At 42.3% G+C, this 109749-nt stretch overlaps 1 protein-coding gene across 4 annotated transcripts; it reads right to left on the bottom strand.

Annotated features, from left to right (window-relative positions):
• Positions 1 to 6201: 6201 nt before the first annotated feature.
• LOC134207889 (casein kinase I-like) lies at positions 6202 to 97593 on the bottom strand. Of its 4 annotated transcripts, none has more exons than XM_062683904.1 (3): positions 97436 to 97593; positions 86199 to 87205; positions 6202 to 9099 (listed from the first exon to the last, which is right to left on the bottom strand). In XM_062683904.1, the coding sequence occupies exons 2-3, from the start codon at positions 87020 to 87022 to the stop codon at positions 8928 to 8930; spliced, it is 996 nt and encodes a 331-aa protein (XP_062539888.1). In that variant the 5' UTR covers positions 87023 to 87205; positions 97436 to 97593; the 3' UTR covers positions 6202 to 8927. The 4 variants fall into 4 exon arrangements, with proteins under 4 accessions (XP_062539888.1, XP_062539891.1, XP_062539889.1 ...); XM_062683907.1 differs by lacking the exon at positions 97436 to 97593 and adding an exon at positions 96996 to 97251; XM_062683905.1 differs by lacking the exon at positions 97436 to 97593 and adding an exon at positions 96935 to 97251.
• Positions 97594 to 109749: the final 12156 nt, after the last annotated feature.

Genomic DNA, 109749 nt, shown 5'->3' on the forward strand with positions numbered 1-109749 from the left:
ATTATCGTCATGTCGACCACCAATTCAAACGCCGCTTCGCCAAATTAACTGTTAACAGTACCCACGAGAACAGCCATTAAGCGTGTGTGTGCTGCGAAAGCCCGGAGCCAAGCGATAACTGCGTTCAATGTGACCAGTGTAAGGGCAATGTCATTTATTTTATACAGGTCCGGTTGAGCGTGCTTTTTGTTCGTATTAGTAGCTCAAAAAGTGTAAACATTTCTGGTCAAACTCACACCAAATTTCATTCATGAGGTGTGAGTTTGACGTCACCGTTCTTTTGTTTCCGACACCCGAGCCACCGCCGTCGTCGTGCGAAACGAACACTGTTACTGATTCCGACATTTCACGAACACGTTTGCGCTCTCTCGCCCGAACCTGTATAAAATCCATAACATTGGTGTAAGGGCTGGTGGCACATGAAATGCGCTGACGTTACTGCATCGGTAGCTGGAGAGCTGATTGCTGACGTCAAACTCACACCAAATTTCATTCATGAGGTGTGAGTTTGACGTCACCGTTCTTTTGTTTCCGACACCCGAGCCACCGCCGTCGTCGTGCGAAACGAACACTGTTACTGATTCCGACATTTCACGAACACGTTTGCGCTCTCTCGCCCGAACCTGTATAAAATCCATAACATTGGTGTAAGGGCTGGTGGCACATGAAATGCGCTGACGTTACTGGATCGGTAGCTGACCGATCACCGATCATTTACGTGTGGTCATTGTTTACCATTGAGCGTATGTTCGCGCACCACTACCTCGAGTGTGAAGGCGGAACGTTTGGCATTAAAGAAGAAACAGCTGGAAGAGCAGCAAGCCATGGAGAGACGTCATCTCGCAGAAAAATATAAGCTGTTGAAACAAGAACTGGAAGAGATAGAGGAAACGCGTAGAAGTAGAAGTCTTATAAGGGAAGATCCATAAAGTACGTCACGCAAAAATTGGCGATTTTCAACCCCCCCTCCCCCCTTCGTCACGTTTTTTGTAACAAACCCCCAAATTTTTTGTATGGATTGTCACGCTGCTCAGAACCCCCCCTCCCCCCTAGAGGCGTGACGTACTTTGTGGACGGCCCCTAAGCCGCCAGACGCGTTTGAATAGGGTGGAGCAGTGGCAGCAAAGTTGCGCGGAGCAGTCGGAGGGCGCGCAAGGTTTTACACCGGAAGACAACCCGGCGAACGAAGTAGCAGCCCCAGTGACTACACAGGAAGGACCACGCAACCCATCAGACACGAATGACAACCAAGGGCATCAAGCGAATCCGCCGAGCTACATCGCTACTCTATCGGTCCCGATCGTTGACGATGCGCTGCAGGCAATACTGAAAGTCATCAAAACAACATCGAGTGAGGCGATTGAACGGAGGAACATCGTTAGACGACCAGATAGTTTTCATCAAATGATGGTGAATTCTACAGCAAAATCACTTAATTTACCAAAATCAAACCTGATTAGACGAGATCAGCAGCGATACACTAGCGCGATCCCTAAAGCTATTCCGAATCCGCAGAAGAAAATCAACAAGAGGTATAGTAGAACCCCAAGAGCCCCCCGTAGCACTTCAAGGTGAGCCACTCTATGATTCAACTTTCAACCCACCCATATCATCGATACAAGAAGACTCCCTCCAACACATAACAAAACAATTTGGAACCCTTGCACAGCCAGTCACGGATTCCGCTTTTCGACCAAATACAAATAAACTGGAATGAATGTTGGTCTTCAACAACCAGTTAATTCGACTATATTTCCCGGATTTATTCCAGCGCCCGCGGGACAACCTAATGTTGGACATTTGCCACAAGGAATTACGAACGTATTTATCCCTTTACAAGTTCCCCTACCACCGGGACGGTCGTTCGTTGATTCTATTCCACAAGCAAACCCAATTCAATTTAATCAAACAGTGCCCTCCATGCAGAGACTGCCAAGTGTTGATCAAATTACACCCTCCCCCTCGCAGTTGGCCGCGCGTCAAGTGATGTCACGCGATTGACCGATATTTTCGGGCGATCCAGCAGACTGGCCCATATTCATAAGTAGTTTCATGAATAGTTCGTTGTCGTGTGGATAAAGTAGTGCCGAAAACCACGCGCGTTTACAACGTTGTTTGAAAGGACCAGCCTATGAAAGTGTCAAAAGCAGGTTGTTGCTTCCTGAATCAGTGATTCACATGATCGACACCCTTCGCTTGCTGTACGGACGACCTGAGTTACTGATCAACGCGTTGCTGCAGAAGGTGCGCAGTGTTCAAGCACCTAAGGCGGAGAAGCTTGAGACAATCATTGATTTCGGCTTGGATGTGCGCAGCCTTTGTGACCATTTGCAAGCCGCTGGACAATACGATCATCTCTCCAATCCGACGTTGCTGATGTAACTAGTGGAAAAGCTACCAGCATACACAAAGATGCAGTGCGCGGATTACACGCAGCAACATTCGGTCGTTAACCTGAAGGTGTTTGACGATTTCATGCTTGGAGTCGTTACATCAGTCGAGTGACAACATATATCGGAAGTAATGTCGGCCAGCAAAAACCATACAGAAGGGAGCTATAAATACGCATGCTAGTGAAGCAGAAACACCTCAGAAGCTAGGACGTGAAAAAGAACGAATATGTGTTTGCTGTAAGAAGTTTGGTCATCGAGTAGCAGATTGTGCGTTTTTCAGGACGTATACGGTAGACAACCAGTGGAAGTATGCACATGACAATGGGCTTTGCAGGAGTTGTCTTAATGCACATGGAAGAAGAAGCTGCAGGAATTCAAGACCGTGTGTGATCGTGATTGAAGAATGTCAGTAGCGCCATCACCCGCTGCTGCATTCTAATCGTCCCAGTGTTAGCGGACGTTCCAATTCAGGGTTTGTCAACCATTTACAACCATATTCATCGGTAGTAAAAGCAATCTCTACTTTTTCGCATTATTCCTGTGATCATATCCGGCCCACGAGCAACGCTTGAAACGTACATGCTTTCCTAGATGATGGTTCGGATCTATCAATCACCGAAAGTAGTCTAGTTGATCAGTTGGGAATAGACGGTTGAAAAAATCTGCTCTGCTTGAAGTGGACAGGGAGCGTCACTAGAGTTGAACCTGAATCGAGGCAAGTACGAATCATGAGGGACCTGTCAGTAAGCAACAGTTCGCACTCAAGGACATTCGCACAGTGAAGGAACTCACGTTACCAGAACAAAGTCTCGATTACGATGAATTGTCCCGACGGTATCGATATCTCCAGGGTTTACCAAATGCCAGTTATGACAATGCGGTTCCTCGTCTTTTGATAGGCGTTAACAACGCAAGCCGCACAGTCCCGCTGCAAGTAAAAGAGGGTAGGACAGACGATCCTATCGCAGTGAAAACCAGACTTTGATGGTGCATCTTTGGCTGGTTGGCGAGCGGTTTGAAACGGAGCTTCTGTGGAAATACGATCACGTTGAGCTTCTTGACAGTTACAACATGGCAGTAAAGAGGTTTGAGTGTTTGTAACGAAGGATGTCCCGTGATCTTCAGTTGGCTACGAATCTGAGCAAGCAAATAGACGAGTACCGTCAAAAAAGGCTATGCACATCGAGCGACACCGGAAGAATTGGAACGGGCTGACCCAAAACGGGTGTGGTACCGGAGGTGGTACCTACCATTGGGAGCAGTAACAAACGCAAGCAAACCAGGCAAAGTTAGACTTATATGGGACGCAGCCGCTAAGGTAGATGGCATATCCCTCAATTCCATTCTACTCAAAGGTTCCGATCAGCTAACGTCTCTTCCTACAGTTGTGTCGCGTTTTCGGCAGTTTAAGGTGGGAGTTTCAGCGGATATCAAGGAAATGTTCCACCAACTGTTGATTCGTGAGCAAGATCGCCATTCCCAACGCTTCCTATACCGGAGTAATCCATCAAAGCCCTTGGACATCTACCTTATGAACGCAGTTGAGCAGTCGAGGGCATCATTAAAAACCATTACGAGGATTACTTCCTCGATAGTTTCGAGAGTGAGGAAGTGGCAGAACGGGTGTCGCAGGAGGTCCGATCGATACACCTGAAAGGAGGATTCCAACTAAGGAATTGGATGTCAAATAGTGCAGACGTTTTACGTGAAATGAATGAAGGCGATCCGGGGATCAGCAAGAGTCTCTACTTGAGCGTGTCGGAGGATAGTGATCGAGTGCTGGGAATGTTATGGCAAACCAATGAGGATGCATTGTGGTTTCCGATGTTAATGAAGGAAGAAATCCAGGAGGTGATACAAAGTGGAGAGCGTCCAACTAAACGACAAATGCTAAGGTGCTTGATGGGAATATTTGACCCTCTGGGACTCTTAAGCGTATTCCTCGTCCATGGGAAGGTCCTTCTTTAAGATGTGTGGCGAGCTGGCCTACAATGGGACGACAAGGTATCAGAAAAAAAATTTGACCGCTGGGTCAAATGGACCGGTCTGTTTCCAAAGATAGGAGACTTGCGTATCCCACGATGCTATTTTAAGAAAGCGACCGCTCAGACTTACGAGCAACTTCAACTGCACGTTTTTGTTGACGCTAGTGAGTCCGCTTTCTCTGTCGTTGCGTACTTCAGAATCATTAATACAGATGGCGACGCAGAATGCTCAATCGTTGCTGTGGAGTGACTCCGCGACAGTAATATCCTGGTTACGGGCCGACCAACGCCGGTATAAACAGTACATAGCTGGTCGAATTGGCGAGCTATTATCAACGACGGATGTACATAGCAGAATGGCGATGGGTACCCAGCAAAATCAATCCTGCAGACGCTGCTACGAAGTGGAGTAAAAATCCGTGCCCAAGTGTAAACGATGAGTGGTTCAAAGGTCCAGAATTCCTGCGCCTCCCTGAGAACATTTGGCCGCAACAAGTAACATGCTCAGCTCAACCTGAGGAAGAGCTACGGCCATGCTTCGTGATCCAAGGAGGCACGATTTCGGATAGCATAATAGAGTTTACACGCTTCTCTAAATGGAGGCGACTCCTAGGTACAGTAGCATACGAACACCGCACCGGTTCATAAATAACTGTAGGCGTGTACGTCGTGGAGAAAGGTTTGAGTCCTTACCCTTAAGCCAGGAAGAGTTGAGAAGAGCGAAGAATATGGTGTTACGGATGGTTCAACAGCAGGTGTATCCAGATGAAATGGCCTTGCTTGCTACTGGACGGCAAGGATTACCTAAACGAAGTAATTTATACCAGTTGACGCCAGCGGTAGACGAGTGTGGAGTGCTGCGCCAGGACGGAGGAATTAGCGCTGCTCCGTATGTGTCATTCGTGGAGGAATTTCATCAAATTTACAATCACGGCAATTCGGAAACGGTTGTAAACGAAGTTCGACAAAGTTATCACATCGTACGACTAAGGACAGTAGTGAAGCAAATTGCCGCTTCGTGTCAGTGGTGTAAAGTGAAGAAGGCAAGCCCGAAGATTCCACGAATGGCACCACTGCCTTTGGCACGTTTGTCGTCGTTTACTCGGCCATTTACGTACACCGGAATCGACTACTTTGGGCCACTGCTAGTGAAACTAGGAAGGAGTGCGGTTAAACGGTGGATCTGCTTGTTCACCTGTCTCACCACCCGTGCCGTCCATGTCGAGGTTGCCCATAGACTATCTACGTCATCGTGTGTAAAGTGCGTTCGTCGATTTGTTTGCCGCCGTGGAGCGCCTGCTGAAATCTACACGGATAACGACACCAATTTCCATGGCGCCCTAACACCCAACCACTTTCTTCTAGGAAGTTCTAAGGGCGTTCGTCAGCCCACATTGCCAATTAATGATCCTGCTTCTGCGGTGAAGAATTCATGGAGTCTGATACAACATCAGCTCGACATTTTTTGGAAATGCTGGATTCGCGAGTATCTGCCAATGTTGACGAAGCGGATGAAATGGTTCGGTGATTTCAAGCCTGTAGCTGTAGGTCCTTATCGTGGACGAAACCAGAAGGAATAGCTGGATACGAATACGAGTCAAGGAGGTCGTGAAGGCGCAAGATGGAAGAGTTCGACAGGCTGTTGTCCAAACTGCGTGCAAGAACCTTGCCTTTGAGAACTATAGCGTGCTTGCGACGACGGTGCCTATTAGACTTCTGTTGAAAAATGTACCATTGTATCATGTCACGGAATGGCACAAACGTGGAGGGGATTACTCAACTATTCTTAGTGATTGTCATCTGTTCTACAGTTAAATAACAACTTTCATTTTGTTTAGGTTTTCTTTATTTAATAACTGTTTACTTCTTGCGTCATCCTATCATTTTTACCTTCATTCAATGAAAAAAAAATCATTACTTCCTAATAATAAATCCTTTCTACTGTAATCTGATTTATGCTTGTTTCTTCGCCTTGTTCTCCTTTTGCTGGTTTATCTTCCAACTTTTTTTTTATTTTTTTCTCGTTATGTTTTCATATTATTTCATTTTTTTATAGCTCTCAAGTTGAACAGAAGAAGAAATCAAGTTTTCCTTTTTTGTCTACGGGAGGAAAAGATAAGAACCATCCAGTGACAATGGAGGCCGTTGCTATCATCAACATTTTACTTCACACACACCAGCCCATGCTTCGGTGATCCAATTGACCGGAGAGCGCCAGCAAGAAGGACCCGCGAAGGGTCAATTGAACCTCCGAAATGATGAGAAAACAATCATGACATGCTCGTGAGCGGTGAGGCATTTCGCAGCGGCCAAGGCGGATGAAAAGTAATTGGCGAACGGTGAATGGTTCCCGGGGAGTCTAGAGGATGAAGGAAATATCAGAATTTCTAGAAGGAAGGAAAACACTGGCGGGTGCTGCACCCACACTCACGGATTCGTTTTCAATTACCCATCCATGGAAACTGTTTCGTCCGTGTTTTGCTTTGTCCTTATTTGTCTCACATAAACAATTATAGTCGTTAGATATTTGTAGGTTTCTGGTTTATCTTTATTATAGTTTAAAAAACTGTTTTTGTTTGTTTTGTTTTCTTTCTTGCTGTTTTGTCTAACACTTTAGTTTTTTTTCTAGAGAGAAGCATTACTGCCTGTCTCTCGTCAACGTCTGTTCGCCTTATGCTTTTTTCTTCTTTTGTTTAATTCAATATATTTACACATAATTTGTTACCTCCTCTTTGTTTTTTTCTTTATTCTGATAGTATATTCGATTAATTTATAATTAATTTCTGTATTTTCCGCAATTGTTTGTTACTTTTTTTCAACGTAAACTCTATGCATTGTTTGACGTTGCTGTTGCTGTAAATGGTATCCTCTCCTTCTCTCGAGGGCACCGGTAAACAATAGGGAGGAAACGTACTTTCTGAAACATAAATCTGTCGGTCTAAATCTACGGGCTGTAGGACGCTTCGTTTCCGAATTTGAATTTGAAATAAAAAGAAATGGACAGGGCTCACCATTTGCGGTTTGTCCCACACGATCCAACCCGTAGAACAGAACCTAAAAGACACAGCATCCAGACAGAAAGATCGATTATCATCTTTGTTGGTTTTCACTCTATCGACAGTACAAGAAACTAGTACTCTGACACAGGGGAATATTTTCGCATCCGTAGTTGAACAGTTTTAAATCCCAGAACAATAGAAACCATCAAATCAAATTTGAAAGTTTATGTGCTAAAACGGGGAACGTGTGGCGGGCACACGTTAGCAGGCATCTAACGGAGAGAAGGTGGAACAACGAGAACAGAGAATTGTTATTTTAAGAGGGGATTTTGTTGCAGTTTCGTTTTCAACAGTAGTTTTTTTTTGAGACACAGAGTCACATTGCTACGAGAAAACGGCACAGATCCATTCTAATGCTACATGATTCTTTTTTTTTCTTTGCGTTTTACTCTGGTTTGCATAATGTTGCTTTGTTGTATTGGCTGTGTTTATTATTGTTCCTTCTTTCTCCTAATTAGGTTGGTTAAATTCTTGGTTTTCTGCTTTTCTGTTTATTGTTGAGAATATGCAAAAGTTGATAGCAAAGAAAACCAAAATTATTTTAACTAAAACCTAGAGTTGGAAAACGAAAACATTAGGCAAACGCTGTTTTATTTATCCATTTGTGTATGCTATTTCGTAATAGTACTTGTAGAGTAAAAGCGTTTGACCGCATTGTTTCCTTGTTCTGTATTTGCACAATAGGAGTAGAGTAATACAGAATTATTTCATCGGTATGTACGGGGAGATAAAACGAATTTGACGATGGTATGATTGTGGTTGTGATTGGTGACAGTGGCGCAGCATGACTTACGATTTATATTTGAGAGAACGGGAGGAACACGAGAGACCATGAACGATGAAACAATGGATTTGTTTTACTGTGTATGAGTTTTTATGAATGAGTGTTTTCTGAGTGCGTGGGTGACGATTGGCCAATAGGCACGAACCAGACAGAGACGGGAAGTGCAGTTCTTTTGTTTGATATTCGTCTCCGCGCATGCCATTGGCAGATTGGCACACTCACACTCGCCTGATCCACTTACGCTTCCAACCGATATTTGTTGTAATCCATCATCTAACAATTATATTTAATTTTACATACTTTGTTTGTAATTAAAGTTAAGAGTTTGCTAATGTTTTGTTTTCTTTTCGTTTTATTCTCAGCAAGATTTTTTGCCACATTCCACTCGTTTCGCTTACAAGTGTTTTTATTTGTTTTACCTAATTCACCTTCTTCTGTGCTGACCTTTCTCTGTTGCCCATGAATCAAAAAAATCCGGTTCTGTATCCACATTCATCACGTCTGCGTCGGCATCTTCCTCATCAAATTTTCTTTTCGTCTCCTTCTGCGCTTGCTTTGTTGCCTGTTCATTTTCCTGCTTCCTTCGCTTATAACAGCTTTACTTCCGTTCCTACTTCTTGTTATATGTTCCTTTCTCTCTCGTTTAAGTTTACTCAGTTTTAGTAATTGTAATATATTTTATACATAAAAAATAATTTCAAAACTTCTATTTCTCAGTTTCTGTTGGTTGCTTATCCTTATCACGCCGTTCCTCGCGATTTCCCTCGCCCGTGGCGTGGGGCAGCGCATTGGTGCCGCTCTTCAGTATCCCTCGCTGTTTCAGCATCGTCCAGTCAAAGGTGTAATCGTACTGATGATTTAGCGTACGGAATAGGATTCTGGAAAGAGAACAAGGGAGAAATGGAAGCGGTTAGTCGGTTGCTTGAACTAGCATATGAAATAAACATTTGACAATTTTAATCACATGGGGTATGAATAAATAAGATACAGAATGAACTGTGGCAGGTAATGTCAGAACATGGTTTTCCGACAAAGCTCTTTAAGCTGATCCAAATCGAGCGTCATAATACCCAGTGAGACATCCGATTCGTTCGTGACGTCAGACGAATTGAACAGCTTTCGGATGTTCAAGAAGATCCCCCGTACCTTAGCCAGCAAAGGACCTGCTTTGCGTACTAGGGTTAGGGACTCGATTATGACACTGACACCGAATTAAGAGGACTTCTATATTTGATGAGACGCTAGGAAAACCCAATTTTGCGATACGGTACAAATATTTGAAACTTTGAAAGACGTTTATGCTGAAAAGAATTTATCTTAGTAAAATGTGGCGACATTTATATCAAGAAAAAGCCCCACATCGCCGCAACACATTAAGTAATGAAAACCCTCCATTGTATTAGCAACGCAAGTTTGCGCCCCCGTCAGCATCGCAATAATAGCTGGTCTATTATGTTGCAGCAACATACCAACCGGTAAGCAACCAAGTAGAAGGTAGCTAGGCACCAGCCTCCTCCAACGCAACGACGACACGGTCGTCTCGGCGTTTCGAACAACGCAAATGCAACGGTCCGAGCATTGTCATCGGGCAGCCTATTCCATGTCTTGAACATGGTGGCACAGCTAGGGGATGATCCATTAATTACCAGTAGAAATGGTGTATGCTTCGTCCACCTAAGAGCGTGACGTGATTCATGGACGTTCCCGATATGTATTTTGATTGGGGGAATTCCTCTGGTCTAATATATTATTGCATTCAGCCTAACGAAATGATCGATTTCGTCGTTCATTGGGCATAACACCGGTTTTTATTCTACCGAATAAATTTACTCAAAATAGAAATTAAATAAAAAAGATCTTTATAATTGCGATTAATCTGCACTATATTTCTCCTTATTTTTGGCTTATTTTAGGAAGTCGCCCACGAGTTCTTAAACGTCGATTTCATACTTCCACCAATTTTCCATCTAGGTACATATTCAAAATCTGCGCAGCCGTGAGTTCAGCAACATTATATACTAAAATATAGGCAAAACATTTGATTTAGCTTATTTTTAAACAATTGTTTTGGTTTTGTTTCAGCAACAAAGCTTAGTTTTTACTGAGATTTAAGAAAATGGGTCCGTCTTTCTGTTCGAATCTTGTTAAAAGTTGCAAACATAACTTAGAGCTGAGATCCTGGCGAAATAACTAATGTAGCAATGTTGGCTGTCGAAGATGTCACTTAAATAGATATCATCTGATGAGTTATTGAAGTTAACACTAAATACAAATGATTTAGTGTCAGTCGAACATCAACCTTTTTGTACAACGCCGAGACCTCAATATCCAACAGTGAGCACATTTGCGAAACAAACTCAGACGAACGCCATAAAGATGTCCCACAATAATGTCACCGGCTAAAGCTTCACAACGAGAACGCGCATCCTTCCTACTCACTCCAAGTCGCTTGATTGTTGACGACGGCCTATCTCCTCCGAAGATGCCGCGATTTGGCCGTCCCATGAGAATGAGACAAGTGCAGTACACGTTCTGACTTCTGACTAAAGGGTGTGTGTCGGTAAAGTTACAACTCCGCGTGAGTGCCAAGTGCACAGTTTGTTGCTGTTGCTTGACGCGTTCGAACGGGCGCGCGCGCCCCCTTCACACCCGAGCTGTGGTTATGAAATGGAAGATACGCGAGGTGCAGCAAAGATGTTCACTTGCACCATAATAAGTCAGGTCGCCCGCTAGCTTGTCAAGGTAGATATTCGAATCGAGCGGCGGCGCCACCAGGAGGGAGTGTCGTCGCGGTGTGATTCGTGGGATTGATGTTGGAGTGCGGTTGCTTCGGACAACTATGTTTAGACAGTAATTATCGAGCTGAAAATAGATTTTGTTTAACTCATTGAGGGAATGTTGAGGCAGTAGCGAAGTATGTGTATACGTTTGGGGCAAAATTGTTTACCATAAATGAAATATTCCTCACACAACATGTTATCGAGTGGAATGATGATTTTCAGATTTGTTTTCTGTAGGCAATTAAGGCAAATAAAAAGGTTGAATAAAATTCGTTGGGTCAGGATTCACCTAAAGATGCGCTGTGACTATGGCAAATCACCACGTTAAATGGATTTACCCAGCGTTACAGGTGAATTCTTCAATGAAAATCAATTAAAAAAAATTAAGTCGAACACAATTTTTGATTTGGATAAAATTTTCACGCGATAGGTAGGGGAAAATACCTATTCTTGGCAGTCTAAGACATTCGGCAAATTGAATAGTAAAAATCTAGACCAACATTTGAAAAGGGCGTAACAGCCAAAATTTATTCCTTCTGATTCTTCGTCCACATATAAAGCTATATATGTAGACGAAGAACCAGAAGGAATAAATTTTGGTTGTTACGCCCTTTTCAAATGTTGGTCTAGAAATAATGAATAATTACACTAAAACACAGGTACAGTTCAACTGGTATACATTTGTATGCTCTTTCTTTGATGATTGGTGTCCATTAAATAGGTATAACAGCTTTTACCACAAACTCAGTAAATTTAATATAAAGTAACAGGTCAACGTTTCTTCTATTGGCATAGCAATTTCTATTATCAGCAATGAGTTTCCTCCTTTTAGCAACTAGACTTGGAAGTAGAAAACTGGTAATGTATTGGTGCCAAATGCTGGTTGTTTATATCCTCAAGTAGTAAAATTCATTCATATAAAACGGCCGCACGCTCATCTTGCCTCACTCAATTTTGGAACAAACTTTATTGTTTCTCAAAACTGGCTTAAAACAAAACATGAATTTTTAGCCTTGGTATCAATTTTATGTCATATAGACAGATATGCAAAAGCATTTAAACACATTGTAAAACAAATTTAACCCTTATGCGGCCAACAAAAAACAGACGTGAGTGGCAGGTAGGGTACCCGTGTACCCAGGGTGTCAGGCCATTTGGCCGAATGCCGTCTGGCCGAATGCCGTTTGGCCGAATGCCATTTGGCCGAATGCCGTTTGGCCGAACGGGTCGTTTGGCCGAATGCCGTTTGGCCGAACAGTTGAATAAATTGACCTCAAATTACGACTAGCGAAGAGTGAGAAATGAATCGTGAGTAATGAGAAGTAAGAAGTGAGAAGTGAGATGTGCAAAGTGTGAAGAGAAAAGTGAACAGAGAACAGAGAACTTCTTTCTTCTTCCTTCTCCTTCTTCCTTCTCCTTTTTCCTTCTTTCTTTTTCCTTCTTCCTTTTCTCTTTCTCCTTTTTCCTTCTTCTTTCTTTCTTTCTTCTTTCTTCTGCTTTCTTATTCCTTTTTACTTCTTCCTTCTTCCTTCTACCTTTTTCCTTCTTCCATCTTCCATCTTCCATCTTCCAACTTCCATCTTACTTCTTCCTTATTCCATCTTCCTTCTTCCTTCTTCCTTCTTCATCCTTCCTTCTTCCTTCTTCCTTCTTCCTTCTTCCTTCTTCCTTCTTTCTTCTTCCTTCTTCCTTCTTTCTTCTTCTATCTTCCTTCTTCCTTCTTCCTTCTTCCGTCTTCCTTCTTCCTTCTTTCTTCTTCCCTTTTCCTTCTTCCTTCTTCGTTCTTCCGTCTTCTAACTTCCTTCTTCTAACTTCCTTTTTCCTTCTTCCTTCTGCCTTCTTCCTTCTTCCTTCTTCGTTCTTCCTTCTTCCTTCTTCCTTCTTCCTTCTTCCTTCTTCCTTCTTCTTTTTTCCTTCTTCCTTTTTCCTTCTTCTTGCTTTCTTCTTTCTTCTTCCTTCTTCCTTCTTCCTTCTTCATTCTTCCGTCTTCCTTCTTCCTTCTTCCTTCTTCCTTCTTTGTTCTTCCTTCTTCCTTCTTTGTTCTTCCTTCTTCCTTCTTCCTTCTTCTTTCTTCCTTCTTCTTTCTTCCTTCTTCCTTCTTCCTTCTTCCTTATTCCTTCTTCCTTCTTCTTGCTTCCTTCTTTCTTCTTCCTTCTTCCTTATTTCTTCTTTCTTCTTCATTTTCCTTCTTTCTTCTTCCTTCTTCCTTCTTCCTTATTCCTTCTTCCTTCTTCTTGCTTCCTTCTTTCTTCTTCCTTCTTCCGTCTTCCTTCTTCTTTCTTTCTTCTTCCTTCTTCCTTTTTCCTTCTTCCTTCTTCCTTTTTCCTTCTTCCTTCTTTCTTCTTTCTTCTTCCTCCTTCCTTCTTTCTTCTTCCATCTTCCTTCTTCCTTTTTCCTTCTTCTTTTTTCCTTCTTCCTTTTTCCTTCTTCCTTTTTCCTTTTTCCTTCTTCCTTTTTTCCTTCTTCCTTCTTCCTTCTTCCTTCTCCCTTTTCCTTTCTTCCTTTCTCCCTTCTTCCTTCTTCCTTTTTTCTATTTCCTTCTTTTTACTTACTTCTTCCTTCTTCTTGCTTCCTTCTTCCTTCTTCCTTCATCCTTTTTTCTACTTCCTTCTTCCTTCTTCTTGCTTCCTTTTTCCTTCTTTCTTCTTCATTCTTCCTTCTTCCTTGGTCCTTATTTCTTTTTTCTTCTTTCTTCTGTCTTCTTTCTTCTTCCTTCTTCTTTCTTCATTGTTTCTTATTTTTCCTTTTTCGTCCTTGATTCTTTCTTCTTTCTTTTTCCTTCTTCTTTGTTTATTCTTCATTCAGAGAATTTCAACTGTTCGGCCAAACGGCATTCGGCCAGATGGCGTTCGGCCAAATGACCCTTTCGGCCAAATGGCATTCGGCCAAACGACATTCGGCCAAACGGCATTCGGCCAAATGACCCTAAACCGTACCCAGATATTGACATTTTCATGACTTTTACCATTTTCAACCTATTTGAATAATGTTGGCCATTTTGAAGAAGGGAACTTAAATGCTTTTTGTCCGCTGCCAAGATTTACATCTTTTGCCTTTTGTAATGCCTTAGAATCATAAGCAAAAGTCAATCAACCAGTTTCAAATACATATATAACTTGCTCTTTGCGGTCCTTACATGATATGTTTGTTTCATAAAAAAAAATCATGGTGGTTGTGTACAAGACACGACCGCTCGACGTAAACTACGTAAAACCAAATCTATACACATATGAATGATTTTTTGTCTGTCTGCCCTTATATACTAGGAAACGGCATGAACATTTGTATGCAGAGGTTTTTTGGGAACGATAAAGATTCTTATGATGGTATTAGACCCCTCCTCATCTGAAAGGGGGATTCCCATACAAATGAAGTACAATTTTCTGCTTTAATCGAAAATCGGGAAAATAAAATAAAGTAAAAATATATAGGTTAAAAAAAATCTAGGTTATCAAATTATTATTGTAAATATTAGTGTAAATAGTTAGTTAGGCTATCAAATTTTAAAAATTAACTAATGCCTCCTCAAGGTTAACATGTAAAAACTGAACACAAAACAATTACCCTTAGAAAACAAACAAGAAAAAAAAAACAAATGAAGATGAAGGGCCAGGTGGCCAAACACTTAAACTGATACACTATTGTATGAACACAAAAAGAAAATGAAAATAAATTGAATTTAAGTGAAAAAAAAGTATAGAGGGAATGACGGCTTTGGCAGGTTTTGTTCTATTATTGACAGGGGTTTTTTATGACTGACTAGGCTCAAATTTGGCCTAAACATTCTTTGTATATATATCAAAGAATATTGTGGCCAAATTTCATAAAATTTGGTCGACAAAAACCCTCCTGCCAATAATAGAACAAAACCTGCCAAAGCCGTCTTTCCCCCTAATTAATCAATTTTAGGTGAAACGAAGCTCGTCGGTTCTGGTAGTATAGTATATCTATCTATATTAATAAAAATGAAATGGTCTATGTTCGTATCCGCATAACTCGAAAACGGCTGGATGGATTTTCTTCATCCCTTCAGCAAATATGTTCGTTATCGTTTCCGATGGGTTTATATGATATTTCCTCATGCTAAAATCACGAATAAGGTTGACCAAGTCGTGAAAAGCTTAAATTAAGAACCGTATGGAAATTTGGTAGGGTAGTTCACAACGCGCATTTTCGCCTACTCTGCAGGACAACGTCTGCCGGGTCGACTAGTTAACAATATATTCCACCTCGTGAGTCTTCATATGTTGAATAATGGGCAGCACTGTCCTATCCAGCCGCTGGAGCCACCCCATTCGTACACTACGTTTCACAGTTGAATACTATATATAATAGCCCTGTTTGTCTGTCCGGTGACTAGCCAACCAGACGCAGCACGCGGGGAAATTCTCACAAAAAATAAAATATTTGACACTTCAAATCTTTTTTACTATCAGATGCAGAAAACAAAACCAACCTTAGACAACCAGACACAGCATTTGGTGAAAAAAATCACAGACAACAGACGTTGAAAATTTTGATTTTTTTATGCATGAATTAATGAACCGTTTATATTTAAAAAAAAAACACTTGCCACGGGCGCTACTGCGTCCACAAATAAACTAGTAATAGATAATACCCTAAAAGTAGGCAATTATTTATGGTTGAAATGCGCTATGTAGGAATAAGAATGGTTATGGTTTTTTTTTATTTGCTTGGAAAGTATTGAAGTTGCAAAAGGAAAACGGTCCTGTCAGCCACATAAGGGTTCAAATACTACAGTGTTGCTATCACTTTTGATATAATTCATGGTCTGCGTAAAAATCTGAATAGAAGCATTTGTATTTTAACACTTTTGTCTAAATACAGTCGCGATTCGCTGGTTGGGCCACGACCTCGACCCAACTAACGAATTCGTTTTTTTAGTTGGGCCAACTGACAGCCATTTGAACACGTGTATTTCGACTTGAACATCACAAATGATGTCCAGTGACGCCCAGTCCCGTTTTCCGTGTTTACATTGAATTTTGACGTACGGGTGCTTTTTAGTTGGACCATGACTCAACCAGCGGAGGCTCAACTAAAAAGTGGCCCTAGTATTAAAATCCCAACCAGCGAATCCCGACTGTACATGCCTTCGCCGGATATTTTGTTCGTATTTTTGCTAAAATCAAATCACATAGAATTGTGCGTGGTATCTTTTAAGCGTGTGTTTGATGCCGTCGTGCGGGGCTTCTTTTAATTCCGGGGGCTACTTTGGATTTAAGATTAAAAAAAAAAATAAACGGAAAAAATACCAAATTTGACACAGAACACTAAACATTCTTTGCATATCAAAGAATATTGTGGCCAAATTTCATAAAATTCGGTCGACAAAAACCCCCTGCCAATAATAGAACAAAACCTGCCAAAGCCGTCTTTCCCCCTAGTAATTTTCGTTATAATTATTGTTATAAAATGTCCAAAGTAGCCCCAAAAGAAGCCCCGCACGACGGTATGCTCACTAACACATTCTCTCGCTCTATTCCGAAGTATGCTGCTGTCAAAGAAAACGAACAGTCCTGATTTTATTTAGAGAAACATAAAGCAAATATTGCATAAATTTGCTCTTTGTAATGATAATCAAGTGGTGATAAAGTGTAAAAAGTAGTCAATGTACTTAGTTTGTCGTGTCATACGCAATAAAGAGGAGAAACAGGCGATCCAAAAAAGTAAGTTTGCTTTTCGTTTCGTGCACTGCTTTCTTTGGCGATGCAATAATGGCAAGGATTTCGTAGGTGCAAACTTGTTTCGGTGATTAACTCATCAAATCTGGCTACTTTTACACAAACAACTTATTCAAATGAAAGCTGAGACTTGAAATTGTGTGATTGAATCAAAATTATGTTCATAAATAGGGTATGTTTGCTGGAAAACGCAAATATTGTTGAAGGTGCCATCAACTGTCGCACCCTGCCAATGCCGTATCAGGGTGTCGACTCAAATTTGAGAATAAAATTCCCTGACTTTCCCTGACTTTCCAGACCATTCCTCGAAAAATTCCAGGCATGATTTTTTTTTCAATTCCTAGAAGCGTGGGAAAATCTATGCATGAGTGAATCCTTGAAGTCCATTTGAGTTCCTGAGCTACTGGAAGCCCAAGTAAATGCGCAGAACTCCTGAAAGATTTTCATAATTCACATCTTTCCAAAATTGGCCCCAATTAATGTTATAAGTTTTTGGTGCCTACATCCACCATTGGGAATTCTTACGGACTCCTTGGTGTCGCAATAGACCTTCCAGACTACTGACGGACTTCTTCAAATCGATCAAGTTTTTATTATCTTTCTGGAAATTTGCGTGAAGTCTTGTATCTTTTGACACGACCTTCTAATGCCGTTAAAAAGTCTTACGGATAAGGTATTTTCGTGACCATCGAGAAATCTCCATTGGCTCTTAAGTATACTTACGGAGTAAGAATTCTTATTCACACTGTGGAGTTTATGGACTTCTAAAAATAGTTACGAACTGCTTGCAATCTTCCGGATAATCAAGAATGCAATTCCTACAATCTATGCATCACTTACAGTAAGCCCAGCAGGCGATTCATTAAACAGGCAGGTTAGCAGGCGATTCATTAAACTTAAATAGGAACATCTAATAGAGTTTTTTGAAGAACTCGTGGAAATATGTTTGAAGATTCTTAGCATATTCTTTATATGAATTAAAAAAAAAACACATTAATAAAGTTAAGCAGCTGGAGCAGACATACGATGGATGCCCACTGCGGGACGTCAAAATCGTCATCGGTGACATGAACGCTCAGGTAGGAAGGGAGGAAATGTATAGACCGGTCATCGGACCGGACAGTCTGCATACCGTATCGAACGACAACGGCCAACGATGCATAAACTTTGCAGCCTCCCGCGGACTGGTAGTCCGAAGCACTTTCTTCCCCCGTAAGAATATCCACAAGGCCACATGGAAATCACCTAATCAAGTAACGGAAAACCAAATCGACCACGTTCTAATCGACGGTAAATTCTTCTCCGACATCACGAACATACGCACTTACCGCAGTGCGAATATTGAATCCGACCACTACCTCGTCGCAGTATGTACGCGCTCAAAACTCTCGACGGTGATCAACACGCGTCGGAGTCGTCCGCCGCGGCTTAACATTGGGCGGCTACAAGACGGTAGACTAGCCCAAGACTACGCGCAGCAGCTGGAAGTGGCACTCCCAACGGAAGAGCAGCTAGGCGCAGCATCTCTTGAAGATGGCTGGAGAGATATTCGATCCGCCATTGGAAGCACCGCAACCGCTGCACTAGGCACGGTGGCTCCGGATCAGAGAAACGACTGGTATGACGGCGAATGTGAGCAGTTAGTTGAGGAGAAGAATGCAGCATGGGCGAGATTGCTGCTACACCGCACGAGGGCGAACGAGGCACGATACAAACGGGCGCGGAACAGACAAAACTCGATTTTCCGGAGGAAAAAGCGCCAGCAGGAAGATCGAGACCGTGAAGAGACGGAGGAACTGTACCGCGCTAATAACGCACGAAAGTTCTATGAGAAGTTGAACCGTTCACGTAAGGGCCAAGTGCAACAGCCATATATGTGTAAGGACATAAACGGAAACCTTCTTACAAACGAGCGTGAGGTGATCCAATGGTGGCGGCAGCACTACGAAGAGCACCTGAATGGCGATATGGCAGACAACGGTGGCGCTATGGTAATGAACCTAGGAGCACGCGCGCAGGACATGCGACTTCCGGCTCCGAATCTCCAGGAAATCCAGGAGGAGATCGGCCGGCTGAAAAACAACAAAGCCCCTGGAATTGACCAACTACCAGGAGAGCTGTTTAAACACGGTGGTGAGGCACTGGCTAGAGCGTTGCACTGGGTGATTACCAAGGTTTGGGAGGATGAGGTTCTGCCGCAGGAGTGGATGGAAGGTGTCGTGTGTCCCATCTGCAAAAAGGGCGATAAGCTGGATTGTAGCAACTACCGCGCAATCACATTGCTGAACGCCGCCTACAAGGTACTCTCCCAAATTTTATGCCGCCGACTAACACCAATTGCAAGAGAGTTCGTGGGGCAGTACCAGACGGGATTTATGGGTGAACGCTCTACCACAGACCAGGTGTTCGCCATACGTTAGGTATTGCAGAAATGCCGCGAATACAAAGTGCCCACACATCATCTATTTATCCACTTCAAAGCCGCATATGATACAATCGATCGGGACCAGCTATGGCAGCTAATGCACGAAAATGGATTTCCGGATAAACTGATACGGTTGATCAAGGCGACGATGGATCGGGTGATGTGCGTAGTTCGAGTTTCAGGGGCATTCTCGAGTCCCTTCGAAACGCGTAGAGGGTTACAGCAAGGTGATGGTCTTTCGTGTCTGCTATTCAACATCGCTTTGGAGGGAGTAATACGAAGGGCAGGGATTGACACGAGTGGTACGATTTTCACGAAGTCCGTTCAGTTATTTGGTTTCGCCGACGACATTGATATCATGGCACGTAACTTTGAGAGGATGGAGGAAGCCTACATCAGACTGAAAAGCGAAGCTAAACGGATTGGACTAGTCATCAATACGTCGAAGACGAAGTACATGATAGAAAGAGGCTCAAGAGAGGTCAATGTAAGCCACCCACCACGAGTTTCTATCGGTGGTGACGAAATCGAGGTGGTTGAAGAATTCGTGTACTTGGGTTCACTAATGACCGCCGATAACGATACCAGCAGATAAATTCGGAGGCGCATAGTGGCTGGAAATCGTACGTACTTTGGACTCCGTAAGACGCTCCGATCGAATAGAGTTCGCCGCCGTTCCAAACTGACTATCTACAAAACGCTTATAAGACCGGTAGTCCTCTACAGACACCAGCCCTGGACGATGCTCGTGGAGGACCAATGCGCACTGGGAGTTTTCGAAAGGAAAGTGTTGCGTACCATCTATGGTGGGTTGCAGTTGGCGGACGGTACGTGGAGGAGGCGAATGAACCACGAGTTGCATCAGCTGTTGGGAGAACCATCCATCGTTCACACCGCGAAAATCGGAAGACGGGAACAAGAAGGCGAGGTGCACAGCGGGCAAGGTGGATCGATCAGGTGGAGGACGATTTGCGGACCCTCCGCAGACAGCGTGGTTGGCGAAGTGCAGCCTTGGACCGAGCTGAATGGAGAAGACTTTTATGTGCAGCACAGGCCACTCCAGCCTTAGCCTGATAATAAATAAATAAATCGTTCCTGCTCTATACGCCATGGGTTTAATTCCAGATCGTTTCTATCTCCATCCTATAGGTACCTTAATCTTGACCATTCTAGCAGTCACTGTTAGAAGTGAATCAAAGCTATTTCTGCATCCGTTTTTTCTTTTCTATACCATTGGCAACACGTTAATTAAAACGAATATCTAGTAAGCGATAGAAGCATTGCTATCAATTATTTTTAATTGTAAGTTCTTATTTGAAAAATAAACGAGCTCATTATATAATTTTTATCCAAATTGTGATTAATATATCAAAGATTTTTTAAGCAAAATATTTTTCTTGAAAAAACATTAAAGCGTTCTTCAGAAAAATAATAAGAACTACCGAAAAAGGAAGTTAAAGATGAGAGATGTTTTCATATCATAAAGCACTTCTATTCAATATGAAGGGTGCTTGGTGGCCTTGTGTCACTGCTTCTGCCTCATAAGCAGTAGATTAAGGGTTTGATCCCTGGCCCTTTCCAATTTCCTATTAGATAATTTCGTTAATCATATAACTCAATCTCTTTGCGAATCAAATTCTCATTGCTAGCAAGTATGATTCTAAATATAGAATTGTTATAAAAAGCTGCCTGTTACTTAGTAGCAATAAATAAAATGAAAAAAAATAGATTGGTATTCATTTGTACCTGCATACGAATGTTTTATACGGTCGCTATGCTCGTGCAGGCCTCATACAATTAAGAATGTTTGAGGTTGATGTGCGGGTAGCGATGGTGTGGTAAACGTGTGCGTGGTATTAGAATCCAATAGCATTCAAATTCCAATTGTGAAAAAATGAATCCCATTAGAATTCACTTTAATACTTTCTCATTACTCTAGTACTTCTAATTCTCATTCATATATTCCTATCCCATAGATCGCATCATTTACCAAAGTGAATCCAGATAATATATCCCTTCATACTAACACAATATCCTATCCTAAGACTATCGTGGAGATGCAGAGGTATACTCGGTCTCTAGTAGCAACGAGAGTTGAACTAATAATCCTTCCTTCCCTTGATGACCGTAAGGACTTAGTAAAATGCATTGAATTTCCGAAATTTGCACATTGAGAATGATAGCTAAACCCAAGCTCCATTCAATTGGTTCCCTGTGCAATTTCGCAAATTCTAATCAATCACGGAGTAGCAACTACGAATTGTATGGTTATCCTGCTCATGCTCATAAAACACTTCTATTCAATATGGGCTCTAGGCATTCGTATTCCGTTGTTATGAACTTGCTCAAAATAATGCCTTATCAAGTAAAAAAAATAACATGCTTTAGGAACTTGAGATAGGACTGATTTAAGAAAAAATAAATGTTTTTAAAACGTTCATACTTAAAATCGGATTCATTATTCAAAAACTAGACAGCTCAAGAAATATTTTTGTCAGATTTCTCTGAGAATTTCAAAGCGGATTTTAAAATGCTTGATGTTTTTAGGGAAAGCATTTTATAAGAAATGGAGTATCGCTAATGGTTTTACAGACCACCATGTGTTGGAAATTTTGTTTTAAATGCAGATATACTTCCAAGATTCCAGTTTAATATCTTAGCTTTAGAATGATTTTTGACATTTTGGAAATTCTGTAATGCTGATATAATTTTCTAAAATTACCAATCAGATTTATAGACGGTAAAGTGTGTTTCTTGAATAGAAACAATTTAGAAGTTTTAACTAAGAAACATATGACACTAAGCAGATTTAAGAGCTAATGTGTTTGTATTTCGAGAAGAAAGCTGGGATACGTGAAAGGATATAAGAAGCAAAAGTGTTATCGATTATGATTTCTTCAATATTTGAACTGAAAATTTATTCCTGAAATTTATGAAATCTCTGGCACTTGAGATTAGTTTTTATTTATTTACAGTTCTCTGAAAATCTCTGAAAAAATATGTAAAAATTTTGATTTGAAAAGTGTATTGGAGGTAACCACTTTCCTTCGATGGGACTCAAACTCATAACTCTCAATACTGAGGGCAAAATCTTCCAGAAAATCCGAAAAAAAATCTTTTTAAAGATTGATAACTTTCTGTAAACATAATTCTTGAGTTAAGACGTAATTTCTAAAACCTATGGTTGTCAAAGAATTTCTGTGTTGTTATGCTGGAAACGAAGAAATTATTCAACTGTTGAGAAACCACGGAAAATTTGGGATTTCTGAGCTCATAAAAATTCCTTATAAAAATATACGTCCTAATAAAATACAAAACTATAACAATTTGATAACAAAACTCATTCAAACAGCATTTCATGAGTCCTAGAATTTAAATAAAATGTGAACATTTGTCAGAAACAAATGTTAAGTTAATTTATTAGTTAGTTAATTATAGCTTTTATTTAGTCTATCCAAACAAAACTAAAAATCAAATTCCTGATTATTTCCCGGTTTTTCCCGGTTCTATATGATTCCCGGTTAATTCCCGGATTTCCCGGTTCAGTGGCCACCCTGTGTATGCCATCTAATTAGGGCTTGGGAACATCGGAAAATTTTTGTAAGGATAGACTTCAGTCGTAAATTTGATTCTCTACAACAATAAGCAATCGTAAATGAAGCCCTATGTAGAGAGATTTGACCATTTCCTTCCTACGACTGTTTTCAAAGATTAGAATATCTTTGAGCAAAATGCTGAATCAAAAGTTATTTGGCATGGCTAAAATTAGTGGAAAACGAAAAATTGATTATATATCCAGTATAATGGAACCATAAAGATATGCCAAATATTCAAACATTGCTTTTTGTTGTTGAAGCAATTCGATCTAGATTAGAAGGTGAAAAATTTGATGGTGCTCTACAGACACCATGGGCGGGAGAGGGTTAAATTTTAGACCTCATTAGATTTAAAATTTTATTCATAAAATTTTCACCTAGAACTAAATTTGCGCGAGACCTTGTAATCGTAATGTAAATCCGCGGAAATCGCGAAATCCGCGTAGTCGTAACAACTCTGGAATTTAGATTTAAGGAATTCGGATTAAATATTGCGTGAAATTCCGCAAATGCGAGAAATAACTAGATTTTGAAATGCTTTAACGATTCTGATAGTTTTATTTTTCATTTGTGCTGTAGAAATATCAAAATTTTCATTTTTGTATCGGTAAACAAGTATAAAGTGAGGTTAAAAGACGCCACTGAATGAAAACAGGCTAAGGTGCTTAACTTGTTATACATGGAAGTCTGTTAAAACTCTTTAATTTGACTAACGAACACATTTTGATACATTCCATTTACATTCATCAAAAATCAACATTTCTCTTCAAAATAATACTGTACATATTTAATAATCTCTTTATTGCGGTAGTGCTTCAATAACAGTGATTTAGCAAATTTGATACAAATCTTGCTGACACGGTGTTTAAATCCTTCATAACAGGTCGTTTTACCCTGATGTAGTCTCCTGCCTCCGCTATTCTGATCATTTTTGTCGAGATGCCTTTCGCAATACGCTACCTATCGTGGCGAGTGTGTATAGAAAGACCAAAAGGAGATTATATTTCATTTCTCTCTAAATTCAAGCCCCGCTTCTAAACCCATCATCATCTACGTCAATCCCAGCCATCGCATCGCAACAAACCGAGCTCCGCACTGGCCTCCAACTAAATGAAGGCCATTTCCCATGAAGTGCAGCGAAGAAACCAACCAGCAGCAGCGCCAGCATGCTTCTTCTCGTGTATTATCTGTGGCAGCTGTTCTCCGTCAGAAAGACCCAGGAGGTAGGTGCAATGTACACAATGCTCATTCGGGTACCCGATCAGCCCTATTTGCGTGGCTTGAGAGCATATGCGAATTATTGACTGACCAAAAAATCTGATGATTTAGGTTCACCTGATGGCTCGTTCTGCACCCAGACCGTGCGATGTGAACTGGGTTTCCCGGTAGCGAAATGAAGCGCCGCACCGAAGAACGTCGCTGACGATGCCCGGTTGAATAGGCCAGCCAAATTCGCAATTACCTTCGTGTGTCCGAATAGTGGAGAGAGAGACCATCGAGTACTCAACGATGCTCTCGGAATGGCGATTTCGACTTCTTCGAGGTCAACCCACCGTCGAAAATGCTCCACGCAAATCTTCGCCTTGCGTACCAGGAAACTAGGGTAGGACGAAAATCATATTTCGGAATTTTCAACATCTGGTAAATCGAGTATAACTTTGAACGTAAAAAAGTGTTATTTGAAATTGAACGTCAAATTGAAACAGTTTCAGGTTACTGAGCGTGTGAAATAAATGATATTCGTCAATTTTACAAAAAAAAACTTCTGATAGCTTATATACCCATTGTGGTTCATCACGGCTTTCTTGTTAATGATTTTTCTATGATTTGAACTTTTGAACGTAGATTCTGAAAAATCTATCTAAAAAATATCCGCTTCAAAAGTTAACTCAAACTGGTCTTCCCCACCCTATTGGGAGCTTAAGACTTCCTCATGAATTTGAAGATCAAAATGCGAATGTACATTTCAATTAAGCTTGAAGTACAATTGAAACAATTTGCAGCTATTGAGAATATGAAGAAGCAACAATTCCACCGATCTTGTTCGATTTGGTTTACAAATTGATTTCCTAGCGATTTTCTTATGTTGCTAAGCTCTAGTCACAAAGGTATGAAGAAGTGACTTCTTCAACATAACGTGACATGATCCGTTTGGCAAAATTTCCCATCATGGTTACAAACAGTGACGACGAGAAGAAAACTTCTCCAAACGTCAACCGCAAAGCTATACAAACGCTTTTTCATTATTGCTCCGTCACGCCTCCCGGCGTTATTCACCCATTTCATTGCTGTATGCAAATGTGACCGACGACGTCGCCGTAGTCGTCTTTGCCGTTGGCACAACCTTGCCGTCCAACTCAGTAGCGCAAAAGTTCAAGATCAAACCTGCTCTCATCGCGCGGCACGGCACGGGCGGGCAGGTTGATGGTGCTGGATCGGATTGCTGGTTGACGACAGCTCTGACCTCTTTCGGTGCACGGAATTAATTACATCAATAACGCCTTCACACCTTGCGCCAACGCGACTCAAGTTTTGGTTCTTATCTCATAAGGCCACAGTAGTGCACGGCAGTTCTTTGCCTTAGGCGCCGTTGTTCGCCCGTCGTCGTGACGACCACCGTTGCGAAGCGTATCGATTCTCAGCGTACCAAGAACGGAAAATTCCCCAAGGAACTTTCTTTCGCTCCGGATGGGAAGGTCTATTGGTAGCGAAGAGCTGTTGTTCGCTTGGCCAACAGGTGCGTGCCTTCGTGCAATTGACCCCGTTGCGAAAGTATCTTCTCGGCAAGAACATAATATCGATCTCACATAAATCCAATGGTTGTTCTTCAAGTCAAGAGTGTGACTGCTAATAGCGGTAGGAGATAGAAAGTGTTGCTAGAAAGCTATTAATCACTCCGCAAAGTCACGAGAGGAAACCGCGAGGTGGAATACGATTAAGCGCCAAAAATATCACATCGCGGCAATAAAGCATCTATCGATATTGAATATTTTTACATTTACATGTGGGTCGGTGTCATCTACTAGTTGGTATTGATTACCCAAGTATGTACTTAGGCGTCACAACGTTGACACACTCATATAAGTCACTCAATTCCGACAAGTAGTAAACGTGTATCGAATTTCGATCTTTGCTTCCCACGACGGAATGAATTTGCTTGCTTCAAGATTTATTTTGGTTCGAAGACATTTACAAATGCAGCACCTCATACAACCTTGTAGAGCGTCATAAGTTTTGTTTTCATTGCTTTTCAATGACACAGCGAGTGTGGGGGGGTCACCGCTCTCGGTTGGTTATCGACTTCGAGTGGCATTGGGGAACGTTCGAATGTGCAAGGTGGATATTTAGCTTTTAATGCGAAATTGATAATCACTGCAGACAGGTCTTTTTGGAGGTAGATATGTGACAACAAATTTGCTAATCTTGTGCCAGGCACTAGAAGCCTACTCGACGCGAGCAGTGTTTATGGAAAGTTGTTTTCCGTCAACATTGTTTTCAATGAAAAGAGGACAGTGATGAAGGAAACGCTCCAAACATAGCTTGGATCAAAGAACGTGAAGTGCAGAGCGTGAACTCGATCCTTTTAAAAGTTGTTTTGAACACTCGTAATTATAATTTTTCAGAATTGTGCTACATGTGACAATCACCAATTTATGAATGCTAGTCATTCTGAAAAAAGGAGTGTCCGATTAGTCCCGGAATTTCTCCTGAATTTTCGTTAGGAATTCTTCAGGAATTCCTTCCCTTCTTTGGATTGGTCCAGGGGTTCCTCCATAGAATTCGTTATCAAAATAATTCAGGAATTCGTTATTGAATCCCTCCTCTGGAATCATTCGATGGCAAATTTATGAACGCATTTGAGGCCGAACCCGGAAACTTCAGGAGTTCTAGGAGAACATATTGTAGCAATGTCGAAAAAGTCCTCTCTTCGAGGAATCCCAGGAGCAACTCGTGGAGCAACTTCTAAAGGAATTCCTGAGGGAATTTTTGGAGGAATTCCCAGAAGAACTATCGGAGGAATTCTGGGAGGAAATTTTAGAGGAATTCCCAGAAGAACGTTCAGAGGAGTTCCTGAGGTAACTTCAGGAGGCATTCCCGGAAGTTTCGGAGACTCTCCTGGAATCACTTTCAGAGGAGATTTTTAAAGATTTCTAAAGGAGGAGGTTTCAAAAAGAGGAGATTTCTAAAGGAGCAACTTCCGGGAGAATCTCTTGAGCAACTCCCGGAGACATTTCTGAAGCAACTTCTATAGGAATTCTTGGAGGAACTTCCGCAAAAATTCCTGGCCAAACTTTTAACGGAAATCCTTGACGAATTTTCAGCGGAATTCTGGAGGAACTTCCGGCGGAATTCCTGGAAGACTTTCGGAGGAATTCCCGGATGAACATCCTTAGAAATCTAGGAGGAACCTCCGAAGGACTTCCCGGGTGAATTTCCGGAAGCATTCCCGAACTAACTTCCGGAGGAATTCCCGAAGGAACTTCTGGAAAACTCTCCGGGGGAACTTCCAGAGGAATTCCCGAGGAAATTTCCGGAGGAATTCCTGAAGGAACTTCCGGTGGAACTCCCGAAGGAACTTTCAGAGGAATTCTCGAGGGAAATTCCTGAGGAACTTCCGGAACCATTCCTAGAGGAATTTCCGGAGGAATTCTCGGAGGAACTTCCAAAGGAACCCCTGGGCAACTTCTGGAGGAACTTCCGGATTTATTTCTGGAGCAATCGTCGAAAGAATTCCTTGAGCAACTTCCGGAGGAGTTCCAGGAGCAACTTTCGGAAGAATTCCTGGAGCAATTTCCGGATTTATTTCTGGAGCAACTGCCGGGAGAATTCTTGGAGCAACTTTCGGAGGAGTTCTGCAGCAACCTCGTGGCGAAATTTCCGGAGCAATTTCCGGAAGAATTCCTGGAGCAACTCCCGGAAGAATTCGTGGGGCAACTTCCAAAAGAACTTGTGGATCAACTCCATGAGGAATTCCTGCAGGAACTTCTGGTGGAATTCCTGGAACAACTCCCGGAGGAATTCCTGGAGCAACTTCCAGAAGAATTCCTGCAGCAACTTCAGGAGGAATTCCTGGAGGAACCTCCGGAGGATTTCCTGGAGCAATTTCTGGAGGAATTTTCGGAGCGTTTATTGAAGGAGCTTCCGGGGCAACTCCCGGAACAACTTCCGAAGGAATTTCTGGAGGAACTCCCGGAGGAATTCCAGGAGCAACTACCAGAAAAAAATCTGGAGTAACTGTAGGAGGAATTCCTGGTGGAATTTTTAGAGGAATTCCTGTGGGAACTCCCGGCGGAATTCATGGAGGAACTTCCAGAGAAATTCCTGGAGGAATTTTCGGCGGAATCCCTGCAGCAACTTCAGGAGGAATTCCCGGAGGAACCTCCAGAGGATTTCCTGGAGCAATTTCTGGAGGAACTTTTGGAGGATTTTTTGAAGGAGCTTCCGGGCGAAGCATTTTCCGGAGGAATTCCAGGAGCAACTTCTAGAAAAAAATCTGGAGCAACGTCCGGAGGAATTCCTGGTGGAACTTCTGGCTAAATTCCTGGTGGAACTTCAGGCGGAGTTCCTGGAATATTTTCTGGCTGAATTCCTGGAACAAATTCCGAATGAACTTCCGGAGGAATTCCCGGAGGAACTTCCGGAGGAATTCCCGGAGAAACTTCCGGAGGAATTCCCGAAGGAACTTCCGGAGGAAATCCCGGAGGAACTTCCGGAGGAATTCCCGGAGGAACTTCCGGAGGAATTCACAGAGGAACTTCCAGAGGAATTCCCGGAGGAACTTCCGGAGGAATTCCCGGAGGAACTTCCGGAGGAATTCCTGGAGGAACTTCCGGAGGAATTTGGAGGAACTTCGGAGGAATTCCCGGAGGAACTTCCGGAGGAATTCCCGGAGGAACTTCCGGAGGAATTCCCGGAGGAACTTCGGAGGAATTCCCAGAGGAACTTCGGAGGAATTGCCAGAGGAACTTCCGGATGAATTCGGAGGAACTTACGGAGGAATTCCGGAGAAACTTCCGGAGGAATCCACGGAAGAACTTCCGGATGAATTCCCGGAGGAACTTCCGGAGGAACTTCCGGAGGAATTCCCAGAGGAACTTCCGGAGGAATTCGGAGGAACTTCGGAGGAATTGCCGGAGGAACTTCGGAGGAATTCCCGGAGGAACTTCCGGAGGAATTCCCGGAGGAACTTCCGGAGGAATTCGGAGGAACTTCCGGAGGAATTCGGAGGAACTTCCGGAGGAACTTCCGGAGGAATTTCTAGAGGAATTCCCGGAGGAACCTCCGGAGGAATTCCTGGAGGAACTTTCGGAGGAACTCCCGGAGGAATTCCCGGAGGAACTTCCGGAGGAATTCCCGGAGGAACTTCCGGAGGAATTCCCGGAGGAACTTCCGGAGGAATTCCAGGAGGAACTTCGGAGGAATTCGGAGGAACTTCCGGAGGAATTCCCGGAGGAACTTCGGAGGAACTTCCGGAGGAATTCGGAGGAACTTCCGGAGGAATTCGGAGAGGAACTCTGAAGGAATTCGGAGAGGAACCTCCGGAGGAATTCGGAGGAACTTCGGAGGAATTCCCGGAGGAACTTCCGGAGGAATTTCCGGAGGAACTTCCGGAGGAATTCCCGGAGGAACTTCCGGAGGAATTCCCGGAGGAACTTCCGGAGGGATTCCCGGACGAACTTCGGAGGAATTCGGAGGAACTTCGGAGGAATTCGGAGGAACTTCGGAGGAATTCGGAGGAACTTCCGGAGGAATTCCCGGAGGAACTTCGGAGGAATTCGGAGGAACTTTCGGAGGAATTGCCGGGGGAACTTCCGGGGGATTTTCCGGAGGAACTTCCGGAGGAATTCCCGGAGGAACTTCCGGAGGAATTCCCGGAGGAACTTCCGGAGGAATTCCCGGAGGAACTTCCGAAGGAATTCTCGGAGGAACTTCCGAAAGAATTCCCGGAGGAACTTCCGGAGGAACTTCCGGAGGAATTCCCGGGCGAACTTCCGGGGGAACTTGCGAAGGAACTTCCGGAGGAATTCCTGGAGGAACTTCCAGAGGAATTTCCGAAGGAACTTCCGGAGGAACTCTCGAAGGAACTTCCGGAGGAATTCCCGGAGGAACTTCCGGAGGAATTCCCGGAGGAACTTCCGGAGGAATTCCCGAAGGAACTTCCGGAGGAATTCCCGAAGGAATTTCCGGAGGAATTCCCGGAGGAACTTCCGGAGGAATTCCCGGAGAAACTTCCGGAGGAATTCCTGAAGGAAGTTCCGGAGGAACTTCCCGGAGGATTTTCCGAAGGAACTTCCCTGAGGAACATTCTGAGGAACTTTCCGAGGGAACTTTCGGAGGAATTGCCGGAGGAACTTCCGGAGGAATTCCCGGAGGAACTGCCAGAAGAATTCCAGGAGGAACTTCCAGAGGAATTCCCGGAGGAACTTCCAGAGGAACTTCCGGAGGAATTCCCGGAGGAACTTCCGGAGGAATTCCCGGAGGAACTTCCGGAGGAATTCCCGGAGGAACTTCCGGAGGAATTCCAGGAGGAACTTGCAGAGGAATTCCCGGAAGAACTTCCGGAGGAACTTTGGGAGGAATTCCCGGAAGAACTTTGGGAGGAATTCCCGGAGGATTTTCCAGAGGAATTCCCGGAGAAACTTCCGGAGGAATTGCCGAAGGAACTTCTGGAGGAAATCCTGGAGGAACTTTCGGAGGAATTCCCGGAGTAACTTCCCAAAGAATTCCTGGAGGAATTTTCCGAGGAATTTCCAGGTGAATGGACAAAGGAATCCCCAGGGGAACTTCCGGATGAATTCCCGAGGAACTTTTGGAGCAATTCCCGCACGGAAGTTTGTAGAAATTCCAGAGGAAGGAGTTTCGGAGGAATTCCCGAAGAAACTTCCGGAGGAATTCATGGAGAAATTTCTAAATGAACTTTCGGAGGAATTTTTCAAGGAACACTCGGAGCAACTTAAAAAGTAATTTCGGGAGGAATTCGAGGTGGAATTTCGGAAAAAAAAAAATGAAGAACGAATCTTTGGAGTTAGTCCCGGAAAAATTTTCAAAAGAATTGTTTGAAAAATAATCATCGTCGTGTAACAACCTTAACGAACCCTTAATTAAAAAAAACAAGTTTTGTTGTCTAGCATTTTGCCATTTTGAGCAACAGTGCAAAAAAAAATCTACAGCATATCAAAGAATTAAAGAATATTGATTTTTTTTTAGAAAATCGAGAAGTAAATCATATTTCTTACAGTGCATTCTGTTAGATAGCTCCATTGATTACATACAATATTGAGGAAAAAGCCAAAACGGCCGGATAAATCAAAGGTTTGGCTGAAGAGGAAAGACGAACCAATGATTCATATTGTCTTTTACTGCCGTCATACGCATATTTGTCCCATGTTTGCTGGGATTTTCTATGTACATGGGACAGTTATGCGTATAACGGCAGTTTAGACCATAAGCAATGCACAACAACAATACATCGACCTTCGAATTTAAAGACCAATCGATTCTTCATTGGAGAAGCTCAACTGCTGGTGTAAGTCAGAGAAATCTAAGTTAATCATCTTTCAAAAATGTTTCTCTGACAATATATGTCCTGACTTTTTGATCTGCTGGATGTTATTAAGAGCGTCACAAACAAACTCTTTCACTTATTAGATTTAGTTGTTGAAAAATCTGTGCTTGTCTGTCTCTTGATCACTTTTTTGTTCACAATTTAACGTTCTGATCATTTCTGGCCAACCTATAAAAAACCGGTACTTTGGCCGATTCAAAATAGTGAATTAATGACATTCGTGGACATCATTTTTAAAAACTAGCAACGTACCTTAGATTAAAGTTATTGCACATGCTGTATTTGATAGAATCTTTAAATTAAGCATTTGAATTAGAACAAGTTGAATAGTTTTACCCAATTGTAAATCACAAAATTCTGCATTGACTGAGATTGACGGATGTGTCAGCAAGATATCGGCAAACCCTTTTCCACGAATCAGTCACGGTGCGGCGTCAGGCAAAAACGTGCCACCGAAGAATAAAAAAAATGGAAAACTGATCTCCGATAGGGTTCGATTTGCTGCTCCTTCTACCATCCATGTGCACTTTCAACCGAAAAGAAGCACATCCACCGTCGTCGGCTCGTATCCGCCAACCTAAACCAACCCAGCCACACAATATGTCAATCTTGGAGCTCACTTTGGTTTTTTGCTGCTGCCGGGCGCGTCCGTTGTTTGAAGCCGCTCGCTAGAGCTAAAACTCAATTTGCGATTGCGACTTGCCTGCTGCCGCCCGATGCTATTATACGAGACGGGTCCGAGTCGTCGAGAGGTGATCGTGGTCGAACACAGCCAGCACAGGCACTGTATCGCATCGTCGACGTAGAGACGTCGGAGACTTCTTATGTAAAAGAGGCCAGAACGGCGATTGAAGAAGGGTGCAACGGTGACGGCGAAATCTGGTCGATCGTGACGTAAGGTTGACCTATTTATTCAAGTCGTGCATTGGGGACTTCGGAACGGATTCAGACAGAAACAACGGTTCGACTGTACCCACACACTTGGGGCGACTTTCACTATGTCAGAAATCCCCGGCTGAAATTGATGTAGCACAATCCCAGATAACATTGTTTGTGTTATGATGGTTTTATAGACCACAGAGTAAACACACCCCGCACTAGGAATATATAGAATAAACTTCCGTTTGAATCCGCGTTAAGCCGCGTTCGAAAGTGTGGCCATTGATTTATTGATCTCAAGTACCTCGGGGGGCTGACTGCACGTGTTGCAGAACTCCGCACCGGCACACAATGGATGAATGCGATGGAGGACAAGTTTGTTGCCGCAAATAGACCACTCACAGGAAGCGGAGGAAGCCTTGCGCGTTGCGAGTCGACATCATAACATTGAAATCGAGCACCTTAGTGAGGTTGTTGTGTCGCTTGGACAACCCGGCACGGTAATACAATTGCGGAGAACCATTAGAGGCAGGCGCCATTGTTATTTGCATAGGCCAGCAGAGCCCAGAGGTATATGACTAAATGGTTGCTGCTACTGCCGGTGGTGGTGGTGCGCCCACTGACTGCTCGTTATGAGACAGGGGCGACACTGACTGGATTGCGATGATATTATGTAAAGGTAGTCGGTTTTCATCCATTCTAACTTACGGAAACTTTATGCTGGTTGTACAGCACTGCTGAAAGTTAGAACTTGTCTGACTGGTACGAGTACCGTTATTATATCTGCTTTAAAGCTGCTTACACAAAGATGTCTATTATTGACAATTAACACTACTACTATGCTTGAACTACGGAGTCGTAACGAGTTGTTCAAATTAACGTAAAAGAAAAGTTAAAATGATTGCCGATTAACAACAAGTCTGAACAATTACCTCAATTGTCGAATCAAACTTAAAGGTTCGAAAAATAAAAATAGCCCGTTCGCTAAAAATCTTGTGTTTTCTTGTGTAACATCCATCGACTAAAAACAATCCAAAACCAATCAAGCTCTACGAGCTGAACAATATTTGAATATTTGTTAGTGAAAAATTCAGGGGCATTATGAATATGAATGTTCCCTGTTTTTGTTTTTCAAACAAGCTTCTAGAAGAACATGAAAGACATCAGACATGTTATGTAAATCATTACTGCTCCCACTCACATAACAGTTCCATTTGACTTTTCATCACTTTTGAGTTAACTTACTGAAAAGTGTTCATTTCTAATGTACTTGCATAAATCATAATAAAAAATGCGATTTTAATTTTATATGTCCATGAGTGAAAGAAATACCAAGTCATGTGTGTCCCAATGTCCCACATTGAAAGTACCCGCATAACAGTCCCATTGAGAATTTACATGACCTGATTGCACAGAACTATACAATGTTTCTATCAAACTAAATCGTGTCACGGTAATCTATCGAATTGAGAACAACTCAACAAGATTCGATGATGCTTCAGTTTATTAGTTTTTCTTAAGTTTCATATAAATCGATTTAAAACTTCAATGGCTATTATCTCAGTATGCGAAAAAATTGTATGGGATTGATATGCGAGTTTTTGGGGCAGGTTAGTTGGTTGCAGTTCTATTTCCCAGTATTAAAATCTGATGAAATGTTAAAAAATGAGGGGTGACTAAATCAAGTCTAAAACTTCATAAAATTAGGCCATCATCGACTGAGAAATAAATAAGAGAGCCTCATGCATAACTTTCTATAACGATTTATCTAACAATTATTAAGATTCGAGAAACCCTTTGGAGAGTTGGCAAAAGTTACCCATAAACGGTTTCAAAACTAACCCATTTTTCAATAGTTTATTCCACTGGCATGCAGCAATGTATGACACGTACCTTCGAAACGCGCACAGGGTTACGGCAATTTGATGGACTTTCGGGCCTGCAATTCAACATCGCGTTGAAGGAAGTAATAAGAAAGGCAGGGATTGACACGAGTGGTACGATTTTTACAAAGTCTGTTTAGTTAATTTGGTTTCGCCGACGACATTGATATTATGGCACGTAACTTTGAGAAGATGGAAGAAGCTCACATCAAACTAAAGAGAGAAGCAATACAGTCATCAACACGTCAAAGACGAAATACATGACAGGAAGAGGCTCAAAAGAGGACAACCTTAGCCATCAACCACGAGTTTCTATCGGTGGTGACGAAATCGAGGAGACTCATCTTGACTGGAAATTGTCGAATAGATTTTCCCGCCGTATCAAACTGACTATCTACCAAACGCTTATTGGACTTGAAGTCCTATACGGCCAAACTACGCCCTTGGAGTAGTTTAAAAGAAAGTACTGAGTACCATTTATGGTGGAGTGCAGATGGTGGGCCCTCCTTAGCCGTGCGGTAAGACGCGCGGCTACAAAGCAAGACCATGCTGAGGGTGGCTGGGTTCGATTCCCGGTGCCGGTCTAGGCAATTTTCGGATTGGAAATTGCCTCGACTTCCCTGGGCATAAAAGTATCATCATGTTAGCCTCATGTTAGCCTCATGTTAGCCTCATGATATACGAATGCTTAAATGGTAACTTGGCTGAGAAACCTCGCAGTTAATAACTGTGGAAGTGCTTAATGAACATTAAGCTGCGAGGCGGCTCTGTCCCAGTGTGGGGATGTAATGCCAATAAGAAGAAGAAGCAGATGGTGGAAGGTACTTGAAGGAGGCAAATGGACCGCGAGCTGCATCAGCTGTTGGCAGAACCATCCATCGTTCACACCCCGAAAGTGGGCCGGACAATGACCCGATGCCAATGAGTTTCGGATCTTCCGAAAGACCTCTTACTTACTTACTTACTGGCCACTCAGGTCCATGACGCCATGGTCCAGGATTCAGATTTACGTGGAAAGATGCATTTTACGCCAAAACTATTTTGATAAGAAAATTATTTTGAGCTTTTTAGTGAAATGTTTTCACCTGTCATAAGACGAGTTTATACAATCCCATTGAATTCCACCACTTAATTGTATCTTGACAGATACGTATTTCGACCTCAAAAGTAAGGCCGTCTTATAAAACTCATATAAATTATGAGTTTAGGTCTAAGGTGTATATCAGCTGAACATGTATATCAGGAAAATCATTCAATTACGACATCAAATATTAAAATTTTAAGAAATGTCTCTTCTCCATGGAAACTTGATGTTGCTGAGAGTTTGGAAATCTACCGACAGGTACAAACGCGGTTGTTGAATAAAGATCAAGGAAATGGTAGCTCCTGGCTCTTCAAGTTTATACCTAAGCATTAAGCGCATCAAGCGAGTAGAAATAAGCACCGTAGTAAGATAAGTACCTAGATAAATTATTATACCTACGCATAGTATAAATAGTGTAAGCTGCGATCATTTTCCTCAAGTTGAGTCAAGTACGAGACACTGAAGACGGCCTTACTTTTGAGGTCGAAATACGTATCTGTCAAGATACAATTAAGTGGTGGAATTCAATGGGATTGTATAAACTCGTCTTATGACAGGCCAAAACTATATTTTTTAGAAAAAACTGTTGTTCTACAAAATTGTTTGAAATAGTAAGGCCATCATTATAATACTACCAAAAAATAGGGTCATCATATAAAAAATAGATTTTTATAGATATAAAATAGATATTTCTCGGAATATTGACATGTTATGTTCTACAAAGTTGTGGCGCAGCTTATTCCAATCAATTTTGCTGAAAAAACTTTTTCTGTAGCTCTTAAGTTGGCTGATTTAGAGCAATTTTACTTAATTTGATTGAGGTGTAGCTCAAAAAACCGTATTTTTGATCTACTTTTCTTGTTTTAGATTTCTCAAAAAAGTCGTCTTCAGGTGACTTTTAGAGCTAAAAAAATGTAACTTTTGATGGGTAAACATGCTCAATATCTTTTTCCGATCAAAAGTTATAATCGTTTTTATGTCAAAATTACATTTTTTTCATAAGTTGATGTCTCCGGTTAGGGCAGACCAAAAAATATATTTACACATGTTGTTTTTATCTCAAGTTTTACCAATTTTACTAAAATCATGTTTTTTTTTCAAATAAATTAATATAACTCGACCATGGAAGAAGATACAGACGATATTCTTATAACAAAACACGCGTTTTGAAAAGCCCTAAAAGTCTTGACATTCGTGAGAAATGAAAAAGAAAAAAATCTACGGCTTTAACACTTTTAATAAGTTTTATCATTATCATCGTATTGCAAGATTTACGAGAAAAGATGCATTTTCGGCCTGAAGCATACTTTGAAGCAATAAAAATCTTTCTACAAAGTTGTTCTGGATACTTGGGCCCTTATTATAGAATTATCGAAAAATAGGGTGGGTCATTTTATAAAAAAAATGAAATTTTCTTTTTTTTCTTTTGCGGAATATTGACATAAAATGTTCTACAAAGTTGTAGCGCAGCTTTTTCCAATCAACTTTGCTATATAAACTTTTTATGTAGCTCTTAAGCTCACTTGTTTAGAGTAATTTTACTTACCAGGATTAGAGTGTCCCTCAAAAAACAATATTTATGATCTGCTCATTTATTTTTTTATTTTTCACGGATGTCACCTTCTGAAGACTTTTGGGACTTTTCAAAACGCGTGTTTTGTTATAAGAATGTCGTCTGTATCGTCAATATCGTCTTCCTTTGTCGAGTTATATCAATTTATTTAAAAAAACATGATTTTAGTAAAATTGGTAAAACTTGAGATAAAAAATAACATATCTCCAATTTTTTGACATAATAAGGAACATGAATTTCTTTTTCAAATTCCGTGTAAACATTTTTTTGGTCAGCCCTAACTGGAGATATCAACTTATGAAAAAAAAATGTAATTTTGACAGAAAAACGATTATAACTTTTGATCGGAAAAAAATTAAGTATGTTTACCCATCAAAAGATGCATTTTTTTGAGCTTTCAAAGTCACATGAAGACGACTTTTTCGAGAAATCTAAAACAAAAAAAAGTAGATTAAAAATACTGTTTTTTTTAGGTACACCCTAATCCAATTAGGTAAAATTGCTCTAAATCAGCCAACTTAAGAGCTACAGAAAGTTTTTTTTTTTGCAAAATTGATTGGAATAAGCTGCGCTACAACTTTGTAGAACATAACATGTCAATATTCCGAGAAATGAAAAAAATATTTTCTATTTTTTTTCATGATGGGCCACCCTATTTTTTGGTAGTACCATAATGATGGCCTTACTATTTCAAACAATTTTGTAGAACAACAGTATTTTCTAAAAATTATGGTTCTGGCGTAAAATGCATCTTTCCGCGTAAATCTGTATGCTGGACCATCTGCATGGTCTAGGACAGAGGTTCCCAAACTTTTGGATATGCGACCCACCTAGCAGAATCCCATATTGCTTGCGACCCACCAGGTACCAAATGCATTGATTTTGTGAAATTAGATAAAAAAGAGTTCGCGTTAGATTGGACAAATTATAATAAATTGCTTTATATCCCATCATTGTATTTGTCAAAAATTCGTCAATTTTATGGATTTGGATGTGGATTGGATTTGGATGAAATTTGAATTGAATTTGGGTTGGATTTGGACTGGATTTGAAATTAATTCAGATTGGATTTGAATTGGATTTCGATTTGATTAGGATTGGATTTGGATTGGATTTGAATTAGATTTGGATTGGATTTTAAATAGATTTAGATCGGATTCGAATTGGATTAGGATTGGTTTTGGATTGGGTTCGGGGCTTACATTTGGATTAAATAGGACTTCTTTATACTTGCCCAAATATCGTATAACAAAAAAAAAGACCGTTGACCTCATCATGTTTGTTGTTCTTTAATCATAAAATCATTAGTTAGATCCTAATTCAAAATATGGAATAGATTTGTGGTACAAAATAGTAACAAAATTATGAATTAAAATTTGTCTTTCGCGACCCACCACTGAACAGCCCACGACCCCCCTGGGGGTCGCGACCCACAGTTTGGGAACCTCTAGTCTAGTACCTAGTGCATGGGAATTGGTCACGACTTTCACAGACGGAGGATATCAGGTGACCACTCAGGTCCAAAGAAAAGTTTGTGAAGTGAAAAGTGCAAAATAAGAAGTGAGAAGTAAGAAGTGAGAAGTAGGAAGTGAGAATTAAGAATTAAGAAATAAGAAGTAAGAAATAATAAGTATGAAGTGAGAAGTAAGAAATGAGAAGTGAAAAGTAAGAAGTGACAAGTGACAAATTCTAAGTGAAAAGAGCAAAGTGAGAAGTGAGAAAAGAGTAAAAGTAAAAAGTAAAAGTAAAAAGTGACAAGCAAGTTGTGAAAAATGATAACTGCAACGTAAAAAGTATGAAGTTAGAAGTAGGAATTGAGCAGTGAAAGTGAAAAGTGGAAAATGAAAAATGAAAAGTAAGAAGTGAGAAGTATGAAGTACGTAGTGAGAAGGAAGAAGTGAGAAGCAAGAAGAGAAGTGAAAATTAGGAAGTGAGAAGTGATAAATTCCTAGTGAGAATTGTGAAGTGAGAAAAGGCAAGTAAAAATTAAGTGTGGAAAGTGAGTGAGAAGTGAAAAGTAACAAGTGAGAAGTAAAATGAAAAGTGAGAAGTAAAATAAAAAATTGAGAAGAGAGTAGTGAGAAGTGAAAAGTTAAAAAAGTTAAGTGAGAACTGAGAAGTAGGGAGTGAGTGCTAGTAGTGGACCCCGTGCGTATAATGGACCCCCTGAACAAAACCCCAAATTAAACGCTGGAATCGACTATTTTCTGCAAACTTCCATCGGGTGGAGTTGCTTCATGTAACAGGACAGCAGTTCGATACATTTGTTGTGGACAGGGAAGCAGGAATTTAGTTATTTTAACTAATTTGTAAATTTAAGTATGCTAAAGGGTCCATTACTAGCACACAAAGGGGGGTCCATAATAGGCACAAGGAACATGTGGGAATGGAACGTGTAAATCAAATGGGGGGACCATAATACTTATATAAACAAACTCGACGTTGCGTATTTTGGACCCGGGGGTGGCCATAATAGGCATGCTAGCTACATTATTCTAAAATGGTTGGTTTAGTAGTAAAAATGAATGTTTTGATTAATTTTATGTACGGAGCACGATGCTGATACCTGTTGCTTGTCATCGGGTGCAGCAGAACTACAATTTGTCAAGAGGCTCGCTGTAGCGGAGCGACTGAAGAAAATTTTATTCGTTAAGGGGTTCATTGAGACTTCCATTGAGACTTCCGATCGGAACATCTGTGAACCTCCAAACGTCGGAGCAAGTCATGATTTTCAGACAAATTGCGTGGTTGGTGCTCACCAGCTTGATGTTCATGCTAATATTACTAAGATATTTCGAAATCCGTGAGATTTAGAAAGTTGTCGTCTACTACAACTTTGTTCAGGAGGCCAAAACCATACTGTCGCAGATCATATTACTTCGAAACTCGTCCGCTTGGGGCGCTAGTATACACGAGAAAGCTTGTTGGGTCAAATATTTCGAAATCCGTAAGATGTAGAAAGCTTCCGACTTCTACAATTTTGCCCAGGAGAGCAAAACCATACTGTCGCAGAGCATATTATTCTGCAACTTTCAGTCCAGCGCTTGCTTGCAAATTTCGACTTCACTTCAGAAATTTCAAGGAAAATGCCCGAAAAAAAAGTTCAGGCGGGTGTCGTGTCCTTAGGACATCGTCGAATATTTTTTTCTTCGTATCGTTCTGTCAGTCGAGCTTCTTTTATTCGTGTTCTACTCGAGCGCCGATTGCTTCGATTTAGCAATTCAAATATCATTCAAATAACTCATGATTTCCCGGTGAAATTCATGGATGGAATTTTGCGGCAAATACCTTGATGAATTTCTGGAGGAATCCGCGAAAGATTTTCTGTAAGAATTTGTAATGGAATTTATATAGGAGTTTTTGGAGAAATACCTGGTTAGTAGGTTCGAAGTAGGATTAGATTTGAGGAATTTCTCGTGAATTTCGGATGGAAATGAGAGTGAATTTCTGGAGAGTTCTCAAAGTAATTTGGGAAAAGTTTCTGGGGACATTTCCGAAGAAAGTCCAAAGAAAATATCAGGAGGATTATTTGGGAATTACTGTTGGAATTCCGTAAGAGTTACCGTAACAATTTCTTAAAGAATTCCCAGGTAAATTTTGGAATTTTTTTTCTAAGGAATTTCTTGAAGAATTTCTGTGGTAATTTAAAGACATTTTAGGAGTTAGTTCCCGAAAAATTCCTGGAAGAACTTCTGTAAGAATCCCGGAGGGACTTTCGGAAGAAATAATGAAGGTACTCCTGGAGAAATTTTCGAGGGAACTTCGGAGGAACTTCTTGAGGAATTTCTGGAGAAACTTTTGAATGTACTTCCGAAAGAACTTCCGAAGGAGTTTCCGTCAGAATTCCTGGAGGAACTTTTGGCGGAATTCCCGAAGAAACTTCCGAAGTATTTTCTGCAGGAACTTCTGGAGGAATTCTTGGAGGATCTTCCAGAGAAATTCTTGGTGAAACTTCCGTATGAATTCTTGAAGGATCCCGGAGGAATTTCTTGAGAATCATCCGGACGAACTTCTGGATGAATTCCCGGAAGGACTTCTGGAGGAATACCTGGAGGAAACTTGTGAGGAATTCCCAGAGGAACTTCCGGAAGAATTCCCGAGGAACTTCCGGAGGATTTCATGAAGGAGCTTCCGGAGTAATTCCTGGAAGAACTTCCAGAGAAATTCCTTAAGTATTTTCTGGAGGAATTCACGGACCCAAGCACTTTAGTCTTATTTGGTCGCAGCAACTTAAATATGACTGAATTCAGTCCTATATGAGTTACAGAAACTCATGTATGACAAGTGTGTTGCTCGGGGAGCAACTTCCGGAGGAATTCCTGGAGGATCTTCTGAGGAATTTTCGGAAGAATTTCTGAAAGAATTTCTGGAGAAATTTGTGGAGGAACTATCGGAGGAATTCCTGGAGGAACCTCTGGAAAAACTCCGAATAATTTTGATGCATAAAAGAAGCAGGAGCTCTTCCAGGAATTTCGTCGGAAGATTTTCATGATGTTCCTCCAGGAATTCCTCCGGAAGTTCCTCCAGGAATTTCTTACAGGAGTTGCTCCAGGAAGTTCCTTCAAGAATTCCTGCGGAGGTGCCTTCAGGAATTCCTACGAAAGTTCCTCCAGGAAATACTTCGGAAGCTCCTCCAGGAATTCCTCCGAAAGTTCTTCAAGGAATTTCTTCGAAAGTGTCTTTAGGAGTTTCCGTGGAAGTTCTACCAAGAATTCTTCCGGAAAGCTCCTCCAGAAATTCCTCTGTAAAATTCTCTAAGAATTCCTCGTGATGTCCCTACAGTATTCCTTCGGATGTTTCTACAGGAATTCCTCCGCAAGTTCCCCCAGGATTTTTTCTCGGAAGTTCCACCGGGAATTCCTCCTAAAGATCGTCCAGGAATTGCTTCAGGAAGTTCCTCTAAGGATTTCCCCAGAAGTTCATCCAGAAATTCCTCTGGCGTTTTGCCACTTGTGAAGAAGCAATACAATTCAAAGAAATGCGGCGTAGATATTTTGGTGAGATAACAAAAGAGGTCTAGCTATCGAAGCCAACGAAAAGATATGGTTTTTTACGGAGATTTCGAAATGATGCTACAAAACTCGTTCATATTGTTTACAATAAAATTTCCAGCCTGGGAAAATAGAAATATGCGTCGTCAGGAGTTATTTTTGAAAGACCTGGCGTTTCGTCTTGCTGAAAATTATGTGTGACAAAGGCAATCTCAAAGCGAAAGTTACACACCAGTCCAAAAAACGATATGCTGAAACTCCTCTTGGAGGTTGAGAAATTGAAAAACGAAAATGTTGAACATGCTCTTCTGAAGTAGACCTAAACGTTTGTTCCAAATGTGAGAATATCACATGTTCAATCCATTTATTCAAGCAAAAGCAATACACATGTTGTGTGTGTCTTGGAGAACCGATTCCGCACAGGCAGCAGAAAGGAGAGACCATCTGCAACTTCTGTACCAGATCAAAAAGAAAAAGTCAAATACAGTGTAATTCAGAGCTTGTCCAAAATAATATGATCTGCGACCGTATGGTTTTGACCTCCTGAACAAAATTGTAGAAGCCGGCAGCTTTCTAAATCTAACGGATTTCGAAATATCTTACTAATATTAGCATGAACATCAAGCTGTTGAGCACCAACCACGCAATTTGTATGAAAATCATGACTTGCTCCGACGTTTGGAGGTCCACAGATGACATTTTTGGTCCGATCGGAGGTCTCAACATCTCAGGCAAATCTTGATGGACGGGAAAATTCGTGAGTCCCAAAATTGTTCAAATCGGTTCATTAACGGCTGAGATATAGCGATTTGAAAAAGGCGTTCCGACTATTTGGGAGGCACGGTAGGAGGAGTGTTTACTTAATCTTCATTTCTTCTCCTCCCTTCCAGCCTTCATTATTATTTAATCAGACTAAGGCCGAAGTGGCCTGTGCGGTATATAAAAGTCTTCTCCATTCGGCTCGGTCCATGGCTACACGTCGCCAACCACGCAGTCTACGGAGGGTCCGCAAGTCATCTTCCACCTGATCGATCCACCTTGCCCGCTGCGCACCTCGCCTTCTTGTGCCCGTCGGATCGTTGTCGAGAACCATTTTCACCGGGTTACTGTCCGACATTCTGGCTACGTGCCCGGCCCATCGCAGTCGTCCGATTTTCGCGGTGTGAACGATGGATGGTTCTCCCAACAGCTGATGCAATTCGTGGTTCATTCGCCTCCTCCACGTACCGTCCGCCATCTGCACCCCACCATAGATGGTACGCAGCACTTTCCTTTCGAAAACTCCAAGTGCGCGTTGGTCCTCCACGAGCATCGTCCAGGTCTCGTGTCCGTAGAGGACTACCGGTCTAATTAGCGTTTTGTAGATTGTCAGTTTGGTACGGCGGCGAACTCTATTCGATCGGAGCGTCTTGCGGAGTCCAAAGTACGTACGATTTCCAGCCACTATGCGTCTCCGAATTTCTCTGCTGGTGTCATTTTCGGCAGTCACCAGTGAGCCCAAGTACACAAATTCTTCTACCACCTCGATTTCGTCACCACCGATGCAAACTCGCGGTGGGTGGCTCACATTGTCTTCTCTTGAACCTCTTCCTATCATGTACTTCGTCTTCGACGTGTTGATGACTAGTCCGATCCGCTTAGCTTCCCTCTTCAGTCTGATGTAGGCTTCCTCCATCTTCTCAAAGTTACGTGCCATAATATCTATGTCGTCGGCGAAACCAAATAGCTGGACGGACTTATTGAAAATTGTACCACTCGTGTTAATCCCTGCTCTTCGTATTACCCCTTCCAAAGCGATGTTGAATAGCAAACACGAAAGACCATCACCTTGCCGTAACCCTCTGCGGGTTTCGAAGGGACTCGAGAATGCCCTGAAACTCGAACTACGCACATCACCCGATCCATCGTCGCTTTGATCAACCGTGTCAGTTTATCCGGAAAACCGTGTTCGTGCATTAGCTGCCATAGCTGGTCCCGATCGATTGTATCATATGCGGCTTTGAAGTCGATGAATAGATGATGTGTGGGCACGTTGTATTCGCGGCATTTCTGCAGTACTTGGCGAATGGCGAACACCTGGTCCGTGGTGGAGCGTTCGCCCATAAAACCCGCCTGGTACTGCCCCACGAACTCCCTTGCAGTTGGTGCTAGTCGACGGCATAAAATTTGAGAGAGTACCTTGTAGGCGGCGTTCAGCAATGTGATTGCGCGGTAGTTGCTACAATCCAGCTTATCGCCCTTTTTGTAGATGGGACACACGACACCTTCCATCCACTCCTGCGGCAAAACTTCCTCCTCCCAAATCTTGGTAATGACCCAGTGCAGCGCTCTAGCCAGTGCCTCACCACCGTGTTTAAATAGCTCTCCTGGTAGTTGGTCAACCCCAGGGGCTTTGTTGTTTTTCAGCCGGCCAATCTCCTCCTGGATTTCCTGGAGATCCGGAGCCGGTAGAATTATGTCCTGCGCGCGTTCTCCCAGGTCCATCACCATACCGCCATCTTCGACTGCCACATCGCCATTCAGGTGTTCTTCGTAGTGCTGCCGCCACCTTTGGATCACCTCACGCTCGTTCGTAAGAAGGCTCCCGTTTATGTCCTTACACATATCAGGCTGTGGCACGTGGCCCTTACGTGAACGGTTTAACTTCTCATAGAACTTTCGTGTGTTATTAGCGCGGTACAGTTGCTCCGTCTCTTCACGGTCTCGATCTTCCTGCTGGCGCTCCGGAAAATCGAGTTTTGACTGTTCCGCGCCCGTTTATATCGTGCCTCGTTCACCCTCGTGCGGTGTTGCAGCAATCTCGCCCATGCTGTATTCTTCTCTTCTACTAACTGCTCACATGCGCCGTCATACCAGTCGTTTCTCTGATCCGGGGCACCGTGCCAAGTGCAGCGGTTGCGGTGCTACCAATGGCGGATCGAATATCTCTCCAGCCATCTTCAAGAGACGCTGCGCCTAGCTGCTCTTCCGTTGGAAGTGCCACTTCCAGCTGCTGCGCGTATTCTTGGGCTAGTCTACCATCTTGTAGCCGCCCAATGTTAAGCCGCGGCGTCCGACTTCGACGCGTGTTGTACACCGTCGAGAGTTTTGAGCGCAGGCATACTGCAACGAGGTAGTGGTCGGATTCAATATTCGCACTGCGGTAAGTGCGGACGTTCGTGATGTCGGAGAAGAATTTACCGTCGATTAGAACGTGGTCGATTTGGTTTTCCGTTTCTTGGTTAGGTGATCTCCATGTGGCCTTGTGGATATTTTTGCGGGGAAAGAAGGTGCTTCGGACTACCATTCCGCGGGAGGCTGCGAAGTTTATGCATCGTTGGCCGTTGTCATTCGATACGGTGTGCAGACTATCCGGTCCGATGACCGGTCTATACATTTCCTCCCTTCCTACCTGTGCGTTCATGTCACCGATGACGATTTTGACGTCCCGCAGTGGGCATCCATCGTATGTCTGCTCCAGCTGTGCGTAGAACGCTTCTTTCTCGTCGTCGGGTCTCCCTTCGTGTGGGCAGTGCCCGTTGATGATGCTATAGTTGAAGAAACGGCCTTTAATCCTCAGCTTGCACATCCTTGCGTTGATTGGCTGCCACCCAATCACGCGTTGGCGCATCTTACCCAGCACTATGAAGCCGGTTCCCAGCTCGTTGGTGGTGCCACAGCTTTGGTAGAAGGTAGCCGCTCGATGCCCGCTTTTCCACACTTTCTGTCCTGTCCAGCAAATCTCCTGCAGCGCCACGACGTCGAAGTTGCGGGGATGTAATTCATCGTAGATCATCCTGTCGCAACCTGCGAAACCTAGCGACTTGCAATTCCATGTTCCAAGCTTCCAATCGTGATCCTGTATTCGTCGCCTAGGTCTTTGCCGATTATATCGAGTCGCATTATCTCTTATATTGTTCGTAATGATTGGTTTTCTAGGCGGCTTATTGGGCCAGCGCAAACCTCCTGTCTCGTCGGAGGGCCGTCGTGTCAGGGCTGTTTAGCGTCCCACCTAACACCAGGACTTGGGCTTGTGCGCTTTGAGCGGCACACGGTCGCTTTGGTGGGGCCTACTTGCGGATACATGCAGCTTTTTATAGAGGTTTAACAGGGCCCACTGTCAAACCCCACCACATCCTAGGCAAGCCCCACAACTCGCAGATGGCCTGGGGAGGGATCGTCAAGCCCTTGGACATAGTCCCTGCTGCCCGGCCTTCATAGAAGTGAAAAATTAGTGAAGTGAGAACTTTGATGTAAGAAGTGAAGAGTAAGAAGTGAAAGGTAAAAAGTGAGAAAAAAAAAGTGAGAAGCGCTCACTTTGAACATCTCATTTCTCACTCCCCAATTCCCACTTTTCACAATTCACTTCGAACATCTCACTTCTCACTTCACTTGATAATGAAATCAATTTTAACTATTCGGACAAACGGCATTGGGCCAAATGGCATTCTGCCAAATGACCCTAAACCATATTTCTACATGTTATGAAAAGTGTTTGATATTTTAGAAGAAGCTGGATCCTGGGTGTGGCACAGGACTTTCTTCTTCTTTTTCTTCATTGGCATGGCATCCCCCACTGGGACATTCAGCACTTCCACAGTTATTAACCGCAAGGTTACCATTTTTTGCATTCTTATATCATGAGGCTAACACGGAAGATCGTAGTGTGCCACGTTTGTGGGATGATCAGGAAAATTTTTACTCCCGTCATTTGTCACTCCCGTCAAATTTTAACCGTGAAAATTGAAAATTTTTAATTCTTTTTCGGAAGTAAATGATGGTAATGTGGAAGGGAAGAAGTGGAAGTTTCATGACCGCGTAAGAAAAATAGATGTTCCCGGATCAGGAATCCAAACTGCTCGGCTGTTTCAGAGATTGGTGAAACAAAAAGATGTTTTCTAAGGATTCTAAGAATTCTAAGGATTCTCAACCGTATTATGTCCTACTACCGGAGAACAGTTGATAATTTGGTAAGATGTTGGCTGAATGCAGGTAAGTAAAAACCATATTGAAATTTCTCCCCATTCAGTTGTGATTGGCTATGAAGTCATTTGATTTCTATCGCAATTTGCAAGTTGAGCTAAACTTCGTAAGTTTGGCACCGATCTCTCATAAGAATTTAATGAGATCAGTTGAAAATATCGGCTTTACAGGTGGATTTTTCAAAGTTCCAGAGTGCTGAAAATATTTATATTTGGATTAGATAAATCGGTCTTCAAAATCTACGGTTTCTTACCTTTTGAACTTACTTTAGGGATAGAATAAGTGACTTCTCTCGATATATAAAAATATAGAGTGCGTAAATTGGTAAAATACATAACAAATTTAATTACATTTTTTTTTTTTTTCAGACAATTATTTTCTTATGCAGGTGCAGAGGAAACTTCAATGAGACTGTAAATAACAATGCTATTCAAAGACTAATCAATAATATTCATCAAAATTAGTTTGATATGATATATTTTTGAAGAACACCATTTCTTTAATTCTTGGTTGGGGGTCCTGATTATCACATGCATTGCTGAAAAATGGCAATCCGTTCAAGTCTGTCGCACTCCTCGCTCGCCGTTGTAGTCATCGCCAGTAACCAATCACCATACCTAACTGCCGAATCGTGTTGGAATTTGGTGTAGTTACTTTTGCGAGTATACGTATATGTACTTCGTTCGTGGACATAGTAAGGTTGTTTCTTCCAAAAAGTCATAAATGGAGCGCTTGTGGGTCTCAAACGTTCAGAACCCTATAAGTAATAGTTGATGCAAGTGTTACTACTCCAGAGTAATTTCCAAAGTTACTACACCAGTACTTTCATAATATTCTATGATAAAGACTAAATGTTTTCAATATATTGTGTTTTGACGGTAAAAATCATATCAAGGGGGAAGGGGAATTTAATTTCTTTTTGTTTTTTTTTTCCGTTTCAGAGAGCGAGCAAAGGCGCTTAAACCTAGGCTATTAGCCAGGGCAAGGCTAATACCTTCGCCCCATCCGAGGAAAATCATCGGCAAGGATAATGGAGTGACATAAATTTCTTAGCAAAGTCACTCCCAACGTATTTCCACAAATTTTCTATCATTTGCTTATAATGATACTCCTAAACCACATACCCTACCCACCATCCAATTCCTTGACATCTATGAGGGCGTCGGTGAGTCGCTGGCCTCTCGTTAAGTAGATGTCATATCATCATTTCCTTCCCTTTCCTAGTAACGGAGAAGATGGGCGTGGCCGGCAATGATAGCTTTCATGTTTTATCATTTTGGACCCCCAATTGGATTTCCATTGAATCCCAAATGGAAATCCATAAGCAATTGGGGTAAGAAAGGTAAAGAATATACGTGACAACTATCAGTATGCAATCTACGAAATACTCCGTTACAACGCAACGCAACGCAACGCAACGCATGTAGAAACCGGAACCCATCTGGTCGAAAATTTCATTTGGCCGAATATGCTGTTTGACCTAAATGGTCGTTTCGTTGAAAGGGTCATTTGGCTGAAAATGTTATTCAGCCGAATGAAGATTCGACCTATAATGTCGTTCGGCCGAACCGGTGTTTCAGCTGAAAAAGTCTTATGGCCGATGAGTCATTTTGCCGAAAAGGTCGTTTTACAGAAAGTGCTTAATAACATTATCGGCCATATAACCTATTCGACTTTTAGAGAAAACGGTTTATAAGGCCAAATTTTTATATGCCCCTTTTGGCCAACACATTTTTGACCTAATAATCGACTTCCGTTACAATCAAACGTTCAATTTGATTTAATGAAACTCGGTTTAACGTGTTCGTCGGGCAAAATGACATTCGGTCAAATAGTTTTCGAATAAATTTCAGCTAAACGTCCCTACCCGAACAGGAGCGACGTCCTCGATAACATAAATTGGTATGAACTAGCACTTTTGGCATAACATGTTTAGGTATTTCACTACCAAAAGAATAATAATTAGTGATGCGTTTGGTATTGTTATAAAAAAGTATCTTATGCCTGAAGTATTGTGAATAATTATTTTTGGTATTTTACCTCTTATCCAAGGCAACCTCTTATCCATAACAGAGTATGGTATCAATAACTAAAGAAGGTATTACCGAGTTAATTTGTCCTGCTCGGCATGCCATTTTGTTAACAATTTCCCGTGGAAGACGAATTTTTTAAGAGGAATACGAAGAATTTCCCGTAGTAGGAATAAAAAAGAAATTCCTTCAAAATTCCTCGTAGAAGTTCAGAAGAATTTCTCATAGAAATTTAAAAAAATCCAGTGCAAATTCCAAAGAATTTTGTAATTTCCGAAAAATGTCCTGCGGAATTTCTGAAGAATTTTCTGTAGATAACTTCTCAGTATTTCCCATGAAAAATCCGAAATAAAATCCAAATGAATATTTTAGTATAACTTTAGAAGAAATTTACGGAGGGAATTCAATAGATTTTTTTATTGCCTTGAACGCAATAAAAAATCGCCTCGCCGATTTACGCCGCCGCGGGCTGAAATGGCTTTCGGCATGATGCCGAAAACGCTGCCGCCGCCGACCAAAAATATGACAAGAAGCTATGAAAATTCTAAAGAATCTCCTAAAAGGAAATTCGGAAGAATTTCCAATGGTAATCTGGAAAAAAATCCAAGATAATTTGGAAGATTCCCCAAGGACGTTTGGAAAAAATGGAGAATTTTCTCATGTTAGAAAGAATTTCCGGAGAAAATTTAGGAAGATTTTCTTGAGGATATTCTAAATATTTTTCAGAAAAAAATTCCAGCGGAATTTCCAATTAAAAAAATACCAGCCGAAAACGCATAAATAATCACCACATCGGTTTACGATGGGCATCGAGGATTCCCAAACCGGGATACAATTTTATTAATAGCATCTGTACATTGATCTTGTCTGAACTATGGTGAATGTGAGAGAGACCACATTTGACCGAAAGATAACCCGAAGACAATTATTGGCTTCGTCATGTTCATTAGCTTATTTGACAAAGTTGGATTTATAATTAAAACATGATGATGGTAGCATGTTACATGTGTTACGGGAAGGTGTTTTGCAGGCATTTGCAGAGATCGACTCGATCTTCAGTAGCATTAGGATTCACGCTAACATTCCGTCCTTACCACGTTCGCCGTAAAGCCGTGACTGGCGCCGTTGATATTTCTTTATAAAATGAATTTTGAACCCTGCACATTGAAAATGGAATGCTAATTGCCTGAAAGTATGATTCACATTTTTACCTCATGCAAACAAGCACATTAGCTCAATTCTTCACTGCTATTAACAGGTCTGTTTTAGAGTGATCTTTTAGTCTTTATGCACCTTTAGTATACGAGAGAGCAAAGGCAAAAAACATCGATGCAGTAAACTTTGAAACACTATAGAAGCCCTCAAACCTTCGCAGCAGATTAGGAGCATCGACATTGTACATATTGTACGCTGCACGTGGCTTTACCATGTATCATTGTAGTTGACATTACGTGCGCTTACCTGAAAAGAGATATGAGAAAAAGTAAAAGTTAGAAAAGTTTGTCGTTTTGTCTGTCTTTAATATTACAAAAAGTCAACTTCTGCATGTCTAAAAACTCAGATCTCTTATAAATAAAACATTTTTAGGTTCAACTCCACATATGTACTTTTTGAGATAAATCTCAAATTTCAAGTACGATTCAGTGGTTCCTAGCAAATGGTAGGATGAAATAGTGCATTTGTTCCTCTCAATAATTTCATACATGAAGGGGCCACAAATGCGCTTGAATTTAGTCAGGGTAAAGCACCGAATGTCAATCAATATTTACATTCCATATCAACCAATGGAACGGAAACATGTTGGATGCTTTATTGAGGAAAAGCTATCAAAAATTTATAACAAATATGATGTTTTATGAGGTCTCCAGTTAGCCTTGCGTGCAAGGGCGTAGAATTGCCGATCCGGAGATGGCGAGTTCGATTCTCGTTCCGGTCTAGAATATTTTCGGGCGGGAAACATTTCCCACAGCCTGTGCATAATGTATCCATTGTACTTGCCACATAAGATACATACTCATGCAATGGCGGGCAAAGAACGCTTTCAATTAATAACTGAAGAAATGTTAATAAAATACTAAGTTCAAAAGCAGGCCATGTTCCAGTTGAAATTTAAAGCCATAGAAGAGGAAGATATTTAATAAGCAAATAATTTCGCAATTAGTCTTATCTTGACAATGCCAACATCAACGTGAGTCGAAGGATTTAGCTCCAATAAAATTTCACAACATCCCACCCTGAGTCACCTCTTTTGTCGGTCAATCATTCGGCTTTTCGCGAACAATCCACAATTAAATTTTCCCCACATATAAAATGTCACGTCAAATCACCGAAGACCGACCGCTCTGCTGCTGGGCTGACTCTGATAGTGCAATGCAGCAGACGGCGACGGGTACTTGTGTTCCCTTTTCCGCCTCCACCCATTATTGTCAAACGATTGACTCTACCTGTGCATGCACCGTCCGCTTCGCCAAAGCACAAAACGTGACGAAACAGCCATCATCATAACACTCGAACACAAACCCAAATCGTCCAGCACCATCTTCGTCGAGGTCTCTCGTCTGCAGACGGCCCAGTCAGGCACGGCACACGGGCTGGATTTGGATGACTCACACGCGCGCGCATGGCTTCGTCATTGGGACGGTTCAGCGACGTTTGTCCGACCGACCAACCGCGCTTCGCCGCCACTTTTAATCAGTTGTAGGCATGGTAGCTGAACGAAACACCTTTTATTGAATGTTTGAAACAGTAAAATTTTGTACGTTACACTGTCGTCGCCCCAAAGTAGTTCCCAAACATTGGGGGCAACGAATAGCTGTGGGGACTCCTTAGAAGTCTCCTTCAAACCAAATATATTGAGTACAGTGAGTTCTCCCCTTAATCGATATGTTCTCTAACTCCATGGGAATTTTTACCTATCTAAGACGATATCTTTCTTTGCTGAGCAAAGTTTGAGCAAGGGAGAGTTCACTGTGTCACGTATTTCAGCTTATCGTCAGCTATGTTTGAATATGATATCCGACTTTTCATTCCATTGAGATATTGAGAAATCATAACGCATGTGTCTCAAACCTTGAACGAATTTCTGCGAATATTAACCTTAAACTAATCTATTACATACATACAGACAAACCCATATATTTCCAGTTTTCTAAATCATAGATCAGCTGTCAGGCTAGGAAATGTCTGCCGTTGACAACGTCCAAATCATTAAACACTGCAAACGCAAACCGCCCCGCAGAGATAGACACACGAATAAATGTGCAACCATAAGTCAGGTCTCACCTTCGCCTTCGCTACACTCTGCTGTGACCGTCGTGGAGACCAGCAGTATTTAGTTCGACAGTCAAAACAGACACCAAAAACCTCGAGGTCTTCCATCGACGGCTCTCCAACTGAAAAATTGTAGGCAGCTCTGTTCGACGTTCGTGTGTCTGCGTCTACCAAATGATGGCGTGGAAGAACGAAGGAAAATATGTACACAAACCCAACAACCAAGTTGCTCGAACGAAACTTGGTGCGGTGAAGAAAAGAAACCGTTACATATATTTAGTCGTCATTATCGTGCCTTGGAATCGTTCATCATTTTGCAGTGGTGGTGCTTGTATAACGCCGAGGATGATTATGACGGTGCCATCTTCGTCCGAACACAAACAGCTGAGTTTTCCATTGGGCCAGAGCTGAGCAGTGTTGTGGTTCGGCTTACAGAACTGGCTCCGAGCCAGCTGACCCTCATCACATCTCGCCCGCAACTGCAGCGCGTTGCACCAATACAACTCCGAGAGGAAACTTGAAACAATCAAACACTTCCAACCAGTACACAGTCGAAAGCACTGAACGAGTGATAACTCGTCGAGCCGCACACGCACCAACTTCGAAGCCACAACAACCAACTGTGACAGATCAAACACGGACGGAATCGATTAGCAGCGTGTGTGCGGCGCGGCGATGCAGGGCAGTAGAAACGACGACGACGACGTAATTGTGGTGGTTGGTGACGATGGGAAAAGAGTTTTGTTTTGATACGGTTCCGTTTGTCGTCGCGTACTCACTCGCCGTTCGCGTAGGAGACTTTTATGAGATGGGGTTTGTGTACGAGCAGCGGATCATTTCTTCCGCGACGTAATCGAGATGCAGGCCTTCCTGGTCGACGACGACGTGAGATGACGGAAGAATTAAAGTTCGTTACAATGTTTAGTGTAGGTCGGAATATTCTAACGGCATAGTCGTGTTTTTAGGGATTAAATCGCACAGATGTTTGTGCGTTAACTAGTTGAAGCGATTTTGTTGTTTCAGAAGAACCTATTATCAGAACGTCGGCTCCTTGATTTGTAGGACCGGCTTTCTTGATTTGTAGGACCGTTTCTGATTTTTTTGCCAAAGGACCCAATTTGGTTTAGCCGCAATATTTTTTATCCTGTACATGAATATGATCGAGACTTTGATATGTATAACTTCAAATAAGCAACCGGAATGATTTCTTAAAGGTTCACGAAAATAAAGAATAAAAAAAAATCTTGGAGGCGGGGCAATGTTGGGTCATGTTTAAACGCGTGTACGCCGCATTGCACAGTTCGATAGGAGTAATTCTCGCTGAAACCGGGCCACTATTTGCACGAGGTTCTTAAAATGCCTAAATTTATATTATTTCAAAAGCTTTCGGCGAGTCTATTAAGGATCCGAGTTAAATTCTTCAGAAAGATGAACCCCTCGTTAGTTATACACGAAATCATTTAAATGAACCCCTCGATTTTTGTCAATTCTATAGACTCACCAAAACTGTCATAACTTCAACATTTCTCAACCGATCATAGATATCAGCATATCGTTGCAGCCATATTGAATTTGGCCGCCATCTTGGATCTCTTTTTGAAAACTATTTTTCCGACAGGTTTGTAACCACCAATTTTGAATATCAATACATCGACGGAAAGCTTAGCTTATATTGTGCATTGTGTCCGAAAATCTCAGGTGTATGTTTTTTCTATAAAATGCTATGTACGACAGTTTCTGCCTCTTCATCTCTCTAAGCCACTCGGCGATACTCATTCGCCGGAACTCATGGCAATTCCTGATCAGATTTCACTCACAGATCCAACACGGCCCACTGACTGGTACGCTTCGCAATGCTCCGTCCGCTTCTTCAATCTGGGATTCTTTCTTCCAGGGCGTGTAACTTCGTTCACTGACAGCGGTGTGAACTCCGTAAACTCGGACACATCCGAAACAATTTCGATCACCAGTGGGCTGTCCACTTTTCTACGCTTGAACCGAATCCAATCCAGCTTGTAGCTCGCGGGTATCTTGTCGACCAGCATTAGTATGTTTAGATGGTCCTGAGTTGCTTCATCGTGGTCCCGAAGTTAATGAAGGCATCCAGTCGATCACCCCGGCGCAGGAGCATTCCATACTTTTGTCACATACATAGATCACTAATAACATCCGGAATTGAATCCGGCAGAACTAATCGACTTCTGATTCTTCGTGTTATCGTTTAGATTCTTTACGCTATGGAAGAGGCTCTAGCTGGTAGAGAATAAAGCCACTAGATATAAAGTCTGGCGAAGTGAAAATCGTGAGATTTTCCAATCAGAAAAAAATCTTGTTAGAATTTGGCAGCCCTTGAAAAAGTTCAAGCTCTCGCACGATTATTAGCTTTTATAAGATGCTTTCACAAAGTAAAAACACTTTTTCCACATTTATTCACGAAAAATCAAATAGAATGTTGTTCAACTAGTAAATCCAAAAACAAATGCCTCCTCCTTTTTCTTTGGACTTTGTGGCTTTTTATATTTTGAATCATGAAATTGGCATACTGCTACACCTGTTTGTATTCATCTTGATATTTATCAGCACTATCTCAATACTCTCCATTGCTTCAAGTTCAAGCCCATTTGAAGCATCATGTTCGATTGGATCCCGCAAATAACAGTTCGATTGGTGACCTGTCAGTGTCTTCGCCAGACTTTATACAAAGATATTTAAGTACAAGATAGTCCACTCCTCCAAATCCCTTACTACCTTTTGGAGAACAGACTGTTACGACAGCAGCGCGATTCAAAGTCAAACTAATTTTTGAAAAATGATCAAGTAAGCTCTGCAATTTCATTGTTTGCTAGGTCAACAAATATGGATTTGAAACGTCAATTGTCAGCATGCTATGGATTTTGAAGGAATCGTAGAGAACACAATCGTGTCTCCAAGTTCAAACTTCGGCGCTGCTCTGGTTTCATGACTGGTTTCATGGCGCTACTCTGGTTTCAAACATACCGCGGAATGCAGGAGATCCAACAGCATTCATATAATATATTATGGGGAGAAATAATCTGGGCAGCTCGCTAATTCCGACGCATCGATACGCCTATAAATGAAGTTCTAACGCTGATTTTACTGTTCGAAGTGAAGGCAAACAGCGGTATTTTGAAAATAATTTTGTTTTCTTCTTTTAAAGGAAATCTGGCAATTGCGTTTTTTACTTTTCTGATGAGTTGAAAATCCAGGGTGAAATTTGGCTGCAGATACATGAGCGCACCCGACGAATGGTTTCTAAGGCAGGCATCTTGATGCAGGCGACTTTCACATCTACCCCATGATGAATGAATTAATATTTTGAATAATAAAATAAATATATAAACCCGTTTGTTCATTATGTGTCAATATCATGGTAGGAAGCTGAGAGTTGGGAGATTACTTTATTTATGAACGCAAGTATCGCTCTTATTTTTTACAGTCGGTCATTTGATTTGACGTTTGTACACTATTAGCAGGTTGAATGTTCAAACAGCGAAGTATGATAGGTAATATCTACTTTTTTTCTATCCACGCCATACAATTTTAAAGCATTCAATTTAACAAATCCAGAATGTTGTTCATTATGTTTGTCTGGTACTATTCGAATCTTCGTGAATCCTGAAATCAATGCCGTTTACTCTTAAATAATTTGATTCTATCGTTTAACACAACATATGTTGATATGTTTGACGTTTGAATTTTGTTTTGGTTTAATACCACACTGTGCCACCAAAGTACTCTTTAATGGGTAAAAAAGTACCCATTATGAAGTTAAATAGTTCAACTCATTAAAAGAGTAAATAGCCTTTACTCATTAATGAGTAAAACGCATATACGTCGAATCAAAGTGTATTTTTTACCCATTTTCGGATTTAGGAAACATGCAGAGTTGAGTCTTAATGAAGACGAAAATTCGCAGTTGACCACATTTGGCGATGTCGATTTGTTTCGATGCCAAAGGATTTGACTTTCCAGTTCCAGATGAGCTTCATGCTTTCGACGACGCTGTCGGAGACGCTGGTGGTCATCGAGATACGGTGGTGATGAAGAACAGGGATCTGTTTGTATTGGGTCCAACGTTTGCGTGGACAGAAATTCGGGACCGGTGTGTCGCAGGATAAAGCTCCATCCCGGTTCCGTTGCGTGTGGGAATTCGCTACCCTGTTACATGAAATTCATAATCACACAAATATGGAACGCTTGTTGCCGATAAGCCCTTTCCGATTCAGAGCAAAGCAAATCTTCATTGCATTTTGTGGCCAAGATAATGCTTCTAGCGCAAACTAAAATTTAAGATGAATATTTTTCCATTAGAACGGTACGAACGGTATCAAAGTTCAAAACTTACCGTATTTGAATATATTATTTATTTCAAAGCTCTTATGATGGTTTTTGAGAATTTTAAAATGAAGCCACACAAGTCCCGCTCGACAGAAACTGAATTGAATACTGTGGCTTCTAAGAAGTTTTTCACCCATTAATGGGTAAATGATTTGTACAGGAAAATGGATAGAAAATCCCCATTATTGAAAAAAAAAAAAAAAAACATTGTTTTGACAGCTCCATATACCGGAAAATTATGTATAGTTTTTACTCATTAAAGAGTATTGTCAGGTTTACAGTGCATCATTGAAGCGCATCGACGCGTTTGAGTGTGTATCGCGTTGCTGCGCGTGAACGCGGGTCGACACGTTTACTACGATGAAATAGTTCGACCACCATCCGTTGAAGCGCTGGCATCGCTCGTTCGCCCGTTTTTCGCAAGAGTGGGCTATATTGTTAATATATAATATTTACTTTATATCTAGTGACTTTAGTGGAGAATTGAGCACAGCAGGCGAATGCCCCATACAGTGAAACAGCAGAGTTGCACTATACCCAGGATAGGATGTGACAATTCATATGTGACTGCCTTGTTATTTTCTGGTTGGTTGCTCTGACCAGTACTGAGATTTTCATTTTCATTGAGAGAGGTCACGCGATATTTACACTTTATTCTCTCCCGCTTTCATAGAAAACATAAACATTGAAAGGAATTCTGCTAAATTTTCACAGATTTTTATTTCATGAAAGCGCATCAAACTAGTGTAAACAAGCTGTTTCTTCTTCAATAATGTTACTTTTAACTCGAAAATCAAAAACAATACAATCATTGTATCGATTAGTCATCGTCATTTGCACAGATCTATTAAAACTATTAAGAAATTTAGATTTCAAAACAAAGCACATTCCCATCATGACTGCTTGTAATGTGACAGGTGACCGGGAGACGGCTACATTTTCATTTGGTCTCTTGAAAATGAAAATGCAACTGTTTTCGCTTTCACATGACAGTCACGAAAACTAGCAGTACTGGCTCTGACAAGGTGGTCGCCAGTGCTTCCAAATTTATTTGGTAAGAAATCTTCCAAATATTGTATTTCAAAACTTGATATTTTTGATTCCATTTATACACTATTTATGATTCTTTTATCAAAGCGCTAAAAGAGATAAGTTTTTACCAAAGGAAATATGACATTTAGATAAAAAATGACCATAAAATGAATAATTATGCTCACAATCAGCAGTTATTATTCTTCATAACTCTTAAACATAATTTATATGACGTCTGCAGTTCAAAATAAATTGATGTTGTGCCAATAAACTTGAATACGAACATTTACATTTATTGCAAAATATCACTATACTGCTCTTCATGTCAAATCGATTATGATAACCAATAATGTTTGCTTCTAATAAGAATTAAGTTGAAACTAAACATTTGTAAACTAAATAGTATAATAGCATAATTTTTATATTATACTAAAATATACTAAAATTAAAAATCATAATGCCAAATATGAATGATGCCTAAAATTAAGGAAAAGCTGTAATAAAAGTATATATCTAGAGTTAAGAATAAACGGTCAAATCAAACACAAAATTATTGTATAGACACCCACCCGACATACATTAAGCTACACTATAACTGGGGTCAAATAAGGTAAATTACGGATTGATAAAGAGATTGGAAGGGAAAGTTGGGATACGAGGAATAAGAGAGGAGTGCTAATAGCTTGGAACCATTTTGGAGACCTTTTCCAAACGAACCGCCAATCGATTCAGATCAGTGCAAGTTAAAAAGTTGAAGTTAGAGACCGAAGTTTGATTAACTATTATAATAGGTAATTGTGTTTGTAAAAATACCATACGTAAGAGGTATCCAACAGCAGAATCAGGTGAGAACTAATATTTCGTGACTTGGTAGCAAAGGCCTAAAATCCTGCCTTTTTTTCTGATCCTGATCTTCCAAAATTTAAAAGAAAAGTCATAATGGAACGAACTCCCCTCCCATCAGGAGAAATGTTCTACCTGAAACCATTTGTGCAGGTAGTGAAAATAGTCTATTTGATCAAGTTGCTCGTTATAATTCGGTGTCATAACGCTGGTATAGAAACGGATTAAGCAGAACTTCCAGTAGCTGAAAACGGTGTTTTGTGTCATGCATTCAAGGCGCTCAAAAGTCGGCAAGTGATGGAAGTACCGCAGTTCTCAGGAAGCATAATGAAATGGCAAATATTCGAGAACGAGTTCAAGATGTCTACGGTAGAACGCAAGCTGACGAACGGAGATAATATGTGAAGGTTAAACAACGATTTTCAGGGTAAAAACTGTTGAGTGCTTACTGTCTGCGGCTGAAAACGTTAGTTTGATCATGCGGATGCTCAAGTCAAATTTTGGACGCACTGAGTGAGTAGTGGAGAATAGATTGGAGCTACTACGGAATTTGGATTATGTGAAGGACGCCAATATAGATTGTATAGAGTCCTTCCGTTCGTTCTACAATGTGGTCATCGGAACTGCGGTGGCATTAAAAACGTGAAAGCTGCCAGAAAATTGAAGATTACGTTGCGAAAGGTTATGCAAGGAAGTTGGAACCAGAGGAGATGAATGAAACACCTAAGACATGGTATTTGCCACATTTTAGTGTTACTAGTGCAAAAAAGTTTCGTTTAGTCATGGACGCTAAAGGTAAATCAAGCGGATTCTTTTTGAATGATGCGAAACGCACACGCTTGAGTATATCATCGGCCTGAAAAAGAAGTTATTGATCTAGTGAAAAAGGTTATTAAAGCACACGAACATGGCGGTTTCAAATTGGTTAAACTTGTATCCAACTCTAATGATGTTCTTGAATCAATAGAACCCTCGTTGAGAGCTGATCCGACTACCGAACGTTCGCGTTTTGGGTCTGCATTGGCATTTACAAACAGACGAACTTGGTTTCTCCTTGGAATTTTCCAAGCTTGAATCCGTTTTTCGTTCTGGGATCAAAATTCCCACCAAAAGACAATTATTGAAGTTTATGATGGGAATATTGGATCCGCTGATTGTGGTAAGGCCTATAACATTCCACTTGAAGATACTATTCCAAGATTTATGGCGCCTGCAAATCGGATGGGATGATACAATTCTTGATGGTTTGATTTCGAAGTGGCTAGAATGGTTGCAACAAACAGCAAAGTTTAAGCAATAAGAATACCAAGATACTATTTGCCCGATGTTCCGTCGTTTCAGAATGTGGAATTACATGCATTCTATGATGCAAGTGATAATCTACATGGTTTATCGAAACTCGGACAGATCACACGTGGCTCTGATATTAGCCAAATCACGTGTGGCACCCTTGAAACCGCAAACTGTTCCAAGGCTAGAATTACAAGGTTGTGTGCTTTCTAGCCAAATGATGTAGATGGTACAAACAGAACTTGAAGTAGAGGTGATATCAACAAATTTTTGGATGGACTCCAAAATATGTTTGGCAAAACGCTTATAAGACCAGTAGTTCTCTACGGACACGAGACCTGGACGATGCTCGTGGAGGACCAACGCGCACTGGAAGTTTTCGAAAGGAAAGTGTTGCGTACCATCTATGGTGGGGTGCAGATGGCGGACGGTACGTGGAGGAGGCGAATAAACCACGAGTTGCATCAGCTGTTGGGAGAACCATCCATTGTTCACACCGCGAAAATCGAAAGACTGCAACGGGCAGGGCACGTAGCCAGTATGTCGAACAGTTATCCGGAGAAAATGGTTCTCGACAACGATCCGACGGGAACAAGAAGGCGAGGTGCACAGCGGGCAAGGTGGATCGATCAGGTGGAGGACGACTTGCGGACCCTCCGCAGACTGCGTGGTTGGCGAAGTGCAGCCATGGACCGAGCTGAATGGAGAAGTCTTTTATGTGCAGCACAGGCCACTCCGGCCTTAGTCTGATGATGAATAAATAAAATTGGCTATGTACAAAAGAAAAACTGACTGCCTACGTTGGATCGCGTGTTTCTAAAAAAAAAAAAAAATGGGCACAGCTCTGGAATGTGTGAATGGATTCCTTCTGTTTTAAATGTTGCTGAACTAGCAACAAAATCTTCTAAGTTCGCAAACCTGGCTGACTGGTTACGTGGCCCGGAGTTTTTACGATTTCGTCAAAATTAATGGCCAATCCAGGTATGCGTAACTATGTCCCCGGAAGAATGTAATGGTTCGAAAAAGTACAACGAGATGTTTTCTCCGATGAAATCAAAAGTTTAAATACCACTGGGTTAGTGAAAAAGTCTAGTCGATTATACGCCTACTCCCCAATATTGATTAACGGAATCATCAAAATGAAAGGTCGACGAAAGCAAACCATTTGATGTAAATAATCCGGTGATACTACCGGACAACCATAGCTTCACTAACTTCCGAATTAAGACGTTCCACAATGCCAACGCACATCAAGGGAAACTATTATCAACAACTTGAATCTGCGACATCGCATTTTGAAGGTTCGTTCCCAAGTGAAGAAGTTCGGAAATACTTGCGTGAGATGTAGAGAACTACGTGCGAAACCAAATCTAGCTCTTATGGGAAATTTACCACCAGAGCGAACGACACCTTTCGTTTTCCCTTTTACTTACACGGGCATCGATTATTTTGGACCATTGATGGTAAAGGTTGGCCGACACCTTGAGAAACGTTGGGTTGTCCTGTTTACATGCATGACGAGCAGTACTGCTAGTTTTCGTGACTGTCATGTGAAAGCGAAAACAGTTGCATTTTCATTTTCAAGAGACCAAATGAAAATGTAGCCGTCTCCCGGTCACCTGTCACATTACAAGCAGTCATGATGGGAATGTGCTTTGTTTTGAAATCTAAATTTCTTAATAGTTTTAATAGATCTGTGCAAATGACGATGACTAATCGATACAATGATTGTATTGTTTTCGATTTTCGAGTTAAAAATAACATTATTGAAAAAGATACACAGCTTGTTTACACTAGTTTGATGCGCTTTCATTAAATAAAAATCTGTGAAAATTTAGCAGAATTCCTTTCAATGTTTATGTTTTCTATGAAAGCGGGAGAGAATAAAGTGTAAATATCGCGTGACCTCTCTCAATGAAAATGAAAATCTCAGTACTGATGACGAGTCGGGCGATATATCTAGAAGTAGTTGCTTACCTGGACACTAGCAGCTGCCTAATATCTATTCAATGCTTCATAGCAATTCGCGGCGTTCCTTAAAAATATTCACTGACAACTGCACAAATTTCACGGGAACAAATCAAGAATTGAAAAGGTTGGCCAAGGAACTCGACCAGCAACAAATCGAAGAGACTCTCAGTGTAAGAGGTGTATAGTGGAGATTTATACCTCCCGGAGCGCCTCATTTCGGGGGATGTTGGGAACGGCTAGTTCGTTCAGTTAAAACCGGTCTCCGTGCAATGTTGAAGGAAAGACATCCTACGGATTCAGTTCTCAGAACAACCTTATGCGAAGTAATGAACGTAATCAACAATCGACCATTAACACAGGTCCCAGAAGATCCTCATGATCCCGAACCTATTACACCGAACATGCTGCTGCTCGGAAGAAATAATCATATGCAATACGATCACGGTTTTGACGACCAGTAATTTGAACTGTAGATCTGCCTTCAGGCATGCAGAAGCCTATGCTGACCAATTTTGGCGCAAAGGGGTTTCAACTTACCGACCAGAACTAATCAAACGAACAAAATGGCAAGACAGCCGAAATTATTACGAGTATAGAGTAGGTGATGATTGTCGACGAAAATTTGCATCGTGGATGCTGGCCTAAGGGAATCGTAGAGAAGGTAAACCGCGGTCCTGACGGCATGGTTCGAACAGTTACAATACGAACTTCACGCTCTACCTACAATAGACCAACCACGAAGGTACTCCTACTACAAGCCAGTTCCGTTGCTGCCCCGGATGATGTTGAGAAAATCAAGTAAGCCTTGGAACCGAAAAAAAAAATGTCATTATTCCAACAACCGTTGTTAAGTACGTTAATAAGTCAACAATTCTTTCCACGTAATAAAAGTCTTAGCTCTCTCCACATCGGAGAGCCAAATAGTATTTTAAAAAGCTTCCACAGTATCGGAGACGAGCCAGCCTCGGGCTGAAAGTCTCCTTAATAGACACAAAAAAAAAAAAGCTTCCAGAGAAGGAAAACTTCAAGCCGAAGAATGAAATAGCAAGAAAAGGACGAAATCGGTTCGCCAATTAGGTGATCCCCCTTTCGGTCCGAAGCGAAGCCGAAACTGAACATTTGGTCCTTCTCTGTCCAGGTGAGCCCCCTGTCGGTCCGAAGCGAAGCCGAAACTGAACATTTATTTCTTTTTTGTCCATGTGTGCCCCCTGTCGGTCCGCAGCGAATCCGAAACTGAAAATTTGGTCCTTCTCTATCCAGGTGAGCCCCCTGTTGGTCCGAAGCGAAGCCGAAACTGAACATTTGGTCCTTCTCTCTCCAGGTGAACCCTCAGTCGGTCCGAAGCGAAGCCGAAACTGAACATTTGGTCCTTCTCTGTCCAGGTGAGCCCTGAGTCGGTCCGAAGCGAAGCCGAAACTGAACATTTGGTCTTTCTCTGTCCAGGTGAGCCCCTTGTCGGTCCGAAGCGAAGCCGAAACTGAACAGTAGCGCTCACAGCAGCTTACCATCAGCGTCAGTAAACGAATTCAATAGGGGAAATGACGGCTTTTTGTTCTATTATTGTCAGGGGGTTTTTGTTGACCAAATTTTATGAAATTCGGCCACAATATTCTTTGATATGCAAAGAATGTTTAGCCCAAATTTGAGCATGATTAGTTATAGAAAACCCCCCTGACAATAATAGAACAAAACCTGCCAAAGCCGTCATTTCCCCTATTTTAAAACAAAATATTTTACACTTTACGTAAGCCTACGTTTAATTTGCGGTCGTGTTTCGGATACAACCTTCTACTTTTTTTTCAAAATAAATAGGCACTGGTAAAGTCGGCCATTGGAAGCAGAAATTGAGTTTTTTACTTTGCGATTCTCCCGGACACGACTGCGAAAGCAAAACACTAACTTACGGTCATCCTTGTTACACGTAAGCACAACTTATAATACTGAACAGAATCAAAATTGCAATCATTTCGGTAACAGTTGCTAAAAATATGTATTTCATATGTAGGTTCAAAAAGTATATACAAATTTCAATATTTTTTTCCTACCTTCTATTCATATTGTTCAGCCTGCCCGACCCATATACAATAAAACCTATACTAGCCAAAGGGCCTCTTCACAACCAACCCACATTGTACCGTGCTCCTATACCTGTGCCAAACACATTGCATCAAAGTGACCAACTCTATGAAACCGAAAACTTGTTTTGGTCTTGCGATCGGTTGCAGCAGCAGGCGCCGTCGCTCCAAATGTGAATACAGCGCAGTCGGGCTCGACCAAACCAACATACATACATATGAGGGAAGAAGCGAACCCCACGAACCGGCTCGCGGAAAAGGCATGCTCAAACTTGATTCAACCTGATTTCTGGCTCGAGCACGGCGCGTCGGCAGCTATGTACAGCAGTGCTGTTGGGAGTTTCAAAGTTTTGTCTGATTCATTTGGAAACGGGAGTTCTGACCAGTGTTGTTAAGAGTTCGATAAGGACAACATGCTCGACAACCATTTTATTTCCGAGCGGCAGTGTTGGAAAGTTTCACTCAAATTCTCACTCATGCGCTGACAAACTCGATTAAGGTTCTTACGGGAAGCATTCGAGTTTTTCATGCAAAATCGCATCGTTTCATTCACTTGAAAAAAATCCAAAGGATAAAAGACCAAAGTGTAGAGCCTAGTAAAAAAATCGAGGTCCAATTTTTTGTTTACAAATGCACGATTCATATTGCTCCATATACGAAGTAAGTCGCTGTTAACAAGGGAAAACAGAATACCAAGACAACTTTGATCGAAAACTTAAGTGCACTTTGACTCACGCCTGATATTTTTTATATTCTTTATTAACGAGACGTTCCGCTTGATAATTTGATAACGTTGTTTCCAATACTATGGAGTAAGGAGCAACTTTTACCTAATAGGTAAAAAATTCAAAATTAAATGGTAGTTAATAATGAGAGGAAAATTTCATTATCAGAATTCGTGAAGATATTTTTATGTTGGTCTTCACTTTCGAAGAACGTTCTGTGAGTAACCGCAATAAAATTGGATCCCGACGACCAAACAAGATGATGTGGATTTCCCGCGGAATGAAATCTAATTTCTACCGCTCCTCGTCATAAATAAAGATGGAAAATGAATATTACATAGCTGAGGAATGGAAATACAATATAATGCTGTGAGATTAAATTTCCTGCCGATGTACCCTTCTCACAGCAGCTAGGAAAGGTATCGAACTTCCAAAGTCCGTTTGTCGAATTAGCTTTCTGTAGCTAATTAAGTTGAGTTTCGAGTTGCGATTGACGCATGGACACACAGATTTTCTTCTCTTGTCACATTGTGCTGTGTTGAAGCGATAGCAAAAAATCGTTTTCTTTTTCTTCCGTATGTTACAAATTAACTTATCTTCCACTGGCACTGATTCTGATATTCGAAGTTTCAAATACCTACAACGAGAATTTTTTTGCACCTCAGTTTTTTTTCAAAACCATTTTCCTATTGCTAAATTTGCTTCCTGACTGCAACGGCATTTGAACAGCCGAAGTCAATCGGTACACTCCGTGTTCGTTGCCAATCAAGTTTATTGAATCCGGAAGGAAATGACATGACAGGGAAGGTACTCCTTGCTTGTGTAACGCGCCCGACAGGTGGGGTTGGGATTTAGATAGATATTGGTTTTGTTGCGGTGGGTGGCACCGGGCGCCGCTGGTACTTGAGTGTGGGAAAAATGCCTTGGCAATGGTACGCACCTTTCCGAGATAGAGCCAGGGAATAAGGAGCGAACTGTTAAATCGATAGCATAGCAAGTGTACTTTCTTTACGTCTTGTTTTCCAGACATTTCCCATTTTTCTGAAGAATCGAATCCACGCTTGTAAATACCATGGGAATGGTGGGGGTTGAGAGAATCGTATCATGAATTATTTCGATTTTAAGAAATATTGAAGAATGAATATTGCATGCTTTTAGAAACTTCGCGATATTCATCTGGTCTTACATACCTAGTTTCATTGCCGTGATTTTTTGAACCCGAATGAGAATTCTTATGTCAGATGCGTAACCAAAACATTTTACTACAATTTAGGGAGTTTTATTTTTCGAAAGAAATACAATACGATTATAATATTAAAGCTTTAAAGTTTTGAACAGAACCCATAGCTTATGAGTACAATTCAGAAAGTTTGAGAATGAGATACTAAACTGCCGTAATCTGAAAAAGTGACGTATACGCCATTTTCCAAAAATGGTGTTAACGAGTACTACTCATCGAGCACTTTAACAGAAAAATGGAAAACATGCATGTTGTAAAACGGCTGTTACGTCACTTTTCCAGATTACGGCAGTAAAGGCCTTAAAAAATTAAATCTTAAATTTAGACCACCGGATCCCAATCTGGGGTACATGTACCTCGGACAAGAATGCGTATTGGCGAATGTATTCATATTCCATTAAAAACTTATCAATGAAGTTTTGGTAAATTCAAGAAGCTCGAAAGTCTCTTTTCAAGAGGCTGAGTAGCCCCTTTTCAAAAGACTCGGAAGCTTCTTTCCAAGAAGGTCTGCAACCTCTTTTCAAGAGACTCGCACGATTTCTTACGAGAGGCTCGCACGACTCCTTTCGAGAGGCTCGGAAGCCGACTAAATCGAGAGGCACGGAAGCCGATTATCGAGCGACTCGAAAATCTACCTACGAGAGACTCGAAAGGCTCAAAAGTCTCCTTTAGGGAAGCTCAAAAGTCTCCTTTCGAGAGGCTTAAACGTATACTTTTAAAAGGGTCGAAAGCCTCCTAACAAGAGGCTCGAAAATCTCCTTTCGAGAGGCTCGAAAATCTCCTTTCGAGAGGCTCGAAAGTCTCTTTTCGAGAGTCTCGAAAGTCTCATTCTGAGAGGGTTAAAAGCCCCCTTTCTAGATGCGTAAAAACCTCCTTTCGACAGGCACGAAAGCCATTTTTCAAGAGGCTTGAAAGCCTCCTTTCGAAATACTTGAAAGTCTCTTTTCGAGAAACTCGAAAGTCTCATTTCGAGATACTCGGAAGTCTCATTTCGAGATACTCGGAAGTCTCAATTCGAGAGACTCGAAAGTCTCCCTTTGAGAGCCTCGAAATTCTCCTTTCGAGAGACTCGAAAGTCTCCTTTCGAGAGACACGAAAGTCTCCTTTCGAGAGACTCGAAAGTCTCCTTTCGAGAAACTCGAAAGTCTCCTTTCGAAAGACTCGAAAGTCTGCTTTGGAGAGACTCGAAGGTCTCCTTTCGAGAGACTCTCGAAAGTCTAATTTCGAGCGTCTCGAAAGTCTCCTTTCGAAAGACTCGAAAGTCTCCTTTCGAAAGACTCGAAAGTCTCCTTTCGAAAGACTCGAAAGTCTCATTTCGAGAGACTTGAAAGTCTCATTTCGAGAGACTCGAAAGTCTCCTTTCGAGAGACTCGAAAGCCTCCTTTCTAAAGACTCGAAAGTCTCCTTTCGAGAGGCAAAAAAGTATCCTTTCGAGAGGCTCGGAAGTCTACTTTTGAGAGACTCGAAAGTCTCCTTTCGAGAGGCAAAAAAGTATCCTTTCGTGAGACTCGGAAGTCTACTTTTGAGCGACTCGGAAGTCTCCTTTCGAGAGACTCGAAAAACTCCTTTAGAGGGACTCGAAAGTCTCCTTTCGAGAGACTCGGAAGTCTCCTTTCGAGAGACTCGGAAGTCTCCTTTCGAGAGACTCGAAAAACTCCTTTCGAGAGACTCGAAAGTCTCCTTTAGAGAGACTCGAAAGACTCCTTTCGAGAGACTCGAAAGACTCCTTTCGAGGGACTCGAAAGTCTCCTTTCGAGAGACTCGAAAGTCTCCTTTCGAGAGACTCGAAAGTCTCCTTTCGAGAGACTCGAAAGTCTCCTTGCAAGAGACTCGAAAGTCTCCTTGCAAGAGACTCGAAAGTCTCCTTGCAAGAGACTCGAAAGTCTCCTTTCGAGAGCCTAGGAAGTCTCCTTTCGAGAGACTCGAAAGTCTCCTTTTGAAAGGCTTAAAAGCCTCCTTTCAAGAGGCTCGAAAGTTTTCTTCCGAGAGGCCCAAAAGTCTCCTTTCGAGAAGCTCGAAAGTCTCCATTTGAAAGGCACGAAAGTCTCCTTTCATGAGACTCGAAAGTCTCCTTTCGAGAGATTCGGAAGTCTCCTTTCGAGAGACTCGAAAGACTCCTTTCGAGAGACTTGAAAGACTTCTTTCGAGACACTTGAGGACTCCTTTCGAGAGACACGAAAGACTCCTTTCGAAAGACTCGAAAGTCTCCTTTCGAGAGACACGAAAGTCTCCTTTCGAAAGACTCGAAAGTCTCCTTTCGAGAGAATCGAAAGTATTCGTTCGAGAGACTCGAAAGTCTCCTTTCGAGAGACTCGAAAGTCTCCTTTCGAGAGACTCGAAAGTCTCCTTTCGAGAGACTCGAAAGTCTCCTTTCGAGAGACTCGAAAGTCTCCTTTCGAGAGACTCGAAAGTCTCCTTTCGAGAGACTCGAAAGTCTCCTTTCCAGAGACTCGAAAGTCTCCTTTCGAGAGACTCGAAAGTCTTTTTTCGAGAGACTCGAAAGTCTCCTTTCGAGAGACTCGAAAGAAAGAGACTTCGAAAACTTCCTATAAGATGCTCGGAAGCCTCCTTTCAAGAAGCTCGGTAGCATCTTTTCCAAAGTCTAGGAAGCCTTCTTTCGAGAAGCCAGAAAGTCTCGAATGTCTCCTTTCGAGAGGCTCAAAAGTTTTTTTTCGACAGGCTCAACCTCTACCGTCCGTCCGACCGACAGTCTCGAAAGGAGCGAGAGACTCGGAAGTCTTTTTTCGAGAGACTCGGAAGTCTTCTTTCGAGAGACTCGAAAGTCTTCTTTCGAGAGACTCGAAAGTGGTCTTTCGAGAGACTCGAAAGTGGTCTTTCGAGAGACTCGAAAGTGGTCTTTCGAGAGACTCGAAAGTGGTCTTTCGAGAGACTCGAAAGTCTTCTTTCGAGAGACTCGAAAGTCTTCTTTCGAGAGACTCGAAAGTCTTCTTTCGAGAGACTCGAAAGTCTTCTTTCGAGAGACTCGAAAGTCTCAATTCGAGAGACTCGAAAGTCTTCTTTCGAGAGACTCGAAAGTCTTCTTTAGAGATACTCGAAAGTCTTCTTTAGAGATACTCGAAAGTCTTCTTAGAGATACTCGAAAACCTTCTTTCGAGATACTCAAAAAAAAGTCTTCTTTCGAGATACTCAAAAGAAAGTCTTTTTTTGAAAGGCACGAAAATCTCCTTTCCAGAGCGTCGAAAGTCTCCCTTCGAGAGACTCGAAATCCTCCTTTCGAGAGACTCGAAAGTCCCTTTTCCAGAGACTCGAAAGTCTCTTTCGAGACACTCGAGGACTCCATTCGAGAGACTCGAAAGACTCCTTTCGAAAGACTCGAAAGTCTCCTTTCGAGAGACTCAGAAGCCTCCTTTCGAGAGACTAGGAAGACTCCTTTTGAAAGGCTTAAAAGCCTTCTCTTAAGAGGCTCGAAAGTCTTCTTCCGAGAGGCCCAAAAGTCTCCTTTCGAGAAGCTCGAAAGTCTCCATTTGAAAGGCACGAAAGTCTCCTTTCGAGACGTTCGAAAGTCTCCTTTCATGAGACTCGAAAGTCTTCTTTCGAGAGGCCTTTCGAGAGATTCGGAAGTCTCCTTTCGAGAGACTCGAGGACTCCTTTCGAGAGACTCGAAAGACTCCTTTCGAGAGACTTGAAAGACTCCTTTCGAGACACTCGAGGACTCCTTTCGAAAGACTCGAAAGACTCCTTTCAAGAGACTCGAAAGACTCCTTTCTATAGACTCGAAAGTCTCCTTTCGAGAGACTCGAAAGCCTCCTTTCGAGCGACTCGAAAGCCTCCTTTCGAGAGACTCGAAAGTCTTCTTTTGAAAGGCACGAAAGTCTCCTTTAGAGAGGCTTAAAAGTCTCCTTTCAAGAGGCTCGAAAATCTCTTTTCGAGAGGCCAAAAAGTATCCTTTCGAGAGGCTCGAAAGTCTACTTTTGAGAGGCTCGAAAGTCTCTTTCGAGAGACTCGAAAGTCTTCTTTCGAGAGACTTGAAAGTCTTCTTTTGGAAGGCACGAAAGTCTCCTTTCGAGAGGTTCGAAAGCTTCCTTTCGAAAGGGTCGAAAGCCTTCTTTCGAGAGGGTCGAAAGTCTCCTTTGGAGAGGCTTAAAAGTCTCCTTTCAAGAGGCTCGAAAATCTCCTTTCGACAGGCCAAAATGTATCCTTTCGAGAGGCTCGAAAGTCTACTTTTGAGAGGCTCGAAAGTCTCCGTTTGTGAGGCTCGAAAGGCTCCTTCGGGAGACTTGAAAGTCTCCTTTCGAGAGACTCGCAAGTCTCTTTTCGAGAGACTCGAAAGTCTCCTTTCGCGAGACTCGCAAGTCTTCTTTCGAGACTGGAAAGACGCCTTCCGAGAGACTCGAAAGCCTCTTTTCGAGCAGCTCGAAAGTCTGCTTTCGAGAGACGCGAAAGTCTCTTTTTAAGAGACGCGAAAGTCTCCTTTCGAGACTCGAAAGTCTCTTTTCGAGGGACTCAAAGTCTCCTTTCGAGAGACTCGAAAGTCTCCTTTCCAGAGACTCGAAATCTCCTTTCCAGAGACTCGAAAGTCGTCTTTCGAGAAGCTCGAAAGACTCCTTTCGAGAGGCTTGGAAGACTCTTTTTGAGAGGCTCGAAAGACCCTTTTCGTGAGGCTCGAAAGTTCCATTTCGAAAGGTTCGAAAGTCTACTTTCGAGAGAACGAAAAACTGCTTTAAAGATGCTCGGAAGCCCTCATTCAAGAGGCTCGGAAGCCTTCTTTCGAGAGGCTCTTAACCCCTTCTTTCGACAGGCTCGAAAGCCTTTTTTCGAAAGGTTGGAAAGCCTTTTTTCAAGCCTCGAAAGCCTTCATCAAGAGGTTCAAAAACCTTCTTTCAAGAGGCTCGGAAGGCTCCTTTAACCCTTAAAGGCGCAAGGCGATTTTTTGAGAAATCGTCGAAAATATTTTTAACGTAAACAACCATTAAAATCATTGATATTAAACGTATTTTCGGTTTGTTGTTTTAAAACAACATTGCGCATTTAAGGATTAAAGAGGCTTGCAAGCCTCCTTTCAAGAAACTCGGAAGCCTCCTTTCAAGGGGCTCGGAATCCTCCTTTCGAAAAGGTCGAAAACCTCCTTCTAAGAAGCTTGAAAGTGTCCTTTTGAGAAGTTTGAATGCCTCCTTTCGAGAGGCTCAAAAGCCTACTACCAAGAGACTCGAAAGCTTAATTTTGAGAGGCTCCAAAGCCTCCTTTCAAGAGGTTCGGAAGCCTTCTTTCAAGAGGCTCGGAAGCCTCCTTTTAAGAGGCTTGGAAGCCTTCTTTCAAGAGGCTCGGAATTCTCCTTTTGAGAAACTCGGAAGCTTCCTTTCGAGAAGGTCGAAAACCTCCTTCCAAAAGGCTCAAAAACCTCTTTTCAAAAGGATCAAAGCCCTTCTATTTAGAGGCTCGAAAGCCTCCTTTCGAGAGGCTCTATAGCCTTATTTCGAGAGGCTGTAAAACCTCATTTCGAGAGGCTCTAAAGCCTCCTTTCAAGAGGCTTGGAGACCTTCTTTCGAGAAGCTCGGAAGGCTCATTTTAAGAGGCTCGGAAGCCTTCTTTCGAGAAGCTCGGAATCCTCCTTTCGAGAAGATCGAAAACCTCCTTTTAAGAGGCTCGAAATGTCCTGTAGACAATTTCGAATGCTTCATTTCAAGAGGCTCGGAGACTTCTTTTCAAGAGGCTCGAAGACCTCCTTTCAACAGGCTCGGAAGCCTCCTTTGGAGAGGCTCGGAAGCCTCCTTCCAAGAGGTTCGGAAACCTCCATCCAAGACGATCGTGTCCTTTCAAGAGGCTCAAAAGAGACTCGGGAGCATCCTTTCAAGAGGCTCGAAAGCCTCCTTTTAAGAGGCTCGGGAGCATCCTTTCAAGAGGTTCGGAAGCCTCCTTTCAAAAGGCTGAGAAGCCTCCATTAAAAAAGATCGATAACTTCCTTTTAAAAGGCTCAGAAGCTTGATTTCAAGAGACTCGGCAGCCTCATTTCAAGAGGCTCGAAAGTGTCCCTTCGAGAGGTTTGAATGCCTCCTTTCGAGAAAATCTAAAGCCTGCTATCGAAAGGTTCGGAAGCATTCGTTAAAGATGCTCGAAAGTCTCCTTCCAAAAGGTACGAAAGCCTCCTTTCAAGAGGCTCAGAAGGGGCTCTCAAGGAAAACTTCCACGGAATAATAAAATAACGCTCGTTTTTGCGGAAGAACGGCGATAGAAATATGAGGTACCTCAATGAATGCAAAAGTAGGAAGAGATACCTCCCAAGAAAAAGGTTGAGAACTGCTGATTTGGATAATAAATCTAGAGTGCTTTGAAAATAGGTCGTATGTGCAAAAGAGAGTCTCTCTTTGGATCTATTCTCTTTCGATTATTACGAAACTATACAAAAGTTTACTTAGAATTTCTTGGCAGATATCCAAAGACAATAGCTTTGTCTATCATGCTGAAGTGGAATCGTAGCAAAACATGCAAAACTAGCCGATTTATTAGCGAAAGAGAGCGTGATCAAAGAGAATCTCTCTTTTGCACATACGACCTATTCTCAAAGCAATCTAGAAATATACAAGAACAATCAATGATCCAAAAATAAACTAATTCGGTAAATCGTTGAATTTTGAAGGAAATAATCCTGTTTTGAAAAGAATTATGAAGAAAATATTAAGATTTTGAAAAGAACTTAAAAAAACATGTAGGCATACAAAAATGATCATTGGCTAAATGCTAAATGAGGAAATAGGGTGTGCGAGCAAGCCACACCACGTCACTTCTATTCGAAGGAAGGGAAATCTCTGTTGCGACTTTATGCCACGTGAAATACAAGAGCATAACACTTCCGGTTCAATAATGAACCATTCACATAACACAGCTTCCTCGATCGGTAACAACAAATCATGTCAATTAGCAACACGTTTAGCAGATATTTCAGATGATAAGTCTCTGAGCCACAGAGACGGCGGAGTAGTGGCACCAAAAGCAGTACCCCATTGGCAAACTTCGCTGGCCTTGACACAATTTACACATTTCTCACCTTTCTGCGCACGCAAAACCGGCGCGGCGGCGGCGGCGATCAGTATCAGCAATTTGTGCAGTAGTTTTCGTCAGTGGAGTGGCAGTGAAAACGAATTCAGACAAACAGAGCTATCGCCCCTCTCCCTCTCTCATATGATGATTACCGTTTGCGATTTGCATTCATTTCGACTGCATCAGGCTGCAGTTCCAATTATTTCGGCAGCGAAAACAATGGCGTGGCTTGGCGCCGCCGCGCCGAGGTTTTGCGTGTGCGTGATCAGTGACAGCCAACGGCCACGGCGGCGAACCACACGCTGCTGGACCAAAACTAGGCTAGGGGGGTACGTCGCGACCGACGATCGATAAGAGTGATCGACGGCACAGCCAGCACCAACAGCAGCAGCAGCCCAATCAGTGCGATCGTCCGAGGAAAAAGCCCAAAATTGGCCAACCGAAAGTGGTTTCATCGATCACACCGAGCTGCCTCTTATGAATGTTGGTGACGCAGGGCGATGACAAAACTGCCTAATAATGGCGCCCCATTTCTGACTGCAATCAATTTCGGTTCAATCAGTTTGCATCGATAAGCAGTTCAAATAAAATGAAAATGTGCCGAAGTCGGATGGAAGGACTTTATTGAACAAAATATAATGATCAGAAACATGTGATACAAAGAAATTCAACAATATTGTCAACATTATTGATTATGCATTATGCATCAAAAGATTTTATATGGCGAAACATTCTTTTAAAGATAAGGGTTTGTCAGTTGAAAGAAAAATTCGTCTGGCTTAAAGAAATGTCAGCAACAGAGAAAACTGATAAGATTGAATTGACGAATCAATAATTGCAGCAAAAGCTGAATTATTGACCATTCCTCTTGAAGACCAAACTATTCTTCTACCTTTTTATTGGGACATTTTTGCATCGCAGATTTATTCATGAATTAGTTTGAAAATTCTTCATGAAATCCCATTGATTGTTTAAGGAGTTCTTCAAATAATTCTTATGAGAGTTCTTCCAAAAAATCATACGGGATTTCTTCACAGAATTCATTCATGAATTTGAAAATATATCAGAAGTTCCACAAGGAATTCTTGCGCCGGAAATTCCTTCAGGAATTTCTCCGCAAGATCTTTCAGGGTTTCATCCCCCCGGAAGTTCGTACAAGAAGTTTTTCCTGGAATTCCTCCAAAAAAACCTTCTTTTTTATAATTTTAGCAATTCGGCAAATCCTATCCCTCATAGAATTATTCTGGGACTTCTAACACTTTCTCTCGCATCCTGGTGGAAATTGAGGTGGAATTCCTGCAGAGACTTCTGGAGGAATTTCTGGTGGACTCACCGGAGGAATTCTTGAAAAGAGAAAGAAAATTTCTGCACGAATTTCAGTAGAAGTTACTTAAAACATATCCAGATGATTTGTTAATGGATTTTTTGAAAGAATTGAGGCATTTTTCAAGAAGGAACTCATGGAGGCTCTCCAGAAAAAAAACGGAGTATTTCCAGTAGAAACTCCTGGAGGATTTTTAGGATGATTTCAACTTGAATGTCCCTAGGCTGGCTCAATTCTCGACCGAGAGGTCTACAAAGCCGTATTAATCTGTCTTTGTGCTCAAATGCAATATCATTTGATTGCACGTGGAAGGTTATGCAAGATCCCAAGATCCATTATCTATAGTCACCTCACCACAATAAAAGTGACTGTCAACAATCTGAACCAGTTAATGTTGCTTACAAAAAACATTCAATTAGCGGTGAAAATTGGTGTTGAATCAACTGATATTCTTCCACCACTACCGCACTGGATGAGTATCGAATCATTACTGAATTGATTCCTTAAAAGGCACGAGAAGCTCCAAAACGACGCGTTCCAAGCACATCTGTCATAAGCAGATCAGCCACCCCTGGGTGGGGTAATGAAAGTACTAGTTGTATTCTGATGCCTTCAAGGCTTTTCGTAAACACGGAGTGATTTTTTCAAAGAGTGTTTAAGGCTTGAAAGAAAGCTAAAAATCTTCTAAAGGCAAAAAACGTAGCTACTGGCGACGTTTTGTCGAGGGACTATCACGAGAAACCTCAATGACAACACTTTGGAAAACGGCCCGCAGCATGCGGAACCGCATTTCCACCAACGATATAGTGAAGATATAAAATAATAAGAAAGGATGAGAAAGGAAGACGGAAAAGTGAAATAAAAAGAAAGAAGAACTGACTTCTCACTTCTAACATCTCATTCGATCTTATGATGATTCGAACTAATAATCATTCGGCCTAATGACCAGATACCTACCGATAGGAATCAGGATAATTAAAAATCATTTAGGATTTAAAATCATTTGCCCCAAGCAATTTCGAGTCATCTGATTTTGCTGCAAGTGCAGTTCCTGAAAATTTTACAAGACTCTTACTTTCACTGCTAGTACCGGTGTGAGAAATTTTGAACAGCAAAGCGCCGATGCAAACATTTCGGCGGTGGCGCACAGCTCTACTCAAGGGAAGAACATTTTTGATCAGGACCAAAAATTGGGAGAGAACATGTCTCTGAAGATCAAAATTTCTGGAGGCCGAAGTTCATACAAAACTCCTGGAGACAAAATTTTCTGAAAACCAAAGCCTTTAGATTCTAACGTTTTTGAAAATCTGGGAAGTTATAGTGAAGACTGAAGCTTCTTGTAATGCAGCGGTTTTCAACCTGGGGTACCTCGGCGGAGGCCCAAATTTTTTTATGTCTTCATTAAGGAGACTTTCAGCCCGATGCTGGCGCAAAATTGATAATTATTGTAATCAAAACTTATTGATGAAGTTTTGGAAATTGTGTTCAGTACATATTGAGACAGCGAAAGCTAGGCCTCACGATCCTTTTGGTTTAAAGAGTTTTTAGCAAGAGGTGTCAGAAAAGTTACCACAGGGATAACTGGCTTGTGGCCGCCAAGCGTTCATAGCGACGTGGCTTTTTGATCCTTCGATGTCGGCTCTTCCTATCATTGTGTTTTTTATTTAAAAGTTTTGTCTTGTACATAATATGGATAGCGATCCAATGGATGAAGGGCTGTGGAACAAAAGATCAAAATGAAAAAACGACGAATAAACAAATTTAAAAAAATTCTATGCAATCTACCAGATCGGAGCAGAATGTTAGATGATATGTTAAGATTATGCTTCTGAACTAAAATCTAGAGTCTAAACGTTCAAGAGGCCCGGAAGTCTCTTTTCAAGAGGCCTGAAACCTTCCTTTAAAGAGGTTCAGAAGCTTCTTTTCAATTGGCTCGGAAGCCCCCTTTCAAGAGCCCCGAAAGACTTCTTCCAAAAGGCCCCGGCGCATTCTTTCAAAAGGCCTGAAAGCCTGCTTTCAAAAGGTTCGGAAGCACCCTTTCTAGAGACCCTTCTCTCTAAAGAGGTCCGCAAACCTCATTTCAAGTGACTTGGAAGCCTCCTTTCAAATTGTTCGGAAGCCTCATTTCAAGAGGCACGAAAGCATGGAGACAAAATTTCCTGAGCCTCCTTTCAAAAGGGCTTGTGAGACTCTTTGAGAAAGGCCAGGAAGCCTCCTTTCAAGAGACTCGGAAGACTCCTTTCGAGAGGCTCGGAAGCCTCCTTTCAAGAGGCCCGGAAGCCTCCTTTCAAGAGGCCCGGAAGCCTCCTTTTAAGAGGCCCGGAAGCCTCCTTTTAAGAGGCCGAGAAGCCTCCTTTCAAGAGGCCTGGGAGCCTTCTTCCAAGAGGCCTGAAAGCCTCGTTTCAAGAGGCTCGGAAGCTTCGTTTCAAGAGGCTCGGAAGCCTCGTTTCAAGAGGCTCGGAAGCCTCGTTTCAAGAGGCTCGGGAGCCTCGTTTCAAGAGGCCTGGGAGCCTTTTCCAAGAGGCCTGGGAGCCTGCTTCCAAGAGGCCTGAAAGCCTGCTTCCAAGGGGCCCGGAAGCCTCGTTTCAAGAGGCTCGGAAGCCTCGTTTCAAGAGGCTCGGGAGCCTCGTTTCAAGAGGCCTGGGTGACTTTTTCCAAGAGGCCTGGGAGCCTGCTTCCAAGAGGCCCGGAAGCCTCGTTTCAAGAGGCTCGGAAGCCTCGTTTCAAAAGGCTCGGAAGCCTCGCTTCAAGAGGCTCGGAAGTCTCGTTTCAAGAGGCTCGTAAGCCTCCTTTCAAGAGGCTCGGAAGCCTCGTTTCAAGAGGCCTGGGAGCCTTCTTCCAAGAGGCCTGAAAGCCTGCTTCCAAGGGGCCCGGAAGCCTCGTTTCAAGAGGCTCGGAAGCCTCGTTTCAAGAGGCTCGGAAGCCTCGTTTTAAGAGGCTCGGAAGCCTCGTTTCAAGAGGCCTGGGAGTTTTTTTCCAAGAGGCCTGGGAGCCTGCTTCCAAGAGGCCCGGAAGCCTCGTTTCAAGAGGCTCGGAAGCCTCGTTTCAAAAGGCTTGGAAGCTTCATTTCAAGAGGCCCGGAAGCCTCCTTTCAAGAGGCCCGGAAGCCTCCTTTCAAGAGGCCCGGAAGCCTCCTTTCAAGAGGCCCGGAAGCCTCCTTTCAAGAGGCCCGGAAGCCTCCTTTTAAGAGGCCCGGAAGCCTCCTTTTAAGAGGCCCAGAAGCCTCCTTTCAAGAGGCCCAGAAGCCTCCTTTCAAGAGAAGGAAGTCTCGTTTCAAGAGGCTCGGAAGCATCCTTTCAAGAGGCCCGGAAGCCTCTTTTCAAGAGGCCCGGAAGCCTCCTTTCAAGAGGCCCGGAAGCCTCCTTTCAAGAGGCCCGGAAGCCTCCTTTCAAGAGGCCCGGAAGCCTCCTTTCAAGAGGCCCGGAAGCCTCCTTTCAAGAGGCCCGGAAGCATCCTTTTAAGAGGCCCGGAAGCCTCCTTTCAAGAGGCCCAGAAGCCTCCTTTCAAGAGAAGGAAGTCTCGTTTCAAGAGGCTCGGAAGCCTCGTTTCAAGAGGCTCGGAAGCCTCGTTCCAAGAGGATAGGAAGCCTCGTTTCAAAAGGCTCGGAAGCCTCGTTTCAAGAGGCTCGGAAGCCTCGCTTCAAGAGGCTCGGAAGCCTCGTTTCAAGAGGCTCGGAAGCCTCGTTTCAAGAGGCTCGGAAGCCTCGTTTCAAGAGGCTCGAAAGCCTCGTTTCAAGAGGCTCGGAAGCCTCCTTTCAAGAGGCTCGGAAGCCTCGTTTCAAGAGGCCTGGGAGTTTTTTTTCCAAGAGGCCTGGAAGCCTGCTTCCAAGAGGCCCGGAAGCCTCGTTTCAAAAGGCTCAGAAGCCTCGTTTCAAAAGGCTCGGAAGCCTCCTTTCAAGAGGCCCGGAAGCCTCCTTTCAAGAGGCCCGGAAGCCTCCTTTCAAGAGGCCCGGAAGCCTCCTTTCAAGAGGCCCGGAAGCCTCCTTTCAAGAGGCCCGGAAGCCTCCTTTCAAGAGGCCCGAAAGCCTCCTTTTAAGAGGCCGAGAAGCCTCCTTTCAAGAGGCCCAGAAGCCTCCTTTCAAGAGAAGGAAGTCTCGTTTCAAGAGGCTCGGAAGCCTCGTTTCAAGAGGCTTGGAAGCCTCGTTTCAAGAGCCTCAAGAGCCGGAAGCCTCGTTCCAAAAGGCTCGGAAGTCTCGTTTCAAGAGGCTCGGAAGCCTCGTTTCAAGAGGCTCGGAAGTCTCATTTCAAGAGGCTCGGAAGCCTCGTTTCAAGAGGCTCGGAAGCCTCGTTTCAAGAGGCTCGGAAGCCTCGTTTCAAGAGGCTCGGAAGACTCGTTTCAAGAGGTTCGGATGCCTCCTATCAAGAGGCTCGGAAGCCTCCTTTCAAGAGGCTCGGAAGCCTCCTTTCAAGAGGCTTGGAAGCCTCCTTTCAAGAGACTCGGAAGCCTCCTTTCAAAAGATTTGAAAGCCTCCTTTCAAGAGGCCCGGAAGCCTCCTTTCAAGAGGCCCGGAAGCCTCCTTTTAAGAGGCCGAGAAGCCTCCTTTCAAGAGGCCCAGAAGCCTCCTTTCAAGAGAAGGAAGCCTCCTTTCAAGAGAAGGAAGTCTCGTTTCAAGAGGCTCGGAAGCCTCGTTTCAAGAGGCTCGGAAGCCTCCTTTCAAGAGGCTCGGAAGCCTCGTTTCAAGAGGCTCGGAAGCCTCGTTTCAAGAGGCTCGGAAGTCTCGTTTCAAGAGGCTCGGAAGCCTCGTTTCAAGAGGCTCGGAAGCCTCCTTTTAAGAGATTTGAAAGCCTTCTTTCAAGAGGCCCGGAAGCCTCCTTTCAAGAGGCCCGGAAGCCTCCTTTCAAGAGTCCCGGAAGCCTCCTTTTAAGAGGCCCGGAAGCCTCCTTTTAAGAGGCCGAGAAGGCTCCTTTCAAGAGGCCCAGAAGCCTCCTTTCAAGAGGCCCAGAAGCCTCCTTTCAAGAGAAGGAAGTCTCGTTTCAAGAGGCTCGGAAGCCTCGTTTCAAGAGGCTCGGAAGCCTCGTTTCAAGAGGCTCGGAAGCCTCGTTTCAAGAGGCCTGGGAGTTTTTTTTTTCCAAGAGGCCTGGGAGCCTGCTTTCAAGAGGCCCGGAAGCCTCGTTTCAAGAGGCTCGGAAGCCTCGTTTCAAAAGGCTCGGAAGCCTCCTTTCAAGAGGCTCGGAAGCCTCCTTTCAAGAGGCTCGGAAGCCTCCTTTCAAGAGGCTCGGAAGCCTCCTTTCAAGAGGCTCGGAAGCCTCCTTTCAAGAGGCTCGGAAGCCTCCTTTCAAGAGGCTCGGAAGCCTCCTTTCAAGAGACTCGGAAGCCTCCTTTCAAGAGGCTCAGAAGCCTCCTTTCAAGAGGCTCAGAAGCCTCCTTTCAAGAGGCTCGGAAGCCTCCTTTCAAGAGGCTCGGAAGCCTCCTTTCAAGAGGCTCAGAAGCCTCCTTTCAAGAGGCTCAGAAGCCTCCTTTCAAGAGGCGCGGAAGCCTCCTTTCAAGAGGCGCGGAAGCCTCCTTTCAAGAGGCTCGGAAGCCTCCTTTCAAGAGGCTCGGAAGCCTCCTTTCAAGAGGCTCGGAAGCCTCCTTTCAAGAGGCCCGGAAGCCTCCTTTCAAGAGGCCCGGAAGCCTCCTTTTAAGAGGCCGAGAAGCCTTCTTTCAAGAGAAGGAAGTCTCGTTTCAAGAGGCTCGGAAGCCTCGTTTCAAGAGGCTCGGAAGCCTCGTTTCAAGAGGCTCGGAAGCCTCGTTTCAAGAGGCTCGGAAGCCTCGTTTCAAGAGGCTCGGAAGGCTCGTTTCAAAAGGCTCGGAAGTCTCGTTTCAAGAGGCTCGGAAGCCTCGTTTCAAGAGCAGGGTGGCCACTGAAAGTCGATTTTCGAATTCCCGGTTTTTTCCCGCTTTTCCCGGTATTTTTTGTTAAATTTTCCCGGTTTTAATTTAACTTGAAAAAAATCAGGGTAAGAGTTTTTATACTATTACTAGATATATTATTTTCTGACCAAGCTGGAGGTCAGTTTTATATCGAAGCAATTAATAATTTGTAACGAACCTTTGAAATAGATAGTATTACATTAAATTACCAACAACGTGTTATTCGATTGTGCCATGCAGTTAGTGTTAACCGGCATTTAATCAATATCGTATTGTAATTCTACATTGGCACCTAATTACAATTATTTGATTCTTTTATTAGTTGCAGAACATTCGTATTTTTTTCTTACATGCACAACTTTCGTTAGTTTTTGACAGTGCCAATGGACATTGCATGCCAGTCTAGTATGGTTCTTCTTAGATGGTATGGCTCTTCTTCCCTCTTAGAGCATAATGTTTACGGAAAGCAATAAAACGTATAATATCTTATAGTATAGCCGACATCTTTTTAATGTTCAGCTCTCGGTTTGATCTTATTCAGGCCATTTCAAAGAATACATTCATGAGTTCCATCAGTTACTTTTTAAATTATCGCAAAATTATGTATGAGGAAAGGCACAGTTCTTTCTTATAACGTAAATTAAATTTAATCACAGTTTTAAACTTAGCAATGAAGTAAGTAAATCACTGTATAACCTCATTATAGTAATTGGCGTTACTGTATTAAAAAAATACAGAATTTTTAAACAACTAATTTGAACACAGATTTAACATTTAACATTTTAGGCAATCAAATCATTCCATTCGATAATTTAGTCAATTCTAGTTTTTGAATTCCTAGAATTAATGTCTAGAAAGTCATGGATTTTTTATTGAATACTTTGAACGTCCTAATTCAATATTAGTATATTAAAATGTCCTAAGCTTTGCAATTTATTCATTAATCCCCATCATAACTTTCTATTATATTACGTTAGTTGTAGAAAAATACTAAACTAAAGATATTTTACTCTTTACAATATTACAGACATATTCACGTAGTATTAGAAAAATATCATTTTCAATGGTTTGTAATTCTCAAATATAATTCCAAACAACTCTTGAACATGTATTAAAATATATATTATTTACCATATTAATTTATCTTTTAATTCTTTTCAATTGGAATCACATACAAATAACAGAAATACAAAGGCAAGCTTGGACATTAGAGGAATAACATTCATTCGAAAGAAATGAATATCTCGATATTCGATTCTATGTTTTTATGCCTTATATCATAATATTTATGACACATGGCCGGGGTTCTACCAAATCACACCAAGCGCCAAAAAAGTACTGATATTTTTGAGCAAGTTTTTGTTTAACAGATTTAATTGACCATAAATCGTATAGGTCCTATACAATAGGATATCTCTCAACCCCATAACTGAGGATATCCTACAACAAATATACACACGAATTGATTTAAAATAATTTCCGTTTCCTTTTACGTACAAAATATCACAAGTCAGTCAAAAAGCCGCTTACTAGAAATTGGAATCAAAATGATCTAGTGACAACACAAATTGGATCTGGGAAAAAGATACTTATTTTTTATACCTCATGAATATTAAAGAGTAAATCTTTCCCTTTTGTATCAACTTCATTAAAAACTTTGAAGAATTTTGAATGTAAGTTGCCAAAAAATATTTTTTCCCGGTTCATGTCCTGAATTCCCGGTTTTCCCGCTTTTTTTCCCGGTGACTTCAATTTCCCGTCTTTTTCCCGCTTTTCCCGTTTTTCCCGGTTCGGTGGCCACCCTGCAAGAGGCTGGGGAAACTCTTTTTGAGAGGCTCGGAAGCCTCCTTTCAAGAGGCCTGGGAGCCTTTTTTCCAAAAGGCCTGGGAGCCTGCTTCCAAGAGGCCTGAAAGCCTCGTTTGAAAAGGCTCGGAAGCCTCGCTTCAAGAGGCTCGGAAGTCTCGTTTCAAGAGGCTCGGAAGCCTCGTTTCAAGAGGCTCGGAAGCCTCGTTTCAAGAGGGTCGGAAGCCTTGTTTCAAGAGGCTCGGAAGCCTCCTTTCAAGAGGCTCGGAAGCCTCCTTTCAAGAGGCTCGGAAGCCTCCTTTCAAGAGGCTCGGAAGCCTCCTTTCAAGAGGCTCGAGAGCCTCCTTTCAAGAGGCTTGGAAGCCTCCTTTCAAGAGGCTTGGAAGCCTCTTTTCAAGAGGCTTGGAAGCCTCCTTTCAAGAGGCCCGAAAGCCTCCTTTCAAGAGGCCCGAAAGCCTCCTTTCAAGAGGCCCGGAAGCCTCCTTTCAAGAGGCCCGGAAGCCTCCTTTCAAGAGGCCAGAAGCCTCCTTTCAAGAGGGCCCGGAAGCCTCCTTTCAAGAGGCCCGGAAGGCCTCCTTTCAAGAGGCCCGGAAGCCTCCTTTCAAGAGGCCAGAAGCCTCCTTTCAAGAGGCCCAGAAGCCTCCTTTCAAGAGGCCCTGGAAGCCTCCTTTCAAGAGGCCAGACGCCTCCTTTCAAGAGCCGCGGAAGCCTCCTTTCAAGAGGCCCGGAAGCCTCCTTTCAAGAGGCCCGGAAGCCTCCTTTCAAGAGGCCCGGAAGCCTCCTTTCAAGAGGCCCGGAAGCCTCCTTTCAAGAGGCCCGGAAGCCTCCTTTCAAGAGGCCCGGAAGCCTCCTTTCAAGAGGCCTGGAAGCCTCCTTTAAGAGGCCCGGAAGCCACCTTTCAAGAGGCCCAGAGGCCTCCTTTCAAGAGGCCCAGAAGCCTCCTTTCAAGAGGCCCAGAAGCCTCCTTTCAAGAGGCCCGGAAGCCTCCTTTTAAGAGGCCCGGAAGCCTCCTTTCAAGAGGCCCGGAAGCCTCCTTTCAAGAGGCCTGGAAGCCTCCTTTTAAGAGGCCCGGAAGCCTTCTTTCAAGAGGCCGAGAAGCCTCCTTTCAAGAGGCCCAGAAGCCTCCTTTCAAGAGGCCCAGAAGCCTCCTTTCAAGAGGCTCGGAAGTCGACTATCAAGATGTCCGAAAGCCTCCTTTCAAGAGGTCCGGAAGCCTCCTTTCAAGAGGTAAGAAAGCATGGACCAAATTTTCTGAGGCTACGGAGCCTGCATTCAAAAAGGCTTGGGAGCCTCCTTTTAAGAGGCCTGGGCGCCTCCTTTCAAGAGGCTAGGAATCCTCCTTTCAAGAGGCTCGGAAGCCGCCTTTCAAGAGGCTCGGAATCCTCCTTTTAAGAGGCCCGGAAGCCTCATTTCAAGAGGCTCGGAAGCCTCCTTTCAAAAGCTCCGGAAGCATCCTTTCAAAGGCCCGGAAGCCTCCTTTCAAGAGGTTCGGAAGCCTATTTTCAAGAGCCACGAAAGCCTAAAGATATTTTTTTCTGAGCCTCCTCTCAAGAGACTCGAAAGACTCCTTTCAAGAGGGTCTGAAGCATACTTCCAAGAGGTTCAGAAGCCTCCTTTCAAGAGGCCCGAAAGCTTTCTTTCAAGAGATTCGGAAGTATCTTTTAAAGAGGCCCAGGAGCCTTTTTTCTAGAGGCCCGGAATCCTTTTTTCAAGAGGCCCGGAAGCCTCCTTTCAAGAGGCTCGGAAGCCTCCTTTCAAGAGGTTCGGGAGCCTTTTTTCAAGAGGCCTCGAAGCCTCCTTTTTCAAGAAGTTCGGAAGTCTCTTTTCGAGAGGCCTGAAAGCCTGGAGACGAAATTCTCAAGAGGCCTGAAAGCCTTCTCTCAAGAGGCTCAGAAACCGGAAGCCCAGAACCCTTCCTTTAAAAGGCTCAAAAGCTTTTTTTAAGAGGCTAGGAAGCTTTTTTTTCTAGATTCTTGGAAGCCTCTTTTCAAGAGGCCCGAAAAGCTGGCCACATAAATTTCTAAGCCTCCGTTCAAAAGGTTTGGGATCCTCGTTTCAAGAGGCTTGGGAGCCTCTTTTGAAAAGACCCGGAAGCCTCCTTTCAAGAGGTCCGGATGCCTTCTCAAAGAGGCTCGAAAAACTTTTAAAGAAGCAATTTTTAAAAAGCCCGGAAACTTCCTTCTAAGATACCAGGAAGCTTTCTTTTAAGAGGCTCGGAAACCTTTTTTCAAGAGGCTCGAAAGCCTCCTTTCAAGAGGCCCGGAAGCCTCATTTCAGGAGGCTCGGAAGCTTCATTTCATGAGGCCCGAAAGCTTCCTTTCATGAGGCCCGAAAGCTTAGAGACAAAATTTTCAGACCCTCCTCTCAAGGGGCTCGGAAGCCTCGTTTCAAAAAGCTCGGGAGCCCTCTTTCAAAAGGCCCGAAAGTCCCCTCTTGGGTGTCCCGGAAGCCTTCTTTGTAGAGGTTCGGAAATCTTCTCAAACAGGTTCGGAAACTTGTTTCAAGAAGCCCAGAAGCATACTTCTAAGACACCCGGAAACCTCCTTTTAAGAGGCTCGAAAACCTTTTTTCAACAGGCCCGGAAGCTTCTTTGCAAGGGGCCCGGAAGCCTCCTTTCCATATGCTCTGAAACATTCTTTCAAGAGGCTCGAAAGCGTTTCTTCAAGGTACTCGGAATTCTTCTTTGTAGAGGCTTGGAACACCACGATCAAGAGGCTCAAAGACGTCCTTTCAAGATGGTCAGAATCCTCCTTTTAAGTGGCTCGAAAGCCGCATTTCAAGAGTTTCACGGAATAATGAAAATATCAGCTAACTTTATGGAGAGCCATATATCTCGTTAATTTTCAGGTCCATTTTTCATAAATCTTAGGAGTTACCCTTATTTTCATTCAAAAGTGCAAAGGGGTGTCTCTCCAGAAAAAGGTTGAGAACCGCTGTTGTAGACCAAACTGCCTGGGAGAACAGTCCTTGGATCCAGTCCGGAGTATTGTCTCTCATAATGAAATGAATTATCCTCCGATTTACTTAAATTTTGAAATACAGTGGCGTCGCGTAACCTCACTTTTTACCTGTGCACTAAAAAATTAAAATATTGATATTTCGAAGGCCCAAATTAAAAATAAAATTATCAGAGTCCTTTTAACTTATCAAAATCTAGTTGTTCTATTAACTTCCGCACAAAAATTCCTTAAAATTAAAGTCAGTGCACAGGTAGATTGAGGTTAGAGAAACGCCACTGTTGAAATACATAATTGCAAGAAACAAATATTACTCACAACCACAACAAAACTAACTTTAATAAAGCCTGTGCTATGGGGTGGGGTACTTATCTTTATCGACTGCTTCGTACAATAACTTTGAAGATGAAAAGTGTTGCAAGTAACCCCTTTTACACAGAATTAAACACTGCGCATATTTAGAGGCGGTTTGTCTAAGCTTAACATTAAAATGAGAAAATGGAGGTAAAGTAAACTACCCTTTACTCAACAATGAAGGGGAGAGTCTGACGTCCTTGACCAACATAACAAACCGTTTATAGTGATTATTTTCCACTTCAAAACAGTTTAATCAGCTACGGAGCCTGGGATTTTTGGGATTTTTACAAAATGTGGTAGCGTGATTTTTAATCCAAGAGAACTTCATCACGACCATTTCCACAACCACAATCTCCTGCCGTGGCAACATAGCTGCTTTTGTTTTGATCTGCGTCGTAACGAAATTACGGGAACGAGGATGAGGTGTGAATTGAGAAGCCCAAGCCATCTACCATGTGTACCGTGCGCTGGCGCTGTTATCAATTGCCGACTTGAATGTCGTTGTGGTTGACGTCGCCGGAACTATAGTGTTTGTGATGCACAGAAAGACTTGACAAAGAAAGTTACTCAGGCAGCTGTAGTGTCCGTCAGACAAAACGAGCACTATCGATGGCGCAATGATAAGAGTGAGGCTCACCCTTATCGGTTAATCGGTGCTGAGTGAAACGGAGTACGCTTCACCACTGATAAGCACGAGCAGCGCAGGGGTCGGGCTATTGCGTAGCGCCTTATCGAAGCTTGTTTCAGCCGCAGTTTGTGGCGCAGGACTGTGTGTGGTGTTGCCCATCATCCTTGTTTGTTTCCTGAAACGAATGGATGGATGAGTTGATTCATCCATCCATCGGCTCCGTATGCGCGCTCGGTTGAGTTTCGAAATACGAGCAAAATGATGGATTCGATTCAGAGTAGCTCATAGGTTGCGCTAAAAGATGGGAAATTATATTTGCGGCTTGAATGACGCTTGTTGATGGAATGAAATTGGACTAAAGATGTTTACAAACGTAGTAGGAATTGAAAATATGTGCGTTGAATGGAGATGCTAGAATAATATTTTGGTTTGGACAGTGAAACACGTGTAATAAGCGTTCAGGCAACAACTGTTGAATGCATTGCATGTTTCTGTAGATCATGACTCACACCAGCACAGAAATGTTTTGCAATTTTACACATTTAATTTTCGTCACCAAGAATTCGCTATTTTTAATTTATTTTCCCAAAAAAGATTATAACAAAACATCGTGGATTATTGTTATTGAATATTGTATGGATTGTAACGCATCATTGAATAAATTAAAATGCGCTAAGCCATGATCAATGGCTTTCTAATGCTATAGACTCGTTAGCAACGAGTCAAATTAAAATAAAGATACCGTATGAATAAAATAAAGCAAAACAAAATGCCACTTACCTAAACAGTTGTCTCAGATACATGTAGTCCGGCCCCTCGTCGAATCGCAAACTGCGACAGTAGTTGAGATACATTGCAAACTCGGCCGGGAAGCCTTTACACAGCACCTCGATCGGGGTGGACATCTTCTTCTCGGAGATCTTTTCGTACTTTTGCTTCTTGTTGGTGGCCTTGAGCCCCTGCCAGGGTAACGAGCCGCGGTTGAAGTACATCATCACGTAGCCGAGCGATTCCATGTCGTCCCGGCGGCTCTGCTCGATCCCGAGGTGAGCATTGATGGACGCGTAGCGGGCCGTTCCGGTCAGGTTCTTGTCCTCGCGGTACATGATGTGGATGCGCGTCCGGAAGTCCCGGTACTTTTTCGCGAGGCCAAAGTCGATCATGAAGAGTTTGTTGCAGTGCCGCCCGATGCCCATGAGGAAGTTGTCTGGTTTGATGTCCCGATGGATGAAATTTTTCATGTGCAGATACTCGAGACGGCCAATCATCTGGTCCACCAGCATGAGCACCGTTTTGATCGTGAAGTGGCGACTGCAGAAGTTGAACAGGTCTTCCAGGGAGGGTCCGAGCAGGTCCATCACCAGGACGTTGTAGTTCCGCTCCTGGCCGAAGTACCGGATGTGTGGGATGCCAACGCCGCCGATCAGCACCTTGTACAGTTTGTATTCGTACATCAACTGAGGGTGCCGCGCCGTGAGGCTTTCCATTTTGAGTGCCACTTCTTCGCCATTGGTAATGTTAATGCCCAGGTAGATGTCGCCGAACGATCCGGATCCGATCTTCCGTATGATCCGATACTTCCCAGCCACGATAAATTCATTCATTTTGACTACTGGTGGTGGGAGGATTGCCGCCGCGCTTCCTGGTAAGGGGGGGAGGGAGCACTTTCGTTATCTCGCTTCCGGTTTGCCGATCGATCCCTGCCTCTGCCGCCGCTGTTCCTCTGTGACCACTGCGCGCCCTTCCTCACTGAATGCTAGTGATCTGCCTTTCGTTAGGATCAGGATCTTTTGAACGGGAGAGGAAAAATTCACACGAAAATTAGAATGGTTTTGCCTTCTTTCACCGCTTTTCTTCCTTGTAACACGTTGAGATTTTCTTTTTCTCCAATTATGGTTTGTGTTGATTTGTCGCCTGCTTCAACCACTATCGCACTTGATCTACGAGTAGGTACGATTTTTTGCCTTTCTTTTTTCGCAACCTATTTTTATACTGCCGGAACCATTAGAAACGAAGGAAAAGAGAACCTTGACTGTTGTAGAAATCGACTTATTGTGTGTGTTGCATCGAATCACTGAACACTCAACACTCATTTAGAATCTATGATCCCGCCATTTTCGATCTTTTCATGTTGACTACCGCTTCAAGAGAAGCCTCATGATATGGCAGGATTGCGAAACACAAGGATTATTATGTTATGGGTTTTTTACGACCTTATAAAAATAATCTCGCGTAAATCATAAAAACAATCAGAAGTTTTTTTCACTTTGCGGTTTGCTCTCCGCAATGTGTGAAACATTGTAAAAAATTATCAAATGTAAAACTCCGGAACGATCAAATAAAGGTTGGCATCTATATCTCATTAGGCATTTACCACCCATTTACCAGCTATCAAAACGACACCGGCCAAGTCCTTACAGTCATTTAGGAAAAATGGGAATGTGGTGATGTCAACTCGAATTAGTTCTCAAATCTTGTAAACGTGCAAACCCCAACGCGGAATATAAAGACGGTTCGTGATCCATCCGTCATATGATAAGTTGATGTGTGTGCAAAATCCTGTTTGTTTTGATTCGACGAGTTTTCAAAGGAAAGTGCTGCGTACCATCTATGGTGGGGTGCAGATGGCGGACGATACGTGGAGCAGGCGAATGAACCACGAGTTGCATGAGCTGCTGGGAGAACCATCCATCGGTCACACCGCGAAAATCGGACGGCTGCGGTGGGCCGGGCACGTAGCCAGAATGTCGGACAGTAACCCGGTGAAAATGGTTCTCGACAACGATCCGACGGGCACAAGAAGGCGAGGTGCGCAGCGGGCACGGTGGATCGATCAGGTGGAAGATGACTTGCGGACCCTCCGTAGACTGCGTGGTAGGCGACGTGTAGCCATGGACCGATCCGAATGGAGAAGACTCTTATATACCGCATATGCCACTTAGTCTGAATAAATAATAATATTTGATTCGACTGTTGGTCAATGTCTGACCGCTATTAAACTGGACTTCGCCAGTGGGAAATCTTTCAGAAATTAGCAGATTCCCGGCGGAATCTGGAGTAGATTCCCGGAGGAGCTGGAGCAGATACCCAGAGAAACCTGAAGTAGATTCCCGGAGGAGCTGGAGTAGATTCCCTGAGGAATTTGGAGTAAATTCTCGGATTCCTGGCGGAATATGGAGCAGGTTCCCGGAAGAACCTGGAGCATATTCCCGGCGAAACCTGGAGAAGATTCCCGGCGTAATATGAAGCAAAGTCACGGAGGAGCTGGAGTAGATTCCCAGAGGAATATGAGGCAAATTTCTTGAGGAAGCTGGAGCACATTCCAGGCGAAATCGAAATCATATTTCTGGAAAAACTCTGGGGCAGATTCTCGGCGAAGTTGAAAGCCGATTTCTGGAAAAACTCTGGGGCAGATTCCCGGAAAACAGGTTTCTGGAAAATTCTAGAGGGCACTGTTGCAGATTCCTGGCGAAATATGGAACAGATTGTTGGAGGAAGCTAGAGTAGATTCCCGGGGGAATCTGGGCCAGATTCTCGGTGGAACATGGAGCAGATTTCCGGTGGAATATGAAGCAGATTTCCGAATAAACCAAAAGCAGATTCCAGGATGAATCTGGAGCAGATTCCCTGAGGAATGTGGAGTAGATTTCCGGAGGAATCTGGAGAAGATTCCCGGCGAAATCGGAAGCAGATTTCTTGAACATTGTAGAGCAGATTCCCGGCGGAATCTGGAGCAGATTCATAGTGAAACCTGGAGCAGATTCCCGGCGAAATCTGGAGCAGATTCCCGGTGAAACCTGGAGTAGATTCCCGGTGGAATCTGGAGCAGATTCCTGGCAAAATTTGGAACAGACTTCCGGTGGAATCTGAAACAAAATGTCGAAGGAATACGAAGCACAATCCCGGAGGAAACCAAAGCAGATTTCATGAGGAATTTGTAGTACATTCACGGAAGAATCTAAAGCAGATTGCCCGGTGAAATTTGGAGTAGATTCTCGGAGGAATGTGGAGCAGATTCCAGACGGAATATGGAACAGATACCCGGAGGAATCTGGAGCAGATACCCGGAAAAATTTGGAGTAGATTCCCGGCGGAATCTGGAGCAGATTCCCGGTAAAACCTGGAGCAGATACAAAAGAATTACGATTGGAAGATTTGGTGTTTTATTGTGTGGCTTTCTCAGTCAATTTAGTCAAAACGATTAGTTTTGTTTTGCCAGACGTTTCGGCCTGTATTTTTGGCCTTTTTCAAGGGTGAAACGCCTGGAGCAGATTCCCGGCGGAATATGGAGCAGATTCCCGGCAAAATTTGGATCAAATTTCCGGTGGAATCTGAAGCAAAATCTCGGAGGAATACGAAGCACATTCCCAGGTGAAATCAAAGAAGATTTCAGGAGGAATTTGGAATACATTCACGGAAGAATTTAAAGCAGGTTGCCGGAGGAATGTGGAGTAGATTCCCGGAGGAATCAGGTGCAGATTTTCGGGGAAATTTGGAACAGGTTCCCGCAAGAATCTAGAGCAGATTCCAGACGGAATATGGAACAGATACCCGGAGGAATCTGGAGCAGATACACGGAAGAATCTGGACTAGATTCTCGGAAGAATTTGGAGTAGTCTCCCGAAGGAATGTGGAGCAGATTCCCGGCGGAATGTGGAGCTGATTTCTCGAGGGACCTGGAGCCGATTCCCGGCGAAATTGAAAGCAGATTTCTGGAAAATTCTGGAACCGATTCCCGGAAGTCCCTGTTGCAGATTCCTGGCAGAATTTGGAGCAGATTCCCGGCGAAATATGGAGCAGATTGTTGGAGGAAGCTGGAGTAGATTCCCGGAGGAATCTTAGCCAGATTCTCGGTGGAATACGGGGCAGATTTCCGGCGGAACATGAAGCAGATTCCCGGATAAACCTGCAACAGATTCCCGGATGAAACTGGATCAGATTCCCACAGGAATCTGGAGTAGATTCCCGGTGGAATCTGGAGTAGATTCCCGGTGGAATTTGGAGCAGATTCCCGGTGAAACCTGGAGCAGATTTCGGGAGGGACCTGGAGCAGATTCCCGGCAAAATTTAAAACAGATTCCCAGTGGAATCTGAAGCAAAATCTCGGAGGAATACGATGCACATTCCTGGAGGAAACCAAAGCAGATTTCAGGAGGAATTTGGAGTACATTCACGGAAGAATCTAAAGCAGATTGCCGGAGGAATGTGTAGCAGATTCCCGGCAAAATTTGAAGTTGATTCCCGGCGGAATGTGGAGCCGATTCCCGACGGAATATGGAGCAGTTTGTTCGCAAAGGTGAACTAAGGTAAGGCTTTTTCTCTCTCCGATTTCGGGCGGATAGTTGGAGAAGATCCGTGACAGAAAAAAACGAAGGACTTGGCCTATATTTTGAGAATAACATGTAATAGGTCCAAGATGTAATAGGTTTCAAGAGGCTCGGAAGTCTCCTTTCAAGAGGCTCGAAAGTCTCCTTTCAAGAGGCTCGAAAGTCTCCTTTCTAGAGGCTCGAAAGTCTCCTTTCAAGAGGCTCGGAAGCCTCCTTTCAAGAGGCTCGGAAGCCTCCTTTCAAGAGGCTCGGAAGCCTCCTTTCAAGAGGCTCGGAAGCCTCCTTTCAAGAGGCTCGGAAGCCTCCTTTCAAGAGGCCTCAGAAGCCTCCTTTCAAGAGGCTCAGAAGCCTCCTTTCCAGAGGCTTGGAAGCCTCCTTTCAATAGGCTCGGAAGCCTCCTTTCAAGAGGCTCCTTTCAAGAGGCAGCCTCCTTTCAAGAGGCTGAGGCTCAGCCTCAAGAAGCCTCCTTTCAAGAGGCTCGGAAGCCTCCTTCAAGAGGCCTGGAAGCCTCCTTCAAGAGGCTCAGAAGCCTCCTCAAGAGGCCCAGCCTCCTTTCAAGAGGCTCAAAGCCTCCTTTCAAGAGGCTCAAAAGCCTCCTTTCAAGAGGCTCGGAAGCCTCCTTTCAAGAGGCTCGGAAGCCTCCTTTCAAGAAGCTCGGAAACCTCCTTTCAAGAGGCTTGGAAGCATCCTTTCAAGAGGCTCAGAAGCCTCCTTCCAAGAGGCTCAGGAAGCCTCCTTTCAAGAGGCTCAGAAGCCTCCTTTCAAGAGGCTCAGAAGCCTCCTTTCAAGAGGCTCGGAAGCCTCCTTTCAAGAGGCTGGAAGCCTCCTTTCAAGAGGCTCAGAAGCCTCCTTTCAAGAGGCTCAGAAGCCTCCTTTCAAGAGGCTCAAGCCTCCTTTCAAGAGGCTCGAAAGCCTCCTTTCAAGAGGCCTGAAAGCCTCCTTTCAAGAGGCTCAGAAGCCTTCCCAAAATGGCTCAGAGCCTCCTTTCAAGAGGCTCAAAGCCTCCTTTCAAGAGGCTCAAGAGGCTCAGCCTCCTTTCAAGAGGGGCCTCCTTTCAAGAGGCCCCCTTCAAGAGGCCCAAGCCTCCTTCAAGAGGCTCAGCCTCCTTCAAGAGGCCCGGAAGCCTCCTTTTAAGAGGCCCGAAAACATTTTTCAAGAGGCCCAGAAGCCGCCCTTCAAGAGGCCTTTCAAGCCTCCTCCTCAAGAGGCCTGAAGCCCTTCAAGAGGCCTCCAGAGGCTCAGCCTCCTCAAGAGGCCTGGAAGCCTCCTTTCAAGAGGCTCAAAGCCTCCTTTCAAGAGGCTCAAGCCTTCTTTCAAGAGGCCTGGAAGCCTCCTTTCAAGAGGCTCAAGCCTCCTTTCAAGAGGCTCAGAAGCCTCCTTTCAAGAGGCAGCCTCCTTCAGGCCTGAAGCCTCCTTTCAAGAGGCTAGAAAGCCTCCTTTCAGGAGGCTCGGAAGCCTCCTTTCAAGAGGCTTGGAAGCCTCCTTTCAAGAGGCCCGGAAGCCTCCTTTCAAGAGGCCCGGAAGCCTCCTTTCAAGAGGCCCGGAAGCCTCCTTTCAAGAGGCCCGGAAGCCTCGTTTCAAGAGGCTCGGTAGCCTCCTTTCAAGAGGCTCGGAAGCCTCTTTTCAAGAGGCTCGAAAGCCTCCTTTCAAGAGGCTCGGAAACCTCCTTTCAGAAGGCTCGGTAGCCTCCTTTCAAGAGGCTCGGAAGCCTCCTTTCAAGAGGCTCAGAAGCCTCCTTTCAAGAGGCTCAGAAGCCTCCTTTCAAGAGGCTCAGAAGCCTCCTTTCAAGAGGCTCAGAAGCCTCCTTTCAAGAGGCTCAGAAGCCTCCTTTCAAGAGGCTCGGAAGCCTCCTTTCAAAAGGCTCGGAAGCGTCCTTTCAAGAGGCTCCGAAGCCCCATTTCAAGAGGCTCAGAAGCATACTTTCAAGAGGCTCGGAAGCCTCCTTTCAAGAGGCTCTGGAAGCCTCCTTTCAAGAGCTCAGAGCCTCCTTTCAAGAGGCTCAGAAGCCTCCTTTCAAGAGGCTCAGAGTCTCCTTTCAAGAGGCCTGGAAGTCTCCTTTCAAGAGGCTCGGAAGCCTCCTTTCAAGAGGCTTAGAAGCCTCCTTTCAAGAGGCTCAGAAGCCTCCTTTCAAGAGGCTCAGAGCCTCCTTTCAAGAGGCTCAGAAGCCTCCTTTCAAGAGGCTCAGGAAGCCTCCTTTCAAGAGGCTCAGAAGCCTCCTTTCAAGAGGCTCAGAGCCTCCTTTCAAGAGGCTCAGAAGCCTCCTTTCAAGAGGCTCAGAAGCCTCCTTTCAAGAGGCTCAGAGCCTCCTTTCAAGAGGCTCAGAAGCCTCCTTTCAAGAGGCTCAGAGCCTCCTTTCAAGAGGCTCAGGAAGCCTCCTTTCAAGAGGCTCAGAAGTCTCCTTTCAAGAGGCTCAGAGTCTCCTTTCAAGAGGCTCAGGAAGCCTCCTTTCAAGAGGCTCAGAAGCCTCCTTTCAAGAGGCTCAGAAGCCTCCTTTCAAGAGGCTCGGAAGCCTCCTTTCAAGAGGCTCGGAAGCCTCCTTTCAAGAGGCTCAGGAAGCCTCCTTTCAAGAGGCTCAGAAGCCTCCTTTCAAGAGGCCTGGAAGCCTCCTTTCAAGAGGCTCAGAGCCTCCTTTCAAGAGGCTCGAAAGCCTCCTTTCAAGAGGCTCAGAAGCCTCCTTTCAAGAGGCTCAGAAGCCTCCTTTCAAGAGGCTCGGAAGCCTCCTTTCAAGAGGCTCGGAAGCCTCCTTTCAAGAGGCTCGGAAGCCTCCTTTCAAGAGGCTCGGAAGCCTCCTTTCAAGAGGCTCGGAAGCCTCCTTTCAAGAGGCTCGGAAGCCTCCTTTCAAGATGCCCTCTCATTTCCAGAGGCTCGGAAGTCTCCGTCCAAGAGGCACGGAAGCCTCCTTTCAAGAGGCTTGGAAGCCTCCTTCCAAGAGCCCCGGAAGACTCCTTTAAAGATGCCCAAAACTCTCCTTTCAAGAGGCGCGGAAGCCTCCTTTCAAGAAACTCGGAATACTTTTTTCAGGAGGCTCGGAATCCTCCTTTCAAGAGGCTCGGAAGCCTCCTTCGGGAATTTTTCTCTCTAGAATTCTTGTATGCATTCCTTGGCATTTTTTCCCAGGAACTCCTGGACTTATTCCTTAAACACCTTTGGTAATCCTTCTAGGAATATCTTTAGGCACTCTTCCACAAATTCCTCCAAAAATCCCTCTGGAATTTTTTTTCAAGTTCTTATAAGAATTCCTCCGGAAGTTCCTCCAAGAATTCCTTCGGGAGTTCCTGATGGAATTTCTGACGTAACTTATCGAAGAATCCCAAACGGAACTTTTCAAAAGACAGAATCACCGTCTTCGAACAGAGGTCGCACATACTGAACACTTAACATCTATGGACGTAGCATTAGACAACGGACAGGACATTTACAGTACACCCAGTGGACCAGTGGCGAATTTTCCACATTAGAAAAAGTTTTCACCTTAGTAGTACGGAATCGAACCCACACTCCAAAGCATATGCGTCAAGACGATTGACGACGCTAACCACACGGTCATGAAGCCAACTCCTTCCAAACTTTTGGAGGAATTACTGAGGGTACTTCTGAAGGAATTTCCGGAGGATTTTTTTAAGGATTTTCTAAAGGAACTCCCGGTGGAATTTTTGAAGAATTTGTAAACGAACTCCCGGGTGAATTTCTGGAAAACATCAAAAGGAATTCATGAAAAAAATTCAGGAGGAATTCTCGGAGAAACTTCCAGAGAAATACCTCAAGGAACTTCCGAAGAACCTTCCGGAAGAATTCCTGTAGGGAACTTTCGGGGGAATTCCTAAAAGAAACTTTGAGCAAATGTCTGAAGGAACTGGCGGAACTGAGCGATGTTTTCAGAAATTATGAACAGATGACGGTAATTTAAGTTCAGAGTGTAAGCGCATTCTGTTTCGCAACTTTTCAATGCATTACATTATTGATATTAATGTGGACCATTTACATTTAAGCTGAAAAAATCATGAAAAAAAGGTGCGAAATAAAAATATCACCTGACAGTAGTTGAGAGGCAAGCCAGCCTAGGGCTGAAAACTTCCTTAACCTTCCTGGACTCGCTTAGTCCTGAATCACTCATGCAGTCTCGCCGCCGTTGTGTACGACAAGCGTTCTTTTTTCGTTAGTGTTGTACTTTTTACAACGGTGCGAGTCCTCGAGGAAACGAAATATTTATGTAGGGGAAATGACGGCTTTGGCAGGTTTTGTACTATTATTGACAGGGGGATTTTTTATGACTGATTATGCTCAAATTTGGCCTAATCATCCTTTGCATATCAAAAAATATGGTGGCCAAATTTCATAAAATTTGGTCGACAAAAACCCCCCTGACAATAATAGAACAAAACCTGCCAAAGCCGTCTTTTCCCCTACATTTGTTTATCAAAATAACAAGCATGAAAGTTTTCTAAGCAATTAGGGCCCGTAGAACAGGCTAATCTCTCCAAACTCCCTATATTTTTTTTATTAAAACCTTGTTGCAGTTAGCTGAGAGTTGTGAGTCGATGCTTTATCGAACTGGAAAGTCAGTTATAGGCCTAAGATTGACGAGCCGCATTTCAATTTGATCCTCCGACTTAATCCTCGTCGATACCCACACCAATAAAAGATTCAATTGTTAATTGTTATTTATTGATCGCACGTAAGCCTGTCAGTTTTTCTTTACATCAGGTTAAGGTTACCCGAAAATGAAAAGCCCTCATAATCATCATTCCTTTATCGCCAATGTTTTGGCTGATTTTGACATCCAGTTCTTGGTGCAGATCGCACTAATAGTATTGTCAACCACCAAGACCATCAAGGTTGAACTTTTCCACCGAAGGGAGTACATTCATCACTTCGTTTGTGCAGGTAATGTACTGCCGTTTATACGCATAACTGTTCCATGTAGATAGGAATCCCAGCAAACATGCGACAAATATGCGTATGAAGGCAATGTAGTACATCTAATCAGAATAGAGGCTTTTAGGGTTTTGTCGCCATATAAAATAGAATGCCGAGGCTTTGGCGTCGCTTCAAGTTTCGTTGCTTGGCAGGATTAGGCTCACATATCATATTGTTATTCAATATGTATTGCAATTCTGCAAGACTGATATGATATTATTGTTCATTTTTTCCAAAGTGGTGCTATTTTTATTTCGCATTTTTTTTTCATAAATTTTTGCGCTTAAATGTAAATGGTCTGCATAAACATCAATGTAATTTACTGAAAACTTGTGAAATAGAATGTGCTCACATTCTGAACTGAAATAACCATCATCTAACAATTTCAGAAAATATTAGGGACACGGGACGCGGGAGTTGATGCAAAAGTACAAGATTTCTAATGTCACTCCCGTTCGTATTATCAGCATCTAGTTTATTATTTCGACCTAGCAGCAAAAGGACCGATTGATACCATCAAGTCGCAAACCGATGTTGGTGATGAAACAAATTTGATGCATAATAACGGTCAAGTTAATTTTGTTTGCCAAAATATTTTAAATGGTCACAGCGTCACAAGAGTTTTAGTGCCTATGCTTCTACTGTTACGGGAGAACTTTATTTTGATTGGTATGAGCTAATAGATTTTTTTCCCCGTATTTTTCTGCAACAAATTAAATTATAGAAATTCTGATTTAAATTCCGTAATTAATGTAACTTTGAGTTTCTGATGTAAACTTTGGTATTCTGGCAAAAACCTTCTGATTTTATTCAATTAGATGACCATGGGTCGAATGGTAATTGATGGTTTATTAAAAACGACAGCCTCCTAGTACAAGACTTCTGATCAGGTCAAGGAAGGTAATGTTATGCTGAGGTACAGAAAGGATCCAAATTTACTTCGTTACTGATGTGTCCGGATTTCGATCGAAAAGGCAATTCCCCCCTTTCTTCTTTCCTCCCACAACCTTGTTCACATAATCGATATTTTCATCTCTTCCATTTTCCCCATTTTCTTCGATTGTTTCTTCATATTCTTCACACACTTTATATCGCTTCTTGTTCTTCTGAACTTCCTCGCCTTGCACCACACACTTTTTCACCTTCTGTAGAGCAACAATCGAGGACGGAGAAAAGAAAATCTCAACAAGAGGAAGAAAAACTAAAAAAAAAACCTTCAACACTCTTCAGCCTTTGGTCTTCGGGTTCTTCCTGGTCCCACACGAAACCCACAGAATTTTCCACACTTGTCGCTGCTGCTGCTATTATTGTTGATATTTTCTGACACACGTACACTCGGCACACATACACCGTTCCTGCGGCCCACCCCTACCGCACCAGCCGAAGTTACAATTCCTTCAGCAGTGTTAAACCTTCCGCCGAATATAATCGTCGTCGTCGTCGATGCAAAAGCAAAATCGAACACGACGAAAGATGGATGATGATGGCTGCGAACGGTGACGGACGGATTGAAACCGGAACGGAACGGGTCCCGTACGAACGAATGCGATGAGGGGAAAACGGAACGCAGCACTTTGGCAGCAGCAGCAGCAGCAGCAGCGCAGAAAGGAAAAAAAGGTCGACGATTTTCGCTGTCGTCGGGCGATTTCTCTGCGCGTGGCCACCACCGAAAACGCGAGGACCGTTTTTTCGCACTCCGGACACCGGATTCGGGTTCCCCGACGGTCAAATTCCGGACTTAAAATTATGGCTAAAAACGAAGCACACACGCACCACACTCTCTGCTCCTCAACTCAGCAGGCTACCAGTTCGATTCCACTTTTACAACACTTCACTGCATAGTTTTTCTCCTTCTTGGATGGAACTCTTCTCCATCGAACTTTTTTTCTTCACTATGGATTAGGTCAACTGTCAAATTTACTTGCGAAGGGCCTCCATATTCTAAAGACTGTCGTTGTGTAGATGAGAATTACGTCACGAACCACTCGCAGTGCATGATCAATGACGTCACAGTTTCTTGTCGGCGCATTGGTGTGCGCAGAAAAAAGTGCGAACCTGTTGCAAAATGAGAAGAAACCTTGATCCAATATGGCCGACCGAATGTCTCGTAAAAGAAAACTGAGAAACTGGCTGAAACAAAACGCCACTCATCAAGGAGGTGCTGAACGCTTAGGTCAACTGAGTGCTAACGGGGGAGTCATTTTTGTTTTTTGATTTTAAATCAGTTCTCGCTTATCATTGGAAAAGGGCCTAATACAAGACGTAAACATTGAGAATTCGTAAAAATGCAATCCAGCTTTTCGCGCACGGTAATGGCGGGGCCCTCCTTAGCCGTACGGTAAGACGCGCGGCTACACACTGTAAACCCGACAATACTCTTTAAAGAGTAAAATACATCCATTATTTTTGTATGTATGAAACTGTCAAAATAATGGGTAATTATTTTTTTAGGATAATGTGTATTTAGTGCCCATTTTCAAGTTCCATGTTTTTACTCATTAATGAGTGAAAATCAAGTTGAAATAATAATGAACAAACATTCGAAGAGGAGAGGAGGAGAGGAACAAACTGATGGCGGAGGAGGTAACAATTCTTCTATTTATTGCTGTTTTTAGTAAATATCTTATAAATTTTGTCTATTGCAGCCCAGGGATCTATAATGTTATCCGCAAACAATAAAGTAGCCTTCAACAAGCCCTAATTCCGACATCCGGCATAAATGCAGTAGTTCTTGGTGCAGCTGCTGGTGGTGTTTCGCTGATAGGGAAGACATAGACGCTTCTCGGCAATAAGGAAAGCCTTCTAGCGTTGGTCCCGGAGCAATTATCGGTATTCTACCGAATATCGGGAAGCCGTAGACGGTGGTTGGTTAAGGGATGCCTTAGATTTCGCGATTGGCTCTGGACGCAACTACTGCTATTGCTCTGGACATCGAGACGCCGAATAAGTTTATCGGCATTCGGAAACGGCTTCGACTTCAATATTGATTCCTGAGACAGTAACTGCTCCGGTAGGAATACCTAAAACTCCGCCCGTTAGCTGAGTTCTTTCGATCAAGGATTGACCATAAATATATACAAGACAGAACAAGAGAAGCGTTGGCGCTATTGCCCGAACATTTACATTTAATTGATTGTTAATTATGTTTTCATCATGTGCAATAATAAAGATTTTTTCATTAAAAATAATAAACCGCCTAATTGTTTGCATAATATTTATTCTAAATTTCAACTAGCTTTTCAAAATAATAAAGAGTAAAATATACCCGTTTTTTCAAAAATATTGTCTTGGATAATGGGTAAAAAACACCCCTGAATTTGACGTAAAGAGCCTTTACTCATTAATGAGTAAACGCTGTTTACTCTTTTAATGAGTTGAACTATTTAACTTCATAATGGGTACTTTTTCACCCATTAAAGAGTACTTTGGCGGCACAGTGAAAGCAAGACCATGCTGAGGTTGGCTGTGTTCGATCCCCGGTGCCGGTCTAGGCAATTTTCGGATTGGAAATTTTCTCGACTTCCCTGGGCATAAAAGTATCATCGTGTTAGCCTCATGATATACGAATGCAGAAATGGTAACTTGGCTTAGAAACCTCGCAGTTAATAACTGTGGAAGTGCCCAATGAACACTAATCTGCGAGGAGGCTATGTCCCAGTGTGGAGATGTAATGCCAATAAGAGCAAGATTACCGGTGGTGAGTATAAAGGGTCAAACACAATGGATACGTTTGCGTGCGTTTTGACAGTTTTCCCATGGGAGAACTGTCAAAACGCACGCAAACGTATCCATTGTGTTTGGCCCATAGGCCGTTTGGCAGCGCAGTATCATCACTTGACTCTTTATCGGGCGTTACTAAACGCGCTGCTAAAACAGTAGCGCAACTGACAGGTGACCAAATTTGGTAGCGCGGTAAGAGCGCTGCTATTTTATCAATTGTCAACGGAATGCAGCCACCAAAATGATAACGGAGAATATTGTATTTTTCACGAATGATTAGATTCGCTCGACGAAATTCAAGAGTTGTCAATTTTGTATTTCAAGGCATTTTCGACAACCTTTTCATAGATTACCTTGATTGTCAAGCACGTGGTCGGTTGAGAACAATCCCAGTCAACACAAAATCGTATATGATGCAACATAATATGCTAAAGTGGAGGCGATATACGTACATATTTTACTAATGTCAACAAGTCAATTAAAGTTTGGTACGAGACAGTTACGATTGTTTACGTAAATACAAACCAGGAAAATCCAATGGGGAATAAACTCTTAGTTTATAGCTATCAAGCTAACTGATGACCATTGTGATATGACGATACTGTAAAATCTTGAACAAAGTAGTGCAAGTATCTGATCACGTCTGGTCAGTGTTGGATTGGAATTATCCACGGTTTGATCAGCAGGATATGTTGGCTCTATTATGTACTGCCTGTCTGCAGAATGGCCTTCGTATCGGTAGCGATCAACGTGAATTTTACTTGCAAAGGAACAGAACGGCGATGGTACCGGTTAGATTTGATAGCTGCCCCAAATATTTTCTGTTAAATATTCCCATTGTCATCGCCATTCCGTTCTATTGCGTTCAGCGCTTAAAGGTTGATGCGGATTTATACACTGTGTCTCTATGGGGAAATATTAATATAAAAAAATCTGTATCTGCACCCTCAATCTGCGGAATTGGAAATATCAATTGATGATCTTCTATATCATCTTTCTTTTACGCCTGAAGGAAATCAAATATTGATCCGAAGGTCAACACAGGTACCAACACAACAAAGGCTGTTGGTTTCATCCCAAATGAATAAGAAAAACTGCTTTGCTAATCGTCTTTGGCCGCGCTAATATTTATCAGCAATGAGGGCAATCATAGCATATAGTTTTTCAAAAGTGTAAGGTTATAAAAACGAACGGTCTAATTTGTGAACAACTTCAACATTGTTTCCTCGGCTATTTATTATACTTGATCTCCATGATGTCTTCGAAAAGCGAAAAATTTACTACACATCTAATTGTAATAATTAACTACTAATTTGACTTTTCGGAATGATCTGGAGGAGGATGAGGTGGAATACGAGTTAATAATCCGTGAATACTCAGTAGAGGATCCGATTAAAACATATTATCATTCTTTGACCTTTGACCTTACGTCAAGCCTAAAACGGGTGTTGAACACTGAGTACTCGCTGACCAATGGTTTTGTTTTATGTTCCGATAAAACTGGAAGAAATTGAAAACCAGTTAGAAATCGAAACCGATACGCAGCGTAGACTCCAACTGCAACTCTTGGACGTAATTGAACGGACGGCACGAAAGTATTTCAACATTGGCCTTCGAGCGGTTCCCGTCATGCTGGTGTTATTCCGACGCCTTCTTCTACAACGCCAACACAGACTCAACCACAGGTACTGCAGGTTGGTGGAGACACATGCCAGGGCTTGTGTGGCGAAAGTGTGCCGTCCGCCGCATAGTGAAGAGTTAATCAGTTTCAAGGTACGCCTAAAACAACGGCAAATAAGGATTTGGTGTTGGGAGCGATTCGGAAGCCATCATTCAACCCTGAAGGTCGGCGTGACGGCATTGGAAGCAGTGGTATCGGTAGTGGGTATAATGTTGCACAACATAATCCAGATGAACTATAAAAGGGCTCGCAGAAGGCTTGTGTTTATGGGAGACTCCGGAATTTGAAAGTAATATTCCGAGCGCCATGCTCAAACCACAGCCAAAAAAACTTACAAGGCCGCAACTTTGCGTACAAATCCGTCATAAGACGCAATTCATTGTCGGAATCTGTTTCAGAATCAGTATCACAAATGATCACTACAGTTTCCGCTATTTCGCTACTTCCAAGGGGCACGACACTTCCGCTTTTTTGAAAAAAATACCAAAAAACCCTATCAAACTAAACACTTTTTTGAATATCCTATCAAATAAGCGTGTACTTTCTTCGTCTATCCTTTAATATCTGTTTCTAACCCTTTATATTTTTGGATATTCCTTTCAAGCATATGTCAAAATTTGGTAAGTCAACTCAGATGTGACAAGGGAGAACGATGTGATGAAACGATATAAAAGGAATACACAAAAATAAACAAGATTTTTTTTATTTTGAGAAATGGTACACGGAGAAATAGGAATACTCAGAAATGGGTATTTTTTCACTCACCTTCGAGATAAGTGGACTAACCCATAAGGTGGGTAAGTCTGCGATGCTCACTAATGGGTAAAAGGGTTGTACGTCAAAATGGATGTGTATTTTTCACCCATCTATTCGAATCCTGAACCATGGGCAGGTGGGTGAAAAATACCCGTATGAATATGAAACAATTTAGTTAAATTAGAGAATAATCAGGTATAAATTGAATAAGATTGTGAATCTAAATTTATATGAATACCACATGAGTATATTGCTTAATTAATATTACATTCTAAAATAAAATGATAATCGCGCTAATTATTATGAAAAATCCAGGCCATCGTTTCAAACTTCTGGTGAAATCCGCGCCCCTTGCTTGGTGAATTCGGTCCCGGGGCTTGGTCAGGTTCTGCTCGATACCAGTCTTTTGTCGTATGTCCTAGTAGCCTTCACTTACATATCGTCGTATTAGTTTGATCCGCCTGTACAGAAGAAATAAATTATTTTACTTCGAAGCACAATTTAAAAAAAATGAGAACGATATAAAAAGAAAAGAAAATACCACTTACCTTGAAAGGATGGGTTGTCTTCCAATATATTCAGAACCAAACTGGTGTATTTAAGGGTGAATTCGTTTTATCGAGATTTAATTTCTCCGAAAACTTTTGGAAGTTAAATTTTTTTTCCCAATTGACAAAAAAACTACTAATAATCAGAAACCCACTTTTAGGGATGAAGTATGCAATATGAGTTTTTTGCAGAACCCGAAGTCGGGAATGGATTCTGATAAACCATGTCACTTGATGTCCTGAAATACTAGAACCAGGAGTACGGGTGACGAGACCACTTCATTGAATGTCTCAAGAGAGATCACGGGACCTGCAGTAGTCAGGATAACCGATGTCGAATGAATAGGGTTGTATTTACCAAAGTTGAAGAGGTCAAAATGTGATACTCTTATTTCGGTGAAGCCCTTATTGACAGTGGTTGTACACCAAGAGTTGTAGAACCTGGCAGAAATGCAGGATGATTTCTACAATGGAAGGTTGAATAAAAAAAACAAATGCTAAATGCAAGCTAAACCTGTGTGGATGAACCCATTATAACAGAGTGTTTCTTGAAAGTTGTTAGTCATGGCTGTTTGTTAAGTAGAAAATATAAATGCATCGATATTTAATTTCCTTGATTAGGTAACTAACCTCATGCCTCCGTTTGTGGAAGAGGCTGATGGACCCACGGCGTTACGATGGGAAAAATGGAGAGAGCATTTTGATGCCTACTTGGCGTGGAAAGATATTGGAGATCACGAAGGAAAATTCAAGTCCCTGATGCTATTCGGAGGACCGGACGTTCGGAAGATAATTTCAAAAATCCAGGCTGACGAGGAACATGTTCTCGGAAACCGGTACCATGCGGCGATGCAGCTCCTCGATGAATATTTCATTCCTCGGGTTTCTAAAGCATATGAAAGACAGAGGTTTCGTCAGATGACACCCGGCCCTAAAGAGAAACTCGACGCGTTTGTCATCCGGTTGAAAAACAAGCATCCTATTGTGACTACAGTGATCAAGCGGACAATATGATCGTGGACCAAGTAATTGCGACTACAAACAACATGCAACTTCGGCGCAAATGGCTTGAAAAGGATTATACTTTGGATCAGGTTTTAGCCATAGGACGTAGTCATGAGTCAGTCGACCTTCAGCTTGCTGGATGGGAAACCGCCGGAAATTCCAAACCAGGTACGGATGAAGTTAACAATCATCTAGGCGAAGAATCTATATATAAAGTTAATACTGAGAAAAAGTTCCGCAACCGACCCCGCTGTGTCCGATGCGATAGTCGTCATGAATCCAGTGATCCTTCGTGTCCAGCAAAATTCGAAAAATGCCGGAGCTGTGGACAAACCGGTCATTTTGCACGCTGCTGTTTTTTGAAAAGGAAACAATCAAAACCAATTTCATCACATGAGGAACCAAAGAAACGATTCATTCGAGAAGAAGACGATGTTACTACAGAAACCAAAGATAACTAGAATAATAAAGATGTTTTCGACTTGTTTCATCTTGGCGGGAAGCGTACGGTTAAATCGAGGTTGGTGGAGTTCCTTCGATGTTAGTTATCGATACTGGTGCTGATGAAGATATCTTAAGCGAAGAAGACTGGCGTATCCTTAAACAGATCGGTTTTGAGGCTTACTCAGTCAAGAAAGGAAGTACCAAAATTTTCAAAAGCTACGGATCCAGCAATCAGTTGACAGTATTAGGAGAAGTCGAGACCGAGATAAAATTCAACAACAAATTCTTTAATTCGAAATTTTACGTCATCCTTGGGGGCAAATGCTCGCTCCTGTCGGGAAATACGGCCGTCAAGCTTGGACTGGTGAAATTCCTCTACGAAATTAACAAAGAAGCGTTCCCGTGCATCACCGGTAAAAAAATAAAAAAAAAAAAAAAAAAATCTTTTTTTGAATTATTGATTATATGTATGGTTAATTAAATATGTTCAAAATAAATAGGGATTGAAGTATGCATCAAAATTGATAGAACTATTCCACCCGTCCGGCAAAGCTTACGTAGAATTCCTTTTCCCCTAGAAGAGCTTACTCTGAAAAAGTTAGAAGAGCTTGAGAAACAAGACATCATTGAACGGGTGAACGAAGCTTCAGAGTGGGTTTCACCAATGCTTGTGAAAAGAAAGAGCTCTGATGAAGTTCGCATTATTGTCGATTTACGTGAAGCAAACAAAGCTGTAATTCGAGAAATTCATCCTCTACCAACCCTTGAGCAAATGACGAAAAAGATAGGTGGAAACCACATATTCACAAAACTAGATATCAAACAAGCATTTCATCAAATTGTTTTGAAACCAGAATGCAGATACATAACAACTTTCATTTCACCAGTAGGGCTAATGAGATATAAACGATTAATGTTTGGTCTCTCAGCAGCGCCGGAGTTATTTCAAAAAGCAATGGACATGATATTTGCTGACTTTCCTTGGCTTATTGTATTCATCGACGATATTTTAATCCCTGCAAAAGATAACGAAGAACTTCTTGCTAGAACCAAGTTAGTTTATGAGCGTCTCCGCCAATTTAATGTTTTTTTAAATTTGGATAAAGTTGAGACTGGCGTCAAAGAAACTGAATTTTTGGGATATCATATTTCTGGACATGGTATCTCAGTTTCCCGTGGAAAATTAGAAGCTACACATAAGAATAATGTAAAATCCAAACACCACTGAAGAACTACGGAGTTTTTAGGCCTCATAAATTTTGTTAATTAGTATATTCCAGATTTGGCAACTATGACCTATTCCTTGAATCTATTAACACGGAAAGGGACTCCATTTATTTGGAAATCAGAACACCAAGAAAAGTTTGAACAAATCAAGAACATTTTATTGAAAGACGAAATATTAGGGTTTTATGATCCAAAAGATGAAACATTCGTCATCGCAGATGGAAGTCCAGTTGGATTGGGTGCCGTATTGGTACAACGCAGGACGTCTGGAGAAAATCGCATAATCTGTTATGCATCAAAAACTTTGACTTCAACTGAACAAAAATATGCTCAGACAGAACGCGAAGCATTAGCGCTTGTGTGGGCATGTGAAAAATTCTACTATTATTTATATGGGAGAGATGTAGGATCTTAGCAATCTATACAAATCTAAGCAGTCTGGTTATACTATTGCAATCAATGACGTTAGCACAATAAACCATTATCGATTACGCCAACAAGCCAAGAAGACGTGTTTCACTATACTACACTATGGGTCTCCGAGCCTTCTATCAAAATTTGGCTTTTGGAGTGAAATTATAGCCTTCTGGTACAACTTTGTTGTACGAGAAAGGCAAAAAAGAAATGATTAACCCTAAAGTTGATACAAATACAAATCGACCCTAAAGTTGATACAAATACAAATCGACTTCCATTTTTTTCCGATGTTTTGATTTACATAACAATTGTCAAGTCGCCTTAGCAACTCATAAAGAGCAAAAGAGGTACTGGTCACTTAGCTCAGTACTAGAATCAAAGTGATTTTAATGAATGGTTATGCAATTTTATGACCTAGTACTCCATGAGCACTGAAAAACAGAACAATTGTATGGGACATGAACGTCTTAACACAGATAACAGATATTGAGGCTGGCATCCCATACGTGTGTAAACATCCGCAACCGTCAATTCAAATGTATTTTAAATTGGGACCGCGTTTGGCAATCCATTGGAGATGGCGCAAGGATCATTGTTATTGAAAACGCAGCCAGATTGCGGCTGTCAAATGCATTGGCTGCGTTCGGCGGTTGTAATTCAGCTGCATCCTTAGGTACTGCCGCAATCAGTTGAGTAGATGGCAGTAGTGGGCCAACGCGTATACCAATTTAAAAGTTTACACAGGATTTTCAATAAAATTTGTTCTAGCTTCAATATCTGTTATCTGTGGTCTTAATTCTAGATTGCTTTGAGAATAGGTCGTATGTGCAAAAGAGAGATTCTCTTTGATCACGCTCTCTTTCGCTAATAAATCGGCTAGTTTTGCATGTTTTGCTACGATTCCACTTCAGCATGATAGACAAAGCTATTGTCTTTGGATATCTGCCAAGAAATTCTATAGAATAGATCCAAAGAGAGACTCTCTTTTGCACATTCGACCTATTTTCAAAGCACTCTAGAATTAGTCTTTGTATGCACTCTAAATGAATTTGAATCAGATTTGTAATGAAAATCATATGAAGGGAAATGAAAATTATATCTGATATCTGATAGTTATCATAAATGGAATTTAATAAATAAAATAATTAAATTTTTTTACGTGTAGGTATATGTATTGAACATTATTTGTTTTGTTTTTCTACAGGCAAATCTTACGCGAAAACGAATTGATTATTATGCCAATACGGGAGAACGGGAAACGACAAACGATAGGTAATTGCCCAGCTGTGTACCAAATCAAGTGAATGGAATTCAGACTAGGCTCTTCCTCGTATGATCAAACCGTGTTGAATCGTATGTTGAAAATGAACGATATTTACATCAGCTTATACAATCCAACGTTGGTTTCTGTGCAACCGGAAGGAAGGAAGGTCCGAAAGAGTGTATCGAGGAAGCGAGAATCATCGACAAATGTGTGCTTGAAGATGTGAATTATTCGTTTTGTGTACAAAATTCTATATAAAACAATTTTTTTTCCGGAATTGGAAAAGGATAATATATTGTCATCTTCTCCATACACTGCATTGTACACTGCCAAAAATATCTATATAAGATCTATGTGTCGCCGTTATAAATTTTTGCAATAGCTTCACCCTAATATAATCGATATAGAACCACACATAAATTAAATAATTGCTAATTCGAGATCACACATAAAGTTTATTTGGATATATATTTTATTAGTAGTTCGCATGGAGAATGGTTATGTGTGCGCTGATATACATCATAAGTTAAATCTATGGATTTTTGCCACTAAATATGTGTGGATTTATAGTAGTGTAAGTAAAACTTCTATGATCTTCCAAAAACGAATTTTTGATAGTTAGCCGAATTTGGGTAATGTCTAACTGTGCACTACGAACTCTTTCATGTTTAAGGCACTTATCCTTAATTGATTTGCCCGGAATGAGTACAGCCTTCGACGGAGAATACACTAAACCGCTGTTATTGCGTACCGGAGTTATTTAAAAAAAAATGTGAATCTTCTTAAGTGCAAAATAAATATTGTTGGGACAAAAAAATCTCCTTTTAAGTGCTGTTTTGAATCTGCTATGTCCTATTTCATTGCCTTTTAACGTGAACAGGAAAGATATCACCAACGTTAGGTAGATTGATTTGGGTTCATATGAAAACATAACTAATAGCCTATTCAGATTACGCCATTAATGACATAATAATTGGCGTTTCAGGGTAAATACGCTTTATGATGTCATTATTTACGTAATATTCCATACATTTTGCGCTGTCAAAAGATACCCGCTAAAAAGAGTGAAAAAGAATTTATTACGAACAATTATTACGAGAGAGCTTTCGTTCTAACTGGAATGCAGGGAGAAATTCAACAAAACAAAACTGACAAGCGTCACGCTCTCTTTGCCAGAGAGAAAATTCTCTCTGTTTTCATTTCGTTTCGTAGTTGACAGTCATGCTCTTTCTGTCGCAGCAGGGTCGAATGCATGTTAGATGGAAATCTTCTGAGCGCTGAAGAATAACTCGGATTGTGATGGTTTTGTGGAAAGCATTTTATATGCTGAAAAATATTGATGATAATTATTTATTCTCCACTTATTCAACATGAATTGTTTAAAAAACAGATGCTCTCTAGAATTAACATGAAGTATTTAACTTAAACCTAGATTTAATAGAACAAATCGAATAAATTTTCAAAGTTCAAGAGCCAATGCGGAAGACAATTTAAAACGTAGGAATGGTTGTAAAACGAATATATTTGATGAATAAACATGATTTCATAAATTGTTTCAATTCTGCTCCTTGAATGGCTTAATATACTTTGGATTTCAACATTTTTCACGTGGGACAACTGTACGATTTGAATGGGATGTATATTTAAAGTAGAATAACCTTAAATAAAACATGGATTGGTAATGCATTAATTCTTCCAAAATCCAGTTTAAATTATATCACATTCACACGATTCGATTTTGATAGAAGCTGTATCATTGATTGTCGAGTAGAACGCAATGGTTCAGTTTCCATTTTTGAAAAAAAATAGATTGCTGAGTTGCCCTTCATACAATGAGATACTGGTGGAAATACATTTTAGTTCGATAATATTTCTTGAAAATTGGTCCAATCGTCCTTTTTTTTATTTATTTGTGAGAATTCCCAAAAGTATCTAAATTTTTCTATCAAATCTCCGTTCGATCATAGTACAGAATCAAAATACTTTTTAAACTTAAAAATAAATTGAGGAATAGTCTGATTCCCCGAAGAACGGCGCACCCAACTAATGAATGTAGCTTCGCTCATTATCCTTAATGAGAGCTTCAAATATTCTTCGAAAATCCCTTTTCATATTTTTTTATATTTTTTTTCGTAGAAACTTTGTTCAGAAAAAAATGTTCGATTGTCGCCACACAAATGCTTGATTTCGCAAATTAAATTTTAAAACTCTCCTTGAATTCAACCCTGTATTAGCGTGCAAATGAGGAAACATGGAAACGTCAAGATATATTATCTTGCTGCAGTCTGAACACCTCGTAATAATTGGATACCCTCTCACTTAACAAAGTCATAAATAGCCCAATCTGAATAGGCTATAAGCATACTTCTTTGGAATGACTACCATGACTACAACTATGTCTTCCAATGTCTATAAATAGATTGAAGGATGGCATTCCTAAAGTTGATTTAGAGCAAATATGCATTATAAATGCCCGATGTTTCAATGCATTACATCAAGCATCAAATAAGCATTATAGACAAATATAATGCTAATAATAATGCCACATTTGCCTGTGCTTCACTGCATCAGCAATGCTTATGTAAGACATGTATGCTTGAAGAATGCTACTATTAAGCTTTTAAGCAATTGAAATGCCATTATAAGGCCATTAGCATGCTGAGGTATAATGCTTACGGTTACTTGGGTAATTAACATTAAATTGGCAATAGAATATATTGTAAATGAAACCATAGAAATACATTAGAATGCATTGTTATGAACCATTTACTCAAATGTAAATGAAGTTTTCGCAATAGAATATACGGGTTGTTAAGTATCGTAGCTATACAAAATCTGAGATTTGTCCATACATTTTTTTCGTCACACAATAGCGTGTATGGTTAATATATTGTTGAAATATCCGAACAAAACTGTTCAAAATACAATGGATTTTATTGTATTTGTAGAGTGAAACAATACGATTTTTGATTTCTCAGTAGTGACAGCTTTACTGTTCAACAATGCAATTTAAAGGGAAAAAATG

The sequence above is a fragment of the Armigeres subalbatus genome, chromosome 1 (assembly GCF_024139115.2).
Source record: "Armigeres subalbatus isolate Guangzhou_Male chromosome 1, GZ_Asu_2, whole genome shotgun sequence".
In the NCBI taxonomy this organism is placed as follows: domain Eukaryota; kingdom Metazoa; phylum Arthropoda; class Insecta; order Diptera; family Culicidae; genus Armigeres; species Armigeres subalbatus.

Bases quoted from the DNA above. Each gene is read 5' to 3' on its own strand.
- LOC134207889 (XM_062683904.1), bottom strand. From the start codon at position 87,022: ATGAATGAATTTATCGTGGCTGGGAAGTATCGGATCATACGGAAGATC. The intron at 9,100-86,198 runs GTAAGTGGCATT...TTCTCTTTCCAG, and splicing joins TATCTGAGACAACTGTTTAG to AATCCTATTCCGTACGCTAA.